Here is a 144,179-nt window from a genome sequence, read left to right on the forward strand (position 1 = left end):
ATCTCTTATTAACGAATGCAAAAACCAACCCGATATGGGACTACCACATTCCACCCGACCATAGAATGGTTGAGCCAATTCTATCTTCATCCATTCACCCCTGTGCAATTTTCCAAGCATAATTGTGGGACTCAAGCCAAAATAACTAACCAGGGCATCTCGAGGCTAAACCACCTCACCCTCATCAATAGAAACTAGGCTTTACCGCAATCCACACTGGATCACTAGGGCAACACAATAAACATGTAATGATAGGCTTTACCATGATCTCCATAATATCATTGGGTCAAAACAAAAATGGATGCCACCGGATTTCTCCACCTACACTGTGAGAATTTTCCTGTCTCCTAGTCTCTCAGGCTTTACCACAATCCACAGTTTGATCTAGGGATCACTAGGCCCTAAACCAAGACACCACCCTCTAGGATTTATCGTATATCCCGCCATTCATCGACAATGATTCCTAGGCCTAATCAAGCGCAACCACATCTAGGCTTTACCGTATATCTTGCCATTCACTGGTCAAGGATTCCTAGGCCCACTGAGGCAACACAAAATCTGGCTTTACTGCAACCCACAGTCTGGTTTAGGGGTTGTTAGGTGAAGTGTTCTACTATTTGGAGATCCACCTCACTTAGCTTCGAATCCATCCAGAAATCCAACTCAACCAAAACATGAGAACCTCATCACACCATGGCTATCTGGAAATGGTAAGGCTAGGCTGAAAACACTGTCACACCCGAAAAAACCCATGCCATAACAATAAATAACCACATGAAATACCATGCATGCCAAATCTAGCAAGGAAAACACACATGCAAATCGATACCTGCAAAGAATACCGATGTAGCTACTTGATCTTTCTCTTCCTTGCTTGCTCCTTCCTTCCTCTTGCCTTCTTTTCCTTTCTTGATCCAATGCCAAAGTGCTCCAAGAAATCTCTGTGTCCAAGAGTGAGAGAGAGAGAGAGAATAATGAGAGAGCTCCAAAACTAAACTGAAAAAAGGTACCAACTGATCCTCATAAGCCTTTTTATCAATTAGGCCTCTATTTTCTTCATTTTCCATTATTTTCCTTCATTTTCCTCCTCACATACAACTTGTGACCTTTCACCTTCCTTTTCTCCTAATTTCCATTATTTTCATAAATAAATGTGTCAAAAATGCCATTTTGCCTTTCCAAAGCCTTAGCCATTGCCTTTGCCAATTTCCTTAGCCATAATAAACCAAATGAACACCCACACTAGGATGCCTTGCCCAACATTCAACTTGGAATAAGTGTCCCATCAACCATGGTTATTTTCCTTTATTAACTTTTATTACATGGAATTTCACGAAGGCTGTTACACTAATACTATGAGGTTCATCTTTGAATTTTCTTGGCCATTTTTCCTCTATGTGTTTCATTGCTTTTGATTCGGTCAAAATTCACATGAATCTATTTTTACTCCTATTATTTTCATGCCAACCCATCAATTGTGGAAGTGCCTTGCAACAAAACATTCGTTGAAGTCTAGGTATAATTGACACATGATGTAAAAGCTTCTTTGGAAATGTAGGACCTTGTACATTTGTATGATATATCTTATCTTTGCATATAGGGCATTCTACATTGTCTTTAAATTCATCTCTATATAAAATGCAATCATTTTTACATGAATGCATTTGCTTATATTCAATCCCCAACTCAACCAACAACTTACGTGCTCCTCTGCAAGTTGACGACAACCCATTCTATTAAGGGAATATTTTAGTTTTTAGTGTCCTGTTAGATTGCTCATGATTAAATAAATTGAATGTTTGACTTATGATGAACATGTTTGATATGCCATCTATACTAGGACTGATTATATACAATATATGGTTTTAAAATCCCCTTAAAGAAATATAAATGAACTTGATGGATGTTTACGAATTACGTACACCAATTGACAATGAAAAGTAAGAAATAGATTTCAACTCACTTCAGTAGGGTAGTGAATCCTTATCTTAACCAATAAAAAAGTGACTTGATTTATAATAATATTAATGTGCATGCAAGTTTTGAGGTTCTACTTGCACATGATCTGAACACGAGTGTCTTAGTTACTTGCTTGATTGAGTCTTTTAGGTTGTTATCATCAAGATTACATTGGTGGTAATTACCCCTACTATCATCGTTGTTGTCAAGCATATGCTCATTATTGTTATCATTGTTTCCATCCCTAAAGAAACCTGGAAGAATTTCTTTCAATCCTTCTTCATGCATTTCATTTTCACTATCATCATCAACATTAAGGTTAGGTGGCATGTTATTAATGTATGCTAATCCCATCAACTTTTCAAATTTCTCAGCTGGTAGTGTTCTCTTCAATCTTGAATTTTTCACCTTGGTATAGTTTAAAGGATGGTTTGGATCATGTCATCCAAATCTTAATAACATAGCTTGATCTTGGGTATTAGTGGGTGTATCATCAATATCTTCTAGCTATCAACAAACGCAAACATTATTTAATGTTAGGAAACAATTGGATAAATCATAAATGTATCAATTTCAAATAAATATAATCAAATATGTCTTAACAAATAAAAATATAAAATGTATGAACACACACACACACACACACACACACACACACACACACACACACATATATATAGATATATCAATTGAATAATGGAACATTATTTTATAGACTACCTTTTTTATACAATAATTTAAAATAAAACATAATTTTGACAACATAGTTTATAAAATGTCAGTCCACACTCATTGATTATTCTTTGGTTTTCTTCCCTTAAGAACATCCTTAGGGAGACCTTGTTCTTCCCTTTTCTTTCACGCAAGAGTGCGTTTTAAGAAGGGGTAATTAATCAATAACTCATCCCCAATGGTAAGGTCCATAATAGCCTCAACCATTATAAATCTATAAACGTATCTTTCCATATCTCCATCTTTATCATTTATAACCTCAACAAATTGACAATTCGGTCTTACAATAGGATCCCTTCCCTTACTACTATTTATAAATCCTGTAATATTTTTGTATGTGTATGCACGTCCATATATATACATAAGATGACCTCTATTAATTTATTTTCCATTTTCTAAATGGAGATGATGTGTATACATATAAAAATTTATAGCAGATGCTAACATGCTATGCTTATATTATGCTAGCCTTCTCCATTCACCAATGTGTTATGAAAACCATAATATGGCATTAATATCCTAGTGTTTTGTTGTGAATTGTGTCTATGCTTAGACCCCGCATGGACATTTTGGAAAATAAAGAGGCCTCGATTTCCTCTATGAATATTGGAGGGTCATATCATGTAGTTGTATCCCCAAAATTGAAACACCTCATACACTCTAGATAGTTGTTGATCACTGGGCCAAGCACAATATAGTTGACGATCAAATGTATCTTTGTAAATTAATCTCAAAATCAAGGGAATGTCATCATCTCCATCACATTCATTCTCATAGGGTATGCAGTCCACCTTCCCCTTGTATTTAAGAAATTATGCATCTTTAAATTGGTTCTTGTTTGGTTACTTGTTTTCATCAATTCCTCATCTTCTGAAATGGTATATGTGCACATATTTTTGTTATATGTATCATCAGATAAATGATCATCATCCTCTAGGCTGGAAGCCAATGCACCAAGAAACTTTAAACCAAGAAATTTATCCTGCAGTAATCATTAAGAAAAAAAATAAAATTATTTAAATAATATAAAACCGCGCCTAAAATAAGAGTACATATTATTTATATCAAATTGGAAAATTCCTTACCATAATTCCTATTGGGTTCAAACCGATTGTAGGAGGCATACTACCCACTAGAAGCTCATCATCTGTGTAATGTCTTTATGCGATCACTCGTTTAAATTGTTTCTTTCCATGCCATACAGAACATCCACAAACAACAATTTTCTCATAGTATTCATCCATTGTACTATACTCCTGACCAACCTCTTGTTTAGTGCAATCATTTGTTGTGTCTGTAGGATCCATTGTCATATCGTCTTCCAACCACTGTCCTCTGCGTGATTTAATAGTTTTAGGTCCACATCCACATACATATATTTTTCTTTTACTAGTTGAAGGCTTAGGCTCTGCATTTGCTCCAATCTCCATCTAAAATAATCAACAACATGCATTAATTTCTATCGAGATTGGATAATACACTATAAATTTTAATAATATCATGAAAAAATATGGATGTATCAGAAAATTCCATTATATCAATTTTTCCTAAGTTAAGTAAAAAATTGAGTATCTAACGTCTTGCGTTATCCATTGTGTCCTCATTTGATATGACACGATCTGTTGGCATGGCCTCATCTAGCTCCTATAATACACAACACAACCAATAATGTTTACTACACCAATTATATCATTTCAATGAACATGCTATCCAACACAAAACTTCACTTTAGTCATATAATTGACATATGGATATCATGTTAATTTGGAGTTGAATTTTTTTTTATGACCCTAGGTGTATACATCAAGCCAAAATTTCGACAAGAAAAATATCTAACATCCCTATTCCACATGGCCATCCTAATTTTAAAACATTTCCCTTGATCATAGAACCACATTTAATCACCATTCCTATGCATTTTAAATCAATAAGTTTGACTTGAAAGGCCTCATGGAAAAAATGACTTTCTCTCCTCCATGTTCTAGTATTTGTGAATTCAAAAGACCTTCCTCCTTTGGTTAAGGTGGCTTTATCTTCTTACCTGTATTGTATCTGCAAATTCCATTGTCATATCTTCATCAAGCCACATTCCTCTGTGCGGTTTAGTAGTTCTACGTGATCCACGTCCTATGTCCATGGCATCCTCTAGATCCTGTAATACACAATAATGCCAATAATTTTTAGTACACTAAGAAGATTGGCCAATAAATGAAACCTTGGCATGCATTTTAGTGAAGCAAGGAAATTTTGGCCTACTTCAAAAAAATGCATGCCCAACCTTCATTACAAGGCTAAATTGAATGATTTAGATTGGAGAGTACCTTTTTACTCATAATTAACATTAATTTTGCACATATAAATTTTTATTGTGTAAGAATATGCCAAATTGGATCGATTTCGTAGGGTAAATGTCAAGGTTTGCGTGCCTCAAATAAATGCACACCATGATATGTACTTAATTGATTATGCGATAATGATCATTCAAACCTAAATATAAAACCATTTTATGCAACATATCATAGTCATTTTCATAAAGGAAATGTTATACACTGAAATCCAAGTTTGTCAGAATAACAATTGATCATATATGCCAATGATCACAGTCAGAACAAATATGCATTCCCAGGCCAAACCAATTACACTCTTGGCAATGAAATTTGAAATCGGACATGATTAGACAATTCTTAACCTTAGGATATAACCTTGCATCATGTGTGACATATATCCTACATAACTATGCTTCCCACTTATACACAGCTTTCACATAAGATAAGTCAAAGCAAAACTTAGAATGTTGTATGAAATATGAAGTGTAATATTTAATCTCAAAGTAAAGATATAACACTGTAAAATGTGTAAAATAATCAAATATAAATTTACAATTTGAATCAATTAGATTGGCCAATAAATGAAGTCTAAGTGTGCATTTTAGTGAAGCAAGACAATTTTGGCCCGTGTCACAAAATGCGCGGCCTGCCTTCATTTCAAGGCCAAATTGAATGATTCAAATTGGAGAGTATTATTTTTACTCATAAGTAACATTAATAAAATTATTTTTTTCTAATTTACTAATCTGAAGGTATAAGTTAATGTAAATTAAAGTGTTGGAGCAATCGTAGTTCACAGTGTCTCCCCAAAAGTGTCAATAGTTTGTGAACAACAAAAACTTACTAGAAGCAAATTAGTGTGTAAAATTAGTAATTAAATAGTATACAATTTAAATCAATCAAATTGGCCAAGAAATGAAGCGTGGGAGTGCATTTTAGTGTATCAAGATAATTTTGGCTCATTTCACAAAAAAGGCATGCCCAACATTCATTTCAAGGCCAAATTGAATGATTCAACTTGGAGAGTAATTTTTTACTCATACGTAACATTAATACAATTAATATTTTTTATTTTTTACATATATATTTATGTTGTTCAAGAATACTCCAAATTGCATGGATTTCATAGGGTAAAAGGCAAGGTTTGTGTGCCTCAAGATTTCTATCAAGATTGGATAATACACTATAAATTTTAATAATATCGTGAAAAAAGATGGACGTATCACAAAATGCCATTATATCAATTTTTCCTAAGTTAAGTCAAAATTTGAGTACCTGATGTCTTGCGTCATCCATTGTGTCCTCATTTGATATGACATGATTTGTTATCATGGCCTCGTCTATCTCCCATAATACACAACACAATCAATAATGTTTAGTAAACCAATTTTATCATTTCAATGAATATGATATCCAACACAAAACTTCACTTAGTCATATATTTGACATATTGATATCATGTTAATTTGGAGTTGAATTATTATTATTATTATTATTTATTTATTTATTTATTTATTATTATTATTATTTTTTTTTTTTTATGACCCTAGGTATATACATCGAGCCAAAATTTTGACAAGAAAAGTATCCAACATCCCTATCCCACATGGCCATCCTAATTTTTAAACATTTCCCTTAATCATAGAATCACATTTAATCACCATTCCTGTGCATTTTCAACCAATAAGTTTGACTTGAAAGGCCTCATGGAAAAAAATGACTTTCTCTCCTCTATATTGTAGTATTTGCAAATTCATAAAGACCTTCCTCCTTTGGTTGAGGTTTCTTTGTCTTCTTACCTGTATTGTATCCGCATATTCTGTTGTCATATCTTCTTTGACCCACTTTCCTATCTGAAATTTAGTCGTTTTACGTTAACCATGTCCTATGTCCATGGCTTCCTTTGGATCCTATAATACACAACAATGAAAATAATTTTTAGTACACCAATCAAATCCAATTATCAACATTGAAAACAATAAGTGTAAAGGCAAAATTATTGGTAGACAACATTTTCAATAGAGTATAATTTCTCATTACAACATAAATATTAATTGAGATTTGCATTTTTCCCCATGTAACACACTTTACCACTAGAGTGTATATCAATTTTATTTCAATCCACATTTATAACTTTATGCAATCATTTTAGAGCTAATTAAATTACTCGATTAGGAATGTAGTGGATTATTGAAATTATGGTTATTCTACTAAATGTATTCTATAAATATTTGATTTGATTTTAGAATAATGTTATATTCTTGTAACAGTTCTATGCCTAATTTTTGATGGGAAAAAATAACTTGATGGTGCTAGACTAAGACCCATTTGCGTTGACTTTTGCACCTCAACTGGATCACATTATGAGACCTGAGTTGGCACTAAAGTCGGTGATCGAAGAGTAGAAATTTAAAAATCACTAGGAGCCAAAACTTTAAAATTAAATACTTGCCAACTATTGAACTAAAAAAAAATCTAGACTCTTTCTTTCTCCTATGATATCTTTTTCGTTGTTGATAGGCCCAGACTCATAAAGAAAAGAATAGGCTCCTCTGCTCCTACCCAGGTCTCGATTCAGACTAGACCAGCTAAGAGCTAGATTTAATATTCCAGATGCGACTGCTGTGATGGGACAAAATATAAGGAAAAGGGAAATAGATATTTACAAGAAAGAGGTATGTGTATCGTAGACAACTCAATCGAATGTGTAGGGCTATTGAAGAAGAAGGGAATCTGGGAGAAATGGTGGGCTCTATTCAGAGGCTTTGCGTTGACCTACTTTGTCCACTTTCTATGCTACATGCTTAAAGTAGAGTACACATAAACGTTAATGCAGATTTCCGGGACATCTGGCTCTTCCTCTCGATCAATCTCATGAGCATAAGAATCTAGGTATGGAATACTCTAACAAATTGATATTTGCCATTGTGAATGAATATGTATGTGTTTTAATTGTAGGTTGTGTGTATGTGATGGTTGTACAGGGATGCCAAGGGCATCACATGTTTTGGGATAACCATTTTATGCAGGTTGTGTATATATGCTGACCATGTGGGAATGCCAAGGACATCCTATACTTTTTAATTTTATAATATGAATGATCTATTTTTTTTCATCTAGGATATATATTATGTGATTGTTGTGTGGATGCCAAGGGCACCGTGTGTTTTTCCTTGATTAATTTAATCAATTTGTGTGTAAGTGATGGATGGATTTCTTACCTCGGCGCGAATTGTCGCCCTTCGTGCAATATGATCTCCTTCCTTGCACAATATTAGCCTTGCCTTGCCTCCACATACATGATTTTCTAACTTAGCCTCAAAATATTGAGCAGAAGGAAGGGAACATGCAATGGACAAAATGAGGTAAGTCATTATGAAATTATAGATATGTAATTGTTTAAATTTTATCTTTGATTTTTAGTTTATTTATTATTTATTATTTTTCAATTCCAAAATTAAAAAAAAAAATTAAAAAATATTTTATATATCTAGGGACATGAGACTGACCAAGAGAAAGAGGCCTTGGCTTCGATATTAGGGATGGAGGCACTTAATAAACTTGATGGTGTGGACTTGAAAATGCTTGCTAGATACATAGAAAAATTATCAACTAAAACCACTAAAACATTGCAAGCACATCAACCATTTCAAAGGGAATCAATTAATTCCCCAACCACTCCTGGATCGAGCAAAAGATCAAGGAGAAAATCATTAATCATAACCACTAAGAATTTGGAACAGGAAACAAAGACTTCCAATGCCCAATCCACTCATGGGACACAAATCTCTTCTTCCACCACGCCACATTATGAATCTTGCATTGGTAGCTATGATACAAGGATAGAATATGACATGGTTTCAGGCGAAATCCATAGATCAGATGCTGGGAAAGTTTTTGTGAATAGGTTGAAGGAATCATGCCTTCAATGGTTCAAATACCATCCATTTGTCATTCTCAAAGATATCGTTGCACGTACAAAAAACAATAATTAATGACATGGAGACTGAATTTGGCGTAGGTTGGTCTATAAAAATGTTAAACTACAAATGTCTTAGGACTGCAAGATATTTAGGTGCAATCAAACAAAGAAGATCAAAAAAATCCCCCCCCCGCAAGAAAAGGCCTAAAAGAAGGCTAGTTGATGTAAGTTTAAAAGTATGGAAATAACTTGTAAAAGCATATGAGAAGTTGGATGATTGGAGGAAGTCCACCGAGGAGAGTACCTAGGTATTTGAATTTTATCATAATATTATATAAAATTTATTAAATGACTTTTATATTTTTTTTTGTGCATAGTTAAATTCAATTAGTATATGTTTTAGGACAAGGCCTTCAAGGTTAGGCTTGAAAAATGAAGTACCACAAATCACAATGGCCATAAAGGTCTACAAGCCTTAATTTGTACTTTTGTAAGTATATTTAATATGTGAAATGATATTTTTTTTTATTTCCTAGAAAAAATAAATGATTGCATATTAATTAGTTTAACTAGTCCATGTTCCATGTTTTGACAAGAGGAAAAATATGGTCATCATCCAACAAACTTCAAAAAGGACATGTTACAAAACAAAAAGTGGATCGAATTTGTTATCTAGATGGAGTATGAGGTACCACTAGTTGATTTTCAATAATTTAGTTGGATATTGTTGTGTTTATATGTCAATTGCCATTTCTTGGAACATAGAGTAGAGGAAACATACCCTTGTTTTCCATATTTAGCCAATGAAAAATGTTGTAGATTCTAATTATAAAATTGTTTGGAAGATGGTTGGAACATGATAGGATAAATGTCATCATCCTAGGGTAATATATTGGTGGGTTGTTGCCCACCATATCGATGGAATGTTACCCACCATACCTTGCATTAAATAACTAGGGTCCTTGAATTCTTTTCTCTTCCAACTCTTCATTCTTCCTCATTTGGGATTCCCTTTGGGTATTAATGTAGACGATGGCCTTATGCAGGCCTTACAATTGACTGGCTAGGTGTCTCATATCCTTATCTCATGCATCTTATCACTATAACATTCTCTAAGAGGAGGATATCTAGCCATGGCATGATTGTATCTAGGAATTTCCAACATCCAAGACTCCAAGTATTGCTAGAATTAAGACTACCACCACATAGGAAAGAGAAAAAAACAAGAGGATTGGAGGGATAAAGCCTTTTTGAGTATTTGACAAGACCAATCAACTCAACAATACCTTTAAAATCAAATAGAAACAAAAAACTAAAATGACAAACCTATCCATATTTTCAACACGGTAAATTGGTTCATTACCATCCATAGGTGACCTATAATTTTGCCTCTCTCCCCACATAGATATTTAATTTTACGGACCAGATTTCAAAACCATGTAATTGATTACAATTTTCAACATTTACTCAAGCATATTCATCATTAACCATTAACTAGTAGAGTAATAACATTTTCTTAGGGCTAGAAGTCTCTGCTGTAGATAAGTGTATTTTAAAACATTTTCAACATTTTCACATTGCATTGACCCCATATCATCATAAGAAATTATGTAAAGAGAAAATTAGAAATAACAATGGAACTATATTGTCATAGGTCTGTCATGATATCTGTGCCACGGGGCTTGACATATCTCCTTTATATCTCTGTCATGATCTTTTATCATATCATAGATAAAAAGGCCCAAAAAGGCCACTCTAATACCCAGGAACTGAGGTCCATTACGGTGTTGTTACTCCACAAGACTGAGGGCCATTAGGGCACCGTTACACCACAAGATTGAGGCCCATTAGAGCGTTGTTACACCACAAGACCAAGGTACAATTTCACAGATCCATAGCATGGAATGATCATTATATCATTGCTAATTAATTACAGATCTTGGTGTGTATTTATTTGAGGAACACAAACCCCTTATTTTACCCTATGAAATCCATGAAATTTGGAGTATTCTTGAACAACAAAAATATATATGTTAAAAATTAAAAAATATTTAATTGTATAAATGTTACTTATGAGTAAAAAAATACTCTCCAAATTGAATAATTCAATTTGGCCTTGAAATGAAGGTTGGGCGTGCATTTTTGTGAAGCAAGCCAAAATTGCCTTGCTTCACTAAAATGCACGACCAAGCTTCATTTCTTGTCCAATCTGATTGATTCAAATTGTATAGTATTTAATTAGTAATTACTGGCCATAATGTACATTTAGTTGAGGCACACAATCCCTGCCTTTTACCCTATAAAATCAATCCAATTTGGAGTATTTATGCAGAAGAGAAATTTAATGAGGATAAGTTATTGTCCACCCAAATTTAATGAGGATGTACTTCTATGTGACAAGGCATGTTCCCCACACATTTCAAAGGTCTCTTAGGTCATTTATTAATAGGAAGAGACTTCTAATTTGTAAATCGTAACACATTGGTTATGTTGTCACCCTAGATATAGTTCCGAGCTGAAAGGGAACCAGTGCCTAGGATATCTACAAAATTTCTTGAAAACTTTTAAAAGATTGTTAAAATATGCCCATAGATGATATATTCCCTTTTGTAACAAAACTTAATCTCGAAGATGAATCTTTATGCCCAGATTGGCCTTATATTAACAATTACAGACTTTAATTATTTTTCTGGAATGAAGAACTAAAAGGAGACTAGGGTTTATAATTTGGGTCTTTAAAAGAATCCAAATTCAAAACTCTTAGATGAAAGTATGAATGATTAAGATTAAGAATGTAAGTGCTGAAACAATGGAGAGCATATTAAGACATCTTTAACAAAACTTATAGGTATTCTCTGTAACTATTAATGATACATAAAATAAATCTATAAATTGATCAAATAAATCTGCGATGATCATACATGTGCTTCATAGAAGAAAAATGAATATGGAATACATATAAGAGAAACAAAACATACTGCAATATACTAACATATGCCGAAATCAACCTTGTGATCTTTATTATTCTCTCAAAGGAATCCAAAATTATTACACAAGTGCTCAAAATGCCAAAACTCCGAACCCTTTCTCAATGGTTCTCATGTCTTTTAAAAATTACATCAAAATAATTTACAAAGGTAAATGTCAAAATTTCTAAAACTACTTAATTATACATAACTAAAAATTCTTTTAAAACATTATAAAATAAAACTTTTTGTTTTTGAGAAGTCATATGACTCGTAGAACATTGACTTTGAGGATTGGTCTTTGATTCTGCCACTTCAACTTCAACAATTGTAATCAACCTTTCACATTTATTCCAAAGCACTTGATTTGGAAGATTGCATTGGATTATTTTCTCGAATGCAAGGTTCAAATTTGAAATCTTTGTATAATTGCGTTTGGAAACAAACAATGTCTTCGTAAGTCAGAGAAGTTGGAAATCCCTTTGCAAATAATTCACTACAAATCTTCCCTTTAGAATTGCAGTCATTTCATGTGTTGTATCTTCTCTGCTTATAACAATCACTAATTCTTTTTTCATACAATTCCGAATAGAGTAAGTTCTCTCCCTGATCCTAACAAATAGGTAAACCAACTCTTTGGCTTTGGTCAAATTTGGAATATAACAAAGAAACTGACTTTTGAACTTCTTTGAGCATATTCTTAGCTTGAATACGAAGTATATTTTTCTCACTCATTCTGCTAATCTCCATTATCACTCCATGTCTATCTGTAATATCCAATTCCCTTAATTTTTTGAATAATTTCCATTTAAATACTTAATTATCTTCTTGCCCTTAAGTGCTTCTTTTTGTACTTGTTTCTTGCATAAATCGATGCTCATTTTTTTATCCCCTTGCCATAATATTTTGTTGTGCAATTATATGAATATATTTCTATATAGAACGAACTTCTTGAATAATGTCATCCCAAACAATTTGTCTAGCCTCAATTAAAGAAATATTACCTTTCAACTTGGTTGTCAAATCTTTGGTTTCATCTTGAGTTGCCTTATACATACTAGTAAGTTGATTGTTATTTTCATTTGCTGTGTTTCGCTGCCTCTCCTTTACATTCAACTGATCCCTTACCATGACCAAATTATCTTGGGTTTTGTTTAGTTCAACTTCTCGAATTTTGAGCTCTGCCATGACCTTTATCAATTTCTTTGAGGGGTCATATCATTCAGTTGGAACCAAAATGGTGCAAACATGATTTTTAATTAACAGTTTTAGCTCCACACTTGTTCTTGTAGAATAACAATATCTTTATTTTTATCAACTAATTCTCCTATTAAATACTCTTTTTCTTTTCTAACTTGAGCCAACTCAGTTGTTTGAGAGTGCTCACTCCTAGATATTTTTAACTTTTTCCTTAATGATTGCACCCCAGATTTAGTGTTTTGCAACATGGTCTTGATGACTTCCTGTCATTTGGATCTACTCCTGTTTTAATGATTAATTTCTTGTACTCTTCAATTTGGATATGCAATGCTCTAGAGTTTTCCTTTTCCTATTTCAACTGATTTGAAATTTTCTCCAAAATCTTTTTTTCTTTACTCACTGTCAAGGAAATTTTGCATAGGTCATTATAGATCATTTCCCTTACTTGTCTTTACAAATATATCTTGTTAGGCAAAGGAATATCAACCACATTAATAGATAAATCCAATGTTCTGAAATCTGGTCTTGGAGGAATATATTGAGTAGCATGATGTGTAAGAGAAAGCTTTAATTGATTTTTCTCTAAGCCCGTAATAAAGATAAATCTTGTTTGATAGCTTGAGGTTGCTTGAGCTGTTAGTTGTGTTTCCATACTAATTCTCATTTTATAACTCCTTTCTTTAATTTGCTGATAATTCGTCTGCAAAGTTTCAAATGAAGATGGAGTCTCTTCTATTGTGAATGCTACCAAATTCGTGGAGATAGAATATGAAGTAGTGTGCCTTGGTTTCCCAAATGCATTTGAAAAATAGGCTCATTCTAAGGTCCTTTTATTAATTTCATTTGTGTGTCTTCTTCACCCTCTGTTTGAATTTTAGTCCTCTTCTGTGACTGGAAATCCTCCATCTCAACATTTATATGTTCAAGAGTAGTCCTCTTCAAACTCTTCTCTTTTATCATAAAGGGTTTCAACATCCATTCTTTGCTACACCTTGCGACATGGCCAAGTTTCTTGATCTGCCATTTTCTCAATTTCTGGTATGCTTTCATGAATATAATGTGCAAAACTAATTTCGAACCTTTTATTAGAAATTATATGGTGAGGGTCATATTGCCACTCCTTCATCATCACTTCCACCTATGTAAGGGCTTGTTTGTTGTTTACAATAAATGGATCTATAGTCCTCTCTAGCTTGAAAATATATCATTTTTGCGCAAGAACAAAATGAACTTGGTCAACACTAAGACTCTGCCTTATAAATTCAAGAGAAAATATCCTCAAAGGCAAAAATACTGACAATCGGTATGGTTTCCATTTTGTTCCATATACTATTATTTCACTGTAGTATTCAAAAATAGACTAGTCCCTAACTTTAGTGTCTTCACTGAGCTGCAACAACTCTTTTTCTTTAGATAAAATTTAGGGGGGTACTAGTTATTGATAATAGAATAGATAGTGGCAATGGATAATGATAAATAATGGGGAAACCACTCATTGATCTCTTTCCTTCTAACAATACTGGTCCATTCAATCACATATTTCTTTTGATTACTTGAATCCCACATACTCAAACCAAGATGACTGAACTTATCAACATGCACATTCAAGAATAAATAGACCAAAACAAAAGGGTATCTAAAGTAACCAACAATATGAAAGTTCCGAAACTAAAAAATGATAGACTTGTCTAAATAAGGAATGTTTAAAATAGTATATGTTTGCAGCATCAAACTAAAAAACCCCAGATCTTGTTCATTTACCATCCCAGTATCATCTTCTCCCAAAAGAGACAAAATTATAGCTAAGACATGTTGTGTAGCGTCAGAAAATAAATTTGTTGGGTAATTTGTTGCTGGTGGAGGAATTTGGAAATTTGGTGCCAGAATGATTTTAAACATGCTTTCCTTATTTTCTTCAGAAAAATATCTATAAGTATGGAGTAAGGAATCATTTGAAAATCTCTTGGGATTTTCGACTACAGGAAAATTAAAAGCTTTGTGTATTAGCTTTGGAGTGACCTCAAAAATATTCTCCCCTAAAAAATACATAACAAAATTCCTCTATGGGACAAGTGCAGCCACTAACTAACTCATAAATTCGGGGAAATTATAGGCATTTGGGACAATAACATGATAAAGGCCATACTGGATGACTCGAAGAAGGTTATCCGAGTCACTAGAATGGTCAAGAATGTCCCGTGAAATCTACAGAAGGTCAAAGGGTCAACGAAAATCATATACTTTAGCATCTCTGTCCATAAGGGGTATATGGACAAACAATGTGGAGATTGTAGGTTTTTTAGTGGATTTTGGGGTTTTCTCCATGTATACAGTTTGAAGAAAGTACAAAGAAGAAACACATAATTATAAGTTAGCCAGTAACCAAAGACAATGAAGGGTCGAATGCTGATGTGGATTCAACAATCTAAAATTTGGATGTTCGTCATCGTAATTCTGTAACTAGAGGACAAAGAAAATGACAAGTGGGACGTCCCTTTGTCTTTTGTGTACTTGAGCAAGAAAAACAAAACAAAATTTGGTGATGTAAGGGGTACGAAAGGATGATATGGATGTATAGAAGATGACATGGAGGGGTGAGGTGGATTGATGAGATGGGAGGGCCCGCTTGCTTGTCTGGCTCGCCTAACAAGTACATGAGTTGCCACCAACTTGCGCTGCGTGGCTTTGCAAAAAAAAAACATAAACCTTTTCCAACGGGTCCCTATTGTAGTTTGTGAAAAATGGAGGGGCCCTGTTGGAATGGATCATGGTTGTTGATCTAGAGATGAGTTGTTTAGGCATGTCGCTTTCCGATGGGTCCCTATCCCATAACTTTTGATTGTTTTAGTCTTTTGGAAAGCAATTGATTTCGCGGGTTGATTCCAATGAGCAACGGTACGCTCCACTCATTAATTTTAATTTTTGTACAATGCTGGACCCACTTCTGTATATTTTTTTTGAGCACTTTTAACTTGAGAGGTTTAGGCTTGGTACAAATATAAATAAATTTTGATATGGGACTTTTACATATAATATTTTATTTTTAGGTCCCTATATCCAATTGTTCTTTTCTATTTTTTTTTTTTTCAAATTTTTTTGTATACTTATTTTTTTATTTTGCAACATAGAGTAAATGCAACATACCCTTATTTTCCATATTTAACCAATGAAAAATGTTGTACATTCTAATTTTAAAATTCGTTGGAAGATGGTTGGAACATGATAGGATAAATGGCATCCTCTTAGGGTAATATATCAATGGAATGCTTACCACCATATCGATGGAATGTTGCACACTGTACCTTGCATTAAATAACTAGGGCCCTTGAATTATTTACCCTTTCAACTCTTCATTCTTCTTCATTTGAGATTCCATCCGGGTACTAATGTAGACCATGGCCTTATGCAATGTTTCTAGTTGATTGGCTAGGTGTCTCATATCCTTCCTTATCTCATGCATCTTGTCATTATAAAACCCTCTAGGAGGAGGATAGCTAGCCATGGCATGATTGTGTCTAGGAATTTCCAAAATCCAAGACTCTAAGTATTACCAGAATTAAGACAACCACCACAAAGGAAAAAGAAAATAATAAGAAGATTGGAGGGAGAAAGCCTTTTTGAGTATTTGGCAAAACCAATAAACTCAAAAGTCACTTTAAAATCCAAATAGAAACACAAAACTAAAATTACAAACCTATCCATATTTTCAACAAGGAAAATAAGTTCATTACCATCCATAGGTGACCTATAATTTGCCTCTCTCCCCACATATATGTTTAATTTTATGGACCAGATTTGACAACCATATAATTTTTGGGAGAAATTTTTGGATGAAACTTTGTAGAGGATTTTATATCATGTCCAACGTTTCAGGTGGAATCTCCACCCATCATCAGGGAATGAGAATTTGAGTGATCACAAACGAGCACCGTGTATTCATTTATAGAAGAAAGATTTAGAATTAGCCATTAAATAATAATATTAAAATAATAAACTAGTTGTTAAAGAATAATATTATTAAGATAATAAAATAACCGTTAAAAATAAATAAATAAAATAAAATAGAGGAACAAGGGGGAAGAGAATCATAGGGGATTATTAGGACTATATTAGGATTAACTAATTAGATGTTGAGAGTCAAATCAATATAATTGAAAAATTAAAGGGAATGCCAATTAAAAAAAATAGAAATAAATAAATTTACTATTAAAAGAAAATGGTTAAGCCCCCATATTAACGTAATTAATTAATTAAGTAGGGGGTAGAGAATTAAGAGGACAATGAGGATAATAAAAGGAATAGATTAATATTTAAGAGTCAAGTCAAGATATTTAAACAAATTGATTAATTAAAGGAATGCAAATTAAAAGGAAATATAAGTTAATACTACTAATAATAAAGAGGATAAGGGAAATTTAGAAAGAATTAATTAAAAAGAGAGAAAACATAAAAATAGTCTAATCACCAAAGCTTAAAAATTTGATAGTTGATAAGTGGAGAAAAGGAAATAATTATAAAAATGAAAATATTTATTATTGGATTAAAAATAAAAAGAAAATTTGGTTAAATAATTTTAACAATGATTGAAGGAAAGGGAAGCAAGCAGGGAGGCCAAGGAGAGATAAAGAAAGGAGAAGAGAAGAAAAAGGTAAAGAGATAATGAAATAGAAGGGGGGAGAAATAATTAACGAGTGAGATAGTGGATAACAGGATGCCAAGGATGGCTTAATTTATAGCCATCTTCTTGATTAAAGTTTCTAGGGTGCTTCTCTATTTCAAGAGCCTCCCTAATGATTTTCAAGTTGTAAAAAGGAATATAGGCAAGAATTTTGGTTTGATTAAAACAAACAATATGTTTTGAATTAAAAGAGTGCTCAGCTATGATAGATTTCGAAAGTCAAAGATGATTGGTATCAGTGATATGTTCTTTAATTCAAGCTTTGAAGGAACGCCTAGTCTGGCTAGTGCATGTTTTTCCACATGAACAAGGTATTTGGTAAACCCCTGAATTCAACTTGGGGTCAGACTTATCCTTGGATGACCAAAACAAATGCTTCAAAGTTTTATGAAGTTTAAAAACGATCTTCACGTTCTTTTTTAGCAAGATTTTTTCTATAACATTAGTGGTCCCTTTTATGTAAGGGAGAGAAAATTGACCCTAAGGAGGAGAGGAAGGAGGGCTAATAGATTTGGGTTTAAAGACAACCTTGAAAGATTTATTGATATGAGAAGAGGAACATCCATTAGCTCTAAAGGCTTGGAATAGGTGGCTTTCTTAGAAGGAAGGAATTGGGGAGAAAATTTTTTAAGGGCATGGGAGATAAGGGTTTAAAGAACACCATATTTTTGAGATGGGTGGTGATGAGAATGAGCATGAAGATAAAAATTAGTGTGGGTCTTTTTTCTGTAAATATGATGGGTTAGGGAACCATTAGGAAGATGGGTGACAAGGACACCTAAGAAGGGTAGAGAATTATTAGATTCAATTTCCATGGTGGATTAAATATGAGGGGAAATGTTGTTGAGATGGGCGAGAAAGGCATCTAGAGCTACTCTACCATGTTGCCAAATACTAAAAGTATCATCTGCAAACCTAAACCAACATTTCAACTTTAGATGCCAAGAGGTAAGAGCTTTAACCTCAAAGTATTCCATAAATATTTTAGCCATGACAAGAGAAAGAGATGAACTCATTGATGTACCTTCAGTTTGATTATAAATTGTTCCTTTATAATAGGATGAGAGGCATAGCTTAATCAGGTGAAGGGATTTATAATCAACAAGATTAGAAATTATATTGATGGATTCAAAGATAGGGATTTTAGTAAAAAGAGAAACTACATCAAAGCTAACAAGAATGTCATGATCATCGACATGAATATCTTTAGTCTTATGACTGAAATCAAAGGAATATTTAATGAAACTAGGCGTGGAACCAACAAATTGTTGAAGCTTATAGGCAATATATCAACTAAGAGCATGGATGGGGGCTCTTATAGCACTGCCTATGGGTCTAAGAGGGACACCAGGCTCATGAATTTTTGGTTGACATATGTGAGAATCATCATTTGTTTCCTTTAGAGTTTAATTTGTTTGAATCTAATCCTCATTATAATTACAATGATAATATTTCTAATTCTTTACCTTCGTTTAATAATAACTTACCCATTCCAGATAAATCCTAATCTTGTTCTAATAACAATTTACCTATACCTAATAAATCCATATATAATAATGGTAAATATTTAAATAAAGGCCAATCTACAATTAATATGATAAATTTTCAATTAAAAAAATAAAATTAATTGTTAATTCAAAACAAGATATTGATCATATTAATAACCAATTAAATAATGAATCTTCTAATAATAGTAAATCCTTAAATAAAGACCAAATTGGTGTTAATATGATATATTCTCAATTTAACAAAAATCTAATTATCAATTCTCAACAAGATAATAATAATATTAATAACCAATTAGATAACAAATCTTCTCACATTATGTATAATCCCAATAGTGCTTATTCCAATTCTTCTTCCTCTCATTATAATAATCCCTCCTCATTTAATAAATCTTATTATCCTTTATATAATAATTATAACCAATCTATTAACAAAATTAATAATTTCCAATCTAATGGTCAGTTAGAGAAATCTTTAATTAATAGCCAATGTGATCTAGGTCATATCAATACCCCTATTGTTAAAACTCATCCTAGTCTGCCCTTGATTTCTTCTTCCTCCCCTCCCTTTGACATGAGTCAACCCTCCTCACTCCCATCCAATACAAACTCCAAACCTTCCTCTGTTGTGAATCTTTCCTCCTTTGACTTGATTCCTCATCCCTTCTTCTCTTAGAATAAGGTTTCAATTTTTCCCTTGCACCTAAAAAGATCCTGGTTGAAAAAATTCTCTGCTCCATTGAGCTAATGTGTCAAATCCTTCTTTCCAATACTACAAATAAAATCCGACAAGAGTGTGGTAAGGTTCACCATCAGGCTAAACTCCCTAAGCCTAATTTATCCAAAGATGAAATCCAAGCCCTTAAATGCCTCAATGACAACCTTGACATTCTCATCCTTAAAGCAGATAAAGGAAATGCATCAGTAGTTATGAAATCCAAAGACTATGAAGCCAAGGTGCTTGATATTCCCTCTTCTTTGTCTTACAAGATCCTTCCAAAAAACTCCATTAATGCTATTATACAGTAATTTTTTTCACTCCCTGTCTCATACCCTGAGCTGTCGAAATTTGCCCAAAATGTTGCAAAGAGACAAAAGCTATCAATGAATTCACCATGAAAAAAATTGATCAGAGCATCTTTGAATAAAATAAAAAGAAATTCCTTGAAGTAATTCTGGAAGAGCTTGAAAAAAAAACCCTATTTGCAAGCTCAATGCTACTTTTAGTAGGCAAACTCGTGTTAGTACCCTTTGGTCTAACTAGTGACTAGCGTTTGCAGCACGACTTTGGATAGGAAAATTCACGCTAATCCTCTTCACGCAGCTTCTCCAAAAATGGAGCAGAAGCTTCTCTTAGTAGAAGCCTTGAGAATGATGAGTTGGTTATTGTTGAATAAGGATATGGTCGAGTTATCCCATTTTGAGTCCTTGATCCTACCTTTAGGGATCTTCCCCTTAATATGTGGACCTTCTTCCCCCTTTTGTGGATCCCTAACTCCCTCTCCTTCCCTATAAATACATTCCCTTATACCCTCAAATGGTTGGTCAGACTAGATTGGTCATGCTATTGCTAAATTGTGCCTAATTGCTGCCAATTTGTGAAGGAGAAAGGAGAGCTTGAGAAGTCTTGGCTTGGACTTGGAAACCCATCCCGAAGGAGGCTTCCAACATCAAGGCAGTGGTTGTATGCTTCCCTCTTGTGTTTATTATTAATACAATGCATGTTTACTTTCCATAAGTGTGTAAATAATTACTTGCTTAGTATGATGCTCCTTGATCTATCATATGGTTTACATTAGAATGCATATGCTATGTTTTTCCTTTGTTGTCTTTGTTTGATCTCTCTTGCAAGTATTCGTTCACAACAGAATAGCGAGGATTGAGCTTGGAAGTGAGGAGATCGAGATCGACATCGAAAAGAAACCGCATAGGAGTGATTAATTCAACAGTTCCTAAGTCTACTAACCAAGGAAACCCCTTTGATAGGAATCCTATTCCTTTTCCTTCCTTTGGAAATGTTGGAGCTCCCTATATGGAAACATTGTCCCTTCCTAGATTTAGCATTGGTTTTCCAGTTTGGTTATTTTTGATCCCTATAGTTCCAAATGTCCAAACTGATCCTCAACCGGTCTCTCCTCCATTTGAACCATATCAACCTTCGATTGATCTTAAATTTGACCCTTTGCCTTCTTCGCCCATTCGGTCTTCTTCCTCTTCTTGTTCTTCGTCTGGTGAAAGCATACAAGTTAGTAACCAGGTGGATAAGAAGAAGAAAAAAATGAAGATTGAGATGAAGAAAAATAAGCAAGAGGGCAATGAAACAATCATTTTTACCGATGCAATTGATGTCAAGAAACCTTCTAATAAACCCCGTAAAGTGAAATTCCATTGCAAGCTCTGTAAGGTGACCACCTTCTTCAAGAATATACTGGTATTCCCAAGATATTAGAAGTGTGATCCATAGGTTCACGTCAACCTTTGTCATCAGCCTCTCGAGATCGTGCTGGTGATAAACCTTCAACTAGTGACAGTAACACGCACGGGAAAAAGGGAAAAGTTAAATTTCCCTGTAGTTTATGTGAAGGGAATAATCCTATTCACCTTTTTACTCATATGGATGAAGCCTCAAAAGTGTTGGATAACTTTACCACTTCTCAACCTTGTCTTTTGACTGGTTATCAAAAGCTTTCCCTTGATCCTCCACTAGTTGATCAAGTGACTGACCATAACTCATCTTTGATCATTCCCACTCTCTCTGAAAGTGCATCTCATGAGTCCATTTCCGACCAACCATTGGTTGAGGAAATGGTTGACCCGATTTTACCTTCAGGTGATCATACCTATCCTTTAGAGAGTGAGGTTCATTCCGCTTAAGTTCTTCTAGTTTCTTCAAATTCCAAAGAATTAGGGGGAAATCCTCATATTCCCATGATACAGGGGGATGATCCTCCTATTCCCACAATCCAGGGGACGATCCTCCTGTTCTTGTAACGCAAGGGGGAAATTATCCCATTCCAATGGCACCGCCTCCAAGTAGTTTAGTCACTTTCTTTGATTGGAGTTGACTGGTAGGATATTGTATTCTTTCTCATGTGCCTTTTTAGATCATAGTACAGGCTTATCATATACCCGTACCTAGCACAATAATAAATGAAGGCGCATCTGTTAGTATTCTTTCTTCAACTACTTGGTAAGCTTTAGGTTCTCTACAACTTGTGCCCATTACCCAGAATATATTAGCTTTTAACAAAGGAACCAGTCAACCCTTAGGGATCCTTCCAAAGTTGCCTATTACTTTGGGAGGAAAAATGTCTATCTCGACGTGATGGTTGTCCAAGGCCCTTTGGATTTTAATTTACTCCTCGACCATGACTATGTTTATGTCATGGGAGCTCTTGTCTCTTCTCTCTTTCATGTCATATGTTTCCCACATGAAGGAAGAATTGTGGCCATTGATCAACTTTCGTTCATTGGTCCTAATTTGACTCTCGATCAACCATCTTCCCTAAATGGTCCTTGTATGCAAGTGGTATCACCCCCGCCACAGGTTAATTATGTGGCCACCTGTTCCATGCCTGCATCTACTAATGATCTAGTTAGTGATATAGTGCGTCATGTATTGGGGGCATTGGAACCTGATCTTTCCATTAGATCCCTTGACATGTATCCCTTCCAGAGCGTTGTTCTCCCATCTGATGAGAACCTCTTGGAAGCTATGACCTCTTATAGGCCGTAATCAAGGTACCATGAGGATAGTTCTTTTACTATGTCAACCTTGTTAAAAAATGAAATAGGTGTCATGAGGATAGTTCTTTTACTATGTCAACCTCGTTAAAAAATTAAATAGGTGTCATGAGGATAGTTATTTTACTATGTCAACCTCATTAAAAAATGAAATAGGTGTCATGAGGATAGTTCTTTTACTATGTCAACCTCATTAAAAAATGAAATAGGTGTCATGAGGATAGTTCTTTTACTATATCAACCTCGTTAAAAAATGAAATAGGTCTCCATGAGGATAGTTCTTTTACTACGTCAACCTCATTAAAAAATGAAACAAGGTGTCAGAGCCGAGTTCCTTTACTTGTGTCAAGCTCGTTAAAAAATGAAATGAGATGTCATGAGCATGGTTCTTTTCCTGTTTCAAGCTCGTTAAAAATGAAACAAATCCTCTTCCAATTCGAGTCTTTGATTAGATCTCGTAAAATCCCAGTCTAGTCTTTCACTTGATCTCGTAAGTGAACCTTCATTACATACACCTATTAGTAACCAATAGTCTGCTTAGGTGAATGAAATGAAGCTTGGGGGGCATGTACCTCAAATTGAGTCATTATGCCAGGGGTATGAAAATCAATCTCAAGCATAGTTTCTACATGTTTCAAGATTGTGTAAAAATGAAACCAATTTCAAGCTCAGTTTCCTATGTTTCAAGCTTGTGTAAAAATGAAACCATTTTCATATTACCTCTCGTGATTGCCATTTCTATCAACCTGTTTTTGCCAGATGAGGCTTGGTTTTTTCATTCCATCATCACCATCTCTTTGGTTGATCATACACTTTCACTTAGTTGTTTTATCCTTGCCTGAGGAACATCTGTGATGAGTGGTCTTATTAGCCAGCGTCTTGACCTTTACTTGTTTTGAGCAGTTCCATCATGACCGAAACCAGTTGCTATCCTTTTATACCACTCATTCCTCCAGGTGGAGTCCTCTTTTAGCTCTTTTTAGACTCCAAAAATATGAAAAGATTGTCGATCACTTGTCTTTTCTAACTCGTTAAAGTAAATGAAAAGACGTTTATTCAATATAAGTTTAACCATTTTCTAGATTGAGATAGACTAGTTATGGAAAGGAATACCTTAGTCAAACATGGATAAGATGTTCTCTTGGATATTGTTTTATACCATTTTGGATTCAAGATATTATCTACGAAAAGGGAACTTTGGAGTTTCCTTTTTGCCTCTTTTTCAAACTCTCTAAACATGAAAAAGATGTCGAGTTACCCCTCTGTTAGACTCGTAAAACTTAAACGACGCAAGACTTGTCACCATGAAGAGACCGAGCTACTCCTTCCTAGGATGGATTCATTCAAAGGATGAACTTATACACAAGCATATGGTATCCTATTCAAGCTTGTTATTAAAAATAAAAAGGTACTTGCTAGAAATAGCAGGGGAAAAATGGAAGTAAATGTGTCTTGTATGAAAGGCAACATGTCGCTCTTGAACATGACACTCATATGCATTTCGTGTCGGGTTTGGGATATCTTCACTTAGTTACTTTCCTTCCTAGGTTTGGGAAATCTATTTGCCTCTCATTTGATCCTTACCTATCATAATCATGACTATTGATCCCATTTTGAGTCAAATGCTAGCAAACTACAGAGTTGTCTCACCGATATGTTCAAGAGAAGTTTCATTTGCAAATTCAAACATTTGACCTTCTCTGCTACAATCCTAAATCACTCTCATCAAATTTACAAAGTACTTTGTTTCGGGTCGATGATGTGGGAAACATTATGGTCCTCCTTTGACAAATCATTTCTTGTCGACTTCAACTCATTATCTAGGAAGATGATCTAGAAAATCCCTTTTAGTACCTTGGAGCTTGCATGCCTCAATGCCAGGTTCTTCACATTCGATGAAAGGTTCACATCATTGGCATTCGATCGAATGATTCTACAAGTGTTCAACTTCAACTTCCTTGTTCACACCCGTGGATTGTGCTGTTGTACCTTGAGAGCCATTGTCACTATTGGTGGTTTCTCTCATACCTATTAACGGTTTACATCATTGACTTGTAATCAGGTGGTTTCTAGCATGTTTGACTCCGACACGATGATTCACATGGTCATATTCGTACTTTGGTTGGATCGGGACAGAGATGAAGACCCTAGATTTCATCTAATAAATCTAGGCCACATTGAGTTATTTAGTATTTATGATCATAGAAAATTTTAGGGGCGAATGTTCGCCCTTTGGCGAAATTAAGGGGTTTTAAATTTTTAGTGGGCGAATATTTTGTATCATAGTACATTTTTACAAATCACGTCAAATAGCCCACCTTATTTTAAGGGAGAGGGTAAAAAAGGTAAATTTAGCCCTTGAGATTAGGAGTTACAACCTTCCATTCACCCATTTTCAAGAATAGGTTTTATTTAAGTGAATCCATTTGCCCATTTTCAAGAATAGATTTATTTAAGTGAATCCTATGGGCCAAAGGCCCAGATACCATATTTATAAAAGAGGTATGGTAAATTAATAAAAATATAAATAAATGAGAGGTATGGTAAATAAATAAAACATTTTTTATATTTACTCCATAAGTCACCTTATATACATGCAAGGGTGTAAACAAATAAAAATATAAGTAAAGTGGAGGTATGGTAAATAAATAAAACGTCTTTTTATACTTACTCAAAAGGTATGGTAAATAAATAAAAATATAAAAAAACTAGACGCATGGTAAATAAATAAAACCTCTTTTTATATTTAGTCCATAACCCTCGTTCTATTTATGAAGGCTCAAGAAAGAGGTTTTATTTAAGTGAATCCTATGGGCCAAATACCATATTTGTAAAAGATGTATGGTAAATTAATAAAAATATAAATAAACGAGAGGTATGGTAAACAAATAAAACATTTTTTTATATTTACTCCATAAGTCACCTTATATTTACGAACACTCAAAAAATGCATTATATTTAGGTGAAACCTATGGGAAAAATACTACGGGACAAATACCATGGACTAGATTGTTATTAATACCATGAAAAAAACATTATTAACCCTAATATTAGTATTAATAAAAATAAAAATGGCACATGGTATTGACCCATGGTATTCACCAAAATGGCACATGGTATTAACCCATGGTATTCACCTGGAATGTAGCCTATTTAAATGGGGGAATTAAACTAGCATAGATCCATCTTTACTCTGGATCTACTAACCCCCGAGAGGTATCAAATATCATGATATGCAAACTAGCATAGAGTGAAAAAATATTTGATCCGATCAAGAGTAAAAATGGATGTTGTAATTTAATGTATGTTAAACATTTTAGCTTGGTTAAAATAAAAAATAAAATAAAAATCAACTATTAATTTTATTAATTTTTATAAATTACTAACAATAATTTTTAAGCTCAGGTTTATGATAACCCATGGTATTGACCCATGGTAATACCATGGTATTCATGTGATCATAGACTATTTAAAGGGGAAATTATATCATCTTATATCCATCTTAATTCTGGGTCTACCAAGTGCTCAGAGGGATAAATAGATTTCATCCCCCTAAGAGTGGTAGATGTGGAGTCAAGATGGATATAGGTTGGTTTTTATGATAATGAAGATATTAAATAGACTTAGGAAATTATATTGTAAAAAAATCTTAAGGTGAATGGTTAAAGCATAGACATTGGACAAGTATATTTGTATACTTCTGTTTTAAACTGAAACAAATCCAGGGCTAAAAGGAATGGATTGATTGCACTAGTCATCCTTCTATAACTTTCCAACATATGCTGGAGTAAATAGGTTGTAATTTGGGTAATTTTTCTAATTGCAAACAGGAACATACTTGTGTATTGGCAGGGTGGTTACGAGGTCCCTAGAAGTGATGAATTTGAATTTTTCTTGGTTTTATATATAGTATTAGGTTTTTTCTCATGCTTTCTGTGAATGGCACGGGTGAATTTTATCCTATACCCACTAGGTTATCGATATGTAATTTCGGTAATTTTGATTTCAAAAGATATTTTAAAGAAATGCAATGATTTCATTTGTGTATTCAATAAACACAAGATTTTATAATTGAGTAAAATATTCGCTATGCCTGGTGAGAGATTCGCCAAAAAATTATATATACATATCATATTATTGATAAAATCGCCTTCCATTTTTCCTATATACCATGGAGATTCGCCCATTTATTATACATGTAAATTTAGGGGGGGTTCTTAAAATTTTCCCTGTTTATGATTGCATACACAATCTTTTCTAGTCGGATGGCTGCGTCCATGCTGTGGATCCATACATATGATCCTTTCTAGTCGGATGGCTGCGTCCATGTCGTGGATCCATACACATGATCCTTTCTAGTTGGATGGCTGCGCCCATGTCATGGATTCGTGTATTGTTAAATGCCTACTCAGAGATGTCATATATGTTGTATTATGTTTGATTTGTAGGTCTCCTGACGGTAGTTCTCCAAAGTCCTTGCCTTGACTTGTAAAGCACTTCAGCCATCACTTCCTGTTCTGACTTCATGCTTTAGGGGGCATCTGTTATACAGTAATTTGTCGCACTCCCTGTCTCATACCCTGAGTTGTCGAACTTTGCCCAAAATGTCACAAAGTGACAAAATCTGTCAATGAATTCACCATGAAAAACATTGATCAGAGCATCCTTGAAGAAAGAAGAAGAAATGCCTTGAAGTAATTATGGAAGAGCTTGTAAAAAAACCCTATTTTCAAGCCCAATGCTACTTTTAGCAGGAAAACCCGTGCTGGTACCCTTTGGTCTAACTAGTGACTAGCACTGGCAGCGTGACTTTGGATAGGAAATCCATGCTAATCCTCTTCAAGTAGTTTCTCCAAAAAAGGAGCAGAAGCTTCTCTTACTAGAAGCCTCGAGAACAATGAGATAGTTATTGTTGAATAAGGATATGGTCGAGTTCTCCCATTTTGAGTCCTTGATCCTACCTTTAGGGATCTTCCCCTTAAGATGTGGAACTTCTTCCCCCTTTTGTGGATCCCTAACTCCCTCTCCTTCCCTATAAATACATTCCCTTATACCCTCAAATGGTTGGTCATACTAGATTGGTCATGCTGCTACTAAATTGTGTCTAATTGCTACCAATTTATGAAGGCCTAAACTTGGAAACCCATACCGAAGGAGGCTTCCAACATCAAGGCAGTGGTTGTATTCTTCCATCTTGTGTTTATTATTAATACAATGCATGTTTACTTTCGGTAAGCGTGTAAACGATTACTTGCTTAGTATGATGCTATTTGATCTATCATATGGTTTACATTAGAATGCATATGCTATGTTTTTCCTTTTTCTATCTTTTTTTGGTCTCTCTTGCAAATATTTTTTCACAACAAAATAGTGAGGATCGAGATTGGAAGTGAGGAGATCGAGATCGACATCAAAAAGCAACCGCATAAGAGTGAGGTAGGCCATATTTCCTCTCTCATGTCATTCTGATTTAAACTAGGAGAGTTTTGCATGTATTTGTTTCGGTTGTTACTAGATCCACTCATTGGACTAGTGGGATCACTTCTATCCATAGAAGGGATTGCCTAGATAACAAATTCCATATCTCAAACTATTACTAAATCTATAAAATCTCTTCTACTGATGCCTCCACCCAACAACATATTTTTTCCCATACCCCACAAACCCCTAGAATTTATGACCCACCAAAAATTTACAAGCTCGGTGTCCCTCTTAGACCCTTAGTCCATAGGAGCCCCCAACCATGCTCTTAGTTGATATCTTGCCTCTAAGCTTCAACAATTTGTTGGTTACACCCCTAGTTTCATTAAAGATTCATCTTATTTCATTCATAAGATAAATATATTCATGTTGATGATCATGACATTCTTGTTAGCTTTGATGTCGTTTCTCCTTTCACTAAAATCCATATTTCTGAAGCCATTGTTTTGATTTCTAATCTTGTTGATTCTGAATCCCTTCACCTAATTAAGCCATGCCTCTCATCCATTTTCTTCTCTTACAAAGGAACAATTTATGAACAAAATTAAGGTATAACAATGGGTTCATCTCTTTCTGAGGTTGTGGCTAACATCTTTATGGAATATTTTGAGGCTAAATCTCTTAACTCTTGGCATCTAAAGCCTAAATGTTGGTTTAGTTTTGTAGATGATACTTTCTTTATTTGGTAAATGGTAGAGAAATTCTGAGATGCCTTTCTTGCCTATCTCAACAACATTTGCCCTCATATTCAATTCACCATGGAAATTGAATCTAATAATTCTCTACCCTTCTTAGATTTCCTTGTCACCCATTTTCTTGATGCTTGCCTAACCCATCAGGTTTATAGAAAAAAGACCCATACTGATCGTTATATTCATGCACATTCTCATCACCACCCATCCCAAAAATCTGGTGTTCTTCAAACCCTTATCTCCCGTGCCCTTCCTCCCTTCTAAGAAAGCCCACCTATTCCAAACCTTCAAAGCTAATGGCCATTACTCTTCTCAGATCAATAATGCTTTCAAGGCTATCTATAAACCCAAATCTATCAGTGCTCCTTCCTCGCCTCCTCAGGGTCAAGTTTCTCTCCCTTACATAAAAGGGACCATTGATGTTTTATCAACATTCTGGCTAAAAAATAACGTGAAGACTATTTTTAAAACTCATAAAACTTTGAAGCAATTGTTTCGGTCAGTCAAGGATAAGTCTAACCCCATTTTGAATTCAGGGTTCTACCAAATCTGATATTCAAGTGGAAAATCATATATTGGCTAGACTGGGCATTCCTTCAAAAGCTTGAATTAAAGAACATATTGCTGACACCAATCATCTTCAACTTTCTAAGTCTTCCATAACCGAGCACTGTTTTAATTCAAAGCATCTTGTTTGTTTTAATAAGACCAAAATTCTTACCTCTATTCCTTTTTACAACTCGAGAATCATTAGGGAGGCTCTTGAAATAGAGAATCACCTTCAGAACTTTAATCGAGAAGATGGCTATAAATTAAGCCATTCTTGGCATCCTGTTATCCACCATCCAACTCATTAGTTATTGCTCCCCCCCTTATTTTTCCTTATCTCTTTACATTTTTCTTCTCTTCTCCTTTCTTTATCTCTCCTTACCCTCCCTGCTTGCTTCCCTTTCCTTCAATCATTGTTAAAATTATTTAACCAATTATTCATTTTATTATTTAACCAATTTTTCATTTTATTTTTAATCCAATAATAAATATTTTAATCTTTCATTCGAATTTTTATAATTATTTCATTTTCTCCGCTTATCAACCATCAAATTTTTAAGCTTTGGTGATTTGGCTATTTTTATATTTTCTCTCTTGTTAATTAATGCTATCTAAATTTCCCTTGTCCTCTTTATTATTATTAGTATTAACTTCAATTTCCCTTTAATTTGAATCCCTTTAATTAATCAATTTGTTTAAATCTCTTGACTTGACTCTTAACTATTAATTTAATCCTTTTATTATCCTCACTGTCCTCTTAATTCTCTAACCCCTACTTAATTAATTAATTATGTAAATATGGGGCTTAACCATTTGCTTTTAATAGTAAATTTATTTATTTTTATTTTTATTTTTTAATTGGCATTCCCTCTACTTTTTCAATTATCTTTATTTGACTCTCAACGCCTAATTAATTAATCCTAATATAGTCCTAATAATCCCCTATGATTCTCTACCCCATTGCTTCTCTATTTTATTTGATTTATTTATTTTTAACAACTATTTAATCATCTTAATAATATTATTCTTTAATGACTAGTTTATTATTTTAATATTATTGTTTAACAACTAATTTCAAATCTTTCTTCTATAAATGAATACACAATGCTTGTTTATGATCACTCAAATTCTCAGTCCCTGATGATTGGTGGAGTCTACCCAAAATGTTGGATAGGATATAAAATCCTCTACACAGTTTCATCCAAAAAGTTATCCCAATATGAATAATTGTGAAAACATACACTCTAACCATATAATTTATTGCATTTTTCAACATTTATTCAAGCATATCCATCATTAACAATTAAATAATAGATTACTAACAATGTTAAATTTCTTAGGGCTAGAATTTTATGTGTATATTATTGCATCTTAAAACATTTTCAATATTTTCACATTGCATTCACACCATATCATCATAAGCAATTATGTAAAGAGAACATTAGCAATAACAATGCAATGGAACAGTCATAGGTATGTCATGATACCTCTATCATAGGGCCCATCACATCTCCTTCATATTTTTGTCATAATATTTTCACATATCACAGATAAGAAGACCCGAAGAGGTCGTTGTGATACCCAAGAACTGAGGCCCATTAGGGCGTTGCTACACCACAATACTGAGGCCCATTAGGGAGTTGTTACACCACAAGACTGAGGCTCATTAGAGAACTATTACACCACAATAATGAGGTATAATTTCCTTGAACCATATGATGGAATGATCATTATATCACTGCCATTTAATTACAGGCCTTGGTGTGCATTTATTTGAGGCAGATAAACCCTACCTTTTACCCTATGAAATCCATGTAATTTGGAGTATTCTTGGATAAAAAAAATATATATGTGAAAAACAAAAAATGTTTAATTGTACTAATGTTACTTATGAGTAAAAAAATACTCTCCAAGTTGAATCATTCAATTTGGCCTTGAAATGAAGGTTGGGCATGCATTTTTGTGAAGCAAACCAAAATTGCCTTGCTTCACTAAAATGCATGCCCATGCTTCATTTCTTGGTCAATCTGATTGATTCAAATTGTATATTATTTAATTACTAATTTTACACACTAATTTATTCCAGTAAGTTTTTGTTGTTCACAAATTACTGATACTTTTTGGGAGACACCGTGAATTGCAATTGTTATAGCACTTTCATATACATTAACTTCAACCTTAAAATCATTAAATTAGAAAACTTTGATTGCATTGATGTTACTTATGAGTTAAAAAATACCTCCAAGGTTAATAATTCAATTTGTCCTTGAAATGAAGGTTGGGTGTGCATTTTTGTGAAGCAGGCCAAAATTGCCTTACTTCACTAAAATGCATGCCCCAACTTCATTTCTTGGCCAATTTGATTGATTCAAATTTTATACTATTTAATTACTAATTTTACACACTAATTTGCTTCCAGTAAGTTTTTGTTGTTCACAAGCTGTTGACACTTTTGGGGGGACCTCGTGAAATGCGATTGCTGTAGCACTTTCATTTACATTAACTTCGACCTTCAAATCACTAAATTAGAAAAGTTTAATCGTAATAATGTTACTTATGAGTAAAAAGTGCTCTCCAAGTTGAATCATTCAATTTGGCCTTGAAGTGAAGGTTGGGCATGCATTTTTGTGAAGCAGGCCAAAAGTCACTTGCTTCACTAAAATGCATGCCCAGGATTCATATCTTGGCCAATCTGATTGATTCAAATTGTATACTTTATAATTAGTAATTTTTATACAAACTAATTTTCTTCTATTAAGTTTATGCTATTCACAAACCGTTGACACTTTTTGGGGGACACGGTGAACTATGATTGCTCCAACACTTTCATTTACATTAAATTTGACTTTTATATCACTAAATTAGAAAAAATTAGTGGTATTAATGTTACTTATGAGTAAAAAAATACTCTCCAAGTTGAATCATTCAATTTTTCCTTGAAATGAAGGTTGGGTGTGCATTTTTTTGAAGCAGGCCAAAATTGCCTTGCTTCACTAAAATGCATGCCGAGGCTTCATTTCCTTGCGAATTTGATTGATTCGAATTGCATACTATTTAATTACTAATTTTACACACTAATTTGCTTCCAGTAAGTTTTTGTTGTTTACAAATATTGACACTTTTGGGGTGACACTGTGAACTACGATTGCTCCAACACTTTCATTTACATTAACTTTGAACTCCACATCATTAAATTAGAAAAATTTAGTTGTATTAATGTTACTTATGAGTTAAAAAATACTCTCCAAGTTGAATCATTCAATTTGGCCTTGAAATGAAGGTTGGGCACGCATTTTTGTGGAGCACGCAAAAATTGCCTTCCTTCACTAAAATGCATGCCCATGCTTCATTTCTTGGCCAATATGATTGATTCAAATCGTTGTTGTGTAGGCAATCCTTTTTATGGAAAGAAACGATACTTCTAGTCCTATGGGAGGATCTCGCAACTACAAAAGACAATTACAAGCAATCTTTCCTAATTCATACTAGAAAATACAAAGGAGGATAGATCTCCTACCTCTCTCTTACGCTAATACCCTTGATGTCGACTTTGAATCTTTGGCTTCCAAGCTCACGATCTCCTCTTCGCTGGTGTAGATGAGTGCCTGCAAGAAAGATCAAGTGGAGACCAAAAAACTATACAAAGCATGATATTTTCTAATACAAATTATGTAACAGATCAAGGAGCATCACAATAAATGGACAATACTTGACACATTTATGGAAAGTAAACATATATTGTATTATTAATAGATGAAAAAGGGAGCATTACAACTAATGAAGCCTCAATGTTGGAAGCCTCCTTCAAGTGAGATTCCAAGTCCAAGCCTTAGCCTTCAAACACCTTTTCTCCTTTGCAAATGGGCAGTAATTGGGGAGAATTCAGCAGTAGGATGACAACCAACCAGCCAATAGTCAAACGTTAGTGGATGGTGGACAATTCATTTATAGGGAAGGAGAGAGAGTTGAGGATCCATGGAAAGAGGGAGGAGTTCCACATCTCAAGGGAGAGATCCATGGAAAGAGGATCTAGGGCTAGGAATGGGAGGTCTTGTTCCAATATTCATCTACTTGAAACCACATCGTCATTCTTGAGATTTTTTTGGGAAAAATTGTTTGAAGAGGACCAACACATATTTTCCTGATAAAAGTGGTGCTGGCAGTGTGAGTCATGTGTAATTCCAGAGGTAATGACATGTGTACCAGTGTAGATTTACCTGATAAAAGCAGCATTGGGCTTGGAAAACAAGGTTTTTGACAAGCTCTTCGAAATGATTTCAAGGCAAGTTTTCTTCCTTTTCTTTAGGGATGTTCCAAACATGTTTCATGGTGAATACATTGTTTACAAAAACTTTCATCACTATGCGACATTGGTGGCATCCACGACACAAAGTGCGACACTTTAGGATACGAGACTGGGAGTGAAACAAAATACTATATAACAGATGCCCCTTAAATCATGAAGTCAGAACGAGAAGTGATGGCTGAAGTGCTTTACAAGCAAATACAAGGACTTAGAGAACCACCGTCAGGAGACCTGCAAATAATACAATATATCTGACATCTCTAATGTAAGTATGCTTAAAGTGTAAGCATCTAACAATACATAGATCCACGACATGGATGCAACCATCCGTATAGAAAGGATCATGTTTAAAATCATGAATACTTAATAACTCCATGCAACTTGGATTTATCAAATGAAACCTAGGGTCTTCATCTTTGTCTCGATCCAACCAAAGTACGAATCTCACCATGCGAATAAATGGGTTGTAATCGAACATGGTAGAAACCACTTGATTACTAGCCAATGATGTAAACCGTTAACATGCATGAGAGAAACCACCAATGATGACGATGGCTCTCAAGGTACAACAACACAATCCACAAGTGTGAATAATGAAGCTGAAGTCGAACACTTGCAGAATCATTCGATTGAAGGCCAGTGATGTGAACCTATCGTTGAATGCAAAGAACTTTCCATTGAGGCATGCAAGCTCCAAGGTACTGAAAGGGAGTTCCTAGATCATCTTCCCGGATAATGAGCTGGAGTCGATAGGAAGTGATCCATCAAAGGAGGGCCATAATATTTCCCACATCATCGACACGAAACATAGGATTTTGTAGAGTTGGAAAGAGTGATTCAGGATTATTGCAGGAAAATTCAAATAGGGTATAAGTGGTTTGAATTTACAGGTGGGACTTCTCTTAAACATATTGGCGGCACGACTTTGAAATTCAACAACATTTGACTCAAAATAGGATCAGAGGTCATGGTGACAATATATAATAAAATGAGAGGCAAATGGATTTCCCAAACCTAGTAAGACAAGTGATAAAGTGAGGATGTCCCAAACCTGACACGAGATACAGATAAGTTTCATGTTCAAGAGAGACATACTTCCTTTCATACAAAATATAGGATATATGTTTCCTTCCATTTCCCTCCACTATTTCTAGCGAGTACCTTTTTATTTATAATCTCAAGCTTGAGGAGGATACCATATGATTGTCGTATAAGTTCATCCTTCGGATGAATCCATCATAGTATTTTTAACGAGCCCTAGGAAGGAGTAACTTGGTCTCATCATGGTGACAAGTCCTTCGTCGTTTTAGTTTTACAAGTCCAACGGAGGGGTAACTCGACATCTTTTTCATGTTTAGAGAGTTTGAAAAAGAGGTGAAAAGAAAACTCCAGATGTCCCTTTTCGTAGATAGTCTCTTAAGTCCAAAAAGGTAGAAAAAAATACTCAAGAGAACCTCTTAGCCATGTTCGACTAAGGTATTCCTTTTTCGTAGCTAGTCTATCTTAGTCCAGAAAAGGGTTAAACTTATACTGAGTAGACGTCTTTTCATTTAATTTTATGAGTTCAAAAAGACAAGTGCTCGACAATCTTTTCATATTTTGGGAGTTTGAAAAGAGCTGAAAGAGGACTCCACTTGAAGGAACGAGAGGTATAAAGGGGTAGCAACTGATTCTGGTCATGATGGAACTTCTCAAAACATGTAAAGGTCAAGAGGCTGGCTAATAAGACCACTCATCACAAATGTTCCCCAGGCAAGGGTAAAACAACCAAGTGAAAGCGTATGATAGGCCAAAGAGATGGTGACGACGAAATGAAAAAACTAAAGCTCATCTAGCAAAAACATATTGATAAAAATGGCAATCACGAGAGATAAACTGGTAATGGTTTCAATTTTACACAATCTTGAAACATGGGAAACTATGCGTGAGGATACTTGAAGATGGTCTCATTTTTTCACAATATTGAAACATGAGAAAAAACTATGCTTGGATTTGGTTTCATTTTTACACAAGATTGAAACAAAGAAAAACTATGCTTGAGATTGGTTTCATTTTTACACAAGCTTGAAACAAAGAAAAGTAGATTACTGGTTACTAACAGGTTGATGGAATGAAGGTTCATTTACGAGATCAAGTGAAAGACGTGACTGGGAATTTACGAGATCTAATCAAAGACTCGAATTGGAAGGGGATGTGTTTCATTTTTTAGCGACCTTGACACATGAAAATAACGATGCTCATGATACCTTGTTTCATTTTTTAACGAGCTTCACACAAGTAAAGGAACCTTGCTTTGAGAACCTTGATTCATTTTTTAAGGAGCTTGACACAAGAAAGGGAACTGTGCTCCAAGATCCTTGATTCATTTTTTAAGGAGATTGACACAAGAAAAAGAACTGTGCTCCAAGAACCTGGATTCATTTTTTAAGGAGCTTGATACAAGACAAGGAACTCTGCTCTAAGAACCTTGATTCATTTTTTAAGGACCTTGACACAAGACAAGGAACTCTGCATCCTTTATGCAGACATAAACGATCCCTCTAGTCCTATGGGAGGATCTAGCAACTACAAAAGACAATTACATGCAATCTTTCTTAATTCATACTAGAAAATACAAAGGAGGATAAATCTCCTACCTTTCTCTAATGCTAATACCCTTGATGTCGACCTTGACTCTTTGGCTTCCAAGGCACGATCTCCTGTTCGTTGTTATAGATGAGTGCCTACAAGAAAGATCAAGTTGAGACAATAAAACTATAGAAAGAATAACAATTTTTAATACAAATTATACAACAGATCAAGGAGCATCACAATAAATGGACAATAATTGACACATTTATAGAAATAAAACATATGTTGAATTATTAATTGATGAAAAATGGAGCATTAAAACCAATGAAGCCTTGATGTTGGAAGCCTCCTTCAAGTGAGATTCCAAGTCCAAGCTTTAGCCTTCAAACAACTTTTCCCCTTTGCAAATGGGCAACAATTGGGCATAATTCAACAGTGGGATGGCAACCAACCAACCAACATCCAACCATTAGTGGATGTGGGCAATTCATTTATAGGGAAGGAGAGGGAGTTGAGGATCCATGAAAAGAAGGAGGAGTTCTACATCCCAAGAGAGAGATCTACAAAAAGAGGATCTATGGTCAGGAATGAGAGATCATATTCCAATATTCATCTACTTAAAACCACATCGTCATTCTCAAACTTTCTAATAAAAAAAGCTTCTCCTCCATTTTGGAAATATCTACAAAACTCACCTCACTCACCTCACTCACTCCCTCATATCTCCCCTCACCTCACTCCCTCCCTCATCGGGCCCTCGACACTTATTATTTCGTAACTTCATTCTTTAGAAACCTCTCGAAATTTTCATTTCCGATACCCATCATCTCCGTCTTATCTCTGCATAGTTCATTTCATAGCTCCGAAATCAAACTCCCGAATTTTATATCTCCAACCTTCCACATTATGTCTCCCATCTCCACTCCATATGTATGATGCCCTCGTTAGGTCTCCCTTTGTGATTCACTATGGAACCAATATGCCACTATTCCATTTGTATTGTAATATTTTATTTTTTTGTGATTTTTAAATTAATTAATTTAATATATATATATATTTTTATATTTTATTATTTTAATTTGTAATTTAATTAATTTTAAAATCAATTAATTTATAATTAGAATTTAACCAATTTGTATATAATTAATTTTTTAATATAATTAAATTATATACATAATCGTAATTATTTAGTTAATTAATAATTCAATTTAGATTATAGTTTTTAATTATAACTTTTTAATTTTAGTGTAGGCAACGTTTTTTCAGAATTCTAATAACTTTAACACCTCATTTTCGGAGAGACATATCTTAAGATTTACTTTGCAAAATGAGGTTCACAATAGCTCGTTGGAAAGCTAAGAATCATGAGAATAATATGGAAATGATAATTTTAGTAGATTCAATCATTCAATAACCAAAAAATTCAGCATAAGACAAAGTGATAGATTTGCAACAACAATTAGTTTTTTCAAATTTGATTTGTGCAAATTTCATTGGCTTGGGAAATCTGCTGTCACTAATTTATTCTCCAATATTGATTCAAAGACTGATCAGATCCATTAGAAGCAATCACATCTTGGAATTTGTTTGGGTTTTATTTGTTTTAATTTAGTAATTTCATGAGAGTTGTTTTTTCCTAGATTTAGTAATTATGGAGAGAGAAAGTATTTTTAGTTCTGAAAGAGAAGGTTGTTTGGCATTACTATTTGCAATTTCTCCAAGGAGGAAGTTGCTCTCGAAATTCTTGTAATGAGATTTTTGTATGCTTTTAATTAATTTTCATTTCATGTGCACTATTGTTTGGGATGTAAATTAATCATTTTTTTTAATCAAAATTTCTACAGTTGATTTTAATTCTTGTTCTAAATAATGTATTGCATTATGATATTGAGACTACTATCATATCGATTGTTTTATGCTATTTAAGTTATGAAAGAACTATCCACGAGGAACATAACAAAACTAGAGTTAATATGAATTCATCGAGATATGAATGTATTGGGCAATAATTATTTATTGTCTAAATACATTCCAATTTTGTTTTCTCTTTCATTAATTGAATGAACTACTTATTTAATTGATGAAAATTATATAATGAATTCAATCATATAAATAATCCTCTTCCCTTGATTAGTTAGTTCATCTGCTCTTGAATTAAGAGAAGGCTATCCTTTTCCAATTCAAGATAGGATTAGATTTTTGCTTGCATATTAACATAGATTGGCATTTATATTTAATTTTTCATTCTAGAAGTCCCCTCACATAGGTGCAGAACTTAGTTGTGGTTTGGATGAGCCGTAGAGTCAGCTTAAGGATCACTTTCTTGCAAGAGCTCTGTAAGAGGGCAAATCTGATTTCTCTTTTTCTATTGGCAAGTAATAGACATACTATAATCCAACAGAGAGGGAGAGAGGGTAACTGGACCCAATTGAACCAGCTGGAACCACTACATTGAATGGATAAGAGCTTAGTTGGGGCTATGACAGGGTCGCCTCCCTTACATGTTGAGGAGGTCATTTCTGACCATCAACACAACCTTATATATTCACCTACCAACCTTTTTTTCACTGATAACTACTGAAATGGTAACTTCATATAAGTGTTCTGGATAATACCCAGAGTCGAATCACAGCAACTGCCACTATTAACTCAATATCAAGATATTCAATTTTTCTTGCGCCTTTGGGCTTATAAGAATTACTCATCATGATTTTCAACATGTTCAAATTTTTTCCACCCAAGCTAACATGTTTTTGGAGAACAAAATCTGGGTGGAGGGGGAATTAAATCCACTAGCTACCACCAAAGCTATTGTCCTTTGACCCATTCACTTACCAACCTTACCCTTTGACTTTCGGTCTTATTTTTTGAGGATTTTTGTTATTTATGAGTTAGAAGTTGCATGAGGGACTCTACACTTCAATTCTAACTTATTTTTAACTCCATTTATATTTAGTTAACCCTATTTTATACTCTCACTCTATTTTAGAGTTTTTTGCCTTATTTTAAGGCTACTAGCTAATCAAGGAAAGTGCTTTCTATTTTCTAGTGTGCATGCATTGTGGAACCCCAACCTAGTTGATCTGAAAATGGGGCTCTTAGGCTTCTTGTCTAATCCACAAGAACCTCTCCCACTTCCGAAGCTTGAATTTCCCAAGTCTATTTGATTAACCAATGTGGAATTAAGAAATGCTTGAGAATATGGGTGTATGCTTGTATTCATTTTAAACTGATTATGTGTTGTAAATTAATGTGCTGAAATTGATATATAAATACATATAACAGTGAATAATGCGACAAAGAAGCAAATACATAAGACAAAAATGTAATATGGAGTTCACCCTGATATCTTGGGCTACGTCTCCTTGAGCTCTAATCAACTCGATTAGGCTCTTTGGGATTATGGCTGAATTCTTTTACAAGTCCTTGACTCAACTCCATATGGTTTACAAATGAACCAATGGGCTCAGAATACCATCTTACCCCTCGCTGTCCTTTAGTTGCAAACAGATCTAGGCTTCTCTGGACTAATTCTTTCAGTTAGTGTTTTGAGCTCCTTTGAGCTTCTGGATTCTCTGACTCCCTCAGAATTGTTTACTGTCTCTAGACCCCTTCTTCTATTTTCAGCTCAAACAACACCAACAACAGCTCAATCATTCGGTCTCTTTGTTGTCTGATACTTCACTGAATCATTTTTTTTTGCACTGCCTCCAACCTCTGGTGGCTTCACTCTATTAATCACTCTAGCTCTGCCTCTCCAACCTCTGGTGGCTGTCTCCTATCTAGCGCTCTGGCACACCGAGCTTCCGCATGGGTTCCTCAACGCTCCAACTCTGCTCATGCATTCACTTCACGCTGTGGACTGCCCTCCTAGAAAATTCTCAGCGTCCAAGCCTCTCTAAGCTTCTGGAGCTTCCTCCGTCTCCATGCTGCCTGCTTATGCCTCTTAATCATGCTCTCAGACTCAGTGAACCCTACAATCTTTAACATTCATGGCTTAAGAGCCAAATCGGGCTGCCTATTGGTTTTCCCTTTCGGGCTCTGCAACTTCCGGCTTCAGTCTGCTCAACTCCCTCTTCTGGCAATCAATAATCATTGCATAATGCCTTTAGGGCAGGTGGCCACCTATTGTGTAACAAAATGGTACTATCAGCGCTTGGAATCCTTAGTAACAATCGTTCTATGTTTACACAGAGAATGTTGTGAAAACACGGAAATCCTGTAGAAAACACAATTCCCGACTTCAATTTTTCATAACTACACCCTAAACTCCCATCGGGTTCGCCCACAAGTCACTGTCGCAAGTCACAAATGGCCTGTCCCTTTGTATTTTAGAAATACATTAAAACATGGCAAATATTACAAAATCCTGTGAAAATGGCTTTGGTCAGGATCTGAAATATTATGTGTTGGCATTCATAGCCCCGTCGGGTCCGCATATATATATATATATATATATATATATATATATATATATATATATATATATATAGATATATATATATATATATATATATATAGATATATATATATATATATATATATATATATATATATATATATATATAGATATATATATATATATATATATATATATATATATATATATATATATATATATATATATATATATATATATATATATATATATATATATATATATATATATATATATATATATGTTGCAAGTCGCATATCACAGGGACCCGGGGTAAGCCATATGGTGTGCCCACTGCCAACACCGATTGCGATCTGCCAATATCGGCGATCGCAGTCGCAAGTCACACTATCGCATCAGCATGGGTCTGTGGCTCTGCTCCTCCGATCGCTGATCGGCACTTATCGCATATCGCTCATCGACCCTTCGCAGTACCACGGGCCATGGTCCATCACCTTTGGTTATGTGCGATGCGATAAAGCATTCATCGCTTATCGCTAAACCTTCATGCCCTTGGCTTAAGTCCTCCCTTTGGATGCTTGTGACGCAATATTTCCTTTTTGACCAATCAAACAAGGCCACATGGCCCAATGCTGACCTACCATGTGTCAGCTGTGGATTGGCCCGTGAGCCTATACTAAAAACAAAAAATTTCAATATAGTTCAAAATTCAATGAAATTGCCTTCTTTTTTAAGGACATTGAGCAATTTTCATTTTACAATAACTCCTTCATCCGGAGTTCGTTTTCGCCCATTTAATTTGCGTTGGATTCAGAATGAAGAGATTTCTGCAATGAGACTATTTCCAGGAGCAGCCTGTGATTTTCATTTTCCTCTGATTTACAAAGGATTTGTGCCATTTGGCACCTTTTACCTCTTATGTGAAGTCTTTTAAACTTAAAGGTTTATTCAGGATCCATTTTTGGATCACTAGTCTTGATTGGTTCCCTCTCAATGATGGTTATTTAAGTGTATTCATGTCAAAAATAATATATACAAGAGTTTATGAGTAATTCAAATTGATGTTTTTAATTACATGGTCTTTTTCCAATGCAATTTCATTTCCTCTTTGTTCGTGTGTGAGATTATGATAGACTCGAGATTTACTACACAATGGGAAACAAAAACCCACTCAACATCGACTCTTTTGGAAACTCCAACAGGGTGGGTGAAGTCTCACTCGAGATGTTAATGGGTGGCTGTCGGAACCATGTTTTCAAAATCTGACATGATTGTCTATGACCTATGACATTAGACTCCCACCAGACATACACTTCATCATTCCTAGAACTACACTACGCAGAATTTAGAGGCCCTCGGTTCACCAAGCCGTACACAGGTTACTAATGACAACACACATGGAGTAAGAAGGACATATAATTTGAGCCATTAGTGACAACATTCTTAATACTATACATTGTTCATTAAAAAAAATGCAATACTATCTACGATCATTAACAAACTTCCAAATAACTAAATGTTAAAAATGTAGCAAGAAAGGCTCAATTTGACTTTAGCCTTGGTCAAATTGAGTAAATCAAATTTCCACATCAATTATAAAACTTGGAGGCAATTAGCAAGTGTGACATGGCTCTTGGTACTCAGTTAGCTCAGTAAATTCGAGTTAGTGGGCTTGAAGTTCAGTCATGCATGTGTTGATTGCTAAATTTTAGCAATCTAGTTCAGTTATTTTCAGTTGTATTTAGCTAACTGACCTTTAACTATTGATAGAGTCAGTTGAAGGTTAGTTGTGCAGTGGGACAATAGTCTAACTCAGAGATCTGTCAGTTAACTAATCAATTAATAGAAAATAACTCATGCATGCATGAAATTCGGATTGCTCAGCTAAGGTGGAAGAGACAAGGCCAGTGTAACATGAGTTGTATACTAGTTGAGTGTACAATTTTTGCATGCAATTAGGAGATCAATTGCTTGGGAATTGCAGAAGGAAATAAGGACTTTCCTGTTTTTTAGGAGCTCAAATTTGCTCAGATTTGTGCAAGGAAATAGGAGGCTAGTGGAGCAGAAAATTGGCTAAGTGTTCGCTAGTGGCTCTCATTTAGTAGAGAAAATAATTATTCTTTTGCAGGTTGTGCTCAAAGTTGGAGCAAGCAATTGGAATAGTTTCTCTATTCAACTGATTAATGCAAAGAGGCTTGAGGTTTTTCTCCTAGTTGGATTCCCCTTGAAATCATTGTGTACTTGTGGTTTTGCTTGTTGCATGTCTATGCACGTTGTTCTAAATCATGTTTTCTATTTTGTGTAGCCCCACTCTCACATAAAAACAATCAATAAGTCTAAAATATTGTAAATCTTGGGTTAATTCCTACTTATCTATTCTAGAATGTGACTGTTCCTCAAACTAGGAAGTTTGTTTAGGTTTAGTTGGTTGAAAGATCCTCTCCAACTAAGGCTCCTAGATTATTGTATGGTTGAGATATTTACTCAACCAAAGTGATTAAGAGTCCAAGATAAACGCACTATCTTGAGATATAGCCTTGATGTATTAATATTGTATCATTATCATTATTTTGTAGAGAGTGTGTGAGAGACACAATATACATTAAGGCTTTATGCCTTTTCCACCATTTCTCAGTGTTTGGTCTCGATCTCTCATAATTTATGTTTTTATTAGTTTTTAATATCCTTAATTGGTATCAAAGCTTGGTGATTGTGAGCTGTGGTAGAGTGAATGTGTTTGTAAAGGAGCAATGAGAATGTGAAAAGAGAGTAAGCAAAACATCGATGTGAGGATTTGATGAGTGCATCGTATATAATTGTGTATTGTGGCAGCGGTAGCCAATGTGGATATGCGCTGAGGAGAAACCATAATGTGCAGTACGGGGAGAGAGGAGGTGTCATTTAACCCTCGAGGAATTTTGTTCCCAAGTGTGCATAAGATTAATCAGAGCACATGTTGGAAAGTTGGATTAGATATGAGCAGAAGGTTCCAGTTTGCATCGAGCGCGTTAAGGATCAGATCTCTGCGTTGATAGGGGAGAGTATTCCAAAGTTCAAGGCATATACGGATTTCCAAGGGGCGTTCTGATCCCATTTAGCTCCTTACAGTCATTCCAGTCCCCAGTTCATGTAGAATTTATGATTTCTCACCCTCTAAAAATTCAAGCGTGATCTTTTCCATGTATCGTAATTCGATCTGATCCGGGAAATATCTGCATCGAGGTCAAGGGAGCATCAGAACCCTAGAAATGTCTCTCGATTTATGAGGAGGGAATTGAGCACAAATTTGGGGTAGTCTTTTTTGCTTGAGCCCTTGCAAATTTCAGAATTTCACAAGCTTCCCCTAGTGACTCAAGTTTATCAGTTTTATGTAGACTAATTATCTAGGGTCCCCGCCATTCTGCAATATCTAAAGCCCACATTCGTGTTGTCGTCATCAACTCTCCTGGAGATACAACCGCGTTAATTAGACCTAGTTTATTCCCCTCCTCTGACATGATCCATTTCGATAACAACATTATTTCAACCGCATTTTGAAGCCCTACAAGACGAGGAAGGCGATGTGTACCTCCAAATCCTAGAATAATCCCAAGTTGAAGTTCTAGCAATCCAAGATGAACTTAACAACTCATAATCCTACCAAGGGCATACCCCTCTACATATAGTGTATTAGGCATTGGATAGTGAAGCATTGCAGAACAGAACTCAGAACATTGGGATGTGATATAAATAATCGACAACAGATACCATGGCTCACGCTACAAGAAGAGCATCTCCTGCGAATCCGCCAATGGTAGCATCGACTTCAATCGAAACAATCATCACAAAAGTACAAGGCTTATGGACCAGTGCCAGGAGGGCTCGTGGGAAAACTTTATGAAAGGGTGGAACTGGTGGGATTTTCAACGATTGTAGCTGCCTCGAGTCATTTGTGAATATTTTTGGCTTCGGTGCCTAGTATATGCAAGCAAATCACGGGCGAACGCTGAACTTTAATCAAATCCTTGTAAAGCCTTTGGTAAAGGATAAGATTTATGTTGTTTATTTGTAAATTTGTCTACAAAAATTTCATCCGTCATTGATGTTCTTACAATTAATTGGTATATTGAGCACTGGACAATTGCGTGGGAGTATACTTGAGTGTGCAACATTGTTGAAGAAATTGCAATGGTTCCTGTCTCATTAGTTGTTTAATTTCCTTTATTTCGGCAGCCACACTGTTGTTCAAAACTGGGAATGGTTGCACACAGTCCAACACACAGTGTAGTAACATCTCCATTTTGGTCTATAGATTTGAGGGCTTTTGTGCATTGAGAAAATAAACTACAGATTTTCTCTACAAAAATGGATATGCATTCCAGAGCTATTTTGCTGTTTTGAATTTCGTCAGGTTTCCGTCCTTTTCTCTTTAACATTTGTATAGTATCTGCTTGCAATTTTTGTAGTGAACAAATGCAGAAATGTATACACAGTTGACGACATTCTGAATCTCTTTACTACTTCAAAGCGTAAGTAGAAAAAAGAGGCCCCTAGTTCAGATAGGCAGATATATTGAATGGACTGAAAATCCTTTCCAGCTGCACGATTTCTCTTGTTCCTCTGCTTTTTGCTCATCAGATGTGCATGGAGAGTTGGAAGTGGTCACCTGCGAAGCGAAGCTCAAATAATGCATATGCTACAATGATGTACATGGTACACCAAGAGACTATGAATTACATGTTTCTATCAGGGTTATCTTTCGAGTGCTCAGACCTTCTTGTTATTGCTTCCAAGGATGTTCCTCAACAATGGTAAGGACTCCATTTTCCCACACCAAGGAGTAATAGTTCACCATCATATCTTCTGTGTGACTGTTGTTGTAATTCTGTAATTGGGGCCTTCGATGTGTTGGTAGTTTGTGTCTGCATAAAGTAGTTTGCTACAATTTTTGCATTTTGTATGAGAAAAAGTGTGTTTTAATGAGTGGAATTTTAAATGTATAAAGAAGTCACATGGTCTTAACATTCTGGAATTTGAAATGAATAGAGTCTAAGAATGAGTCATTTCATAAATGGAATATTCAATAAAGGTTTTTTTTTGTTGTCATAAAGACATTTTGTAAAGGTTGTATACTCGGTTGAACCCGACACCAAAGCCTTGAATCATTGATAGGAGGTTGAGTTCTTGCAAAGTCTAAGTCATTTGAACGTGTTATTAAATCATTGTAAAAACTCTCTTGGGTGCATTTTTAGTGGTATCCGACACCCTCATCCTATTGAAGGAAAAATCAAGAGAGTGCAAAAACAAGTGAGTGTGTTAAAGACCAAAATGGGTAAAGGAGGAAAAAGTCTTCAAATTGTAGTGCTTGAAATTAAATAATTGAAAGAGTGTAATGATGAATTGCACAAAAAAATCAAAGTGCTTGAGTGGAAGTTAAAGCAAAATCAATTCATAATTAATCATATGACTAGCACATTAGAAGCAACAAAAGATCTTCAAAATGAACTAGATATGAAAGAACAACTCATCAATGCACTCCAAATAAAATTGAGTGAAAAATAAGATCTACTTGATGCACAATGTACATAAAAGATAGATGCAAAGACCTCATCCAAACAACAAATGCAATTTGTGAAACATATGACCTCATTCAACATGTTGATGAAAGTTGTGACACAAATGATCTAATCCACCAGATTGATGTAAGTTGTGACAACTAATCACATCCAACAAGTTGTGATACTAAATAATGCAACTAGTAGTATTGTAGATCTAATTGAAAAGTTTGATGCAAGATGTGATACAAATGAATTGTTAATAGAAATGATTGATGCTCAGTGTGATATATATGACTTAACGAATCCAACAAAAAATATCAACACCAACAACATGTGTGAAGAAAAACAAGAAAATGATCTTTCCAAAAAGGCGATTAGACCTTGGGAAGAAATTTCTTTCAACAAAGATCGACATGTCCTAGGATACAGCAAAGAAAAACTTTGTATGTTCTAGATTTCTCAAAACTAGTTCAGTTTGTAAGTGCAAGTTTGCTCAAAAATACCTAGAATCTTGTTAAGTGTAACCATTGTAAGAGAAATGGTCATAAATGTTTCGACCTCCATCCTTGTCACCATTTTGGCAAGAAAACCATCTATATGAGAAATGTTGAATGCAGACTAAAGTGACAGTTAATTATGGCTAGATAAACCGTTGGGGATTGAATCAAGAACTCAAGAAGTTGCATAAGTCCTACATTCTGCTCAAGACAGAGGTGAAGGTAAAGTTTTCAGAAAAATTAAAAAGAGAAATTCTCCTACACCTTAAGGGGGGGAGTTCAAAAATCAAACATAGATGATTGTCTCTCCTTTCAGCTAACAAAGGGGGGAAATTATAATGGAATTAAAAATGGTTGTCAGACTAAAAGTTTTGACAACATCATCAAAAGCAACCAGTGGGCAGTTTCGACAACGTCAAAAATCAACCAGTGAGCATCATCAAATTTTCCAGTGGGCATAAACAAATCGGTCAGTGGGCATTGTCAAATTTTGTAGTGGGAAAGAGATTGGGAATCTGAACTTAAACAAATATACCAATGGGTGTCATCAAAATTTTGACAATGGACAAGCGATTGGGATGCTGATTGAGAGAATTTTCGGACATTCTTTTTGATGGTCATTCGACCAAGCAACGGACAAATGGATCCTTTTACATTGCATCTTGGCATTTCATGGATTTGTCAAGCAATTTTCAGGGATGTATCAGACTTGCATTTGATTCATGTTTCTTGGTTTGTTCTCTTCATATTGGTGTTTTTGGCATCCATTTTTGGCGGTTTTTTAGACAGGTTTTCATTGAGGATCAACTTAGCAGTTTCAACATGAGGACTTGGAGATGGTTCTAGGTTCTTACTTTGGATTTATGATTGAGGGGGGGGAATTGTATCCTCATTCTTAGATAAAAACAATTAATAAATACAAAATATTCAAAATAATTAAAATTGTAAATCTTGGATTAATTCCTACTTATCTATTCTAGAATGTGACTGTTCCTCAAACTTGGGAGTTTGTTTAGGTCTAGTTGGTTGAAAGATTCTCTCCAACTAGTTAGGCTCCTAGATTAGTGTATGGTTGAGATATTTACTCAACCAAAGTGATTGAGTGTCCAAGATAGACACACTATCTTGAGACATACTCTTGATGTATTAATATTGTATCATCAAAGGAAACAAGAGTTGATTCGTGATGATGGGTGTCAGCGGAAGGATTTGATGGTTGGGCTAGGTTATTCGAAGGTTTTTTCTACTGAACCATGAACCGCAGTGCACAACGAGCTGACAACTTCCGGGCGGTTTTTCTTTCCATGGGTTTACATTGCTGCACTGTGAACTCGTCCCCTCACCCAATGTAGTTTTTATATTAATCGACACTTGGTCACGAGGTGGGGTTTTCTTTTGTTTTTATTCTCTTTATTACAAATATTGGCGAGGTTTTTTTACCATTATTACCTCCACAAGGCTCGCCTTGGGCACTGTCAGCGGTGGAAGGCACCATTCTTGTCGGAGGTTTTACCAGGACGATTACGGTTTGCCCTGGCTATGGTTGAAGGGTTTCTTGCCAGTCGATCGCCGGGTTCTGAGGAGTCTTTTATTTTTTTCAACACTGGTCAGCGGATAGGAAGGGTTCTTACACGTTTATCTTGGATTATTCCCTAGCTATTTACAACCTATGGAGTCTGGATGGAAGAGGAAATCCTAGACTACTCTGACTTATTGACCCCAATAGACATCTGGGTTGATTACATACACCCGTCATCAGCTGAGTCTACACCGGAGGAAAAAAATTTACTAGCTTCAGAGGTCATGGAACTCTCCTCCTTAATGAATGAGATGGAGGTCACTCTTCAGGAGATGTGTAATAAACAACCAGCAACTACCGTTTTGGAGGGTTTGTTTAGTCTGGGCGAGGGCTCTGAATCTCCATTCCTTTCCATACCATCACCATCTGAACTACAAGATTGGTCTCAAGCACAATCAAATATTTCTAGTGGCGGGTATTAGTGGCTTGGTCCTTGGAGGACGGGGTTTATCTCCAGCACATATTGGTCTCCTCGGTTCAACGCCCATTTGCTCTGCTCACCTTGTATCTGTTTCTTCACACAACTCAGGGTACTTTGACGGTATCACTAGGCAAGATACATGCCTTGAGGAAAACAGGTCCTTTGATTCAGACGAGAACCCACAAGCGGAGGACGCCCCGACAACACAACAAAAAACAAAGAGAGAAAAGAAAAAAATCCAAGCACTAAAACTCCGGGAACGGGACCTCTGTCTAGTGTTTGGGGAGGATATTTCAATGGTCCAAGTGGCCCTAACGGAGAGCACAGTGCTTGTGGGTAGGGTTCGCGGTAGAAATTATACACCTGCTCGACTGAGGAAATGGATCGCGGAGGTCTGGGGGAACCTGACGGTGCAGCTACCTAGTGTCATCACCCTGTCTTGGGGGTGGTTTTCTCTTATCTTCTCACAACCAGACCAAGTGGATTAGGTATTAATGCGGTACTGGCATATTGAAATGTCCCGAGTTCTACTTAAGAGATGAACACCGCTTTTTGATCCTGAGAAAGAAAACTTGGGAGTTGGTCCGATTTGGGTTCGCCTTCCAGGTCTTCGACTCCATTTTTGGGTTGACAATATCTTCAAAGTTATTGGAGATGACTTGGGGGTGTATCTTGACCATGATAGGGCTTACCAGGACACTGGTTGTATGGCTTTAGCCAGCATTCTGATGCATCTTAACACTAGAGAGGACTTGGTGGAGAGCTATCTGCTTCAGATGGGCGAAATCACTAGGATACAGATCCTCGATTACAAGGGCATCCCCTTTCGTTGTCGACGGTGCCATGAGGTGGGACATTTGTACAAAGATTTCCCCTTACTGTCTAGGAAGCAGCAGGAACCTCCTAAGTCACTGGTATCGACTAGTACTCAAACGATGGAGGCAGATTTCCATTCACAGGCGGAACCTCCTGAAGATTCGGGGCCTCACTTACATCTTTTGGGGGTTCCATCCTCACAACCAGACTCAATGACTTTTGCAGCTCCTCTCATGAGAGCTCGGGCCAGAGAATCGGCTTTCTCGGGTAGACCTTCCCCCCCTCCTCTGTTTTCAAATGATTGTATGGTTTCAATTTTTGTTTCTACATCTATCTGTTTGTTTGGGTCGATTTCTGAGGTTAGCAAGCTCTGTTCCCCTGTTTGCCCCGTTTTATCGGCCCCTCCTCCTTTCCTCTTCACAAACCCCTCTATTATCTCGGTGCCTTCCGACCCGAGTCAAGGGGGAAACTCGACCTCTAGTGGATCTCACCACTATTATCTTCACTTACTCCTTGCCTCTCAGCCCATGGCCTATGGGTTGGATGAGGATCCCGTCCCTCCCAAGCCCTTAAAACCCCCCTGTGGCAAACAATCCAAACTTTCAAAAACCATTAAGAGGGATGGTATTGAAGTGGCTTTGGGGGTTCAAACCCCCATTGAATGGGTCCTTAGAGCAAAGGGAAACCCGTAAAATGTTATCCCATGAAGTGCCTCTCCTTCAACTGTAGGGGCCTAGCCAGCCTGGACAAAAAACTGGCACTTAAGAGGTTATGTCTTTCAGAGCGACTTGATGTTATATTTTTGCAAGAAACTCTGGGTGAAGGGAGTCTGGTTAACAATTTTCTACTGAGTTTCCTACCGGACTGGGTTTTCCACTTCTTGGATGTAAGAGGTCGCTTGGGAGGCTGCACCATGGGATTCAATAAAATAACTATAAATTTACACAATGTTTGGGGGGGTGAGGGCTTCCTGGGTGCACACATTACATCCTTGGACCACAACTGACCTTTCAGGCTCGTCAACATTTATGGACCTTGCCATAATCGGGAACTCTTTTGGGGCAGACTTCTTGAAGTTGATTTCATGAAAACTGAAAATTTGATCATAAGGGGAGATTTAAATTTGTCTCTAGGACTGGCAGGATCCTTGGGCAGCTGGGCCTAAAGTGATCACCTCTCGTTTTTTTTTTAAATTTGTTGGACTCACACGAGCTTCTGAACATCGTTTCAACCAAGATTATGTCGACCTAGAGGAATAGAAGAACGGGGGAGGAGGCTCTGGCCAAGAGGCTGGACCGTTTTCTGATAAAGGCCCCTCTCCTATCCCGATTAAATCTTTTTCACTAGTGGGTGGGTTCCGGAGGGATCTCGGATCATTCCCTAATTTTTTTTGGAGATGAGGGATGGCAACTACAAACTCCACGTGCCTTTTAAATTCAACTCGACATGGTTATCTGAAGCAGATTTCCACAAATTAGTATCTGACTCTTGGATTCACTGTAGGCCAGATGACCTTATCTCCCTAGCTGAGGTTATTTCAAAAAATTTGGCTTGCCTAAAAACAAAAACCATTGAATGGGCAAAGGAAAAGCTAAGAAAAGACAAGGCCAATCTCCAAAGGATAGAAGCTAACCGCAAAATTTTGGAAGCCTCTAGGCTTGCTTGTCTTGCTTCGACGGATTCAAAGGTTCATTTAATACACCTAGAATCAGAAAGGATTAGACTGTTGAGACAAAAAGAGCAACACTGGTGACTAAAGAGCAGAGCATTATGGCTAAAAGCTGGGGACGAAAATTCCATGTTTTTTCAACAATATGCCTGGGGGAGAAGTCAATCAACACTATATGGGAGTTGCATGACCAAGATGGTAGGGAGAAAAACACATATGAACAATTGGCTGATATGTGTGTTCGTCATTTTTCTAAAGTATATAAGGCCCCTAGGGGTGTTGCCCTCCTGGACACCATCCGCATAGCAGAGGTACTACCTAGATTTGTCAAGCCTAAAGAGGTCGAGGCCTTAAATTCATTGGTCTCAAGGGGGGAACTTGAAGCTGTATTGAAATGTTTTAAAAAAGACAAAAGCCCAGGCCCGGATGGGTGGCCGATGGAATTCTATAGCACATTCTTGGAGCTTATCAAGCCTGATCTCCTTAAGGCTATTGAGGACTGGAGAAGCATAAGCAGAATGCATGAGGGGTTTAATGTGGCTTTCTTGGCCCTCATCCCCAAAACTAACAAACCCTCTAGTTTTGATGATTACAAGCCCATCTCTCTCTGCAACAACATTTACAAAATCATTTCCAAAACTATCGCCCTTCGTGTTAAACCTATCCTTTCTTGGATGATTTCCAAGGAACAGTTTGCTTTCCTCATTCAGTGCCAGATTCTTGAAGCTATAGGGACAGCCCAAGAAGCCCTCCATTCGATCAAAAAAATATAATAAAAATTCCATCATCCTTAAGATTAACCTCTCGAAAGCCTTTGATTGGGCTAGTTGGTCTTACCTTCAGCTCATTCTCACTCATATCGGCTTCCCCCACTCTTTTATCTCTTGGATTATGTGATGTTTCTCATCTACCTCTTTTAGTATCCTTATCAATGGTGCTGCCTTTGTCTTTTTTCATTTGGAGCGCGGTCTAAGACAGGGGTGCCCTCTCTCCGCCCTTCTCTTTCTTCTCATCATGGAAGGACTAAGCAGACTGATTAAAAATGCTCGTGAGGCTGGAGACCTCGGGGGTGTCTGTATATCAAATATGACCACCCTCTCTCACCTTTTGTTTGTAGACGATGTACTTATTTTTATAAATGGTTCTTTTCGTGACTCATATGCTTTCAAGAACATATTATCTCTCTTTTGCAAAGCAAGATGTATTGAACCAAATTATGGGAAATCCATGATCATCTTTGTGACCTGTCTACAAAATGAGGAAAGATATGCGGCCCAACAATTTGCTTTTGTTAGACATGATCTGGATGCTAGATTAAAATATCTGGGGTTCAGATTGAAACCAAATGGATACCGAATTGCCAATTGGGCCTGGCTCATTGCAAAAATTGAAAACATAATCAACATTTGGCAGCAACGTTGGCTCTCCAGCGCTGGCAGGCTCACCCTAATAAAATTGGTTCTTGAGGCCATCCCGGTATATTGGATGACTCTGGCTTGGATCCCCAAAGTTATTCTAAACATGATACAACAATTCTGTTGTCGTTTCCTCTAGTGGGGTCAAAATGTGGGGAGGAATTTTGCATGGGTAAGTTGGGACAGGATAGGGAAGCCCAAAAAATTGGGCAGATGGGGCATAAAAAACCTTCAAAATTTTGCAACGGATCTTGCAACAAAAATGGGCTGGCATATCGTCAAGTCTGAAAGCCTTTGGCAGGGGGTAATCTATTTCAAATACGTACATCCCCTCTCAATCATGGATTGGATCCGCAACCCCATTATAAACTCGACTAGTGTTTCCATTATTTGGAAGGCAATCTCCCAATCCTTCTCTATCATCAAGAATGGGCTAGCTTGGCAAATGGGGAACAGAGAGCAAGTGCGTTTAGGCATGGATGCCTAGAATGGGTGCAAGAATGCACATATTTTGCCAAGGGACCTTCGTAATTTCCTCACCAGTACAGGAATTACAAATATTTCCCAGATTGCTGCAGATGGTTATGACCAGTGGTTGCCTTAGTGCCAGATAGACCACATGGTTTTGAACATTCCGAATAGATGGATTAGGGAATGGAATCATTTCATTGGGGCACTTGAGGAAGCCAATATCAGGCTAAATGAGAAGGAAGATGTGCTCATCTGGGCCACGGTCCCTCATGGCAGATACTCCCCAAAAGCTGGCTATGCAGCCATAATGACAGCCCGGGAAAATGGCGATATCAGCTAGTGGTGGCGCCACCTCTGGAAATTAAAAGATCCTCCTAAATCCAGGCTGTTTATGTCTTTCATTCTCACAAATAAAGCCCCAATTGAGTTAAACCTTATGCACCGGGCTTTTCACGGTCCCTCAATATGTTGTTTCTGCAAATCTAACGTGGAAGATACGAACCATCTATTCCTCTCAAGACCGATGATGGCTTAATTTTGGTCTTATATAATTTATTGCCTTAATTTGAAGACAAATTGGTCCAGCCAAAACATCGAGGACGCATGGTGCCATTGGTGGTCTGAGGCTCCCTCCCAAAAAATCAGAAATCTGCCCTTGACCATTTGTTGGGGCATCTGGATCGACAGGAAAAAAAATATCTTCAAGGATGTGCCGATCAACTAATTAACCACTTGTACCAAATCTATGGCCATTTATAATTTGGTTCCAGGAGATACAGATATCAAACCGCCTTAGTTCATCACACCAGAAAGTATCGATACCAGTTTTCCATGGGGGTATTTTGATGGCTCTACCCAAGCCGAGGGCTGTGGGAGGGGTTCTGTCCTACACATTAATGATCTTTTGTATTACAGAATCAAATTTGGGTTGGGCAGGGGCACTAATAATTTTTCTGAGCTTCACAGTCTAAAACACCTTCTTTTATTTGCGAGGGATCAAAATTGTCAAAAGATTCAGATCTTTGGCGATTCACAACTATTTATAAATTGGATAAACAATGTATATCAGTGTCACTTGCACACACTCAGGGACACGCTAGATGATGTCTTTACATTAAAATCACAATTTGATTTTATTGTATGCTCTCATATATACAGGGAAAGGAATGTGATCACTGATTGTCTTTCCAAAGAGGCTGCGCACCTGAACAAGGGACAATGGAAAATTTAGGAATTTAGAGAGGGTGATTTCTATAAGTTATTCCACCATCCATTCATCGAGATGAATGGGAATCACGCAGAATGATCACACATATCATTCCTTTTTGTTGTTGTTTATGTCTTTTTTTCTCTTCAGTATTTTTGGGACATTACTATGTATTTTGTTTATCTTTGCGGTTATTATTCCCCTTTACTACTATGATGCAATCTATATATAAGTTTCTCAACTCTTATGAAATGTTTCTACAGTGAATGCATCTCATACATGCTGAATGATACAATATGTAATTTTCTTAATATATTAATGAAAATTGCGCCTTTTTCCTTGGAAAAAAAATATTGTATCATTCTCATTATTTTGTAGAGAGAGTGTGTGAGACACAATATACATTAAGGCTTTATTCCTTTTCTGCCATTTTTCAGTTTTTGGTCTCTGTCTCTCATAATTTATGTTTTTAATATCTTCATTTTGTAGATTATTAGAGTAGAATTGTGTTTCTTGTTTTCAGTTCGAAATATTGAGCAATTACAATTTCTATCAAATTTCTACATGGTATCAGAGCCCTGAAATCACATTAGAACTAATATTTCGAAATTGTCCCTTAGGAATTTCGAATTTACAGCTTCTGTGTAACAATTTTTGTTTATGTCTTCTTCTTCTTCTTTTTTCCAGTATTTTTGGGACATTACTATGTATTTTGTTTATCTCTGTGGTTATTAGTCCCCTCTGCTACTATGATGTAATCTGTATATAAGTTTCTCAACTCTTATGAACTGTTTCTACAGTGAATGCATCTCATACAGGCTGAATGATACAACATGTAATTTTCTTAATATATTAATGAAAATTGCGCCTTTTTCCTTGGAAAAAAAATTGTATCATTCTCATTATTTTGTAGAGAGAGTGTGTGAGACACAATATACATTAAGGCTTTGTTCCTTTTCCGCCATTTTTCAGTTTTTGGTCTCTGTCTCTCATAATTTATGTTTTTAATATCTTCATTTTGTAGATTAGTAGAGTAGAATTGTGTTTCTTGTTTTCAGTTCAAAATATTGAGAAATTACAGTTTCTATCAAATTTCTACATGGTATTAGAGCCCTGAAATCACATTAGAACTAATATTTCGAAATTTTCCCTTAGGAATTTCGAATTTGCAGCTTCTGTGTAGCAATTTTTCTTTAGGTTAGGGAGAATGTCTTTTAATGGATTGAGATTGGAGTACGCCCAGGAGGGTAGCTCGAATTTCATAGCTTGGAAGGATCAAATGGATGTAGTGCTTGATGATAATGACATGTTAGAATATGTTGAAACTGATATTTCAAAACCTCCATAGTTGGATTAATATAGTATAATCGTGTTTCTTGTTTTCAGTTCAAAATCTTGAGCAATTACAATTTCTATAAAATTTCTACATGGTATCAGAGCCACGAAATCACATTAGAACTAATATTTCGAAATTTTCCCTTAGGAATTTCAAAATTGCAGCTTTCGTGTAGCAAATTTTCCTTAGATTCGGGAGAATGTCTTTCAACGGACTGAGATTGGAGTATGCCCTAGAGGGTAGCTCGAATTTCATAGCTTGGAAGGATCAAATGGATGCAATGCTTGATGATAATGGTGTGTTAGAATATGTTAAAATTGATATTTCAAAACCTCCATAGTTGGATGCACAATAGTTAACCCAGTAGAAGAAGGATGTTCCAAAGGCAATTCTTTGGAAGGTGTGAGAGAGCATGTGGCCTCAAATATCCATGGAAAAGAGACACCATTTTCTATGTGGAAGACACTGACTAAGATATTCGAAAACAATAGTGACCATTGAAAATTGGCCTTGAAAGACAAACTTTGAAACATTAGGATGCAAAAAAATGATACTATTCCACAACATCTCACCATATTTACAAAAGTTTGAGATGAGATTGGGGGGGTTGGGGCGAATGTTGGAGAAGATGAACTTGTGAGCCTTGATCTTCTAGGCCTTCCAAAATGTTGGCACAACTACTAAGACTCTGTGAATGGAAGGGAAAAATTACCAAAAGGTTGTGGTTTGATTTGGTTCAAGAAGACTTTAGGAGGAATACCAGAGATGGACAATCATCTAGAGCAGAGGATGAAGAAAATTTTTCCTTGGTTGGGAAGGGGAAGAAGGGAAAAGGAAAGAAGACCCAAATAAAACCTGAATCTAGCCAAAATAATGGCAAGAAGAAAGACTTGAGCAAGATAAAATGTTTCCACTGCCACGAATACGGGCACTATGCAACAAAATGTCTGCACATTAACTTCAACAAGAAGCCTTCAAGAGGAGCAGGAGGTGAAGCACTAACTTCAAAATTCAAATTATACTTCACCCTAATAGCATGCATGGCTAACACTGTTATGGGGAGTGCATGGTACCTTTATTCTGGTGCCTCGTTCCATATGATAGGGTGCAAGGATTTTTGCAGTAGCATGGAGGAGAAGGATCTCCATATGCATATTGAATTTTAGGATGATGGGAGGTACAATGCTACAAGAATTGGTATTTTCACCTTTGAGAGGGAGAAAGCCTCCCCTCTTCGTCTCAAATATGTTATCTTTGTGCCTGGGCTAAAGAAAAACCTGATATTTGTAGTAGTATTGGAGGATAGAGGCTATGATGTTATTTTTAGTAAAGGGAAAGCCTTTCTAAGACATATAACTACCAGGAAAGTGAAGCATATTGGATTTCGAGGCAAGAACCTATACAAAATTGAGGTGGGAGATTGCATTGCATTGAGTAGCAAGGAAAAAAACATGTAGAGTCGAGATGTTGGTGAACTCTGGCACAAGAGATTGGGTCATCTACACCATGGTTCCTTATAAATCATGCAGTAAATTACCACCAGTTTCCATAAAGGCTCCCTTGACCAATAGGATTTCTGCAAGGGTTGCACATTAGGGAAATATGTCAAATCCATTTTCCATGGCTGATATAGCAGAGCATATGCAATCTTGGAGTGAGTCCACTATGATGTTTGTGCACCATTTTCTACAACCTCCACAACTAAACATAAGTACTATGTTATTTTTATTGATGATTTCTTTATAAAATGTTGGATCTTATTCATGTGGAAGAAAGATAATTTTTTCTCAAAATTTGTTGAATTCAAAGCATTGGTTGAGAAGGAGACTGGAAAGAAGGTGAAAGCTCTCAAGAGAAACAATGGAGGTGAAGTTGTTTCGAATGTCTTCAAAGATTTTATTGCGAAAGAAGGTATTCAAAGAGAACTGATAGCACCCCATAACCCACAAAAAAATGGAGCAGCAGAGAGGAAGAATAAAATCATAGTTGGAGCTGTAAGAGATATGCTACATGACCAGGGGCTTCCATTGCATCTATGGGCAGAAGCATGTAACACAATAGTTTCCTTGTAGAACCAGAGTCCTCATAAAATACTTGGTATAATCACACATGAGGAAGCTTTCTCTGGGAGAAAGCTTGATGTTAAAAAAATATCAGAATTTTTGGATCTTCAGTTTATTGTCACATCTCCAATGATTTGAGGAAGAAACTTAAGCCTACAACAAAGTTGGGAGTTTTTGTAGGATACACCGAAACTCCACACAATTACCAAGTGTATTTACCTTCATTGAGGATGACAATTGTGAGGAGAGATGTCAAGTTCAATGAGAAGAAGGCTATGCGATACTCTCTAGAACGAGAGCTGAGTATCCCACTGGAGTAGGAGCTTCTTTCTCCAAAGGAGGAGCCTTAGGATGAGCTTTAGGAAGTTGTGGAGCAACTACAAATGGAGGAGAAGAGAGGAGGACAAGTGGAGACACTCACTCAACCAGAAACATCTAGAGAAGGGAGAAAGAAAACCAGAGAAGCTGATAGATTGATACAGGATGCATGGGAGCATGTGGGAGATCCTACATCACAGTGCAGGAAGAGGAGGTCACCTAAGAGGTACACTAGTTACATGGCTCTCATGAAATATCTCATTGAGACAAAGCCTTCTTTATTTGAGGAATCAATTTCTCAACCACTGTGGTTTGATGCCATGGTGGAAGAATATGAATCCATCATGAAGAAAACTGAATGGGAGGTGGTGCTGAGACCAGAATGGAAATCAATGGTTGGTTCCAGATGGATCTACAAAGTGAAGCATGCAATTGATGGGAGCATCGAGATGTAGAAGGCTAGATTTGTGGCAAAAGGATTTTCTCAGGTAGAGGGAGTTGACTACGAGGAAAAAAATTCCCTTTTGGTAAGGTATTCCTCCATCAGATCAATTATTGCAATAGATATGCAGATGGGGTGGAAAATACACCAAATGGATGTGAATACCGTCTTTCTCAATGATGTTGTTGAGGATGAAATTTACATAGAGCATCTAGAAGGATTTGAGACATATGATTAGGAGTCACATGTGTGCAGACTTAGGAGGGAATTGTACGGTCTCAAATAGGCGCCCTGAGCATGATACACTCAGATTGACAATTATCTTAGGGGATTAGGCTTCACCAAAAGTGAAGCAGATGTGAACCTCTATCACATTGTGGTAGATGGTAAGTTCCTTATTCTTGTTTTGTATGTTGATGATTTAATATTTATAGGTGATGAGCAGTTAATCCGCTCTTGAAAAGAGGATCTTGGAAGGGAATTTGAGATGAAAGACATGGGCTTAATGCATTAATTCCTTGGGATGGAAGTATGGAAAGGTGATGGTGAATCATTTGTGTCTCAAGGGAAGTATACTTCTAAAATCCTTTAGAGATATCACATGGATAATTGTAAGCCTATGGATACACCTTTAGCTACAAATTGGAGGAAGGAGAATGCCACTTTAGGTGAAGAGGTTGATGCTACCATTTACAGGTATATTTTGGGGTCTTTGATGTATGTTGTGAACACAAGACCCGACATGTGCTATGTAGTAAACCAGCTTAGTCAAGCTATGGTAAGGCCTGCCAAGTTGTATTGGAGGGCATCAAAGCATGTGTTACGTACCTTAGAGGCACTATCGAGTATGGATTATGGTACAAGAGGATAGAGGGAGTGAAGCTCCAAGGCTTCACCAATGCATATTAGGCAGGGAGTCCATTAGACATGAAAAGTATTTCAGGTGCTATCTTTAGTGTTGGGTCTACAATTATATCCTGGTACAATATGAAGGAGAGGTCTATGGCACTTAACTCAGCAGAGGTTGAATACATGGATGCAAGTCAAGCAACATGTGAGGCCATATGGATGAGGAAAATACTTATGGGTCTTTTCAGTCAAGAGATGGATCTGGTAGTGATATATTGTGATAATAATAGTTGCATTAAGCACTTTGAGAATCTGGTATTTCATGACAGGTCTAAGCACATTGATATTAGATATCAACATTTGCAGGACTATGTCCAGAGGAGAATTATGTTGCTACAATACATTCCAATTGAGGAGCAAGATGTTGACAATTTCACAAAGGAATTTTCAAGAGGTAAATTCGAATTCAGTAGGTGCAGGATAAGGGTGGTGAAAAATCCATTTCTTGCTAAGAGGGAGTGTTAAAAAATGTAGCAAGAAAGGCTCAATTTGACTTTATCCTTAGCCAAATTGAGTAAATCGAATTTCCACATTAGCAGGACAATTTGGAGGCAATTAACTAGTGTGACATGGCTCTTGTCACTTAGTTAGCTCAGTAAATTCGAGTTAGTGGCTTGGAGTTCAGTCATGCATGTGTTGATTGCTAAATTTTAGCAATCTAGTGCAATTATTTTTAGTTGTATTTAGTTCACTAACCTCTAACAATTCATAGAGTCAGTTGAAGGTCAATTATGTAGTGCGACAAATGTATAACTCAGAGATCTGTCAATTAATTGATCAGTCAACCCAAAATAGCTCATGCATGCATGGAATTCGAATTGCTCAGCTGAGATGGAGGAGATAAGGCCAGTGTAACATGAGTTTTTTTCCCTGAAAGAAAATTCATAATTTCATTGATGGTGAAATTACATGCTGTAGATGCCCATGGGCATATGCTGTACTGTGGCCGAAAATCCACTGTCAAAAGATCAGATAATTACAATAAGACCCCGAGGGGTGTACTGTGCTGGTCCATGACCAAAATAGAGATAAAAAATGTCACCCCGGAAGGTGATGACTGTAATATATATATTATTTACATCTGTTTTTTAACAAAAAACTTCATAATAAACAAAATTATAAGCAAAATTTTTTGATATTAGGGGATGTTTCCCCTCTGTAGATCCCTGTCAATGTATGACATGTGGAAGTATCAATATGTTCCTTCTGGTGTGTATTTTATGATCATCCATTCGCCTAGAGGACAATTTTTCTCTTCTTTCGAAAGCTTGTCTGCGCTTTCATTTCGCTCCCCAGAGGGGGAGCCAATCCCACAACCACAGTGTAACATGAGTTGTATACTAGTTGAGTGTACAGTTGTTGCATTAATCAAGATATCAATTCCTTGGGAATTACGCAAGGAAATAGGGACTTCCCTATTGTTTAGGAGCTCAAATTTTCTCAAATTTGCGCAAGGAAATGAGGACTTCACTATTGTTTAGAAGCTCGAATTTGATCAGATGTGTGTAAGGAAATAAGAGGCTGGTGGAGAAAAAAATTGGTTGCTAATTGTTGGCTAGAGGCTCTCGTTTTGCAATGAGAACAATTATTCTTTTGCATGTTGTGCTCAGAGCTGGAGTGAGGAATTGCAATAATTTCTCTATTCCACTGATTAATGCAAAGAGGCTTGAGGGGTTTTTCCTACTTTGTTCTAAATTGTGATTTCTATTCGTAGATTAGTATAGTAGAATTGTGTCTCTTATTTTCCATCGAAATCTTGAGCAGTTGCAATTTCTATCAAATTTCTACACTAAACCGTTCCAAACCTTCATGAGAACTTAGATCCACAACTAAGCATTAAATCCATAATATCATGATATGCCATAAACATAAATATGCATTCAAGTAGTAACTCAAATCATAAGGAGCAACCCAATTGTCCATCATATTATATTACTCTATAAGCAAAAGGTGCCATGTGCTACAAAATACTAATTAAACAATGAGGCTCACCATCCATTAAACTCCGCCCAGCATATATAATAAAACAAACATCCATAGTGTAGAGCCAACAATATATATGTATACTAGTGAATGTTACAATGGGGCTGCATAAAAACTATAGAATCAACCATACATGCCTACGATTACTTACATAAAAAAACATATAGACACATAACAAATAGGCGAATAGCCTTTTCTTTCAACAGTCGACGTCTTTGTATATTCTCCTTGAGCAAGCTCATTAATTCTACCTTAGTCTCTCCAACTCGTGACCTGTTCTTAACGTTCCCTTTTATCTCTACTTGGAAGGTCTCTCCTTACCACAATATCCCTTACCTGCTTCAATACTGCTACAAAATCCTAACTGCTTACTCTTCCTCACAAGTGTCTCTTCCCTTTGGAAACCACTTCCTCCTTCCTATGCAACGTATTCCCTAATTTTCCTCTCTCCTCCTACGCCGACCCCCTACTACGCACCATCTATACGTTTTGCGCTCCTCAATTCTCCTGCGCAGTCCCATACCTAGAAAAATTTCACGAAATTTTTTCTGGGCTCCATCAAGCCCCCAACACAAAAATGTGGCTCATCCTCGAGCCACTCAGTCCTCCTTATATCCCCATGGATCTAGTAGATTTTGTCCTTATTGAAGTTGTCTTCAATCCTGTTATCACAAAACCCATCCCTGATAGGCTGCTGATCAAGTAGACCTTGTGTAACTCTTTCAAACCAACTTTTGGTTGAGGCTTAGCCTCCTCAACCTGAGAGGGCTCTCTCAAAGGATTAATGATATTGATAATGGATTATATGGCTAACTCTATTAAACAAATGAAGAAGTATAAGTGGTTGAAACACAATCAATAAACATCCATTGGGCCTATGGAGTCAGAAAAGCTTAGTATGACAACAATATCAACTGAACATGGAAGTAGGGGCATCAAAAGTTCAATATATCAGTTAACACATAGAGATAAGTAGGAAAACAGTCTATGAATGTATGAAGGAAGTTAGAGCATGTCAATGAGTTCTAAGTATCATACACTCATACTACTGCGAATAAAGAAATAAGGACGAACATAAAACAAGCACCATTGAACTCTTTTTGAATCCTGAGAAGTAAAGCCAAAGTCTGTACTCATAAAAACATAATCTTCTACAATGACACAATATGAGTGTTTCTCTGAAAATTTCCAACCCTTTGTGCATTACATCTTCTCCATTATATAGAGTTTATTACATGACTTAGATTATTTCCTCTAGGATGAGGAGAATTCAAATTCTACCTGACCTGACACCTATTGACACTTAAAACCAACTATTTAATACAAATGACAACTAACTAGCAGTCCTAGAGACCTAAAACAATTAGGAGTGTAACTCCTCATTATGATTAAAACAACCTTATCTAGGAATTAAACATTCCATTTGACACCTATAACTACATGAATTCGAATTTGATGGTGCTCATAACCCTCTGCTGGCCCTTGATGACTCATCCTTTTACTGTTCCTGGAAACTAGGAGACTGTTCCTTGCTCTGTTCTGGCTGAAAAATAGGTGTTGGGACAGAGCTCATATCTTCTCATAAAAAATGTATTTTGAAAAAATGAAGGAGGCTTTTGTGAACCAATCCATGCTGAACAAAAATCTCTCTTGGTTTTTTGAAATACCTTTCCTACTGCCCAAAATATGTCTTTGAAAAACAGGTGTAAAACAGGAGAAATATGTTTGTGAAAAACTGCACCTATAGCAGTTTTGTAGCACAAGTTTGGTCATCCATTTCTCCCAGATCATAATGGCTTTGAAGAAATTGGAAGAGGTTTTTGTATTTCAGTATCTTAAGAATGAAAACGTCTTTCACTTTTAAAAATTGAGTTCTTAGCTGCTCAGGAACTCTTCTAGAAGTTGACTAGTAAAAACAAGGAGACAAAGCTCCTCCTTTTTAGAGTTTCATTCTTATGCTTGTCTTCGAATCCTTCTGCTACTTGTTTTTCCCTTGCTGGATGTTTACACCTTGTACATACTCCATTTTAGAAACCTTTCTTCAAAAAGATTTACTTTTTGTCTCGCAAAATTTGTCCATCAAGTCATAATATGCAGCTACAGCAGTTTCGTAGCGTGCTACGAAACTGCTGTGCATTAGGCATCACCTACAGCAGTTTCGTAGCACGCTACGAAACTGCTATGTAATTTCAAAACACAGTTTTAAGACCAAAATTTAACCTTTCTGAGTCTTTCTTTTTCTTGAAATGGCTTTCTCCATCTGTCATGAAGCTGTTCAAAACTGAATATAATAGACACCATTCTTCAAGGAAAACTTCAAAAGGTGATTTATCAAAATTTAGGACTTAGCCTTACTTGCTGTGTGATTTCTTTTAGCTAAGGATGTTCTTCATGCTGGCTTAGTTGCATCTTCAGGTCTTCAATTTGCCTCTTCATAATTCTGATTCCAGCTCTCATTTTTGCATTGACCTTTCTGACGTATCTTGCTTCTTTTATTGCAAGTTTCCATGAGTTTTTTCTCAGTTTGGCAATTTCAAGATTTTCCAAATTCAATTTTCTCTTCAACTCTTCAAAACTACATTCCTCTTGTTGAGAGATGACTGCCTTACCTCTGTCGTTTTTATGCAGCTGTGATGATGTTTCTGATGCAGTCATAGGTCCTTCATAAGATTTTGTTACCTCCCCTGTTTCACTTGCTTCTGGCAGCACCTCTTGAATCTCTTTTGAATGCCTTGTCACAGGTCTTCTCGGCTTAAAAACAAATTTAGAAACCTGATCATCAAATTTGAGCTTTTTAGAGGTTTTGGCTTTTTTGGTTTTGCCTTTACCTGCGTCTATTAAGTCTGCTCGAACCAGAGGAGATTCTTCAATGTCAATAGCTTGAAGCAAATCATTCAAACTTCCTTTTGAAACTGGGCTTCCCTCAGTAACCAATGTCTTACCTTTTTCTCTAGCTAGCTGGCTCTTGGTTACTCTTCTTTGGACTGTTTTATCAATAGACTGCTCTTGTACCACTTCCTTGATCTGAACTTTCTTCTTTTGTGACTGCAGATATGACCTCAGGAGAAATTGGTATTTCTAGCACTCCAACTTTTGAATTCAAACCAATGAAATTGAAAACGAAATCTTTGAAACAGCCTTGACACATGACACCTTTGAATCAATATGGAATTAATGATAGGTAAAACAAGATGTTGACCTTATTTGCTAATGGGAACAAGACTCCACTCTATGTTCTAGACAAAACAATAAAAATGACTTTGCCAGGACTAATCATAAAACTTTGGAACCAAACCGGTTGTCCAAATTTTTTTTGAAAATTTTTCAGTGATAACAAATCCTATGGTACAACAACTAGTGTAGGGACGGTCAGGGAGATATTGAGAAATCAATGCTTATAGGAATTAGGGCTTGATTCCCCTTTCTTGATAATTACTTGTGATTTATGTTGGCTTCTTTTACTTATTTTTTAGGTTATCTTTCATCAAGCAATTACCAAATTAAATTTACATGAAGACCAAAAGAACAAGAGACACAAGATGTAGGCACTCCGCAAGGGAAAAACCCCTCGAAGGGGAAAATCCAATCCAACTCTTCCACTAGTAGATTGAAATCAAGATGAGACAATACAAGACCCCTTAAACCTAGACAAATACCTCCTCCAGTCACCAAGTCAGCCCTTCCTTCCAATAAATGATTTATTCCAAAGTCTCCAAGTGTTAGCTTCTAAGTTGCAGCTTCAATCCAGAATTTCGACCCCCCAGATACATATTTTTTCCCCCAGCTTCAGAATTTCAGATCTGAAGTAGATTTAGAAAATTGGCCCCAACAACATTGCAACAAATTTTCACGTATGAGATAGAGATGCCCAAAAAATTGATCCTTGACTTCTATAACTTCTTCCTTCTCTCTCCTCAACTTCACTCTTTTTTTCTGCTTCTTTCTCTTGTAGATCGAACTTGTTGAGTGTGTGCTTCAAATGAGTTAAATTTCCTTTATATATAGCCTTTCTGTTGGGTCGAATATCCCTAATCCAAACCGACTTCATGAGGAGAGGGTCACCTTGGTGTGGAGGTGATAAATGACTCATTTGACTAAGAAATAACTATTTTTACATGATAAAAAAGCCTAAGAAGGGTCTAATAAAAATGACAATGACTCTATTGGCTAAATACAAAACCTAAAAGCCTTTAATGGAGGCTTTGAACTAAAAATCATTGACCCAAGCATAAAACCCATATTTTAATAAGTTATATTCTTTAACTATAAAATTTCTTTTGAAAAATATAATTATGAAGATTGGCACTAGTTATGTTATTCAACACTCCCTTTTAACCAGGGGGTATTCATAATTACATACATATATAGGTACATGGAAGATCTGAAAATGATGTGAACTATGAAGATTTATAGCAACACAGTGTTACAGATTAGATACCTGACTAGGGTACTGTAATCGGGTGGGACTAAGGTGTAGACAACCTTTATCTTTTCTAGGTACCATCAAGATTTTAAGCTCTAACACCAACCCAAGGATCTAGGTGCACATCCAAGGTCAAATATCCATGACCAACATCACCCTCCCTACTTCGAGATCTATACATGAACACATAGGTCGGGTAGATGTCCTCCCAAGCATCTTATTTCCACAAGATGCTTCATCTCTCCATATCACAAATCTATAACATCAACCAATCCAAGAATGCTTCTGAAATATTCAAACTTCTTATTCATAATATATTTTGTCAACACATCAGCGACCTGTTCATCCATCAGAATATATTATAGCTTCATGACCCCATATTGTACCAAAATTATAATCTAATGGTACTTGTTATTGATATGCTTCATACTGACATGGAATACACGGTCTTTAGACATCTTGATGCTGATTTGATTATCACAATTTATTACAGTATGATCTAGAGGCTTTCCAAACAAATATGACAAGAGTTTTCTTAACCAAATAAATTTTTTCCTACTTCACATGCAGTAACATATTCAACTTCAATGCTAATTAACACACCAAGATATTTTTTTCTACTCATCCATGAAATCATTGCGAATCCAAAATTGAAACAACCACCGGCAGTGCTTCTCCCATTAGTCTCACTGCCACCTCAATTGAAATCGGTAAAACCTGTTAACTTAACTTCCTTTCCATCATAATTCATGCAGCGATGAATTCTTCCATGTAGGTATTTGAAGATATTCTTGGTAACTATCCAATGGTTATGATGAGGCTGCAACTAAAATTGACTAAGAAAATTTACAACAAAGCATATATCACGTCTAGTATTTACCAAGTACATCAAAGAGCCTACCAACTTATGATAGCTTGTAGGACTGATGAGACTAGAGTTGGAGCTTCTAAGCTTCTTGAGATTTGTGATCATGGGAGTGGTCATAGCGTTGGAATCCATCATACCAAAATTTTGTAACATGTTGATTATGTACTTTCCTTAGCCAAGATATATATCACCAGGTTTCAGCCAAGCTTCCAAGCCCAAGTAGTAATGCATGAGTCCCATATCTTTTGTTTCAAATTCAGTTGCCAACATTTTCTTGCATTCTAGAATTTTGTGCTCCACACTTGTGATAAATAAATCATCCACATATAAAAGTATAATAACTAGTTCATTCTTTACTATCTTGATGTAGAGGTTTGCATCCACAAAACTTTTGATGAACCCAATCCTTAACATATATGCATCCATCCTTACATACCAAGTCCTAGGAGCTTTCTTTAAGCCATATAGAGCTTTCTTTAGTTTGCAAACATGAGTATCTCTGTTATTTATCTCAAATCCTTCTATTTGTTCAATATATACTTCTTCAATAATGCACCATTTAGAAATCTTGTTTTGACATTCATTTGATGGATATTCCATCCCATAGTAACAGCTAGTGAAATCAAAGATTTAATAGTAGTGTACTTGGAAGTGGGAGCAAAGGTTTCTTGATAATATATTCCTTCCTTTTGAGAGAAACCCCTTGCAAAAAATTTTTCTTTGTATTTGCCTATGCTTCCATATACAACATGTTTTATTTTTTAAATCCATTTGGAAGTGACAACAAATTTGTCACTAGGTCTAGGAACGATTTCCAAAACCCCATTCTTCATGATAGATTGATATTCTTCGTGCATTTCTTTCTTCCATTCTTCTTGATGAGCGCCTTCTTCAAAGGTAGTTTATCTTGCTTTGATTAACTTCATCATGTATGCTGCATATACTGATGATCTTTTTAGTCTTTTTCTTTCTCTGAAATATCCTTTAGTTTCTCCATATCCTTCGACATCTTCAAGTGTAGATTTTAACCAATTTGGACTCTTCTTTGTTTCAAGAATGATTATAGGTTGAATATTAGGACTTTTTCCTTGTTCTTCTTCTTGGTTTGTAGGTGCCTTGTCATGTTGCTCTTCTTCTTCAAATAGAGGTACATCTTCTTCATCAAATTCGATTGGTATATCCTTGGATCTTTTGTAGGCATGGTTTTCATCAAATATAACATCCCTGCTAACTTTGATTTGTCTTCCTTCTTTGATGTAGATTCTATAAGCCTTTGATGAAAGGCTATAACCAATGAAGATACCTTTTATACTTGTAGAGTCTAACTTCTTTCGCTTGTCTTTTGGAACATGGATGTATGTGGGACACCCAAAGATTCAAAGATGGTCTACACATGGCTTCTTCCCTGTGAATGCTTCTTCCGGTGTCATATTATCAAGGATTCTATGAGGACTTCTATTTTGTATGTATACTGTTTTCATGGCTTCTTCTCCCCATAGAAATTTTGGTAGATCTTGATCAAATATCATAGTCCTTGTTAGAGTCCTATGCTATAGTAATCAAAGTCAAGTTTAGTCTTTTCATTATTTTGGTCATTTTGTAAAAGTGTTGCTATGATCTCACAGAGATCAAGTCCTTAGTTTTTGTGAAGAGTGTGAGATCGAGTCTTTAGTGTCAATTTAGGATAGGATATATTAAATTTTTTGAGTGATGAAAGACATCAAGTCATCGATTTCATGAAAATTCTAGGTTTAGTAAGTCTAGGGTTAATGTGTCATCGAAGTCATGGATAAAGGTAATAGTGGGTTAGGTTTTTCATCATTAGGACAAGTTAGTGGTGTCTTCTCAGTTAGTTACATAGTCAAATAAGATTGCACGTCATATCATTGTCACCACTTGCAAGTACCAAACGTGTAAGGTTGTTGCTGCACTTCTCCCTTGTGTTGTGCTTGGACATTTTTAAATGTGAAAAGTGATCATTATACTTAAATAAATTTTTGGATTGCATGGAGGGTTATAAAGACATGTTTTGTATTTCAAAAATCCATCGAGTTCTTTATTCATCCTCCTTAGATGCCCTGGATATCAAATGAGAGCTTGCTGCATTTATACTGTAGGGGATTTACTGCATTCTTGCTGAAAAGGTGGTGGTTTAAAGAACATAAAGAAACTAAGGGGTTTGAAGGTCCTAAAGAGGTTGATGAATCTCCAGACATCATCTACAATCTATTTGGCTCAATTAAAGTTGAAGGAAATGCTCAATTTCACAAATGAAAAATTTGCTACGTTTCTATTGTGTTTTTTCTGAAGAAGTGTGTTGTTGTGTTTTTTACTATTTTAGCAGTCAACTTCAAGATTAGTTTTTGACCAAATGGAGATTAATTTAAAAACCCAAAATAGGTTTTTGTCAAAAACGAGCTAAATAAAAAAAAACTCCTTCATTTTCTTCATTGGTATCATAGATTGGAATATTCAAATGAATCTTTACAATCGATTTTTTATATTTCGTTTCTTGTTTCAGTCATGATCTTTGGGCCTGGATTCTAAGGAGCTGGAGAAGAATTTTTAAAAAATGAGAGACATTTCTCTCAAGCAAAATCTCATCCACAAAAATTTCCTTAATTTTTGTAACAACTGTGATTATTCAAGAGATATTATCTAATCTTTAACCTCTATTTTCCATAAATTTGATCCATATTTCCTAGAAGGTACTTCTAAATCTTAATGTAACTAACTCTATATTTGGGGAAATGGTTGAACTCGACCTCCTTAGCTTGGGAAATATTTTTCCCTTTGTGTTTTGTAAATTTCCGTGAGAGGTGAGTTGGTGTATGATAGAGAGAAGACATTGTGCATTGTGAAGTTCTATTTAAAAAAAACCAGTGAATGATTACCAAAGTCTACTTGTTCATGGATTCTTGTGTCAATCATTTATGGTGATGTTTATCTCCTGTTTGTGCTTTTTATCTTCTGTTATGGCCGTACTTAAATTTTAAGTCTTCAATGTTTATTTAAACAAATTTATTTCATAATTCACTTTCAAGTGCTCTATTATAAGTAACTAAACATTTTAGTGTTTTTTCCTCCACCATAATATCTAAAATTCATCCTCAGCTATATGCTTTAGATATTATCAATTCCATTATTCCTCTACTCACCTCTCTACAATGAAATTTGATAAAGACACCATAAAGGATTGCTTACCTTGCCCCTATCTAAGGATTCTTCATTTTCCCATCATAGCACTAAAACTATTTAGCTTAATTTGACTCCATGCCTAATGGATTTTCCCTCTCACCTGCCATCAAACTATTAAAATTATTCTACCTTGATCTATAGACCTAGCCTAAGATCCAAAAGATTTCACAAGAGAGATCCCTCTCTGGGTTTGGAAGGGCTATCTTCCAACCCTAAAGATTGGTTTGTGGTTACCTTTGGGTTCCTCTCATCAACTTGGAGGAATTACTAAGTGCTAAAAATCCTTATACATTCTTCAATAGTTCTATTTTTCCTTTCTGATACTCCATTATGTTCAGGGTTGTAGGGAACAATGATATCCTTCTTAATACTTGCTTCTTTACAATATGCTATAAGTTCTTTTGAAGTGTATTCCCCTCCATTGTTGGATCTCAAAGTCTTTATCTCTCTTTCAGTTAAGGTCTCAAATTCAGATCTAAATTCCTTGAAATTTTCAAATACTTCATCCTTTGTCTTGAGAAGATAGAACCATGTCTTTCTAGAGTGATCATAAATCAAGGTCACATAGTAAATATGGTCTCCAAGAGATTTATTAGACATGGGAACACAAACATCATAATGAATGAGGTTTAATATTTCCTTAGACCTTTTGTCATTGCTTGTAAAATGTTTCCTAGTATTCTTTCCCAAAGTACATCCCTTGCAATCTCCTTCATGATCTTCCTTGATGTTGGGGATTCCCTTTATTATTTGACTAAGAGAGGGCATTATCTTGTAGCGAATATGCCCATATTTTATATGCCAAAGTTCGATGGAATTGATCTCCATCTGAACCAGGGCTTGAGGAGATGGTGTTTTAAATCTATATAGTCTTCCTTTACGGACTCCAATAACCTTTTCCTTTTCAATACTTGAATCCTTTCCCCAAACAAAAACTTTACCATCTACTACAAAAACCTTATTTCCTTTATATTCTAAACAATAAATGGAAAGTAAATTATTTTTCAAACCTTGGACACAAAGGATGTTGTTGAGGTGTATCTTTGCTCCACTTTCCAACTTCAATGATGTAGATCCAAGGCCCTCGATTGCATAAATGTTGTTGTCTCCTAGCTCCATTGCATGTGACGATGATTCTATTGATAGCGTGTGAAGTTTTCCACTTTCTCCAGTTTATGTCTTGAGGATCCACTATCAATGATCCATGCAATGTCATCATCAAGTGTACCTGTAAGTGCAACCAATAATCCTTCACTCTTGACTCTCCTATATAGATATTAAACTATCTTTGCAATCAAGCTTCTTGTAATTTTCATCATATTGAGTCCCATCTTCAAATAACTTACCATTTAGGGGGTACAATTTCCTTGCAAGACTATTTTTGATTCTTTCAATTGATATCCAACAAAGTGATCTCCAACCAATCCCTCTTTCACCTTAGCTCTAATACCATGTTGAGAAATCAATGGCTATAAGAGTTATGGTTTGATTACTCTTTCTTGATAATTACTTGTGATTTATGTTGGATTATTTTACTTGTTTTTTAGTTTATCTTTCATTAAGAAATTAAGAAATTAAATGCATATGAAAAACACAAGAACAAGAGACACAAGATGTAGGTACTCAGACAGGGAAAAGCCCCTCCAAGGGGAAAACCCAGTCCAACTCTTCCACTAGTAGATTCAAATAAAGATGAGACAGTCCAAGACACTTTATACCTAGACAAAGACCTCATCCAATCACCAAGTCACCCCTTCCTTCTAATATATGATCTTTGACAAAGTCTCTAAGTGTCATCTTCAATCCAGAATTTCACCCCCCCAGCTATAAATTTTCATCCCCCACTTTAGAATTTCAGACCTATAGTAGACTTTGAAATTTCAGCCCCAACAACAATCAAACAAATTTGCATGAGTGAGATAGATATGCCCAAAAACTCGATCCTTTAATTCTATAGCTTCTTCCTTCTCTCTCCTCACCACTCTTATTTTTATGCTGCTATCTCTTGTAGATTGAATTTGTTGAGTGTGTGCTTTAAATGAGTCGAACTATCTCTCTATATAGACTTTCTTCTGGGTCTAATAGCCTTAATCCAAGACAAATTCATGAGAATAGGTCCGACTTGGTGCGGAGGTGACAAATGACTCATTTGACAAAAAAGAATTTCTTTTTACATGATACAAAAGCCCAAGAAGGGTCTAATAAAAATGACAATGACTCTATTGACTCAAGACAAAACCTAAAGAGCTTCAATGGAGGCTTTGACCTAAAATTCATTGACCTAACCATGAAACCCATTCTTTAATAATTCAATTTATTTAACAATAAAATTTCTTTTGACAAATATAATTATGAATCCGACATTAGTTACATTCTTCAACAGGAGCCTGGTTTCTCTAGATCTCCTAAAACATCCTAGGAGGGGAGCACCACATCCCCCCTCTCCACAATGACATGCTCTAAAAAAGAATCCTTGCCATGACTATTGCTCCAAACCTGAGTTATATGTCTACCTCTTACCATCGTCCCCTTCTTACTGCTACACTTGCTCTTTCCTTTGGCAAGCAGTGGCTAGATTTCGATCCTGTAGCCTTCTCCATAGTATCGCGAGGGTCGCTATGATGGGGCGGTTCATATTTTTTCGTGAAACATACATGTGCCCTCGAGGTGTTTGAAATTTCATCCACTCACCAAAGTAGGGGTTTTTCCTTTGATGTCCCCACACTACACCATCATGTAGGGGGGATAAGTAATTGTCTAACTACTACAACCCCCATAATGGAGACTATCCCGACAGTGGTCTATTGAATACTTGCAAACCCTTCCCAAAATAGGTGTTGGGATAAAATAATAGGTGACACTATAACATAATGTGAAAACCATCCTTGTGAGTGGAGGAGGCCGTCCCTTGTATGGCCTTCCTGATGTAAATTAACCACCTCCTTTGGATGAAATATCCTTTTCCCATTTTGCCATCCCAAGCCCTTTCAACACATTCTCCTCTTCCATAGCTATGTCACCTTACCATAACAAATACTTGGGGCCCTTCTCTTGTCATTTCCTTAATCTTTTTCATTCCCCCTTCAGCTCCCTCTACGAGCTTCATCATATTCCTCCCTCTTTGTGCCACTCTTTCACTACTCCTCCCAATTCAAACACGAATGATCCTCGTCTCCTCTAATTATCTCCTACTCTAAAACTTCCTCTCAACAATTCCTATATTCCTTATCCATCCCTCAGGTGGTATTTTATAACACTTCACACTTCCCACCCCATTTTTCTGTATGATTGTGACATTGGTTAAGTCATTATGGCTCACAAATCCAAATCGTTATTTTTGTTCAAGCCATGTGAAATATCCTCCTTCGGCTCAACTTGATGAGATGGTTTACACGTGCCACATCTCTTGTCCCAATTAGTTTAAGATAAATTTATATTTTTACCTTAGTATTATCCATATTTGGTCCCCTATTCCCGATTATCTATGGTTCATCTTGAATACTCGCATGCTATCTCCTATAACTCAAATCAGATTCGAGAGCCTACCCAACCATTTTCTCTCATCTCAGCTGGGATTGTGATGCGTGGAATGGTCATTTGTGTATAATTCCTATCATGTGGTTTTGACCTCTACCTAAGTTTCTGAGCTTCCACATGCTATAGTACATCACCATTAGTGAATCTGAACTACAATATTGTGACTCCTGATTCCCCTATTAATTTTTTCACATGATTTTTCTGGTGGTGCTTCCCCCAACACAACGTTTTTCTATCTTTGACAATACCCTTGCACTGACCTACCTCCAGCTCATACTTCTTCATTTTAGCATGCCGAGGTGGTTTTCTCTATACCCCTCTAATAGGTCGAGTTAATAATCTAGTTTGCCAACTCTACTACTTTCTCAATCCTAACATATGTACATTAGACTTTATTTATATACACAAGGGGTAACACCCATTTCCATTAACTCTTACTTGGGTTAGGTGTATTCTCGAAAGGTGGCGCAACTTCTGATTATGCCCACCCTCTTATTAACTATAACCACTATACTTACCTCCTTAGGTTCATCCCTTGCTTGGTAACCCTCTTCATTTCCTCCAAAGTGTTGGGGAACAAGATATTCCATATGGGGGCCTTAAATTCATTCAAGGCCTATGCATTTGCAGCATAAGAAACTAAGAATGACAAGAAAATTGTATAACAAATTTTTTTATGATGTTTACTAACATTTATTAGAATTCTTGCATGTTTTACATCATCGGAATACCATCTTAGCTGTAACTTAATTGAAATTTTATTATGGTATATATGTGCACTTTGATTTGATGTATTATGATTATGGTTCAATTTCATATGTTGTAATATTAGAAATATAATAGAAATATTAATTATTGCATGAAATAAATAATAACTTTTCATTTTGAATGTTATTTTTTTGGCAAAACACGTGTCTTCCAAAAGATCTAGTTGATCCTAAGATCGATCCAGATTATGTTGGGTCCGGTTCATACATTTGAGATGATGATGATGATGAGGCAGATGGAGAGGACACCGAGGTAGATGACGATGATGATGACATTGATGATGATAATGATGCTAATGATCATGATAGGGATGATGATGATAATGAGCAATTTTCTAGTAGTAGCCAGTGACATTGATCATATAGACTTCATCATGGATCATTGTTGATAAATCATTATGATGCCTCTTTTCATGTTTATTATCATATGTATCATTTTCACTTGTAGTACCATATTGATTTGTATCATTTTGACATGTATCATTTTGACTTATATCATTTGGACATGTATTATCTGGGCCTGCATTATGTGTAGCTGGTCACAGACCAACAATTTTGTTTATTAATAATATAAAAATATAGGTTATAGTTAAAAAAAAATCTTGTTATTTTATTCCAATGTTGTGGTGTGGTTTGTAACTATAAGAAACTTGAAAGAGCTCTGCTATGGAAATCTCTATGATGTGAATCTGGGCTTGCATTATGTGTAGCTAGTCACGACCAACAATTTTGTTTATTAATAATATAAAAATATTGGTTATAGTTAAAAAAAAATGTTGTTAGTTTGTATGGATGTCCATTTCTCTAAAAATTATTTATAAATGGTATGCTATAAAATATTTCAAATGCAATATGACTTACTCTATAATCATATAAGTTATTTAAGAAGCATGATATACCTTACTAATTTATTTGAAATATAAAATATTAAATTAATAAATGGAAGCTATAAAGGAAGCATCTTGAGTTGTTAAAATGGAAGTAGAATGTGGCTCTAAAATAGAAAAATTCAACATTAAATTGGAAGCCATACTTGGAGCTATTATTGGCTCTAAATAGGAAGATAATTTGGTTTCTTAATAGGAAGAGAAATTGGAGGTCAATTAAGAAGCAAATCCCAACACTAAAAGGAAGCAAACCTAGGCATTAAACAAGAAACAAGCCTTGTAACTAAAAGGAAGCAAACCATGAGGCTAACAAGGAAGCAATTTTGGAAGAAAAAAAGGAAACAAAAGTTGAATCCAAACTAGAAGCACACCAGAAGCAATCTTGGAAGCAAAACTTGGTGTTACCTAAAAAGCAAAAAATAAGAAATTTAAGTAGAAAACAAAGAAGTAATAACAGAAGAAATAATAACATCCCAACTTGGCATTACTTGAGAAGCAAAAACAAAATAAATTTAGGTAGAAAACAAAGAAGTAATAATAGAAGCAATATTAGAAGCCAAACTTGGCATTCCCTAGGAAGAAAACAAAGAACTCATTTAGGTAGCAAACCAAGAAGTAATAATGAAAGAAATATTAGAAGCAACAAAAGACACTATCATTGAAGCCATATTATAAGCTAAAGAAGATGCCAGAATGGAAGTAAAGCCATATGCAACAAATGACAAATGACGTTATAATGGAAGCATAACTTGGCATAAATTAGGAAGCCAAAAAAGAAGCCATTTTTGATGCCATACCAGAAGCAAAACAAGAAGAACAATTAGAAGAAAAACTATAACTAAAAATGAACGCAACAATGGAAGCAAGAATGGAAGAAGAAATTCTTGGTGCTAAACCCGACGCTATTTCTAGCGCCCAAGTGAAGATGCATTGTAGCATCAAGTTTTGTGCCTCCAATTGAACCCAATTCATAGGCTCAAATACACTAATTTTCGGGGCTATTTCCAACGCTAATGGCATGTTTTGTTGTAGTGAGAAGGTGGAGGAAACATTTCCTCACCTCATTTAATAGAAGATATTGGGGACAAAAGTCCTCAAAAAATGGAGAGGTGTCATCTAGATTGGATCATTATATTGTTTATCATCCATCTCGATGCTTTTAGAGTGGAAAAAGTGGAGGAATTAGCTCATAGGACTATTTTTGCGAGTGGGACCCAATTTGGCAAAACATGGTCTGAAACCTTCTGGGAGCATTTTGAGGTATCAAATCACGTTTTTTGGGGGTGAAATTTGCCACTCTAATGTGGCATTTTTTTTTTCATATTCTACACACATAGACCTTTCCAATGACACAAGAATCATATCAATCAGAGTCTATATGCGAAATTTATGTCGCTCAAAAGTTAACCTTCCTGTTTATCAATTTACTAAAGAATGTATTGCTCTTAATATCCCCATAATGTGCTAATGATTCCTCTTTAAAAATGGACCAATATATGACAATATTTTTTCCTTTCACAAAGCCATTGACACCATACATGTTGGTATTGTTCTAAAAACGTGGATCCAATATTTACCTTTCGCAAGGCCACCACTTGGTGTATATAAACATATTGCTCCACCAGGAATATCCATGTTATAGATTCGTTACCATCAAAATTCCTCATATCAATCTTCAAAATGTAGTAGTTCCTTGGTGCTTACTTGAAGCCTCGATGATGTGGATCTTGGATTGAAAATTCATGATTATGGTGTTATGATGCAATATTTTTTCTCTCCAATTGTGATACAATATTTCCCATGTTTGATTGGGTCTCCACACCATGCTTCTCCTTATGTTCACGATTTGCTTAGATCTCCATATCCTTTTTAGGGAGATCCATTAATATATTGGTTTGTAATTATTTTATGGATTTGTATCACTTCCTTATTCTCATTCATCTTGTTCTCCATTCATCCATTATTTCTCTTGTAAGGTTTTCTTTGGAACCTAATAAATCCACCTTTTCCAACATACAACCATCTATTTCATCAACTTTCTATTCTAATTCAAAGAATCTAAATTCTAAGTCTTCATTTTCTTCGTAAGTCCAAGATAAGCCTTTAGGAGGTTTAACTAATGTAGTAGATTTTGGATCTTTCTTTAGAGCCACGTGAGAAAATAATAATAATACTCCTCTTTATAACAATTTCCATTCATGCAAAAAATTGGATCTTCTAATAAAACATTATGTTACTTTTAAGTTACGTACATTTAAAACCTTAATTTGAAGGATATCTGGATGGATAACCTTTTTCTTGATATATATATGAGATTTGAGCCCTTTTGAATATGAAACTTTGATATGTAATACTCCGATATGTCTTCTATGCAATTCCATATGTTTAACCAAAATTTGACATGCTACGTGAAAGTTATGGAAACTTTCCCAAAAGATGTTAATTGTTGCCTCTTCCTACAAGTAAACCTGTAAAGCATGCCATGTGTCCAATTCTATGTCTCCTAATATCCCTGAATATTTCATAATAAGAAAAATCTTAGAAAAGAATCTATAACAAAAACACCAGGCTTACCTATTTGAAACTAATTTCAGGATCATTCAAAAACCCTAAAGTACATAGAGCATATCTCCTAAAGTATAGTGAACCAAACTAAAATTTGAACCACAATTTTCCCCACGACATCACCTCAATATGGTCCAAATTTCACCATTCGATACATCCTAGAAACAAATTTATAATGAAAATTCCAAACTGACATGTTTGAAACTATTTTTTAGGAGAATTCAGGAACCCTAACTTCCTTATACAATGTCTATTAAAGTATGGCAAGCAAATGTCGAAAATATGAATCAAATGTTCCTGAGATTTCATCTCAATATTTTCCAAGTTTCGTTGTTTAAAACCACCCAGAAAAAAAAGTTATAGTGAAAACGCCAAGCTAATTTGTTTGAAACTGGTTTTAGGAGCATCTAGGAACCCTAACTTCCTTAGATCATATCTCTGAAAGTATAGTGAACCAATATCCAAATTTTTAACTAGACGTTCCTTGATATTTCTCCTCAATATTCTCCAAGTTTCACCATCTAAATTATCCCAGGAAAAAGTTATAGTGAAAATTCTAAGATGACTTGTTTGAAGCAGCAAATCCCTAGGTTCATATGCTCTCATACCAAATGTTATGAATATTGTTCCTTAAAAGTGATAATAAATCAATAATTATAGTCCTCTTTGATGGGGGACATCCTTTTACAATAATTTCAACGTGTAGGACAAGATTAGATGTTCCTAGGACTATGTCTCCTTATTGTGTGTGTGTGTGTGTCTATATATATATATATATATGAGAGAGAGAAAGGGTATAATTATAATAAAAATGGACCATGAAAGGTTCTAGTCTACATAACAATATAACAATAGAAATGTAATCACTCAGTATATAGGGCTTCATAAGAAGTTTTAGGGTTAACATGGGTCTTATATAGAGCTTAACATATAACAAATAAGGGGTTAGGTTTGAATCCTTTAACTCTCAAACATAGTTAAAAATATGAACCTTCTAGAGTCTTCTTCATATTCCACACATGGTTAAGACATTTTACATGAGTAATGGAGGCTGGCATGGCATCCTCTCAAACCATGATGATCAAAATTAAGGTAAACTTTTAGCAAGCATAAGTTTTGTAGACAAACTCCAATTGATGTGTTTCTTACACCATTGGAAAGGTCTTTGAGTGTATAACAAAGGTAAGGTTTTCAACACAAGTGATAATTTTTGGACCCCAATTTTTTTTATTTAATACCTAAAAATGATCCCAGAAGTTTTCAAACCTCAATTATCCAAATTGGGACTTGTCGGTAAAAATTACTCTGCAAGCAATTTCCTCCAATTTTTCCACTCCAAAAGCATTGATATAGATGAAAAATAATATGCTGATTCAATTCAGATCATGCCTCCTCATTTTTGGAGGCTTTTGGTCCCCAAAAATTTCTACTGAATGAGGAGAGGATTTTTTTCATCTACCTTCTCTTTAAAGTACCATTTTTATTTTCTTAGAAGTTGACCAAAACTGTCAAAGGTCATTCTGCCCCGTCTTGATCTATCCTGATGATGAGCCACGGTGGAGGGTTTGAAACATCATTCAATCAAATCATGGATGCGAGAACTTCGGAAGAAAACAACACACAAAGCACTGATCGTAGAAGCCTCAAAACATCAGTTTTGGAACTCCTCGACAAAAATTGTGTCCTCTGCTAACTCTGCTTGAGCACATGGAGTTAAGTCCTCTATGGAAGGTAGGGCATGCCCCTCCTCCTAATCCAACATGTAAGGTTCATATAGTTTGATATTTTCCACATTCACCATAGAATAAATGTGCATATATGGGGGTAGATTGAGTTTGTAGGCATTATCTCCCACCTTTTCTAGTATCTCGAAAGGACCATATCACAAAACTATGATATTCTTACTAGGATATTATATTATTTCCTTGTTTAATCGTAGCCATACTTTGTCTCCCTCTCTAAATGAATTATCTTTTCTGCATTGATCACGCATGGCCTTGTATTTTTCTTGTGACTTCTCCAACATCTCTTGTACTTGCAAATGGATTTTCCTAATATTCTCAACATTTTTTGTTTCTTCTTCTCTTAGTGCATCCCCAGTGAGATCCTCCCTCATTACTCCTTGCTATCTAGATATTATGTCTAAAGGTGAAGGTGTCAAATGTGCAAAACAAGTTTAAAAAAGAATGGATTGTTTTGTTATAAGAGTGTTATATATAGACCATATTTTCATCACATATCTTTAGATGCTTTTGATTAGAACCCCTAAAAATTTGCATTAAAGTCTTGTTAACTACTTATGTTTTCCCAACTATTTATGGATGGAATGTTGTAGATCTCTTTAACTTCATGTCCATATTCTTCCACAACACAATCCAAAATGCACAAAGAAATCTGATGTCCATATATGAAATTATGCTCCTTAATATCCCAAAATGCACCTAGTCTAATTCAAACGACAAGTTTGTTATTTATTTCCCTTAAATGGTATTTTTTCATGGAATGAGAATGCACATCTTGTTGAACACTCTAACTACCACAAATTGGTATTCATGTCCCCTCTTGGTAGCTGGTAAACCTCACACAAAATCCATGGAAATGCTTTCGTGAAGATGAGTTGGTGCAGGTAAGGGATGGTAAAAAAACTTGTTTCCTATTACTGGACTTGATGGTATAACAATGTATACATCCTACAATGAAAATTGCTACTTATTGAATTATGGGCTAGTGCACATACCTTTTTAAATTGGCAACTGGCTTTCCAACCCAAACATACCTTGTAACCTTGGAGATATGAGACTCTCTAATAAACAAAAATCACTTACATTTAGGACACAAAGGTTGTACAACGTATATAATAACCCATATTGGATATGGTGGTCAATTGTGTTGTCATAATTGTTTGCATGAATCTAGACCTTTAGCTCCTGAAACACCTCCTTGAACTCTTCATCTTTCGTATATTCCTCTAAATATCCATCATTAGTGAAAGGATCCATGTGCATCAAAGTTTATAAAGATGTAATTTATTATGTGGGTGGCATTGAAAGCATGTTGACCAACTTTTTTGTGTTTCCCTTCTTATACTTGATGATTAAATGAAACTAATATAAGAACCTTATCCACTTGTAGTGTCTAGTTTGTTGTAGCTTACTATGGGTCTACAAGTACTGTAGTGGCTAGAGATCTATTTGGATAACAATATCTTTTCCATTCATATAGTGTTTCCACTTTTAACAATTTGTACCAACGCGTGGAGCTTCTTATTATAGATAGGGTAGTTAGGAACTGATCAAAGAAACTAATCCATAAAATGTGGTGGATATTTCACTGGACAATTTTTCACAACAAATCTGCTAAAATATATTAGAAAAATCAGAAATATACACTATAAGGGTTTATTTTTCCTTAGATTTTTGGACATGTTAATTGTTGTTTATTGCGTATGCATACAAATTATAATTTTGCATAAAATAAAGAACAACAAAATAAAAACTGACAAACCACGATTAACACAAGATATATCTTGGGAAACCCTTTCTGGAGAAAAACCAACTGGAAGGTGAGGTCAATATACTCTCTTTATCTAAATAAAAAATTGCTACAAGTACAAAGAATTAAGGCATGTGGCCCATGGGCTAATACAATGCACAAATCCTCTTTGTTCCCTCTCTCCCTATCCCCCTCGACTACTCTTACCATCTATCAAACAAAATGACCTAGAAAATAATGGAACCCCTTTTCCTCCTAGTGGCCTAGTTATAACAAAACTCGGTAGCCTACTAGTGGTTATATTTGACTCCTTCAACTCTTAATTAGAGTTACAATATTGACTCTTCTAGATTCTTCTTCATCATAATCATGTGGCTAACACATTTTCTATGAATAATGGGGGATGACATGGTCAACTTTTGAGTGGCATAACTTTTGCATACAAACTCCGATTGAGGTGATTCTTATGATGTTGGAAAGGTATTTATGCGTAGAATATGAAAAAATATGCAAGGCTAAAGTCGTAAAGATCCACCCCAAAAAATGTTGTTCGATTCCTCAAAATTCTCCTTGAAGGTTTTAGACCCCAATTTGTCAAATTGGGTCCCACAAAAACAATGGTCCTGTAAGTTGATTCCTCCACTTTTTCGACTCTAGAAGCATAAAGATGGATGGAAAACAATATAATGATCCAATATGGATCACACCTCCCTACTTTGGGAGGCTTTTGGTCCCTAAAATATTCTATAGAATGAGGTGAGGAATTTTTTTCTCTACCTTCTCTCAAGTGTACCATTTAGCTTTGCCTAGAAGTTGTCCTTTCAACCCAATCCACCAAAAGTTCATGTTTCCCCTATCTTTTATTTTTGGACCTATTCTACAAAATTGCATATTTTTCCAACTCTGCCTAAGCATCTGTGCCAAGTCTTTTACAAAAGGTAGGACCTATTCCTCTTCCTAATTTAACATGGACGACTCATAGAGTTTTAGATTCTCCACATTCACCACTGAGTAAATGTGCATATATGGGGGTAGACTGAGTTTATAGGCACTATCTCCCACCTTTCTAGTATCTAAAAGGGACCTTATCATAGAGCCTTACTTTTTTTACCAGGACCCTATAGCCTCTCTTTGTTTAGCTGTAACCATAATCTATCTCCTATCTTGAACATCTTATTTGTTCTATGTTGATCATGCCCAACCTTGTATTTTTCCTATGACTTACAATGTCTCTTGTACCTATATATGGATAAATCTAATATTCTCAATTTTTTTTTAAACCTCAAGGCATCCTCTATAAGATCATCATACACTCCTCGTTGCTTCCCATATGTAATATCCAAAAGTGAAGGTCACAATTACCCAATACAAGTTTCAAATGGGGACTTACTAGTAGATGTGTGGATTGCTTTTTTTATAAGAGTGTTGTGTATATAATAGATTTTCATCCCAGGTATTCACATGATTTTGATTGTAACCCTTCAAAAGTCCCACCAAAGTCCTATTGATAACTTCTATCTACCCATCTGTATGTGGAAGGAATGTTGTAGACCTATTTAACTTCGTGTCCATCTTCTCTCGCAATGTAGTCTAAAATGTACTAAGAAATCTTGTGTCCGCATCTAAAATAATGTTGCTAGGTATCCCAAGTGAACCTAGACCGTTCCAAAGAACAATTTTGTTACTTCTTGTCCATTGATGGTCTTTTATAGGGCATCAGAACACACATCTTTCTGAACCTATCAACTACCATGAATAGGTAGTCATGTCCCTTCCTGGTTGTTGGTAAGCCTCCCACAAAGTCCATGGAAATTCTTTCCTAAGGAAGAGTGGGTATAGTTAAAGGATGATATAAACCATGTTTCCTACTAGTAGTCTTGCTAGTGATAGAAATCTTGCATCCTCTTATGAACCTATGTACCTATTCTTGCATCTTTGGCCAATACACATATCTTTGCAAGTTGGCCACTGTCTTCCTTACACCAAAGTGCCTTGCAACCTTGGAGGTGTGCATCTCTCTAATTAGTTGCAATTGATCACCTTTAGGAACGCATAACTTACCCAACCTATAGAGTAATCCATCTTGGATATAGTAGTCAACTGTGTTGTCATCATATTGCACATTTCTTTGGCTCTGAACCCTATTGAATCAATTCCTTGAAGTCCTCATCATTTGAATGCACCTCCATGTTTGCATCATGGGTGAATGGCTTCATGTGCATCAAAGTTATCAAATCTATGATATTTGATGTGGGTGACCTTGAAAGCATGTTGACCAATTTGTTTGTTATACTCTTATTCTACTTGATCGCTAGATTAAACTGTCATAGAAATCCCATCCACTTGTAATGCTTAGTCTATTGTAGTTTACTCTAGGCTTGCAGGTACTATAATGGCTAGTGATCTATGTGAATTGCTATCTCCTTTCCCAGTAGATAGTGTTTCCATGAGTTCATAATTTGCACGAAGGCATAAATCTCCTTGTCATAGGAGGTAGTTTAGAACTGTCCCATGAAATACTTTAGAATGGTAACATCCAGGCCTTCCTCCCTGCATCAAAACCACTCCCATAACATACCCACTGGAATTTGTCTCCACTTCAAAGTGTTTTTGTAAGTTCAGTAATTCCAGAGTTGATACATGACCGATATTATTCTTTACCTCCTTGAAGGCCCTTTGCTGACCCTTTCCCCACTAAAAACACTTGCCACTTGTTTTTATGGCATGGAGTGATGCTACTACTACTGAATATGAGGCTATGAATTTCCTTAGGTATTGTGTTTCCCCAATGAAGAGTTGTTTTGGAATGGCTTGGGGAAGCAACCAAACTATTGAATGATGCGATTAACCCTCACCATTAGGGGAATTTTGAGGTAAAAAAATGGGCCTCAAAACAAAAATTAACAACAATTATCAACTTTATAAGAGCCAATAGGATTCAATATGATGATGTTAACCATGGGGGATGATTCACCATTTTTGAAGAGATTTTTTTTTTTTTCTTTTTTGACTCGTATACATGAAAAAAACATGATTGCAATCACGATTTTTCAAGTATTTCACTTTTTAATGTAGTAGGGTCCATCGAAAGTATGTGGCATGGGAATTCCTTGGATGAAAAATTAAATTATGCATCCAACAAGTGCTCCTGCTCAAAATTTGAGTAAAATTGTAGGGAGATAAGTTGAAAATACGAGTTGAAAAATTAGTTTTTTTCCTTTTTCCATCCAAAACTTGATGGGGTAATATAATATTATTTTATTATTTCCACTATTATTTTATAATATTCCTCAGGAGGCCCATTTAAGACCTAAAAATTTCTTTAATGCCACTTCTCTATTGTGTTTTACAAGAATTTACTCTAGCGTATGGGTTCCTGATAGAGAAAAATATGTGTCGGTCATACAGGATAGTAGATGTTGGTCAACATGCAATAGGAAGGGAATGGAAAAAGAGAGATCAATCTTGCGAAGGGGGGATTCAAACATTACTCGCACGAAAAAGAAGAGAAAGCGAAAATTAGTGAATAAGCACTCGAGAAGACCAAGGTGAAGTGATTGTGCTACAGTAATAAAAAATGCATGGTACCAGTGCATGGAAGCATTGGAAGAAGCTCAGTGCATGCTCAAGATTAGGAGCTCGATGGGGAACATTGCAGGAAGGAGAATCTGTAGTATTGAGAAGGTAGGGTGGCTATGTGTTCTATATTATTGCATGTTAGGTAGAGACACTAGTTACTTTGGGACTTCTCTTTGTTTTCACAGGTGCAGACCCTAAGGGTGGACTATAAATTCCCGTGATAGCTATCAGGTGGAGACATAATGTGATTTGGACTCCTGTTGGATTGCAGGTGGAGGCATAGTGTGATATGGACTTTTGTTGGATTACAGGTGGAGGGATAATGTGCTTTGGACTCCTGCTAGATTGCAAGTGGAGGCACTGTGGGCTTTGGATTCCTATAGTGTAATCGGGTGGAAATGCCAGAATCTGGATTCCTATAAGTGATTGTTGGGTGGGGACATTATGTACTTTGGATTCCTGTCATATTGTAGATGGAGGCATTGTGGACTCTAGATCCCTAAAAGTGACTATTTGGGTAGAGGAAATGTGTGCTCTGAATTCCTGCTAGATTGTAGGTGGAGGCACTGTGTGCTTTGGATTCCTGTCGTATTGCAGGTGGAGGCACTGTGTGCTTTGGATTCCTGTCATATTGCAGGTGGAGGCACTATGTGCTTTAGATTCCTACCAAATTGCAGGTGGAGTCACTATGTGCTCTATATTCCCATGTGTTGTGAATGAGTGGTGTAAATTTCCCTTGATCACTTTACTCCTCAGGCTTTGAATCTGGCTTGAGGGTGGCTAACCGTAAGAAATGATAACATTGTAGTTGGCCCATGACTGGGGGGAGAGTTGAATTCCCTCTCCCAGTTACCAGTCATCTAGCTATTAAGATAAATTATTTACTTGTAACTCGTGTATGTAATTACAATATCATTGATGATTGATATTATTTTGTGGTAATGGTTATATCAACACTGTTAATGAGGAACATGTATTCTTATGCATTGCAATGTAATGGTTTGTGAATGATTATCATGGTTGTAAGGGACTCTTGGATCTATGTGATGATGATATGATCTTGTATGGAAAGTTATTTATATGCTCATATTTGATTGAAATATGACCAAATGACTATGGTTGTGTGTGAGATTTCAATTACATGTTATGTGTGAATAACTTGAACAATTGTAGCATAAATGTTGTTAAAGGCATACATATAATGATGTGACTATCTATTTATTAAATCCCATGGAACTATCAGGATGGGTGTAAATCCATGAGTTGTGAGTTATAATAGGGATTAATCTCCATGTCTTAGAGTTGATGAGCTCCATTATTAAGGTGTTTCCTACAACAAGAGAGAGATTATGTGGGACTCTGTTACGCATGATGACTGCTATTATTCTTTTTTGGTTGTGGCCCAATACTGAGATTTTATGTTATATGTGTCAAGAGTGGCCAAGTAAGGAAATTTAATTTCTGAAGGCTTCAAGTTTGGTCTCATATAGAGTTGGTTGGTGTTCAAGAAGAATGGACCTTAATAAATTGTGAAGGAAGAAGTGTGATCTATGTGGGCATCAAGTTAACGGAGTGCAGGACGGGAAAATCCCCATTAACCACCATAAAATATTTATGTCACGCGACACTAAGTGAACAAGGATATTGTTTGTGGAAGGAGGTGCAGTTGACAGAGGTTGCGAGATAATAAATTCCTTGTCACCTGTCGCCAATATTGCATTCACACCTTGAAGGTGCGATGAGTGGTTTTTCCATGTTGGCAACATTGGCACTATGGATGGAAGGGCGTGACATAGATCTCTCTACCTGTAAACGAGAAATCACTACTTACATGAAGATGTTGGGACATGTTGGGATCCCTGACATAGGTTGAGGTGCATATGCCATAAGGGACAAGGTTGGCATGTAGCCATGATGTAGTAAAGCTGTTGATGTGTCACTATGACAAGCATGACACGTGGCATGTAGTACGACCTTTTTTAATGACTAAGAGGCTAGATTTTGGGTGACACATGACACCTTCATAGCATGCCACGTGGTAGAATAATGTCACCCTAACGTTAGCATGATGCAGTAGGTGTAAGTGATGTAAAGGGTGAGATGGTGTGTCATTTGGAATACACATTGACGTGGGTTGTGGTGCCACCTAGCATGGGACTCCTGTGGAATAATGATGTGCTGGCTTACGTGGATACAGGCCACATGACGCAAATCGTGAGACCATGAAGGAGATTTAGTGATGCCATTTCGCATTGGGTTTTAGACTTAACATAACCTACAGAGTTGACAAAAGGAGCACAATATAGACTCTCTTTATTAATTAATGTGAATATTGATATTGCGTCGTGGAGGTTAGAACTAAGTACATAAAAAGGTAATGGAGTGGTTCGACAAGAGCGCTAAATGAGAATTTTTCCCGATAAGTTGACATGAATGTTCATGTTGTACTAAGGGTGTTTGGAGTAGCACATCCTTAGGGGTGTGGCGTAATGGTGCAATGACATGGTTTGGGCCCACGTGCATTGCAAAAGATGTGGCAGTGCCACTCGGAAACTCCAGATTAATTCTCAGCCTTCGAATGGGCGTAACTTTTGATTAAGATCTTGGATTGAGATAAAATTTATATTGTCAGGAAGCTCTTGATGAGCTGGATGCGATTGTGTTTTCGAAAGAAATTCCACTAACTTTGGAAAATGAAGAATTTTATAACCCCATTTCCATAATGAGACCATGTAGGTCAAGTTGGGTAAAAGTAACACCTCCCATTTAGCCAGGATTAGTCCAAGTGGGTGGGAGGGAGTGTTATTCGAGCATAAGGTTCAATAACGAACCTTTGGAGATAAAGTTGGGACTCTGATGCAATATGCTATTGTGTTAGAGTTCTATTACAAGGTAAAATTAGAGCATCCAGGTTCAACACTTGGATTGGATGGGCTCAAGACAAATGAAATGAACAGTGCAGGTTCTACACTGGAACTTTGGAGATAAGATTTGTAGTTTTCATACAGAGTATCAGAATTCCCATGTTTGTTTCTTGGACTGAATGGGAATAGAAAGATAAGTTTAAGAACTTTGTTATCGTGTGGAATGCCACATTGTGTTATTTAAAGGATGTTTTTTTTTGTGTGCAAATAGGTGTTGGGTGTAGCACTTTAACTAATAATTGTCTGCTAATTGTAAAATGCGTGTTGTATGCATATCAATGTTCATATCAGAATTGTGAAAGATTAGGAATGGAAGATTCTAATATGTTAGTTTGTTGGTTAACTTAATTTTAAGCTTGCACATGTTATGGTTTCTAACGTTGGTAAAAGGTTGATTTCAAACTTAATTATGATATGAATATAACATGTTAATATGCACTTTGGATTCTTAGAATATGTGGCTAACATGAATTCTAGATGTGTAAACAACAACAGATCAACATGCTTGGTTTTGACATGGCAAAGTAACAAGTCAATTTGTTTATACTAATATAACTAACAATTAGGTGTGTGCACATAAGAAGATCCATTTGTAGCAAGAAACAAAAACACAGGCAACAATATTGTTGTGGTGTTTTTTTCATTTTTCTTCTTTCCATTTGTTCTTTGGTCTTGGTTGGTTTGTTCGGTATGGGAAAAGAAATGAAAGGAGCTTTGGAGAAGAGATGAATGAAACCCAAATGAGAGTGCAAGATCCTTAATAAACCCTGTGCATAAGATAAATGGAAGCGGAAGGCAGAAGAAGATGGTAGAACAATTAGGTGGATTGGCTAGGTCCACATAAACCAAGTGCATAATTACATGACAACACTTTGTTTATCTCATGGGAGTATGTCATAACTGTGTATTTGACTACAAGACTCCATGAGTACTTGGAAATAAGAGTCCATGCATGAGTCATTAGAGCATGCCAAATGGCTACTAAGTTGTAAAACTCTAATGACTATTGCATGCAGGAAGGCCTTCATATATGTAGACTAGTTGGATTGGTGGTTGCTTGGGCTTGGATAAGAGAGTAGCTTATGGGGCCCCATATAGGAAAGCCTTGGGACATGTAGAATTCCCTGCATGAGGGGTTACCTATTCTTGGATAGGTGAGTAACTGATGGGAGAAGAAATATGCGCATGTTCATTGGGATGTGAGCATGAGAAATCCATTTCGCAGCAGTACGAAAAGAATCCATGGAGCAGTTGTTGTCTCTCAGACTGTTCTAGCGATGAATAATGACTTAAAAGGGAATTCAATGAAAATCGAATGATCCCCCTGCTTTAGGTTGAAGGGATGGCCTCAATGTTCGAGTGAGTTAATAATTGTTGCATAATTGTCTTTGTAACTGTAAAAATAACATTGTATAATGAAATAAAAATAAAACTATTTTAGAGAGACATTTTTATTATTCGAATATTGTTTGACAACCTTAGACATCTTCTTGGGCGTGACATTTAGCGCTTGGACTTGAGGAATTTGCGTGTTCTTTTTCTTAGGATTTTAGATAATTATCACGACTTCAGTTTTTTCATCTAATTCCTAGAGCTATTCAATTGCAGATTGAAGAGGCAGAATTGCCTCAATGCCTTGTGTAACTGTGGCGACGATGGCTGTTAATTAAGATGCCTTCTAAGCTTCCTGAATTTGTCCTAATCTAGTGTTGATACCCATTGCACCTTATTAAGTCTCATGCAGACGAGAATAAGATCATATTTGAGTTGATAAGAACATTCTATCAAGGAGTGACAATACCTTGAATTCTTTGAAAAGAGAATTCAATACTAGCTTACAAGAGATAGATTCATTTTCATTGAAGGGGAGACACCTAGAATCTTCCTGTTATTTTTTTAAGTTATCCTGAAACTATTGCTCTGTAATTTACCAACTTGAATTAGTCCAATGGGAGGGGATATTGAATTTTTGTATAAAATTCCATCTGAACTTAAATTTATCAATGATTTTTATAGCCTTGCTAACTTTTTCATTCATTTCTTGAACTAGCCTTTTCATTTCTTTAACGAAAGATACATAGTACAATCGTCTCTGCAGGGAATATCTAAGGCTTGTATGCCTCCTTCCTCTAATGAGTCAAGGAATTGAATAATTTGATCAACTTATTTTAACCTATCTTCAAGTAAGGGGCTTATACTTCTTGATTTCTATATTCATACTAGCTATTACAACATTTTCATAACCATATAAGATATTAAAATAAGGCCTTATCTAAAGAATTTTATCGTTAATCATCTCTCAAATTTTATTCTTAGATTCACCATGGATATCCCTTCCTAATGTGGCTTCTGCTATACATTTATGAAGAGATTTAATTTCTTCCTCTTTCCTTACTAATATGGACTGCAACTCTTCCATTACTTTATTCTTTACATTGATTTGGTTTTCCCATCCCTACTTCAATTTTTATTTCTCTTGCTTTTGATCCTCTACTATCTTTTCAAGTTCAGTGATATTAACTTCACAAATATTGATCTTATCAAGGTCAATGTTCCCTGAAGTGTCTTGCCTGAGGGATTTATAAAAACCATTCTTATATTCTTCTAATTTTTTGATGTATCCTTTTTCCTTCTCATCGAATTCCCTAAGAAAATTATTAAATTTTTCCTTCAAGTCCTTAAGTTGGGATTCCTTCATAATTAGTGATCTCTTAATCTCTTGTAACCTTTTATTTTCCTCCTCCTTAGGCCAAAACATTTCTACTAGGCTTGTCACATTATAATACATGGTTTTCATAACTAACTTTGGATTTCTAATTTCCTTTTCCTTGTCTTCCAACAATTTCTTAGTGACAAAGCCATCCTTGGGCAGACCTGACAAGATAATAATCTTATCTTCAAGCTCTTTAATATTATTAAGTTTGGTTTTGATAGTAGCATTGTTCAACCATGCCTCAAGTTTGGTCAGGATGGTTCGTGACCTTTTTTTACTAACAATGGATTATAGTAATCTCTTTGCTACTACTTTGTTAGTATGTTTGTGCCATTCAACTATGTTTGAATCAACGAATTTAGTCAAATAAATGCTAATATAGATCTCTCTAGAACCATTCTACTATTCTTTTTTATCAGTCTTTGGCTAAACCACAGTCAGATTGAACATATTTTGATTGAAATCAGTGGTTGAGAGAAACGTAGGGCTTGTGTAGGAGGTCATCTCTTTTGCTACAATTGCATTTATGATCCCAGTTTTTTCTAAAGTTTTCATCAATTCCTTACCTTTAGCCCTTATATATCCCTCCATAGTAACATTGTTGGTGATTTATATAACTTTATTACCAAAATATTTGGGTTTTCTTTCCTCTAGTGTATCATGTACTTGCTTTTATAGCTCTTCACTGACTTTTTGAAAAATGGAGACTTCATCATCATTAATTTACTTTGTCTTTAATGATAATTTTACGTCATCAAGATTTATTTCATCCTATTCCATTTTTAATTAATTTTTTTGAGAGTTATCACCCAAAACATTTGTCATTTGATGAATCAATTGACCCACCTCTTGAACTGATTGAGGAATATTAGCTTCAATAATGCTTGGCTCAATTTGCATTGATTCATTCATGGCTTCCTTGGGTAACTGCATATCAACTGGACTTTGATCATATTGAGACAAAGGGTCAGTATTAGATAATTTATCTAGTCTAGGATTAGAGTCATGATTATAAGCAGATAATCCTACTTACTTTCTTTCATTTGATATTATATGCAGGGGGTAATATCTCCAAGATAAATATTTTTCTAACCCATATTGCATTAAATCCCTTTCAATAATTTTTAGAGAATATTTATGTTTAATCATTATAGAACATATTCCAAAGGGTGTTATGATCAATGACTTTTTAGTCTTTGAAGTAAAATGAAAGTCATTGACATGCATTCTTTGCCTTGCAACTTACAAGGCAAACAATTGAACAAGAATAAATGTGGGAAAATGATATGGTTCTTCTGCAAAACCATAAATTTAGATTACAAAATAATCAACGAATATGTACGAATCACCTATGCTATGGGGTTAATTTTAAGATCTTCCTGAAGTCTTCAGATACTCTATTAGGAGACTTCTTTATGATTAATGTATTTCAAATAACTTCTAGGGATCCTTCCTGGGTATAAAATCTAAGTCCATGAATCAAGTTATCTTTCCTTCCCTTTTCATCTCTCAGCTCTCCTTCCAATTTTGTACTAACAAAGTATTCAGGGTAATTAATCATAATTAAATGCATTAAATATGTAAAATGTCTAGAAATATGAAAGGTTTGAAGCAGGAAAGTGTTCCCTCTGTAGACAGAGGCAACCCCTCTAGCCCTAGAGTGGGTCTAGTCACAAACAAGGACAAACCAACAACAATTCTCCTTAAATAGTTCAAGTTAGAGGCCTACCTCAACCGGTGGACGATGAAGTTCCGTTGCGCTACTCCAGCTTCCGCTTCCTTCTCCTAATGAGTAATCAACCTGAAACAAAGCAAGGAAATATAACAAAGCACATAACCGGATACAACAAAGAACTATTTACCCATAAAGTCAAGAAATCATGAGCTATCTAGTACATTGCATACGACATAGGAAAACATCATTGATTGTATTAAATATGAAATAGAGTAAGCTTACAACCCAGGTCTTGATGTCACAAGCCTTCTCAAGAGGGTCTAGCCAGCATGTTCCTCAAGCATTCACCCTTGAAGATGGATCTCCCAATACAAGTCTCTCTCACTCACAAGTTTCACACAAGATCAAAAGCACTTCACAACCTTCCTCAAGCTCTCAAACAATCCCACACTTGTCACACCAGCTACCTATCAAGCTCACAATACTATCAGCAACACTCCAAAGACTAAGAATTCCAAACTAGCAGCTCATAGCAATGGTGAAAGCTTAAATAGGAGAAGGAGTCTCCATAAAAGGTGGGAAGATGAGCCTATCTCCAAGGAAGGTAGCACAAATGATGGAACAACCATGCCAGAGAAGGGAGGGTGACATAAACAAGGCCAACAACCAGGTCTGGAGTTATCTGGAAGGTCGACTGTTAGAACAAACTCGCCCAAACTGGATCATCGCGGGTACATAACTGTTATGACGCGCTGACATCGCCACTGCATAACGGAGAGGGTCATGTCATCGTGGGAAAATAAAAGCAACAGTTGCGCTGGCACATGAAATTTGACCATCGCAGGAATCACGTGTACTTCCGCGATGGCAGCACATATGGTCTGTTTTGGAGTGCTCATCAGCGCGTTTATTTGGAAAATAGACGCGATGAAGCAGAAACTTTGGCAAAGTGGGTCATTTGGCAACATCAGAGAGCATGAGCATGAATGATTTTGGACTCATGACATAGTAGGAAGACTGGGATGAAGGCAGTGACAAATTACTGTGTAATAGATGCCCCCTAAAGTATGAAGCCCGAGAGAGTGGGAGGGGTGAAATGCTTTACGAAACTGACTGAATTGGAACACCATCTGGAAGAACCTACACGCAAGTACAACTAATATCTCTGATAATGAATTACATGTAGTCTAGGCATGGGTGCAGCCATCCATGAAGACTCAGGTATGGTCACAGCCATCCATCAATGAGTCATGTAATCATAAAACCAATCCACGCAGCTCGAACATGTGTAAGATGAGTTCCGGGTCTTTAACCCATCTGATCATAGTACAAATCCTAACATGCGAATAGAGGTGCTGAGGTCGAGCATGATAGAATATCCCTTGATTACCGGTTAATGATGAAAACCGTTAACAAGCGCGAGAGAAACCACCAGTAATACAGATGGCTCTCAAGGTACTGTCTAGCAAAATCCACGAAGTGTGAAAAAGGAGCTGAAGTCGAACACTCGTGGAATCACCCAATCGATGACTAATGATGAAAGTTGACTGTCAGGTGTGAAGAACTTGCCATTGAGGCATGCAAGCTCTAAGGTACCAAAAGGGATCTCTAGGTCAATCTCTTGGATAATGAGTTGATGTCGACAGGAGACGACCCGTCGCAGGAGGGCCATAATGTTTCCCCCATCAACGACACGAGATAAGGAACAAGTGGTAGATGGTAGAGCAGAGTACTAGAGGAGAAGGCGAGGGTGTAAACTGCAGAAGGATTATACTCTTGAACATATCAGCGACATGACTCCGGAAGGGGGTGTGGCAGCATTCAGGCACCGATGGATCAGAGGCACGAAGGAGATGGCATGAATCGCATGAAATAAGGCTAGAATGATAACCCAAACCTGTGGAAGGCCAAATGACGATGTATGGATGTCCCAACCTGACAAAAAGCAAAAGTGTCGATGTTCAAGAGTGACTAGCTGCCATAGACAATCAATGATAAACCTGTTGTTGAATCCAACCTAGTAATAGTTTAACGAGCCCTAGGAAGGAGAAGCTCGAGTCTCGTCATGGTGACGAGTCCAATGTCGTCAGGGTTTAACGAGTCCGACATAGGTGAAACTCGGAGTCTTTTTCATGTTTAGAGAGTTTGAAAAAGACACGGAAAAGAAAACTCCAGGGGGGTCCTTTTTCGTAGAGTTGTGTCTCTCGAGCCCGAAAAAGTATAAAACAATACTCGAAAGAACCGCCCGACCATTATGATCGAGGAGTACTTTTTGTAAGTAGTAACTTCGACCCGAAAAAGTAAAAAAGCGGTCAGAAGCACGTCGTTTCGTAACCAATAACGAGTCTGAAACGACAAAAACCCGACAATCTTTTTATGTTTAAACGGTCGAAAAAAGAGCTTAAAGGCGACCGCCTCTCGTTTCTTTTAACGAGTCAAGAGGAAAACTCGGCCATATTTTCATGTTTCAAGTCGGAAAAGAGCTTAAAGACGACTTTTCGGGATCAAGTGCATATAAAACTGTCGTAATTCCACCATCTGAGATCCTGCACAAAGAACACTGCACACGTAAACCCGTTCAAGATAATATGAACAATGCGTATAAGGACATAGTTAAAAACCATATTTTGACCATGCATATAGCAAAAACCATGAGAAAAACCAACATTTATGAAATGTAATATTTAATTTCACAAAATTACCATAAATAGGGAGGTTAAACCATAATTTTTTACCATTGTTACCATTCAGTCACTGTGGAGCAACTTGGAGCATTGAGGTTGGCGAACGAAATTCGGCCCCGTACGTGCATCATTCGTCCCGAAACCAGTTCCAGGTAGACACACATTGCCCTGCGCTCTGATTTAATGTCTTTTTTGCTGCATTTGACGGTGGGATGTGTGCATTTGGGCGGATTTTTAATTCACATTCCGCTCTCGGTCATCGCGGGTTTCGCTATCGGGTCCGCGATGACCGATAAAAATTTACACAGACCATGCCCGGATCATCGCGGAAAAGTGATGTACTTCCGCGATGACCCAGGAAAAATAACACTGGCACCCATTATCATCGCGTCTGTTTTAGAAACAGACGCGATGATGCCGCGCGACAATTTTTTAATAAAATTCACGTTTAAAACTTTGCAAACAAGGCGCTAATGGAATTTTTCGTCATGCAGGGTTATAATGGCATTCGTCTGGCAAGAACGCGCGCATGATAACAATGATATAGAGGCTTTTGCCGAAACGCATTGCGGGGATGTGGATTACTCAAATTTTTCCTAACTCCATGCCTACGGGCACAACCTGACCTGCTGGAGCTACTGATCAGGGCCTGGAATCCCACAGATGGGAAATTTGTCATCCGAGGCCGGGATATCGAGTTCGACTCTACAAACATCTATTTTTTGACTGGGCTGTCTCATCGAGGTGAGAGGCCCATTCTGGAGGGGCAGCGACCTGGGGGTGATACCTTAGATATGCTGATGGCTCAAGTGTGCCCACAGGCACGCAAGTCAAGGAGTGGAAAGGTGGCAATCCCAACGGTGGAGGACATAATCCTTCGTGCTATGCTTTTCATGGTGACACGGGCAGCGGGCTCCCAAGCCCAACATGAGGCTTCGAAGACCCATCTCCGACTGGCCCTCGAATGTCTAAATCCCACCATGTTTAACTGGGCAGAGGCAGTAACGGCAAGCATGAAGAGGCAACTGACCAACTGTCGTCGAGGAGAGACGAAACAGTTTGGTTATGGATCGATCTTAGTCCCGCTCATGCTGGAGCGGGTGCCGGCACTGCAGTTGCAAGACATGGCTTTGGACGCACCCAGGCCACGCGAGACGAGGGCCACGCGATGGGCTCACGTCATGCCACGAGGAGGTGGCGGACGACCAGTGGCGTGGGGGACATTTTTCCGAGAGTGGCTGGAGTGACAGACGATCTTCGTGGAGGATTGGCCGTATGCCGGCATGGATTTCCGTGGAGATCCTGACATGCAGCTGCCTGCTGGAGAGCAGTGGGATGACGGCGGTAAGACACTTGATCACATTTTTTGATTTTTGATTTTTATGATGTTTTTGATTTTTTCATGTACATGTCCTAATGACGAACGCTATGGTATGCAGATGTAGGACCAGTGAGACCCCTTGGACTGGCTCCAGAGGCACAGAGGGACGCGCAGGGCGTTGGAGCTCTAGCCCTGGCTCCTCCGGAAGATGACACGATGGAGACAGTGATCCAGAACCTTGAGGGCCTACTAGCAGGGATTCCAGATTACATGGGGATCGAGGAGGTCCCCAGAGCATCCCAGATCCACACAGTAGGAGTGGAACCTAGGATGCACCGCCTGTTGAGGTGGGTGGCATGAGCGGCTGTGCACTATAGGGAGCACAACCCACCACAGTAGACACCTAGGTTTTTATTTCCTACCGGTGATTTTTTGAGAGACATGTGTCTCAGATGTACAGAGAACACATACTCTATTTAGACATGTACACTTATTTTTGAGCACCTCGGTGCGCCACACGATATAAATATATCTATATATTCCTACGGTCTATTATTGTGCTTTATATGCTTTCTTGTATGATGTTTGATTACATGTTACACAAATGTTTGTCTAATACATGATTAGCCAATGCATCAGTTAACATGTTCAATCGTCGTGGAATATGCTAATATGTAATGAAATCAAAATTCCTCTCTAACAATTTAACACATAAATACAACCTTAAAATGCGATGGTCTCTGACGGAATATCGCCCATTGAGCTGATGGACGACAAGTTGAGAGTCCAGGTTCACAACCAATGTACGAATACCGAGATTAATCGCCTCGGCTAGTAATTCAATCACAACACTATATTCAACGACATTGTTTGTGGTACAACCTAAACACACACCTTGAAGATCTATCAACTCATCGTGAGGATCGTAGATCACCCATGCCAGAGAAGATAGGTTGCGGGTGCTGCGGCAGGCACCATCAGCGAAACCAATGTAAGGTGCACCAGGAATCTACACAAGAAGAAAAAGACACAATAAGTGGCAATCACGCCTTCAAACCAAGCCAAAAACATGAAAACACACACACACAACACACCTGCTATAACACACATATGTACAAACCGAAGTGCATGGAATTCACGCATAGTACTTTTTCAAGTATAACCCGTTTCGGGGCTTATCGAGAGGATTCCCTTCGTAGTCAATTAGCTCGTAGGCCCCTTTCTGCAAAACTATATTTACAATATAAGGCCCCAGCCACATGGGCTCGAGTTTGCCTGCCCCTAGCTTATCATTCGCTTGCCTGGCGTTTGACTGAATGAGCTGGTAGATCATCCAGGTACGGTTGTACAATGTGACGGATGTCATGGAAAGCATAGGACATTGCACGTTGGAAAGTAGCACCGGTGTTCTTCAAACCGAAAGGGAGATTTTTGTAGGTGAAAGTGCCCCAGGGACAGATAAAGGTAGTCTTGTGCTGATCGGCGGGTGCAATATTGATCTGGTTATACCCAGAAAAACCGTCCATGAATGAATACATTTCGCTCCCAGCACACTCATCAATGAGCTGATCAATGAAGGGTGTGGGGAAGTTATCTTTAGGATAGGCCTGGTTAATGTCATAGTAATCAACACAGACTTGAATGGTACCCTGTTTTTTATTCACAGGGACGATATTGGAGACCCAATCTGTGAGTGGGATGGGGTAAATAAAACCAGCCTTAAGAAGATTTTCAACTTCCGCTTTAATGGCTGCAGCCTTTCGGGGGTGCACGGGGCGTAGACGTTGGCAAACAGGCTTAGCACCCGGATACGTAGGTATCTCATGCACCACTATGCTAGGGTCAATGCTGGGCATTTCTTCGTAGGACCAAGCAAAGACATCACGAAATTCGCGGAGAAGATCGGTATAGAGCTGAATTTCCTCCGGAGTGTAAGTGAATCCAATATGAATATGCTAGACAAACCATGGTTTCGTAGAGATGTCGATGGGTTGGGTCTGCATGATGTTTCCCATATTTCCTTCAGAGGACACTTGATAAACTTGAATGGGTGTTTGAAGGGGTTGAGATGGGAGACAAGGAGCAAACCGCTCGAGACAGGTAAGCATTTCCCGATGGGCAGGGAGAAACGAGGAACGATGGTGATGATCAGACCAAGGAGGTTCCTTGAGAGACATGGTCTCGATAATGGCTTCATCAGAAGGAAATGTTTCCTTTAAAGGATCCGAAGAAGCGTCATCTCCAAGCCAAGGGGAATGAACGTACGAGTCGGGAGCCCTGCTCGAAGGAGCAGGTTCGGAAGGGGGAGCCGATGCAGCAACGATTTCGACGTAGTTGAGCTCGGCAGGACTCAACGGCATCTTATCGCCCCAAGATTCTATCTGATCAGCGGGGGGAAGAACCCACGGATCAGAGCGAACGGAAATCATATTAATAGGAGCAACGTTAGGAGGTGGGAGTGAAAAAACACCCATCAGGGCAGGATCTTTAAAAAGTCCAGCTCCCACACTCTCATATGGTTTGGAGGTATGCTCCACAAAAGGCATGTTGCCTTCAAAAGAGGAGGCGAAGAAGGAGAGCTGGTCTATGGTGACAATCTTCCCCTGATGAGGGAAACGAATGACACGAAAAAGAGACGAAGCCACGACTTGCATGGCGTATGTCCAGCTACGTCCGAGGAGGAGGTTGTAGGTAAGATTAGCATCAACAACTTATCCTTCCACTTCGACTATCTTCCCTTCCAAAGAAATGGGCAAACGTTGGAGTATACGATAAGGGCGAGACTCTCTCCCATCAAAGGCTTCCAAGGTTGTAGGAGACTGGCTCAGCGTCGGAGAACCAATAGCCTTCCAACAGGAAACAAACATGATGCAAGTTGAAGTGCCTTCATCAATGACTGTACGATGAATCGTTTTGGAATTGATAATGACTTGTATGAGGAAGGCGATTTGGTGAGGCAGTCTCGGTGTATGGCTTTCCAGGTCAAAAGTAATCAGATCGAGTCGGCCGGGTCTATGCCACCGATGGCCGATAGCAAGGACTTCCTCTGAGAGGGGCAGCTCTGGAGTACTTCTAAGGTGGACATAGCAGATGGAGCCTGAGCTAAATCCTCAACGATGCTGTAGTGCTAGGCAGCACGAGCATTAGGGTTGTAAGAAGACTTCCAGAGTACACCTTTTGGAGGGGGTCGGATGGGCGTCTCAGTGCTGGGTCTCTCGATATGGAGCGGACCGGAACTGGATGAAGGAGTGCTGGAGGGGACCTCAGGCTCTTTCCCGGTAGGCGACGGATACTCTTTTGCCCGAGTACTGATGTGGACGGGGATCGTCCCAGCCATAAATACTTGAGAACCAAAGGAAGAAGAGGGTTGAGATGGATCAGCCACCATTTGCGTTTGCTGTGAGGGAAAAGGCTCTTTGAGCACAACAGGAGTCCCGGGAGCACCTTTCTGTTGAACTAGGTTGTCATTGATGTCAATATGGCAATATTCTGGATACTAGAGGATGACATGAAGCCAAGGGGATGCAGAGCAGACTCATGAAAAGACAGGATCAAAGGCCATCAGGATAGCCGAGCCATATATATATATATATATATATATATATATATATATATATATATATATATATATATATATATATATATATATCATATATATATGCGGAAACAGACTTATATGCAAGGAGGTCTTTGAAAGACACTGCCAAGCGAGAGGAGTAGATGGAGATGAGAAGCCAGAGGAGCCACATTGGACATGACTAAAAGGAGCTGCAGGAGGAGCCACATACATATATACATATGCCAAAACAGGCATATCAGAGAGGAGCAGATGGAACAAGAGGAGCCAATAGGAGACGAACCGAGAAGAGCAGATGGACCAAGAGGAACCAAGAGGAGCCATATATATGTATATGTCACATATATATGCCAAAGAAGAGGAGCACACAGAGACCGATCAAAAGAGCATAGAGAAAGAGCGGAGGACACAGCCATCGGAGCAACAGAGGAGTAAACAGAGCTATCAGAGCCATAGAGGAAGAAGACAGAGTTATCAGGAGCCTATCGGGAGTAGAACAGCTATCGGAGAGCCATATCAGAGCAAGAGGAACGTTGCTTGTAACATAGCCATATATGCCGCAGATAATAGATATCGGGAGCATACACATATATCGGAGCAAGAGGAGTCATATCGAAGGAGTGTCATTGCAGAGGAGCAGAGAATCCTTATCGCATCAGCGAAATCCGGAGCCGAAACTCTTATCAAGCAAAATAGAAAGCATATCTGGTCCATGGAGGACTTGTATCATTTCGGAGGTAGCGATCAGCGAAATCGCCGAAGGACCTGGAGCCGAAACTCTTATCAAGCAAAATAGAAAGCATATCGGGTCCGCGGAGGACTTGTATCATTTCGGAGGAAGCGATATGCGACTTAGCGTTGACCGTCCGATCTGAAGGAATAATGGACGGTGGAGATCTAATCGGCAATCGGCATATCGGAGCGATAGCGTCGGAAGGATCGGGGGAAGCGATATGTGACATCGCTGATAATTGGAGCCGAAATATTATAAAACAGAGCCTAAAGGTGCGTCGGGTCCGCAGACCCTTTGTATTACAAAACTGCCGATGCGAACCTGCCGAAAAGCCGGACCCGAAATCATTAAGAAGCAGAGTATAGAGGGCCGTCGGGTCCGTAGAACTATCGCATCGCAAGAGGCCGCGATAACCCCGACATCCCGGACCCGAAGTCATTTTAGGAAGGGATGTAATCGGCATATCGGGTCCGCAAGGGCGTTGAAGGTCGGAGTTAAGGGATTAATTGGGATCGTCGAAATCCGGACCCACCGATAATTATAAAGGCGGGCGGATAAGATTTGAAATCCGCGAATGTTCATATTGAGCAGAATTACATGGGTTCCCATGTATTAAAATATATGTGACCGCGGGGTTTTATAGTGTTGGCCATATATTTGTATATGTGCATTTCCGTGGGGCTTTAAAGCTTAGCCCGATAGTTAACACGCGGTTGGGCGGTGGCTTCCGATGGGTGATTAAAAGCGTCGATAAAAAGGTGGCTCTGATTCTAAGTAAGTCCAAGGTTTATAGAAGGCACATAGCCTAAGGAAAGCTTTCGATAGACATAAAAGTAGTGATAAAAGGGTGGCTCCGATTCTTAAGTCTGGAGGCGAAAATACTGTGAGGAACAGTCCCGATAGTGCGGGAGACCAAATCATGGCGATTATGATTATGATAAGGACGTGGTTGTCTGTTAAAAAATGCCATCCCTGTGTATGCCCACAATCATTGGCAAAGCAGCGCTGTTACAAGTTTTTGAACTTGTGTTCTCTACGGATGACATGATCCTTGCTCATTGATTCAAAGTGTCCTGTGAAAACGAATGGACAGAGGAAGCTATAGCGACAAACAAGCCAACAAGTGAAGAAGTTGAAGCAGGCGAGAAGGAAGCCGAAGAGCCAGCAAGAAAGAGGAAACGAATGGACAAAGACAGGTATGCATAAAACAGTAAACAGAGGACTACATGGGTGATGGTTGTTGAAAACAAACCAGAATATGAGGTAGCAGAAGCAGCAGAAGTGGTGGAGCATTGTTTGAATTTGCTAGTGAACACTGCTGCGACTGTTGAACACTATTGGAGCTGCTGTGGGGGTGAAGAACCAGAGTGTGAGGTAGTAAAAGCAGTGGAGGCTGTAGAGGCTGCAGAAGCAGCGGAGGTTATAGAGGCAGCAGCAACAGAAAAGGCCATTGGAGACTATGCGTGGGCAGTGTGCAGAGCTGTGAAGACTCATCCATAAAAAGACATGGTTGTCATTGATACTGTAGTTTGGAGACTACAGTGAAGCTGTAAATAGACAGAACTCTGCAGAGAAGAGTTCTGAGAGCAGAAGGATTAGAGTCCTTGGGGTTGGAGCCTTAAAAGTGAGAAGGATGGGAGTCCTTGAGGCTGGTTCCTCAGAGGTGAGATTGGATTGGAGTCCTTGGGGTTAGTGCCTCAAAGGCAGGAAGGATTGAAGTCCTTGGGAGTTGGTGCTCTTAAGTCCAAGATTGGTGTCTTGGGAAAATAGAGTTGGTGCTCTGGAGGTTGGAGCCTCACCAAAGTCCAAGTTGGAGCTTGGCAACCGATTTTGACCATCTATATATTGTATTTATTTTACTGCACAGTTATATTAATAAAAGCATTTATTCTTGCTGTTCATATTGTGTTCTGAATATATATGTTTTAATTGGTAAAACAATAGTGGGAAAAAGAAATACTGATTCACCCCCCCTCTCAGTATTTCCAACACTTTCAACAAACGACTAACTTCAGACCGCCTCGGGCAGTCTTTGGTATAGTGATCCTCGTCACAGATAAGACAAGGGTACTTGGGCTTGCGTTTGGTGCCTTCCTCGGGTGGAGGTTTAGGGGAATCCTGCTTAGGTTGATCCGCTTTATTCTTTCCTTTTCCCTTCTTCTTTCCTTTCGAGGCTTTGTCCGCCATGGTGGACTGGACGGCGTTGACCTCAGAAGTATTACCAGAATTAGACACAGCCTGAGAAGTATTTTCGTTCGAAGCATTCGACTTTTGCTTCCCAGGGTTCGCGGAAGATTTCTTAGAGGACGGATTTACAGATCCAATGACACCGTCAACAGATGGCTTTGGCGGAGCTTTGGAAGTTCCGGGCCTCGGGGCGTCAGGAAAATAATCATATAGGGTACCAGACTGGGAATAAACCAAGTCAAGGTACTGAGCACGCGCAATAGCCTGCTCTTCAGTTACACATGCCCCCATAGCGATGTCCCGTGCGATTGCAGGGACAAAGGAGGTTGTAAACCAATCGGTCAGGAGCTGATCAGGAATCCAAAACTTAATCAAACGATGATGCCGTCTCCATTCATGTATATGATTGGAGATGTGCGTGGCTGTATCCTGTTTAAGAGACGTGAGGAGATGCGTTCTCGTCTCATACCGGATTGGCAACTGAAAATGAGTTAAAAATGCCATTGCCAATGAGTTAAAATCTTGAAAGGATCCGCGAGCTAGCTCAATATACCACTTAGCAGCAGAGCCAGTGAGAGTCCTTTGAAAAAGGCGGAGCCGGACCGAATCGTCAAGCCACGAATTTGACGAACACCAAAGATGATAAGTCATAACGTGGGCTTGGGGGTCTTCTCCAGCTTTGCCATCGAATTTGGGACAATCATCGGGAATCTTGGTTGGAACTGGTGGCCAGAATGGATTATGAAGGATAGGATCATTAGTCAATTTGGACACATCTGGCAGTTCCAACATTGCTAATAAAGGTAACTAAGGATTGAAGGACATCTGCGGCCGTGGGTAAGGGGTAGCACCAGGGTTCCAACTCGTTGTTGGTTACCCCCATTGATTTTGTCCAGACGGATTTGGCCTCGAAGGGTTTTGTTCGTAGGGATTTTTCCCGTAGGGGTTATAGCCATAACTGGACGGCTGACCCTGGATTTTCCCCCCAGCACCCCATTGATTACCAACTTGACCTACAGAAGCAACATACTGTTTCTGGTAATTCTAATAAGGACTCATCTGCATTTTTTGATAATTTTGGTACGGGGCAAATTGAGTTTGCCCTTAGGATTGCTGGAAACCATAAGGCGACTGGGCTCCAAACTGAGCCTGAGAAGCAGGCTGTGTTTGATAGGCTAGTTGGGATTGAAATCCAACCTGCATTTGAAGACCGGATTGGGTCTGGGGCCCAGCCTGGGGCTGAAAACCGGGTTGAGCTTGAGAAGCAACGATCATTTGAGTGCCCGGTTGGGCAGGCCCAGAAGGATGTCCTTGAGAGAGTTGAGGCTGAGCCATCTGGCCAGAAGGTTGACCTTGTTGAGATTGAGATTGGCCCATCTGCCCAGAAGGATGAGCTTGCTGGGTATTGGGCTGTCCTTGCACAACTGAGGGTTGTCCTGACAGACCGGATGGCTGAGCGGACTGGACAGTTGGTTGACCTGATTGGATTTGAGGCTGACCGACCTGCCTAGATTCTTGACCATACTGGATAGTGGGTTGGCCTTGCTGAACGTAAGGTTGACTAGCTTGCCCAAAAGGATAACCTTGTTGCATGTAAGGTTGTCCCGGATTACCAGAAGGTTGAGCAAAATAGGTAAAAGACGGACCACCAGAGGCTGAAGGTTGTCCCTGAAAGGGTTGTCCTTGTGGGCCCCCAGGTTGCCCTGGATAAGACTGCCCGTAATACTGCTGCCCTTGAGAGGTTTGCACGTAAGACGGTTGGCCTTGATTAGGCGGTCCTTGAAGATGTGCAGGCGATACTTGGCCACCATGATAAGTGGTGGTGCCCCAAGCAACGGATAATGGAACCGAGACCTCAACGGTAGGCTGAGATGGCAAGGATCCGACAAGATAAAGGTGATGTCCTACGGGATCGTAGTAATGGAACAGACCTTGCGAGCTCGGATTCTAGACAGCTTGTAAATACTGATCGTATGCCCCCCCTGCTGGAATGGAACCAGAAGAAGGTGAGGCATTTACCGCAGGATTAACAACTCCGGGTACGGATGCCGATGGGCCACTATAAGCTGACCCTGAGGAAGGCCCAGCAGCAGCGGTCACAACTGAGGATGCAGTAACGGCACCGACAACGGGGGTTGAAGACGCCACACAAACAGTTGGAATAGTCGGGACGGAAGTGACAGACACATTGTGAATTTGAGGAATAAAGGACTCCGAGGTCGGAGTGACGGCGTGTGACCATATAGAACTCATAGAGGGAGTCCTAGAAGACATAACATCCCTTAACGCCTTGTAGCGTAAAGGCAACGTAACACCAAGAGGGGTGCTAGGAAAAGGTGTAGTTTCCGTTGTGGTGGGAATTTCACCGCTCATCGCAACGGATTCTTCACTTGTGACAGGGGATATGTCCTCCATATCAGAAGAAGACATTGGAACCGAAACACCAGGGGGAGTAGGAGGGATATCTTCTTCAGAAGGCTCCCAAATGGGGTTCCAGTGAATTTCGTAAGCCTCGTCGTCTGGAGCGCGAGAGTTAATCGGTTGGATACTCGGAATAACAGGGAGAGTATCACTCACAACCGGTACCTCAGGAGCAACAGAGGAAGGAGACCCTTGGTCACTTGGAACGGGAGACGGGATCGGTGATTCCGCCAGGATGACAACTTCAAAAGATCCTAGGCAAACTAACGAGAAAGAACCCTACTCAAGCTAACGCAAACAAGATCTAACCGGGTAAATGTGAATCGTGGCCGAATAAATTTTAAGACATAGGAACAAAACTTGACCTTTTCATTTTTAAAGAGTCGAGAAAAGGACAAAAGATGACTCTAGTCGCCTTCAAATATTTAATGAGCCTGAAGTGACAAGTGCTCAGATGGACCTTTTCTTTTAGGGAGTCCGAAAAGGAACGAAAGTGACTACTCTGGAGAACTAGGCAAAAAGGTTTACCAAACAAATCCGTAAAACTGCATATACACCTTGGTAGTCATATGAAAACCAAGGACTTTCTGTACGACAGTCAATCTTCCCGAATGCTGTGTTTGGTGCGTTACGGCTTGTAAGGCGGCAGACATGGCTTCTTATGGATAAAGGATGATAACCTAGTGGGGTCTCCCCATATACTCGACGGTACGTGGGAGCTCAAATCTATACTAGACCATTATTGAGTCACGGAAGGAGGAATCACCAACATTGAGTGAAGCAAAAGTGACTAGGCTTAACGACGCCGGAGCATGTCTCTAGCCTAGACCTCTAAATGTGTGCATTATGTTCCAATGAGTTGTTAGATTTATTCAATTCATTTTAAAGTTGATCTTGTATTATGTTTCAGTTTTTAGGCCTTACCGTATGTATATTTCAAAGCTTAGGATGTAGATAAAATGAATGAAGTATCCTTTTTATTCAATGAACACCTACCTACGGGAGGGTAGAGAGATCATTCCCAAACCAAGAAAACCAAGGCAACACACAGTCACTCAATGCAATCAGACATCAATTCCTAAAATGCAACTTGAAATGCAATTTTTCTTTCACTTTCGCATGCTAAATGAAATGCAATTTTTGATTTTGATGCCTTTAATCTAAATAAACCAGTAAGAAACAAACAAATGTGGAAAACCGGTTGACCCCAAACAATTGTAATATATGTCCGGGTAGTGAAGAGAAATCGAAACAATGCCAAGATTGGTTCAACAACGATCACTAAATAATCAACCAAAAGTAAGCAAAGGGGAAGGCTCAATCAAACCAACAACAAGCAACAAACGAATCTTTGCAAACAAGCAACCAAGCAAAGTTGATCCAACAAACTTGGAACAATAAAACTAGGTCACAAAGCAAAAAGGCAAGATTCGCTCAACAAAACTCACAAGAGAGTGCTTCAACCTCTAGACAGTGAAAAACAAGTCATCAACCAAGTGAGAACAACAGGGGTTAGCAAGACTGACAGATTCAGGAGGCAGAATTGAAGAAATTCAATTCTACAGCAATCAGCGCGGGTAATACACAACAACAAAGCGCTGATAAAGAACGACACGCAGCAACAATGCGATGTCAGCGCGGAAGTACATGCCTTTTCCGCGATGGTCCGATTTACAGAACCGTTGCGACTGTTAGGTGTAATAACGCGATGGACAGGAAATTACAAAAAGGGTGGCACGATGACAACGCGACTGTTAAATTAAAAAGCGCGATGATGTTCAAAAACAGCCACAGTCGAGCCAAAAACTCCCAAACCAAAACAGTCAATCTTTAAACAAATAAAGCATCTCCCAGACCAAGCCAGGAAACCCAGAAACAGACAACTAATCCCCAAAATTTTGAAAAGAGACCGAAACAAAAACTCAAGGCAAGAGTGAACAAGAAAAGGACAAAGGCCAGCTCCCCAGTGGAGTCGCCAATTTGTGAAGCAGGAAAGTGTTCCCTCTGCGGACAGAGGCAACCCCTCTAGCCCTAGAGTGGGTCTAGTCACAAACAAGGACAAACCAACAACAATTCTCCTTAAATAGTTCAAGTTAGAGGCCTACCTCAACCGGTGGTCGATGAAGTTCCGTTGCGCTGCTCCAGCTTCCGCTTCCTTCTCCTAATGAGTAATCAACTTGAAACAAAGCAAGGAAATACAACAAAGCACATAACCGGATACAACAAAGAACTATTTACCCATAAAGTCAAGAAATCATGAGCTATCTAGTACATTGCATACGAGACATAGGAAAACATCATTGATTGTATTAAATATGAAATAGAGTAAGCTTACAACCCAGGTCTTGACGTCACAAGCCTTCTCAGGAGGGTCTAGCCAGCATGTTCCTCAAGCATTCACCCTTGAAGATGGATCTCCCAATACAAGTCTCTCTCACTCACAAGTTTCACACAAGATCAAAAGCACTTCACAACCTTCCTCAAGCTCTCAAAAAATCCCACACTTGTCACACCAGCTACCTATCAAGCTCACAATACTATCAGCAACACTCCAAAGACTAAGAATTCCAAACTAGCAGCTCATAGCAATGGTGAAAGCTTAAATAGGAGAAGGAGTCTCCATAAATGGTGGGAAGATGAGCTTATCTCCAAGGAAGGTAGCACAAATGACGGAACAACCATGCCAGAGAAGGGAGGGCGACATAAACAAGGCCAACAACCAGGTCTGGAGTTATCTGGAAGGCTGACTGTTAGAACAAACTCGCCCAAACTGGATCATCGTGGGTACATAACTGTTATGACATGATGACATCACCACTGCATAACGGAGAGGGTCATGTCATCGCGGGAAAATAAAATCAACAGTTGCGCTGGCACATGAAATTCGACCATCGCGGGAATCACGTGTACTTCCGCGATGGCAACGCATATGGTTTGTTTTGGAGTGCTCATCAGCGCGTTTATTTGGAAAACAGACGCGATGATGTAGAAACTTTGGCAAAGTGGGTCATTTGGCAACATCAGAGAGCATGAGCATGAATGATTTTGGACTCATGAGACAGTAGGAAGTCTGGGATGAAGGCAATGACAAATTACTGTGTAACAAAAGGTTTGGGTTGTATTGAAATCCACGTAAATGTATATGGCCTAGTAACCTAGGAAGTTAACCACAACTTTGTTAGGATTTGTCAATATCTCCCGTAAATACATGAACATCGATTCGTTCATTTTAGAATCATGAGAATAACCCTAGACAATAGCCAAAAGTGACGCCATAGTTTGATACAAGGGCTTAAGTGATTTTTTTGGTATGGGAAATGTGCCTTCTAACACCTCATTTGGGTTTCTAAGAAAATGTTGTGAGAATTTCAACTTCTCGTCTTCACCCCAGGTGATAAAGTATTCACTCAATTGTTTATTGTCTTATATTCTTTCCCGAAACAAGTAAATTAAGCATTTTAGCTAAATTTTGTTTAGATATCTCTAGAAAAAATTGGTCGTTTGATGTATAAACTATATTCCTTAATGGGTGGTCAAAATTATCTACCAATAGCAAGATGGTGTTGGGTCGAAATTCATAGCCAATAAGGTTTCCCGGATTAGTCTGGTTTTCAATAGGAATTCATCTGAGCTAAAATGACTAGTTCTAGGCTCTAATTCTCTTCTCAGAGTATAAACTTTGGTGTTGACTACCTTAGTATTCTAATTTGGACCAATTCATTAACAAAAACCTCCTCAAAGGAGTCGAGATCCCTTTTCATTCTACAAATTTGAATGAAACTAATAAAATCAATGCTATAACTTTAATGGCAGAGCTTAGGGGTACTTACCAATTTCTTGAGGTCTGGTTTTCTTTATTTCCTATTGCAATTCTGGAATTTAGAGGTATGGAGATAATTATTTTGTAATGGTGGCGTATAGTGCAAAATGGGAGTTTAAAGTGATGTAATTAGTTTTATTAATGAACTATGTACTATAAGTTAACTCGCCCATATTCCACCTTATCGATAATTACTAGGTTTATGTGAGGAACTAAATACAAATGAGCATTGTTTGACTATGGGCCACTCGATTAACATAATGCACATTGTCTTTCATATCGGGTCACATCATAATCTATAAATATCCCCCATGTTATCGTCCGATGTGTCATGTGCACTGTTGATTTGCATTCTTTTCGATTGTAAAATCTCATTGGGTGGTAACGAGGCTTCACCTTCCAATCTGATATGTTATATCATTCATTGGATTAAGTCCATGTCGACCATTGGATCTCATCGGATTGCAAAGTTTGCGTTATTCTCCCTGTGGATTTCAATATGATATGGATTAGGAACATTGGATTAGACAAGTGGCAACCATTTGATTACATTGGGTGGTGACATATGCATCAATCGAAGAGTTGTGGTAGACCCGATGACCATTGTTTGAAGCCAAGTTTAAAGCTTTCGACTGTTAAACTAAATTTGCAAAAATTAAGGATCTAAACTGTCAATTAGTGACCCCCAAATTAACCTTTTACAATAATCATTCAATGCTAAACTAGGGCATATAATTACAGGTATCAATCACATAAATGTTTAAAATTCTAAGAAAAGTTTAGAAATCACTAGTTTTCAAACAATTCTTGACGATAGTAAAAATACAATGAAAGTTTAGAAATTTTGAGGGGAAAATATTAAAAAGTTCAAATATAGCAACAACAACAGTATATTTGTAGGTGGGTACATGCTTTGGATTCTTGTCATGCTTAACAGGTGGAGATGTGCTCTGGATTCTTGCAAGCTTTATTTAAAGATGGAGTTGGTTGGAAACTACATGGAGAATTTGACTAATCAATGCGCGACAGGTGGAGACGAGCTATGAATTCCTATAGTGCGCAACAGGTGGAGATGTGCTCTAGGTCCATGTAATGCTTAGCAGTGGAATGTGTGGAGCTCATTCGATAGGGACAAAGCTAAAGTCTCCATGGAACTATGGACTGCATACAGCACTAAGTGATGGCAAGGTCAAGGAAACAATAAGTATTAATTACCAGCAGGAGAATTTCTCTATTAAAGCTATGATTTGAATTGTTTTAAAATTTTATAGTTAACCTCATGAATAAACATGTTGATAAAAACATGTTTTGAGTCAATTTAAAATTATTATGACGAATTTCATAGAACTCATATGTTTATGATGTAGGAGAACCAATGAATTGTCCAACACAATTATATTAGGATGACTGCAAGGAAAACAACATTATCTTAATGCCACCAGCATGCACAACAACATGATGGAGCTGAAGACTTTAAGAACTAGGCCATTGTGGTGACACTAGAACCCCCTGTGATATAATATGATTGCCATGAGGTATGCCATGATTGACATGTTATGTTATTTAAACAAGGCAGAGCGATGCCTTGACTGTGAAGGATCTTCCTATGTAGGGAAGCCTTTCCAAGGGATGGATCACCTAAGGGATTGAGGAAGTAGAGAAGGGGATTCTTGAATTTAGAAGGTGATTGACTGCACAAAAGAAGAAAACACATCACCCAAGTAATTGAGAAAGTAGAGAAGGGGATCTAGAAACTTGGAAAGTAAATTAGTTTTAAAGAATCATGAGCATACTCATTGGGATGAAAGATGCAGCGGGTGTGCCCTGGGAAGCAATGAGGAAAATTTGTGCCCTGAAGGAGCATTGATCATAGTGGATAGCATATATGGACATTAGAGGTGGATAGCGCTCCACAAATCAAGCAAGATAAGGTGAACTGAAGGAAATGTGTACCAAATGAAGCCCCTTGAGAAAACGATTGATTGAATGAGGGTATCTTACCCATTTATGCTCATTATCTAAATACATGTAAAAGAGATCTCTATATATAAACATCAATTTTGAATTTTGTGCTCAAGTATAGAGCACTGTTGAATTTTGTGCTAGGGTATAGAGAATTGTTGAATTTTGTCTTCAAGTATAGAACACCAAGGATGGTGTTCCTCTAAGGGGGTTGGGTTAGTAATAACCCTTTTTTCACCCTTCTTGTAAATAATATTATATGAATTGATAATGTAAATTGATGTGAAATACAATTAATGACTGGATTAAGAGAGAGAATGCGGAGTCGAAGCTAGGGGAGGAGTTGTTGGGAATGGCTTGGGGAAGTATCCAAACCATTAAATGCTACAATTAACCCTCACCCCCATCCTTGTTACATTGTATAAGAATTTACTATGACGTATGGGTACTTGAGAGAGAAAATGACACATCAGTCCTGTGGGACAACGAATGTTAGTCAACACACAATTGAAAGGGAATGGAAAAAGGGAGAACACTATCATGAAGGGGGGATTCATATATTACTCACACATATGAGAAAATAAAGCAGATACCATGGAATAAGTGCTTGAGAGGACCAAGGCACAATGAATGTGTTGCAACAAGAAAAACTACATGGTAACAGTGCATGGAAGCACTAGTAGAAGCTCAACACATGCTCAAGCTTGGGATCTAGTTCGGGATCTTTGTAGAAAGGAAAAGCAATGGTGTTAAGAAGGCAGGGTGGTTGTGTGTTCTCAATTCCTAGATATAAGGAGGAGACATTGGTTACTCTGGGGCTTCTCTTGGTTTTCACAAGTGAAGACCTTGAGGGTGGACTTTGGATTCCCGTGATAGCTATCAGGTGGATGCATAGTGTGCTTTAGACTCCTACTAGATTGTAGGTGGAGGCACTATGGGTTATAGATTCATGTAGTGTAATTGAGTGGAGACACTGGGCTCTGGATTCTTGCAAGAGATTGTTTGGTGGAGACATGGTGTAATTTGGATTCCTGCCATATTGCAGGTGGATGCACTATGGACTTTGAATACCCATAAGTGACTATTTGGGTGGAGGCACTATGGACTTTGAATCCCCATAAGTGGCTATTTAGGTGGAGGAACTATGTGCTCTGTATTCCTGCCAGATTGGAGGTGGAGACACTGTGTGCTTTGGATTCTTTTGTGTTGTGAATGATTGGTGTAAATTTCCCCTGAGCACTTTACTCCTCAGGATTTGAATTCATCTTAGGGGTGGTTAACTACGAGAAAGGATAGTAATGAAATTGATCCATGGTTGGGAGGAAATTTGGTGTCCCTCTCTCAATTTCCAATCATCAATTTATTAAGATAAGTTATTTACTTGTAACTCGTGCATGTAATTGAAATATCACTGATGATTGTTGTTATTCTATGGTAATGGACATATCAACACTATTATTGAGGAACATATATTCATGTGTGTTACAATGTGATAGTTTGGGAATGATTAACATGGTTGTAAGGGACTTGTAGATCCCTGTGATGTTGATATGCTCTTGAATGGAAATCTATTTATATGCTCATGTTTGATTAAAATGTGACTAGTTGAATATGGATGTTGTGATTTCCATTATATGTCATGTGTGAATAACTTGAACAATTGTAGCATAAAGGATGTTGAAGGCCTATGTATGATGTTGTGATTGTTTGTTTAATAAATCCCATGGAACTATAGGGATGGGTGTAAATCCATGAGTTGTGATTTATAATGGGGAAGTAATATCCATGTATTAGAGCTAATGAGCTATGCTGTTAAGGCACTTCTTACAACAAGAGAGATACCATATGGGACTCCTTATGTACAATGACCACTATTCTTCTCTTATCGTTCTGGCCCAATACTGAGGTTTTGTATTGTATGTGCTAGTAGTGGCTAAGCAAGGAAATAGAATATATTAAATCTTGAAATATGGGTTCGCATGGAATTGGCTAGTGTTCGGGCTGAATGTGCCTTGAAAAATTCCCAAGCAAGAACAATGATCTATGAAGGTGCCAATTTAACGAAGCGCAGGATGAGAAAATTCCTATAAGTTGTTGTAAAATATTTATGTCACGTCGCACCAGGTGGCCCAAGAGATTGTTTGTGGAAGGAGGAACATTTGACAGAGGTTATGAGACATAGAATTCTTATCACCTTTCACCAATATTTTCATCGCGCCACGAAGGCGTGACAAGTGGTTTTTCAATTGCTGGAATGTTGGCATTGTGGAGAGAGGGAGTGTCAAAGATATCTCTATCTACAAATATGAAACAATTGCTTGCACATAATTTTGGGACCCGATGGGACCCTCTACCCATGCTGAGGTTTCACATGCCACTAGGGACATGGTTGACATGTTTCCATGACATAGTAAGGCTGCTGATGTGTCACTCTGACAAGCGTGACATGTGGAATGTGATATAGACTTTTTGGATGACTAAGAGGCTAGATTTTAGGTGACACATGGCACCTACAGATAATGTGACGTGGTAAGATAATGTCACCCTAACATCAACACGATACAATATGTGTAAGTGATGTGGAGGGTGATCTAACGTTTCCTCTAGAAGACACATGACTATGGGTTGTGGTGCCACTTGACATTGGATTCCCATGCAATAATGACATGGTGGCTCACTTTGATAGTGGCCACATCACCGAGGATTATGGTGAATATTTAGTGGTGCCATTTCGTAGTGGGTTTTGGGATTAATAGAACCCGTGGAGTTGAAAAAAAACGTGTAATGAAGTATCTCTTAATTAATTAATGTGAAAATCAATGTTGTGCCATGAAGGTTGGAACTAAGTACGTGGAAAGGTAAGGGAGCTGTTCGATGGGAGCACTAACTAAGAATTTTTCACAGTAAGTTGACATGAATGTTCATGTCACACTTCAGGCATTTGAAGAAACACATCCTGATGGGTGTGGTGCAATGGCGTGGTGGCATGATGGCATGGTGAGGGCCATGTGGGATATGAAAGATGTGGCAAGGTCATGTCTACCACTTGGAAGCTTGTTGGGTGCGGGATCCCCCAAGGGAAGTTTTGGGGCTTAAAGCCCAGATTTTGACTAAATCCAATGTAAAGGCTCGGCATTTTGTGGGCGCGGAGCGCGAACCTGTAAATGAGTCATAGGGTTGTCCACCCTCATTTTTTTAAAAGTAATGTCGGATTTAGAGATCCACCCATGGTCCGCGAACCATGGTATTGTATAAATAGAGCGAGGCTCTAAGTTGTAAATCAGGGAATCAATTGATGAATGAATGATGAAGAATTGAGTCTTATAAAAGTGTAGAGTCGAGTCTTGGGTCGTAGAGTAGGAGAAGGCTCTGCAGTTGAGTGTGTAGAGGTCTCGTAGTCCGTATTTGAGTGCATGGACCCCTGCAGCTAAGTGCGCAGGGTAGGTTGAGTCTGTAACCGATTGAAGCATTAATAAAGAGAAGTTTATACCATTCCTATGTATTTATTTACTGTTTTTTGCATTGAATGTATTGGGTATAAATTACATTTCTGCTGTTTATATGATGCGCAAACTTATATGATTGTGTTGATTAAGTGAATATAAGATAAAGTATCTGTTTACGTGAAGTTAACTAATAATTATAAGAAAATAAGTAAGATCTGAGGTGTAACTTGGGGAAATAGCGCAGGTCGCTGCGTTAACAGCGCGAAAGCATCTCAACCCCTAGTTAGGGTTGCGCGCAGACGATTATAACAGATTTCAAAGGCCTCACAGGTTAGGGCAGTGCGCGAAGTAACCTGCGCGAAGGTATTCACAGCTGGACTAAATCGACCCCTCAGACATCTCCAGGGTGTGGAAACTTGGTTCCAGCATCCCCCCATACTGCTTCAGGTGAGACCTCAGTCCGTGCTCCACGGGCTGTTGCCAAAAGGGCCAGTAGTGTAGGGATTTGTTTGGCTAATTAACTCCGAACCTGGGTCAGGCCCCTCAAGCCAACAAATGGTTCCCTTTCCAGGACTGGAATCTGCATAGAGATGTATGATGGCGTATCGTTGGAATCCAAATAAGAAAGAAATTGAAGGTTGGTTGGATAGGAGAATTCACGAGTTCATGGCGCAGGATAACATGAATCTGCGACTGAAAAAATAAGAGCAGTTAGACTGCTACTTGTACATAGAGATCCATGAAATTTTCTTCGCATCTTTCCCTATTGAGCTGTATGAGTGGATCGCGAAGCTAGCAGATAGCTAAGGAAGGTGGAAGCTTGATGGTCCTATTGTGTGGAACCCAGAGTTGGTGTGCATATTAGAAGCATCAGAAGATAAGATAGTGCGCGCTATTGATCACTGGCTCGATCGGATTATAGGAGGATTCATTACTAAGTTCGCGGTAGATACTTCAGTCAGCTATAGCGAGGTAGAGCGACGCTTCCTCAAAGGACCGCGAGGTAAGTACATAAAGTCTCTAAATACTTGGATTAAAATGCTATTGTGTGAAAAGAGGGTTATGCAATTACCTTGATGTTCAGAGCTATGTGAAGTGGAAAAACCTATAGAAATGAAGGAAGTAAGGGACTAGAGAATATCCCTTTGATTTCACCTCTGCATGGGGATGAGGAAGAGCTCCACATCACTACCAGCTTCACCGCCTTCACCTCCATCTTCACCTGTACCACCTTCGCCACCACCGCGAGTCAATATGGCAAGCACGATAAAGTTGCCTGTGTTCAAGGGAGTAGGAAATGAGGATCCGGACCAGTTTTGGTTCGTGATAAGAGCCGTATGCGAAGCACAAGGAGTTACAGTTGACAATATAAAGAAAGCGACACTGTTTAGCACCCTACAGGACTACGCGCTGACCTGGTATATTAAGCATTCTAATGAAAATCTGAATGTGGGGATCACGAATATCCAAATTGTGATAAATAAGGAATTTAGTAGGCCGAAGTCAAAAGCGTAGTCAATCATTGGGTTCAAAGAGATCACAATGCTACCAGGTGAGACTCCTTCAGAGTTCGATCAGAGGCTGAAGTGCACAATTCGCGAAGCTAATATGACTTTGACGGATGGACACCACTACGAATGGTTTGTAGCATTGCTAAGGCCGCATTTGAGGAACGCGTTGTCACAACAGAGGTTAACGACTCAGACAGAGGCCTTGGAGATTGCGATGAGACTGCATGAGACCCCAATGTAGGATCCTAACTTGGGAGTTCAGCAAATCCATGTGCAGTTGAAAAACTTATGCCTTGAGATGCTGAGTCTGAAACATGATAGGGCAGCTCGACCAAAAGTGCACAAAGAGGTGTGGTGCGTAAAATGCAAGGGTCAGGGCCATGACAAAGACCACTGCCCGGTGTTCGCGAATTACCTCCCAGGAGGAGGATCGATGCCATTAAGGCCGGAAGCACAAGCAAGACCTAACACGACGCCTGCTTTGTGGTGCGTGATTTATCAAATAGGAGGGAAAAACGCTACGGACAACTACCATTTGTTACAAAGGTATACACAAAATCTGCAACAATTGTTCTGTAAGTTTTGTAGATCAGTAGGACACGATGAGCACACTTGTAGAAGCTATGAGTTAAAATTGGATAGAACTCCCACCTACAAAGTTCAGGCCAAATCACGACCCCTAGACCAAAATGCAGGAGTGGCACGAACTGGATTTCAGGGGCGCGAACGAGGCCGAGGTGGAGGAGGACCTGGAAGAGGTTGCGGACAACTGATATGTTATAATTGCGGAGGGCCAAGACATTATGCTCGCGATTGTAGAAGTCCAACGCACCCATCATCTTTGTATTGTACCTTGTTTGATCATGAGATGGAGGATTGTCCTGCACTGATAGCTAGGATACACGACAAGGGAGGACTACCACCTCCCCCGACTTAGAAATTGCAAATGATAAGGTATGAGACATGCGAGGAAGATCCAAATGTAAACATTATGCTTTGAAGTGGAATCATGACAGGAGATGATAGAGGAAAACAACCCGAAGATAGTACTTGGGTTCGCAAGGCTCCGATGAAAGAAACAAAGTTTGATTTGGAGTTCGGTAAGGAAACCTTCATGGAGGCTAAGAAGAGCTTCGCTGATGCCTCCACTTCAGGAAGCAAAGATAGACCGGAGTTGAAGATGGACCCATCCATGCTTACGACATTCCTGGAAACATGCATGAAGCTACTGCATGACAGTAAGGTTGTAAAAGGATTGCAGGAACTCATTAACAGATGTGCTGGGACCATGCCAAGAGAACCGCGCGTAGTCCAAAAGATTGGAAAGCATAAGACAAGGACGGGGAGAGAAATGAGGCTAACCACGCAAATTGGAGAATATGAGATGGACCAAGTAATTTTGGACTTAGGATCGGATGCGAACATTCTGTCGAAGTAGACATGGGAGCGCATGGGGAGGCCTATGCTGCAGTGGTCTCCTATTCAGCTGCGCATGGCGAACCAACAGAAGATAATACCTATGGGAATATTGCAGGGAATCACTGTGGATATTGAGGGAGCAAGTGCGCTAGTAGACTTTGAAGTGATAGAGATTGTTGATGACAGCAATCCCTACCCCACGCTCTTAGGAATTGATTGGGCCACTAACATGAATGGGGTGATTAATCTAAAGAAGCGCAAGATGATTTTTGAGAAGAAGTCTCTACGCGTAGTTATACCCTTGGACCCTGCTGAAGGATCGCGCTATACAGAGCCAGTGCACGACTATGAAAGTGACGATGATTTGGACTACATCTACAAAATAATCGTGCGAGAGAAAGATTTGGTAAATCCCATCGCGGATGGACAAATCTCATGGGAGAATGAAAGCTCCTGTACGTCAGATTCTGATGAGGAGATAGAGCGATGACAAAACCGGTTACACGAGGTAACCATGCTGAACTGTAATATGATGGCAAGATCGTTGTGCTACGTATCGACGGAAGTGAGGGATCTGCCTACTTATGATGGGCTAAGCGAGATAGATACTTTCCTAGATAAGTTTGAAATGGAGGTGCCAGAAAAGCAACGTTTCTAGGCTTGAATTGGGTATTGCGCGCTATGCCCGCGAGGTGGTGGGGTATGCACAAAGGGAGATTTGAAGACTGGCACGCATGTAGGAGGATGATGTGCACACATTTTCGGAAGCTTAGAGTGTTTGGGAGATAAATACAATGGGTAGGATGATCCACGCATACACCTGGCCAATTGGATGCAGGCCTATGGGGAAAGCCACAACCAGAGTGGGTGCACCTGTTCTGTCACACCTTGGATGTTATACCAATGAACTGGTACATAGAAATAGAGCTTTGCCATGGGATGAGTGAATGGGATGTCCTACGCGAAGGGTTCGTGATGACCTTCAACTTTGAGGATGGATGGACTAGTATTGATGAGGCACTACAAGAAGTAAAAGAAACCATCTTTAGGATACTGCAGGAGTCATTGGAGATGATTCAGCCTGAATGGGATGCTTAGTTAAGTTGCGTGCTGGAGTGTTATAATGTAACTGCTGAGGAAGAGATGAATATCTGAGGAACATTGATATTCCCGAGACAAAAGGCCAGCGCGAGGTTCAAGGACCACAAATTGAAAACCCTGACATCACCACGCCGGTAAAGACTAAGCAAGTAAATATTGGTACAAAGGTGAAACCCAAATTCACGAAGATTGGGGATTACTGGGATGACGCGACAGTGGACAAGGCCACTGAATTGCTTCACGAATATCAGGACTTATTCCTAACCAAGTTTACGGACTTAAAGGGAATAATCAGAGATTTAGGGGTAATGAGGATCACATTGAAACCTGATGCGAAGCCAGTTAAGCAGAGGCCATATTGCTTAAACCCGAAATACAAGGAAAAGGTCCGTGTAGAATTAGACAAGATGCTCGCGGCAGGCATCATTGAGCCAGTGGAGGAATCTGACTGGGTAAGCCTGATGGTAGTACAAGAGAAGAAGCAGAAGGATGAAATAAGAATATGCGTGGATCTCAGAAAGTTGAACGATGCATGCGTACATGATCCCTTCCCAACTCCATTCATAGATGAGGTGTTGGACAATGTAGGTGGTCAGGAAGCATATTCTTTTACCGATGGGTTCTCAGGGTACCATTAGATCAGGATCGCGCTAGAAGATAGGAGCAAGACAACCTTCGTGACGGAGTGGGGTTGCTTTCAATACACTGTAATGCTATTTGGATTGAAGAATGCGTCGACAATTTTCGCACGTAGTTGTTGTGGTGTTCAGGGAATATATTCATAAATTCTTGGAGGTCTATTTTTATGACTGGACTATATTTGGGTTGGTTAGGAACCATGTAGCAAACCTGCACATGATGCTAGATACATGCCGAAGATATCAAATTGTGCATAACCTCAAGAAGTGTATGTTTCTCGTTCATTTTGGGAACCTATTGGGACATGTGGTTTGTAAAAAGGGGCTGATGGTAGACCCTGTGAAAATTGCAGTGATTCTGAATTTGGACGCACCACGTAATGTGAAACAGCTACGCACTACCTTGGGACATACGGTGATCCAGGTGGCTCTAGAGAGACACACAGGACAAAGAGGGCTTATGAATGCTTGAAAATCAAAGTGATCAGAATGACTTTGACCTAGGACTAGAGCTTAGATCTCGTCATCCTGATCACGGCGGTGTGAACGGTTCGTCAATCCGAGTCCGGATGCGAAAGTTAGAAGCATTCAAAGTTGGGTTGACTTTTTGATGACTGCACAGCTTAAGGAGGCCACAATTTGTACCAAACCCGACCACTAGATTCCGACCAAATCCAGCTGGATTCTGGGTGAAATTGTGGGGCCGTTAATTTGACTCCTACGACTAAAAATCCAAATTTCAAAAATGTGCATTTTGTTATTTTAAAACAAAAAAATATAAATTAAGGGGGGTGGGGGCCACCAACCCCACCACCCCCCCAACCTACACACATATTTGAATGGGCCGGTGGGAATTGAACCCACCCAGCCATGTGGTTGGCCCGCACCACGGGCAGCCCAACTGAAACACCCAAAACAAAAGCCAAAAAAAATTAATACAAAAAAAACTAAACACTCCCATAACCACCAGAGGTTTAAATATAATGTATGTCACAGGATTGTGAGGGTGGGCTGCCCAATGCGGACCCAACCCCCCACTCATATACATTTTGGGTTTAAAAAAAATATCATGTGGAAAAAAATAGGAGGGGAGGGGTTTGACCACCCGACCCCTCCTCAACCAAATTCACTTTTAACCAATGCGGCCAACCATCACATTAATTTATCTTCTTGAATTTTTATATAAACCCGAGAATTTTAACATTGCACGCAGTTCGAGGAGAGGGAAGAACCATGAGCGGGCATGCAAATCGAGGCTAATTAATTAATTTTTAATACAGGAAGCATGAATTTTGCAGGAGGGTTGAAATTTCACTTTGTTAGAATTTGACAAATTTTATATGGATTCAACACCTCTCGTCGCCACGAACACAATGGTATTGTTCGTTTCTCCATCAGAGTTCTGCATTATCAGCCATTTTCAGGATGAAGGTGGAACCATGACTATTGCAAAAATAGGGAGCGGAACCATGATCCATGAAATTCTCCCGAGGAGGTGATTTTCCCCATGTCGGAATACAGTCAAGTTTATACTTGTTTTTCACTATTTTCCACAGGGATCACAATGGCGAGGTCAGATTCACCATTTGATTTGCAGATTTCCAGTACACCAATGGAGAAGAATCTTTGAGGAATCCCAGGGGAATCTAAAAGATTCCTTGAGCCCCAGGTTCTCACTTTCTTAGAATTCAGATTTTGGACAGTCGATTTTTCTCTACTCGACGCCACAAATCTGATGGTGTGTTCATATTTCTCATTCTCTTATTTCATTTTCCAGCCACTTTTCTAAGTGCTAGTGCAGATGTCCACATTCATGTGCGAGTAATCATTTTCATGTGATCGATGCCGTGAGATCAGTGGTCCGAACAACTTCAGCAGTTGACATCTACTTCTTCAGATGGCCCCTGGTTGTGAGGTATATGATGTGTTCATGTACTTGTTCTTTATGCATTATGCTGCACAGATCCTTGATTGATGTTGATGCAGGATCTTGTTTCTTACATGTTTTCATGATTCCTTGCTTGATGTGATGCAGAATCTTCTATGTGATGTACTTGCTTTCATGATTCGTCATGTTATGTGTTGAGATCCCTTGTTGTATGTTGATGGGATACTCATGTTGTCATCATGCATGAGTTTGTGTCATACTGATAGGAGTCTTTTGACCGAGAGTTCCCGTAGTGGAACATCTCTTTGAGCCACTCCTGTGTGAGGGCATTTTCCTTGTATGATTGCGACATCATCTCTTATGTACATCACTACTATTAATAGCACTTAATGCAACAGCCTACACCATCTTGACACCGGGGCCCGGTATTAATAACCAATGCATAACTCAACCATTGGAGGTTGTGAAAGACCTCAATTTGTAGGCTCGAGATACACCAGAGACAACAAGGGAAGGTATAACCACTTTCGATCTTCGAATGTTCATTTCGATTATGATCATGTTGTTAATAATGAATGTAAAACATGGCATCGAAAAACATGCACCTTTTGTGGATTACATAACCATACATTTTCTAAGTGTTGGAAAAGAATGGCAACACACAAAAGGATGAGGCGTGAAAGACCCTCTCAACAGCAGGTAAAGAAACATGTTAAGCAGGTTTGGAGGAAGAAAACTTATTGCAGTCATTGCGATAGAAGTGGCCATCAAAGAGCCACTTTTTGGAGGCTCCATCCAGAGCAGCGCCTTAAAGACAAAGCGTCGGTGCGTGAACCAGGTGAAGCAGTTGCTCGACAAGAAAAACCACCTCAATGAGGTGACCCATTCACATTGATAAGTGAAAAATGGTTTCTAGACATGTCGTTTCATGGTCGTTCTTTTGTAAATCATTTGTTGCATTTTAAAATGTAAAAGTGATGATGTGTTTTCCATCACTTGTTCAACAACAATGATGCCTAGTCATATTTTGAGTCGCATTTTACACTACGAAAGTGATGTTATCTTTCCATCACTTGTCAAAACAATAGTGTTTGGCCTTATGTATGTAAATCATGTGTTGCAGTGATGATGAGTTTTCCATCACTTGTTGAAGCAACAATTATAGTTTTGCCTTAGTGTCGTAGCTGGGGTATTGCGTCCATCTTGTTGTAAACTTGACCACCGAGTATGTGTTATAAACTCATGGCAGGTGTGGGACGTTTGGGTCATTAGTTGGTCATGCCATTCAAGCATGTAATTTGCGAAACAATGTACCACAAGTTGCAGAGGTAGCAGGGGTCGGCTCATCGCTTAAGGCTTCGAAGAACAAAGGTGAAGGAGATGGAAGCGAGACCATTTCAGGACGCATGTGATGCAGACAAGGTACATAGAAGTTGCAGATTATTTTTCATTCTTTTGGAGGACCAAAAGCTCCTCAATGGGGAGGATTGATCCAGGTGGCTCCATAGAGACACACAGGACAAAGAGGGCTTATGAACGCTCAAAAATTAAAGTGTTCAGAATGACTTCCACCCAGGGCTAGAGCGTAGATCTCGTCATCCTAATCACGACAGTGTGAATGGTTCGTCAATCCGAGTCTGGATGTGAAAGTTAGAAGCAGTCAAAGTTGGGTTGACTTTTTGATGACTGGGCAACTTAAGGAGGCCACAATTTCGACTGAACTTGGCCACCAGATTTCGGGCGAAATTGTGGGGTCGTTAATTTGACTCATACAGCTAAAAATCTGAATTTCAAAAATGTGCATTTTGTTATTTTAAAACAAAAAAAAAATATAAATTAAGGGGGGTGGGGGCCACCAACCGCACCACCCCCCAAACCTACGCACATATTTGAATGGGCTAGTGGGAATCGAACCCACTTGGCCACGTGGCCGGCCTACATCATGGGCAACACAATTGAAACACCCAAAACAAAAGCCAAAAAACATTAATACAAAAAAAACTAAACACTCCCATAACCACTAGAGGTTTAAATATAATGTATGTCACGGGATTGTGGGGGCGGGCCACCCAATGCGGACCCGACCCCCCATTCATATACATTTTGGGTTTTAAAAAAATGTCATGTGGAAAAAGATAGGAGGGGCGGGGTTTGACCACCCGACCCCTCCTTAACCAAATTCACTTTTAACCAATGCGGCCAACCATCACATTGATTTATCTGCCTGAATTTTTATATAAACCCGAGAATTTTACCATTTCATGTAGTTCGAGGAGAGGGAGGAACGAGGAGTGGGCATGCAAATCAAGATGAATTAATTAATTTTTAATACAGGAAGCATGAATTTTGCAGGGGGGTTGAATTTTCACTTTGTCAGAATTTGACAAATTTTATATGGATTCAACACCTCTCGTCGCCACGAACGCAATGGCACTGTCCGTTTCTCCATCAGAGTTATACAATTTTCAGACATTTTCAGGATGAAGGTGGAACCATGACTGCTGCAAAAACAGGGAGTGGAACCATGATCCATGAAATTTTCCCCAGGAGGTAATTTTTCTCCATGTCAGAATATAGTCAAGTTTATACTTTTTTCACGGTTTTCGGCAGGGATTGCAATGGCGAGGTCAGATTTTCCATTTGAGTTGCATATTTCCATTACACCCATGGAGCAGAATATTTTAGGAATCTTGGTGGAATCTAAAAGATTCCTTGAGCCCCAGATTCTCAATTTCTCATAATTCAGATTTTGGACAGTCGATTTTGCACTACTTGACGCCACAAATATGATGGTGCATTTAGATTTCTCATTCTCTCATTTCATTTTCCAGCCACTTTTCTAAGTGCTAGTGCAGATGTCCACGTTCATGTGCGAGCAATCATTTTCATGCGATCAATGCCGTGAGATCGATGGTCCGAACAACTTCAGCAGTTGACATCTGCTTCTTCAGATGGCCCCTGGTTGTGAGGTATATGACGTGTTCATGTACTTCTTCTTTATGCATTATGCTGCATAGATCCTTTATTGATGTTGATGCAAGATCTTATTTCTTACATGTTTTCATGATTCCTTACTTGATGTGATGCGGAATCTTCTATGTGATGTACTTGCTGTCATGATTCGTCACATTATGTGTTGAGATCCCTTGTTGTATGTTGATGGGATACTCATGTTGTCATCATGCATGAGTTTGTGTTATACTGATAGGAGTCTCTTGATTGAGAGTTCCTGTAGTGGAACATCTCTTAGAGCCACTCCTGCGTGAGGACATTTTCCTTGTATGATCGCGACATCATCTCTTATGTACATCACTACTATTGACATCACTTAATGCAGCGACCTATACCATCTTAACACCGGGGCCCGGAGATGTAGTCCCTCTTGGATAAACTCTGTTATCAATGCTTTTGTTTTTTTATGTTGGTGATGATTGACATGTCCCTCTTCTTTACAACATGCACATGTATTCACTCATGTTCTTTTAAAAATGCAATTTAACACATCACGAAAGTAAAAGGTCTTGGAAGGGTCCTTCGTCACACCCAGACTTGGATCATACGGGGTACTATAGAAAGTTTATCAAAAGTTACGACCAAATCACCGTGCTGATGGAAAAACTATTGAAGAAGGATGTCACGTTTTGTTGGGACGATGACTGCAAAAGAAGCCTAGATATCTTGAAGGAGAAGATGGTGACTATGACGATCCTTGTCTTCTCGAACTGGAAGAAAGAATTCCATGTGCATGTTGACGCGTCATGTATAGTGCTGGGGGCAGTTGTCACATAGGATGGTGGAGGGGGCTTGGATCACCCTATTGCGTTTGCGAGTCACAGACTATCTAAAGCAGAAAAGAACTATTCCACCATTGAACACGAGGGACTGACTATGGTGTACGTGCTTTAGAAATATCGGCACTATTTGCTAGGGGGACACTTCAAGATGTATACAGATCATTTTGCGTTGAAATAATTGGTCAATAAGCTTATGTTGGGGGGGCGCATATGCAGGTGGCTTTTATTGTTCCAAGAATATGATTTTGAAGTTGTTGTGAAGCCTGGACGACTGAACGTGGGACTTGATCACCTGTCGCATATTGAGATAGGGGAGGAACCTACCAGCTTGAAGGAAGGTCTACCCGACTCACAAATTTTTACCGCGTGCATAGCGGATAGACATTTAGAAGATATAATTTGCTTTCTAACAACTAGAACTCTGACGGAAGGTTACTCTGTCCAACAGAAGAAGGAACTAGTAGTGCGCACGATAAATTTTTCTGTCATTGCAGGGAACCTATATAAAATTGGGAATGATGAGATACTGTGAAGATATGTACCAAAGTTTGAACAGAGTAGCATCCTTGCGGACATGCATGGGGGCCCCACGGGAGGTCATTATGCAGGGAGAGAAACTGCGTAGAATGTTCTTCGTGCAGGGTTGTGGTGGTCGACCCTTCATCAGGATTCAAAAGCACATTGCAAGGCATGTGATATATGTCAAAGAACGGGTAAGCCATTGCGGAGGGACGAGATGCCTTTGAATCTGCAAATGACATTGCAACCCTTTGAGAAGTGGGCGATCAAATTTGTCAGACCTATCGAACTGCAAGGAAAGATAGGTGCAAGATATATTATTAATGTGACAAAATACCTGATGCGTTGGCAAAAAGAACAACCAGTAAAAGATTGCATGGCTACGACGGCCGTGAAGTTTTTATTTGACCACATATTGACACAATTCGTTGTCCGAAGATCTTGATGAGTGACCGCGGTATACATTTCCTGAATGAAACGATTAGCGTGCTGACAGAAGTGTTCTAGGTGTATCATCAGAAAAGCACACCGTATCACCCATAGTCTAACGGGACCATAGAAGTGTTTAAGAAAGTATTGGAGACTGCGCTGACGAAAGTATGCAATGCATAATGAAGTGACTGGGACCGGTGCGTACCTGCAGTATTATGGGCTTATAGGACAACATGCAAGAAACTGACGGGACAAACGCCTTTTAGGCTAGTCTATGGAGTGGAAGCCGTAATGCCGATGGAGTATATCATGCCTAGTCTATGCATAGCAGTGCTCACAGGTATGATGGACTGTGGTGCCCTGAAGAAGAGGCTTGCGCAGTTGGAGGAAATCGAAGAAGAACAATTTTTTGCTGGATTCCATCAGCAGGTACAAAAGAATCGCGAAAAGGCTTGGCACGATCGACATATCAAGTTGCGTACTTTTAAAGTAAACAATTTGGTGTTGTTATATGAAAGCAAGTTCGATAAATTCCTGGGGAATTTCCAAATGCATTGGATGGGACTGTATGTTATTAAGGAAATCACAGATGGTGGCGCAGTGCAGTTGGTGAAGCTGAATGGTTAACTCTTCCCAGGAAAAGTAAATGGTAGTTGTTTGAAGCCATACACAGGTGGCCCAACCATATGACTAGCCGCCAGAGGTACAACAAGCAGTTGCTCAATGCGCTGCTGATCTGGCAACAATTCGGGTAGATTTGGGAGGTCTCCGCGCGAAGATCTCTGCACCAACAGAGTGACTCGAGGGTGAGTAAAGATGTTTGTGTTGGGGCCCTGTTGGGCGCGGGATCCCCTAAGGGAAGTTTTAGGGCTTAAATTCCAGATTTTGACTAAATCCAATGTAAAGGCTATGCGTTTTGTGGGCGCGAAGCGCGAACTTGTAAATGAGTCATAGGGTTGTAGCATCCCTAACACCACATTTGAGGAATGCGTTGTCGCAGCATAGGTTAATGACTCAGGCAAAGGCCTTGGAAATCGTGATGAGAGTGCATGAGACCCTAATGCAGGATCCTAACTTGGGAGTTCAGCAAATCCACACGCAGTTGAAAAACTTATGCCTTGAGATGCAGAGTCTGAAATAGGACAGGTTAGCCTGACAAAAAGTGTGCGAATAGGTGTGGTGCGTAAAATGCAAGGGTCAGGGTCATGACAAAGACCGCTGCCCAGTATTCGCGAATTACCTCGCGAGAAGAGGACCGATGCCATTAAGTTTGGAGGCACAAGTAGGACCTAGCGTGCCACCTACTTTGTGGTGCATGATTTGTCAAATAGGAGGGAAACACGCTACAGACAATTGCCATTTGTTACAGAAGTATACACAAAATTCGCAACAATTGTCTTGTACATTTTGTAGTTCAATAAGACACGATGAGGGCACTCATAGAAGCTATGAGTTAATGATGGATAGAACTCCCACCTATAGAGTTCATGCCAAATCACGACCCTTAGACCCAAATGCAGGAGTGGCACGAACCAGATTGCAGGGGCGCGGATGAGGCCGAGGTGGAGGAGGACCTGGAAGAGGTTACAGACAGCTGATATGCTACAATTGCAGAGGGTCGGGACATTATGCTCGCGATTGTACAAATCCAACATGCCCATCATGTCTATATTGTACCTTGTTTGATCATGAGATGGAGGATTGTCCTACGCTGATAGCTAGGATACATGACAAGGGAGCGCTACCACCTCCCCCGACTCAGAACTTGCAGATGATGAGGTTTGAGCTGTGCGAGGAAGATCCAAACGTAAACATTGTGCTCCAAAGTGGAATCGTGATGGGAGATGATAAAGACAAACAACCTAAAGATAGTACTTGGGTTTGCAAGGCTCCGACGAAAGAAGAAAAGTTTGATTTGGAGTGCGCTAAGGAAACCTTCATGGAAGCTAAGAAGAGCTTCGCTAATGCCTCCACTTCAGGAAGCAAAGATAGAATGGAGCCGGAGATGGACCCATCTATGCTTACAACATTCCTGGAAACATGCATGAAGCTACTGTGCGACAGTAAGACTATAAAAGGATTGCAGGAAATCATTAACAGATGCGCTGGGACCAGGCTAGGAGAACCGCATGTAGTCCAAAAGATTGGAAAGCATAAGACAAGGACATGGAGAGAAATGAGTCTAACCATGCAGATTGGAGAATATGAGATGGACCAAGTAATTCTGGACTTAGGATCGGATGCGAACGTTCTACCGAAGTAGACATGGGAGTGCATGGGGAGTCCTATGCTACAATGGTCTCCTATTCAGCTGTGAATGGCGAACCAACAGAAGATAATACCTGTGGTAATATTGCAGGGAATCACCATGGATATTGAGGGAGCATGTGTGCTAGCAGAATTTGAAGTGATAGAGATTGTTGATGACAACAATCCCTACCCCACGCTCTTAGGAATTGATTGGGCCACTGAAATGAACAGGGTGATTAATCTGAAGAAGCGCAAGATGATTTTTGGGAAGAAGTCTCTGCGCATAGTTATACCCTTGGACCCTGCTGAAGGATCGCGTTATACAGAGCTAGTGTGCGACTATGAAAGTGACGATGATTTGGACTGCAGTTACAAAATAACTGCACGAGAGAAAGATTGGGTAAATCACACCGCGGATGGACAGATCTCATGGGAGCGTGAAAGCTCTTGTATGTCGGATTCTAATGAGGAGATAGAGCGATGACAGAACTGGTTACACGAGGTAACCATGCTGAACTGTAATATGATGACAAGATCACTGTGTTGCATATCGATGGAAGTGAGGGATCTACCTACTTATGATGGGCTAAGTGAGGTAGATACTTTCCTAGATAAGTTTGAAAGGGAGGTGTCGGAAAAGCAACATTTCCAAGCCTTGAATTGGGTACTGCATGCTACGCCTGTGAGGTGGTGGGGTACGCACAAAGGGATATTTGACGACTGGTGCGCATGTAGAAGGATGATGTGCTCATGTTTTGGGAAACCTATAGTGTGATTGGCCGATAAATACAATGGATGGGATGGTCCGCGTGCGCATTTGTCCAAGTGGGTACTGACATATGGTAAAAAACTTGCATGGATGCACATGAACTTCATATTGGGAAATACAATATATAAGCATGTGTTGGGGGGGAAATGTGTGAACGGTTCCTCATGTTGGAATGACAGAGTGTGGAGAGAATGAGCACGCAAAAGATTATCCATGCAGAAGCATTTAACAAAGTGTGCAAAGCACTGAACAAGGTATGTAATGGGCAATGAAGTGATTGGGACTTGTGCGTACCAACAATTTTATGGGCTTATAGGACAACGTGCAAGAAACTGACAGAATAGACGCCTTCTAGGCTAGCCTATGGAGCGAATGTCGTAATGCCGATGGAGTATAGCATGCCTATTTCGTGCATAGTAGTGCCCACGAATATGACGGTTCGCGGAGCCTTGGAAGAAGGGAGCACGCAGTTGGAAGAGCTCGAAGAAGAATGCTTGGGACCTGATGAAGAGATCCAGTAGGCTAATCTTATGATCCAAGAACTCATGAATGAAAAAGTTCGGTTGAGGGAAAAAAGCACCATGGCGGAAGAAGAAGTCAAGAAGCTTGAGAAAGGAATAAATAAGGACTTTCTAGATAAGAAAACCGTGGTGATAAAACATGATGCACACGATTACGTTTGATGAATTTGAGGACTACCGCCAAGAGTTGGTTACTTTGATGCCTTAGATTAGATCGTATGTTAATAAGGGGATCACAGATGGTGGCACAATGCGGTTGGTGAATGTGCGATGCAGTTGGTGAAGCCAACTAGTGGACCCTCCCCAGGAGAAGTAAGCGATAGTCAGTTGAAGATGTATATAGGTGGCCCGACCACCTGACTAACCATGGGAAGCATAGTCTTAGTGCTCCAAGCAGTTGAAAGGAGGCGCGGGACTATAAACTACTCTGCCCAAGAGCTGCGCGATGACAGGACTGTGTGTAGGAGCGAAGTTTCACAAGTTCCACGATAGCGCAAGGGTAGCTGCACTGCCACGCAGGTTGGATGGAAAGTGACCATTATAGTCACTATTCACTATGTGATGCTTGGTTTGAGACCAAATGGATCAGGTGATAGGCATTTAAGGCAGGCTTTATGGGTTAGATTTTGGAAAATCTGCCGCCAAGGGAGAATTAATGAACTGGATTTGGGGGGAACGGTCGAATTCAAATACAAAAGGTGCTATAAATTGCAAAGGGCTGCCCAACAAACAACACTTTGCCATTTGAGAATTGAGCTATTACATGCCCAAAGATCTATGAACGCATATTTGTTTGAGTTTTTGAAGTTGAAGGTGTTGTTTTAGCACTTCCCTGAGCCGTTGAGAGATTTGTGGAACAGAAGTATGACCATAGCAGAGGAAGTCATGGATATCAACGAGATGACTGCTAAAGAGGCTGTGAAGACCATGAAAATAGGAGATGCCCCTGAGAGTGCCAGGATAGTTGGAGAAATCCCTAAATCACCACGCACACCGAGGCCTAAGAAAGATAAGCAGCCCATGGTTATGGTGCGCGTGTCCCCTAGAAATCTGCTACAAACTAAACTGACCATGGAAGAAAAGGGGAAAGCGGTTAATGTGGAAAAAGATGAGGAGGAAGACCTTGAGGAAATCCTGGTTGAAGAAGAGGAGGACGAAGAAATGGAGGAAGAAACCCAGGGTGCAGATCCTCTAACCGGGCTGCCAGCGTATGTTCCTCCGCAGGAGGGGAAGGCAAGGGTGCCCAAGGACCTAGATGAGAGCAAGAGCTCTCTGTAGACTCCGTTACTACCTGACGATATTGTTTTTGAAGGAGTGCACTTGGGACAGGTGCCGGGTATAAAGTTTGAAGACTGGGATCTCGCGGACCACGAGAAATTCCCACACTTGTCAACCTCACAGCTCATGAGGCCGAAGAAAAACACTGTGGTGGGAATCATAGAGTGTGAGTTGCACAAGTGGTTGCATGGAGTAGAGAAAGCAGGGTTGTTAAACCTGCTCTGGGTGCCGCATTACCATCGTGCCCCAATAAGTATCTTTGTCATCAGGCAGCTGCTCTACCTGGTACATGATGGGTTCTTGTGGCTGGAGGAGCCCATCACCATCACAGACCACATGATTCATAGAATTAACCGACTCTCTTGTAAGGGGGAGGACCCAGCAGATATTTCGAAGGGTAAGAGCAATGACTTGGCCATCGTAGAGGCCATGAAGGAAAAAGTCAAGCTAGAGAAAAAGAAGAGAGGGTACGCGATCTCCAGTATCAATAATAAGGCAGTCAGAGTTGCCACCCAGATACTAGCTGGCAAGGTTATGCAGAAGTGCCACGTGGATGAGGTGCCCGCACCAGTGATAGCACTTGCCACATAGTGAATGGAGGGGGTCCAGTTTAACTGGTCCTAGTACTTGTGCAAGGAGTTCCTGGAGAATTGTCGTGAGGCATAGGAATAGGGGAAGACTTTCCACTATGCATGGCTTCTACTGTCCATAGAGCTGGTGGCTTGCGAATTGCCTGAGGACAGCCAGTTCCCCACAATTGCGTGGGGTCTTCTGGAGCCAACGAAGTACGCTTCACTATGGGTGACTAAAGACGCGTAGAGGATTCGAGACAGTAAGATATTTTGGGTGTTCATGGAGATGAACATCAGAATGGGGATTAACCGCAAGCCACGGTTATCACCCACTGTCTATAATAGTCTACAAAGCTTCGCGAAGTTCAAGGCAGACTTCCATCACATGTATGTCATGGTGCGTAAGGAACCATCGAAGAAGTGGAATGAGCTCCCGTACCTGGCCATGGACGATGTCATATTCGTTGTACTTGAGTCGTGGCTGCCGGAGTGGCGCGCTCCAGCCATCTCTACGTCGGAAATGGAGAAGTTGGCTGCATAAAGGAAGAAGGAGGAGATGAAACTGCGGATGGCACAGTTAGCAGAGAAGAGAAGAAAAGAGGTAGCAACAGCAAAGGCGTAGGAGGCACGGGATGCTGCAAAGACAACAACATAATAGCAGAAGGCAGCCACAGAACAACAACAGGCATCAAAGAAGGAGCGTGAGGGCCATAAATTGCTGTTGCTTGAGGAAGAGCTCGAGACAGAGGAAGGTGGCATGGACCCACAAACAACATCTACATAGTTCAAGCGCCAACGCCTGAGAGAGTAGGTGGGGCCACAGAAGAAGTCAAATGCCTCCAAGACTTCTTTCGACCCGATAACCCTCACTAAGGGGGATCTGCATGACATAGGGGAGACGGTGCACGACATCACCGCAGAGGCCCTCCAGCAGTTCGCGGAGGAAAATCAGATGGCATTAGGGGCCCTCCGGGCACAAATACAGGAGTTGCAAGTGTGTACTCCTCAGGCTAGTACTTTGTTGACTAGCTTCGCAGTAGGAACGACTGAAGCTGAGGAAATGCTGCGCGGCCGCATGACTAATCCTATAGTGCTGCGATGGGGGCACTAGTGACAGAGAACGAGGTTGAAAGGCCTATGGTCAGTGCACTAAAGGAGTGGGGATCAACATGGCTGCACTCCCTCGGGAGATGTTCTATGTTCTGCAGGACATAATAACCATAGAATTGCGGGCTAGGGAGGGCCGCGCGCTCCAGGTTATAAGTGAGGAGCGAATTAACATGGAGAAACTGAGCCTGCAACGCAATGAGGCTGTGGCGCAGAACCGAAAGATTATGTAGGTGGTTGAAGAAGCCTGCCATATGGTCCTGTTGATGCCTTCAAAATCGTAGCACCAACATTGGGGGATAACCACCTGATCTGGACCTTAGTGCAACTCCTTCTCCGTTTGGTATGGTGGCTCCAACTAGATATTATGGGACCAGTTTCCCAATAAAGGTGTGATTTGATGAGTGGGTGTTTAGAATATGTAACAATATGATAGATGGTTTAATCTATAAGCTCTAAAATATACAGATATATCTATATAACCCGAGTGATCTCATAATAATGCGATTCCTGATGATTCCTAGCAGACAAATGATAATATAGATTATTCACTTATCTATAGAAAGATGCATTTAAATGATGATTACTTTGAATAAGAAATTAGACAAAGTGATGTGAAAACATATCGCATAACATACTAATATTTATTGTTGACATATGTATATAACAATATAACAATTCTAGATCATTTAGAAGTGAAATAATACAGATTTGTTTGAAACATGAGAATATATCAACAATAACAAATCAATGGAATGCTAATTACATAAAACAAGACAAAAAGAACAATGATAGAGGTACCATATGGATCTCGTTATGCAAGTAACAATTTGGTTCAATCTTCTTATCCTGATAACTCCAAGAAGATACAAAAATCCAAGTCTTTATGAAGCTCTTTCACAACAAGTCTGAACCTCGATCCACGACTTATTAAAAAATAAATTAAGAAGTGCAGAAGTGCAAACTTCTCAAGTCTAGTTTTATACAAATTGAGGACCCTTTCTAAAATGACATGAAAGGTTCGTTATAGTAAAATTAAAAACAAACTGTCCATAAAAATTGCTGAGAGTTGTTGGAACCGCCTTCATTGAAATATTGGATTTGAATTTCAAAAATAGAATTGCAATAACCTTTGAAAAGATTCATCGCATCTATTTTTTCTCTTGTATCTTCAACCGACAAATCGAGAGCATGTTTTGGATTTCTGGAGGATGACTCATCCTGGAGTGTAACTGTCCTGTGTATGTGGCATCTGAGAGCTTGGGCATCATGTGATCAATGGCATCAACAAGGCACTTGATAGTCATCATTTGGCTGTGTGGCTTGACCATAAAGGACCAATGCGCATCCTAGTTAACATTTTGTACTCTGTTGAACTGCTCCTCCTTGGTGTCCAAATCTTGCTTCCATTGCTTCTCTAAAACTTTTGCCTTTGGAAGATTTCCTGGGGAACAATCAGAAATTAAATTGGCACCATATAAGTTGTCATTCACCAGCTCAATAATATTAATCATTATAGCCCTGGCCCCAGAGGTAGCTCTTTCTTCTTTTATCCACTGTGCTTCCCATTCTGAAAACAATATCTATTTATGAGACTCTTCAATTTTAGGTAATTTAGCAGCTCATCCATCTTCTGTGCTTTGCCAGGAGAGATAATTTGTGACTTTATCATCCGCATCTTCAAATTCTAACCTGGTATTAATTGCTTGGTCAATCAGTGATGTTGTTGCGATGCATAATGGATCAATAAGAGATATTTTCTGGCATAATAGATTCAGCTATTGAGATAAAGCCTTATTTGCCTCTCCACGAGATCTTACCAAGGTCTTGACAGGTAGTATCTCAGATTAACACCAATTTTCCTTGTCCTTCTTACACTATAAGGGAAACCTTTGTCTTTTGAGATTTCTTAGACATCTTGACTGACTGCGTGATTCTGGATTTACATTGCAAAATGAGAACGAGGAGTGTGATAGGCGAAAAGCTTTGAGAGCAGCCAATACAACTAATTACAGACTAAAATAGTGTATGCGCATTAGATGCAAAAGATCTCATATAGTACATAGTCACAAAGGATGAAATCCTTAAAGGATTGTAACCATAACTACCTCTTAATGATTTACCGTAACCTCAAGACGTGAAACTTTAATGTCAAATTAATATATATCACATCACAAGTTTTCCAACGGTCCTTTTAGAACAGGTGTCACAACTCTGCGATTTTGCGATTAGCGATTGTATTATTTTAATACGTGTAGAGCCATCACATATCACAAATCAAGAGTTACAAGTGCTATGTCTGAAAGAATTCGTTGTATTGTTGTGATTGCAATGAGTGATGAGCTGGCACGTAGAGTTGGTGGGTTACTTTCAAACTCGGCAAATCATGTTTTTCCTTCATAATTGATTTAACATTATATCGCGAGTCTTCATAGTATATGTTACTTGCTTCTATTGGGAGTGCGATATGCGATATGCGATCGCAATAGTTATATCGCATCATAAAGTTTCAATGGAGTGGTTTCAACGTTTTCCTATGGATCGACGATATGCAATTGTGATAGTCTTATCACATCACAAGGTTTCAACAAAGTGCCCTAACTTATTCCTTAGGATTACCGATATGCAAAATGCGATAGTTGTATCACATCGCATGTTTATAAATGGATCATTTCTATTTAAAATTTCACGATGAGGAATTTTGAGATGACTTTTAATTGCATCACAAATTTTCAAATGGATGTTCATTGGTCTTAAGCAATTGCGATTTGCGATGAGCGGTTCCAAACACTCATAAAGCAACTTTTATATGAAAAGTATGGAAAATCTATTTTTACTCAAAAGGTTTTATTGCTTTTTATATCCTAAAGGGGACCTATTTCTTATTTAGCATATTTTAGACTAAGATTAAAAATTTGAAATGGGGGGGGGGGGGGGGGGGGTTTTTGTATAGCACAACAAGTCCCTGAGTTGGCCATCCTAGTAGGTGCACCAACAGAGGTGCGCATCCGTAGGTTAGCAGCAGGGGTGTGTGAGGAGTGAGAAGAAACAACTAAGGTTTAGCTAGAACTGAACCTTCAGATAGCTGAGCTGTAGTTGAAGGCACAACCCTCAACTCTACCAGAGGTGAGGGAACAACGCGCCAGTGCCATCTCAATGGGAAGAAAGAAGCTTAGCAGTGCAATGAAGGACTGCACTAAACTTTTGGAAGACTCGTTTGAGATGCTCACCACTCTGTAGGAGGATCCGAACATACAACGCTTGGAAACAGAGGCATGTGAGCTGCAACAAAGATATGATTATATAAAAGGGACCACGCGGACGGTGGCCCTTACACAGAGACTCGTGTAGATGCAACTGGAAAAAGCGCTCAAAGAGCAGGTAGACGTGGCGCGACATAAGGAAGCGATGTTGAAGGCGTGCATCCAACCATGGATTAATGAGGCCTTCATCATTAAAACCTCGATCAAAGCTAAGATTGAGCAGATGCAGGGAATGTAGAAGCAGATGCAAGGAAGCAGTTCATATACCATGGTCTCTGAACAATGCGTGCAGGAGATACAACAGGCAGCTGTTTAGTGTGTTGCTGATCTGGCAGCAGTTCGAGTAGAGTTGGGAGGTCTCTGCGTGAAGATCTCCACACTGACAGAATGACTCAAGGGCGAGTCACGATGTTTGTGTTGGGGGCTTGTTGGGCACGAGATCCCCCAAGGGAAGTTTTAGGGCTTAAAGCCCAGATTTTGACTAAATCCGATGTAAAGGTTCCACGTTTTGTGGGCGTGAATCGCGAACTTGTAAATGAGTCATAGGGTTGTCTGACCTCATTTTTGTAAATGTAGTGTCAGCTTTAGAGATCTACCCATGGTCCGTAGACCATGGGATTGTATAGATAGAGCAAGGCTCTAAGTTGTAAATTAGAGAATCAATTGATGAATGAATGATGAATAATTGAGTCTTATCTAAGTGTAGAGCCAAGTCTTGGGTTGTAGAGTAGGAGAAGGCTCTACCACTAAGTGCGCAAAGGCCTAATAGTCCGCAGCTGATTGTGCGGACCCCTGCAGCTGAGTGCACATGGCAGGTTGAGTCTGTAACCAATTGAAGCATTAATAAAGAGATGTTTATAACATCAGGTAAGATAACGTCACCCTAACATCAACATGATACAGTAGGTGTAAGTGACGTGGAGAGTGATCTAACGTGTCGTCTAGAAGACACATGGCTGTGGGTTGTGGCACCACTTTACATTGGATTCCCATGCAATAGTGTCATGGTGGCTCACTTGGATAGGGGCCACATCACCAAGGACCATGGTGAATATTTAGTGGTGCCATTTTGTAGTGGGTTTTGGGATTAATAGAACTCATGGAGTTGAAAAAAGACGTGTAATGAAGTCTCTCTTAATTACTTAATGTGAAAATCAATGTTGTGCCGCGAAGGTTAGAAATAAGTACGTGGAATTGTAAGGGAGCTATTCGATGGGAGCACTAACTAAGAATTTTTCCTAGTAAGTTGACATGAATGTTCACATCACACTACAGGCATTTGAAGCAGCACATCCTGATGGGTGTGTCTTAGTGGCGTGGTGGAATGATGACATGGTGGGGGCCATGTGGGCTATGGAAGATGTGGCAAGGTCATGTCTACCACTTGGAAGCTCCACATGGTGGTGCATGCTGACATGTCAAAGATGAAATAACTAGCCTTTGAATGGGCATAACTCCTGATTTGGGTGTCAGATTGAGATAGAATTTATCGCCAGAAAGCTCTTGATGAGTTGGACATAATCATGTTGTCCAAAGTTAATTTTGATAACTTTGGGAAAGGAGGAATTTTATAACCCCATTTCCATAATGAGATCATGGAGGTTAGGTTAGTTGAAAGTAACACCTTCTATTCAACTGGGATTAGTCCAAGGGGGTGGGGAGGATCATTACAGTCAATTTTACAGTGGTTGTAATGGTTGCTGATATATTTTCACTTGTGTGTTATGGCTGGTGTATTTTTATATTCCCCCCATTCTCACTTGTTCTTCCCCTCCTTAGAAGCATCTTGTTACTTCTTATGCTTTGATACACTAGATTTCCCTTTCTTTAGGCCCATGTTCTCTAGTTACTGTGCTTGTACACAAGCCTCATCCATCGATCTAGCCTTGAACAACACCACTTGCTTCCATAGATGGTTGTGTAGAGCCCCTAGATACTTGAGGAGTACATTTGGGTTCTTTAGGGAGATACCCAACATTATGACCATCTTCTTAAATAATGTGGTGTACTCCTGTACACTTTTCCCCTACTTCTGTCTCAAGTAGTGCAACTATATCCATTGGTCCTCTACATACCCCATAGGGTAAAATTCTGAATTTATGTGGGTTTTGAAGTCTTCCCACTTAGTCAGTTGAGGATCTCCCTCCAACCTCAAGGTATCCATGTGGCTTTCCCACCAAGTCATAGCATGACCCTTTAATTTTACCTGTGCTAATGAAACCTTATGTTCTTACTCTATATGATGAACATTGAAATAAACTTCCAATCATTGTAACTAGTGATTTAGCTTTTAAAGTGTCGATATCACCTTGATATCGGATGATATTGAATTTCACTTCCATTTTGAATAGGGATTGTGAATGGTTCATAGCACATGAACTAGGTTGATATTTTTTAGGTTCTTTCTTCTTATACTTCTTGGTTTCTTCCTGATCTACTAATATCCCCTCTTATCGGACCTTTACATTAGAACCCCAATATTCTCTGAATAACCTGAGATTATTGGTCAAGACCACCATGAGGAGATTCACATTATGACTTATATTTGCAACTTGTGCTTCCAGTTACAAAAACCTATACTCTGCAGGATCAAGAGGGTTATTCATAGATTTGTCAGCTATGTTTGGGGTTTTGTGACTTTCAGCTTAAACAATCTGGATACCCTACAAATCTCCATAAAATACCCAAAGAAACCTACTCTAATACCTATATGATAAAAATGTCGTGGATATTCCAATGGATAATTCATCACAACACATCTACTAAAATATATTAGAAAAATTATAAATATTCTCTTTGAGGGTTTATTTCTCCTTAAATTTTTGGATTTGTTAATTATTGTTTATTCATTAGCCATGACTGGGGTTTTGTGAATGGCTTAATCGATCCAGTATCCTATAAATATCCATTATATACCTAAAGAAACTGGATCTAATACTTATATCATCCATAAAACTGTCATGGATATTCCATTGGATAGTTAGTCACAACAAATATAATAAAAGATATTAGAACAATCATAGATAATCATTATGAGGTTTTATTTCTCCTTAGATTTTTGAATTTGTTAATTGTTGTTTATTGCATATTCATGCAAATTATAATTTTGTAGAAAGTAGAGAACAACAAAATAAAAACTCTCAAACCATAATTGACACAAGGTATATCCTAGGAAACCCTTTTAGGAGAAAATCGAGCTGGAAGGTGAGGCCGCTCTCCTCTCTTTCTCTAAATAGAAGATGGTTGCAAGTACATATAAGTAAGGCATATGACTCATGGGATGCTACAATGCAAAAATATTCTCTTTTTGTTATCTCCCTATCCCTCTCATATACTCTACTCATATTTCGAACAAAAATCCCCTCGAAAAGAATGGAACTCTTTTCCTCCTCGTGGCATGGTTATAATATAGCCTGATAGCCTACTAGTGGTTATGTTTGGCTCCTTAAACGAGTTAAAATATTGACTCTTATAGATTATTGTTTATCATGATCACGTGACTATCCCATTTTCTATGAATAATGGGGGCTAATGTGGCATTGTCTCAAATTTTGATGGTCAAAACATGAAGGTCAAATTTGAAGTGGCATAACTTTTGCATACAGACTTTGATTGAGGCGATTATTATGCCATTGGAAAGGTATTTGTGTTTAGAATAGGAATAAAATGTTTTATAGTAAGTGTCAATTTTTTACCCTAAAAAAAATCTATTTCATGCCTAAAAATACTCTCATATGGTTTCAGACCCCAATTTGCCAAACTAGGTCCTGCTGGTAAAAAATATATTGTTATATGATTCCTCCACTTTTTTCACTTTTGAAGCAATGACATGGATGAAAAAAATTATAATGATCCTATACAAGTTATAAATACTTTATAATGAGCAGCATACAAATCTTCCTCCTTGCATCAAGACTCCCCCCATGGCATATCCTCACATCTGTCTCCACTTCAAAGGGTTATTGTAGGTTTGGTAACATGAGAATTGGTGCGTGACGAATTTTCTCTTAAACTCATTAAAAGCCTTTTCCTCACCCTTTCCCCACCGAAATATCTTTCTGCTCATTGTTATGGCATGGAGTGATTCATCTACTACTAAAAATGAAGTTATGGATTTCTTAAGGTATCATGTTGTCCCAACAAAACTCCTAACCTCAAAGGCACTTGTATGCACTGACCACTTCATGATGGCATCCATCTTCGTAGGATATATCTTAATCCCCATTCCACCAATCACATAGCCTAAATACACCAAATATTGTTGTGGAAACTCACATTTATTGAGATTTTCCAGTAGTCGGTGCTTCTTCAAAGTCTCTAGCAGCTGCATCAAGTGTGAGATGTGCTCCTCTTAGGTAGCATTATAAAACAATATATCATCCAAATAATACAAAACAAATTAATATAAATAAGGGAACAACACATCATTCATTAGTCTCATGAATGTAGCTGGTGCATTATATATACCAAATGGCATGACTAGCCACTTATACAAACCTTATTTGCTTTTGAAGGCAGTATTCTAGGTGTCTTATTCTTTGAATTAAGCCTTGTGCAACCTTGATTTTAAATCCAACTTGGTGAAGTATTTAAATTAGTGCAACTGGTCTAAATAATCATCAATATTGGGTAAGGGGCACCTGTTCTTGAGCATAATCTTGTTTAACACTATCATTGATTCACATTCACCAAGTCCCATGCTTCTTTGGCATAGTTATTGTTTATGCTTGGGATGTTCCCCGATGTAAAAGGAACATGCCAAGCACATTTTAAACCAACCTTTAGACTTCAAGCTGGCCCTTCCAATTAGAGGGGGCTCCATTAGAGATTATGATGGAACTCGCTGTTAATTAAACAACAATTTGAAATTTTAAACATAATGGCTAGGTTTAGGCGGTAAAGGATAAGGTGGATAGGGTTTAGAATTGTAGAGGAAAAAAGTCGGGATAAAAATATAATGTAACTCTTAGATCATCAAAGGAGAATCCATTGGGCATGGAGTCCTGAAGAATAGAGTACAAAGTTGATGTTAAAAAGTGGAGGAACATAAGAAGAAAAATAACAAATTCTGACATCCACTGAATATCTTTAATATTTTATATTGCAGAAAACGCATCCAAATAACAATATAATTGTTAAATAGTGGGGAAATTGTTTAATTATATGAAATAAAAACAATAATTTAACCTTTCAGAGGTATGATATAAACACGCCGATTATACCGTAATTTTTTGTGTAGAATATAATATTGTCAGGTGATGTAAGGGAAATTGATCCCGAGCTTAACCTCTCAAGTATCTCATATAATTTTAATTAATACACAACTGAAATAGAAAGAAAAAAGGTGAATTTAAAATGAACACAACCTCGCTACACATAAATTTAATTTATCCTCTTCAGTCTTTAGCCACTACTCCTTTTTATATCTTTTCAATTGTAGCAAAAGAATCCTACAAATCTAAGGCATTGGCCTGAAAAATGTCTTCAAATCTAAGACTGAACAATATGAATAGATTGTTGAGGAGATTTCTTTGTACCAAAAAAGATTCTGTCCAATAATAGAAAAATATGCTAGATTTTCTCTCATACACTACTAGAGTACAAGAACATAATCATGAAAGCCAAATTATTTTTACAACAACAAAATTACATTTTACCATTTGTTCTAAAAAATTGGGAAAACCTATCATAACTTGGTTGTCAAACCAACAATAGGGACAACCATCACTAGCTGCTGTCAAAAAATGTAGGTTTAGTCATCACTGATGTTCAAGGAAAACTAGGCCACTTATAATTACTTGTTGGTGGTCCGTAATGGGGCAAGCTTTCACTCCTTCTAGATGCCTGTAGGTCTTGGGCCGTTAATATGTTTCCTTACATATGAGGAAGACGATATCTTAGATGAATATAAGAAATTTACCATTTGTTACAAATTATTTAAATTACAATTATATTAAAAAAATAATCTTTAATTAAGTTAATAAAGTATCAAATTAAACTTAACATATAGTCTCATCCCAATGCACTAATTTATGCACATTTATATAAAAAAATGTGGTTAAAAATCATTATGTGGGGGTCTTTCCGACCGAACATTAAGGAGGGTGGGGGTCCGATGTCAAAACCACCCAATTTATGGTGGAAATATCCTAATGGAATCACCCTCCCCAAGCCCCCACATTCTGCTTTATGCATGGCACAAAGTTTAATAAATATTATATTTTACTACCCCATAAAAAATGATGGGCTTTTATACTTTTTTTTTTTAATTTTTTTTTTTTTTTTTAATTAACTTCATTATTTAGTTAATCAACATGTTGACGGTGCTGGAAATCCATCAACCAAGGGGATTTCCTTGATATGAAGTCTCAATTAGACCTCACACCATTTGGTGTAGGAGTCCCATCCGGTATAAAGGCCCAGTTTCCAAATCCTCAAAGATCTGCCTTGGCTCTAGCTGTTAGCACAGGAGAGTGATGCAATGGTGTCTTCGAACAACAAGGTGAGTGTGCCTGGTGAGTGTGCAGTGCAACTGTGTCTGGGTTCTCTTACTGCGAAAAAGGGGGGAGAAAAAGTGAGACTCTAAGTGAGAGCTAATAGTACCACCCAGGAAGAGAAACACATGAACTAGAAAGGCTTGTCCAACATCCAACGGAATATTACACAATGGATGCGACAATCATTACAACCAATGAACAAGGGAAGATCCGTCTAACATCCAGTGGAATAGTCCACAACGGATGTGACAGTCGGTATAACCATTAAGCAAGGAAATTTCTGTCTAGTATTCCGCAGAATAGTCCACAAGGATGAGACAACAATGACAACCATTACAACACATTCCCAACAAGCTAGGAACTAAAACTACCTAAATAGTTCAACTATTTTAGTACATGTGAAATAAAACATGAAATACAAATTCTCACAGAATAGTCTTACAAACATCCATAAGTCATGCATGGAAATGTGTTGGCCTGAAAAGGCTTCTATAATTAAGCAAAAGTTCCAAAGACTCATGTTTACATTGTACATTAGTAGCCCTAGTAGCGGGACATTGGAGCCACTCCTTGCTCCTCAAAGAAGTGACTGAACTCTCTATGTTTTGCAGTAGGAGCCAAGGTGAAAAGTCCCTTTCTCATACAATGAGGGGGTATATATAACCAAGGGGTGATGCTTGACCCTTGTGACTATTTGACTTCCCTCATGACTATTCAACTTCCTATGAATTTTCAACTGCCATAACTTTTCATATCCATGTGTGTCCACTGGACTTCCACTCTACAATACATTTGATTTGCAATATACATGCCTCATAATAGTGATGTGGCCTTTCACAACTCATGACATGACTTGACATGAAATTGCTGACATGGATTGGCTTGCTGAGGTGGTAATGTCAAGCCATTGCTGTTGCTGAGTGATATATGTGTTTTTGGATGTTATTTCTCTTCTCCTCCACATAACTTGGTGGTGTGGGGTCTTCAATGATCTTTGGTCTTGGGAATTAGTTGCATACATGAGCTCCTTTTACTTGCTCTTGATAGATTTCTTTGTTTATCCATCTGTAAGTTAGTCTTCAAGCATGTTTCCTTCTTCTCCTTCTTCATCATCTTGCCATGATCTAACAATGTACTTGTTCCTGCAATTCACTCATGAAGGGACGACATCAATCCAAAAATCCCCTAGTTGAAGATGATGCATGATTATCCATGGACTGAGCCTAGGATAGGTGACAGGATTGGAAAGAGGGCCTAGTAATTGCGCATTGCATAGTTATAGGTGACAGGGGGAGAGTTTGGTCATTGAGATTGTGCAGAGTGCAACTCACGATTGAATGAGGAACTTATGAGCACAGTCCTTATTGAGGGGAAAAATTCACAGGGGCCACTAGGAGACGAGAATGCGCAGTTGGGATAGTTAGTGGCTGATGCAGGATGGGACCTTGGGACATAGATATGTGAAGTTTACAAAGATAAGGAGCACTGTGCAGTAGAGAGACCTGAAGGACAGATCTACGTATTTGTTGAGGCGGGTGAGCTCTGGCTGAGGGAGGACACAGGGGATACTTCTGCACAGTTCTGGGAGGTAAGGCAGGCTTGGTTCTCTGCGCATTCTAGGGTTCCAGCAGGCAAGGGGAGAAGCTTGAGGACTGAGGTCACGAGGTGCATAATTCAAGTTAGGATGGAAGGAGTTATTGCACAATTCTGGGGATGAAGTGAGGCTGCTCAACTCTAGAATTGCACAGTGAAACTGCCCTGGGGGACAATGACTGCACACTGCGTAGTTCCAGGTAGCAATGTTGCATCACTGAGGGATGAAACTACGTTGTGTGCAGTTCAGTCAGGGTCCAGTGAAACTGAGTTTCTCGGTCGGGAATATTTTCGGAGAAATGGCTAAGTGTAGGAGGAAGGTAAAATTGTGTAGAACTTGAACTTATGATCACACAGTTAGAATAATTCAATGATGTGACAATATAGACCACTGGAACAACAAAACAAAGCATTACCCTCTAAGTGATTGTCCTATAACAAGACGTGACAAGTGTGACACTTGAGATAGACTTCAGGATGACCGTGGCGACACTTGTGCGACCATGGTTGACACTTTGTGTATGAGTGCGACATATGTTTACATACCTAGGAAA

Source organism: Pinus tabuliformis, chromosome 5_1 (genome assembly GCF_031772625.1).
Source record: "Pinus tabuliformis cultivar Carrire ecotype Pingquan chromosome 5_1, CPIR1, whole genome shotgun sequence".
Lineage (NCBI taxonomy): Eukaryota > Viridiplantae > Streptophyta > Pinopsida > Pinales > Pinaceae > Pinus > Pinus tabuliformis.